The sequence below is a fragment of the Culex quinquefasciatus genome, chromosome 3 (assembly GCF_015732765.1).
Source record: "Culex quinquefasciatus strain JHB chromosome 3, VPISU_Cqui_1.0_pri_paternal, whole genome shotgun sequence".
In the NCBI taxonomy this organism is placed as follows: domain Eukaryota; kingdom Metazoa; phylum Arthropoda; class Insecta; order Diptera; family Culicidae; genus Culex; species Culex quinquefasciatus.
The window spans coordinates 153,634,669-153,737,324 of NC_051863.1; the positions used below are offsets into that span (position 1 = coordinate 153,634,669).

Below are 102,656 nucleotides of genomic sequence, written 5' to 3' on the forward strand. Positions count from 1 at the left end.
GTATACGTTATTTATAACATTTAGGTAAATATACTAGTTATAATGATTTCATGGATTTTTACCAATAAGAAGAGTAAAACATATGTATTTGTTTACGTTTTGTCGTTGCCAACTCTGAATGCTCCAAAAGGATAATAATTTCAAGTTCTGCGCATATTCGCCAATACCATCGAAGAGCGTGTAGTAAAAACGAGCAAAAAACACATTCACGAGAGAAAACAAAAACAGAGCGAAAGGACACGTGGTTGTGGAAACAGATGAGAGACAACAGACGGGTGTTAGACTTTGCGTTCGAAGGAAAGACATGAAAGCACGTTTTCAAAGTCGAATTTTCTCAGTTTTATTTGCATTTTTTAAGTCACATATCTCTCGGGCTGTGCTCACTCTAGCAATTACGCACGCGTTCACCACACACACGCAGTTTTACCATGCTTTTCGCGCGAACTCCAGGTTCGACCTTTTTTTTTGTTCAAGTCTTGGACTTGATCGCTTGAAAAGGAAAATTAATCGAAACAAAAAAAAAACTTCAAGTCTTCTCGTGTGATCTGTTTGACAAATTTTGATAATTCTTATGCGCTTTTTTTTCTTCCAATTGTTGGGATTAAATTAAGTCTTTTTTGAAAGTGGTGGATTTTCGATTCCCTCGTTTTTTTTTTTTGTTCGTTTACACTGGTTCACAATTTTTGCCTAGTACGAGAAGGAAAACAGAAAAACACAACGGTCGAGAAATTTGGGGAATGAGCATGTTGAAACGAAAAAAAAAGAAAAACAAAATTGAGCCGCAGTCCCTTAGGGTGTGAGTCGCTTCGGGTCGCGCGGGAACATGGACGTTTTCCGGATGTTGTCCAGGCCCAGGTACAGCATCACGACGCGCTCCATGCCGATGCCGCCGCCGGCGTGCGGTGGACACCCGAACCGGAACGCCTCGATGTAGGCGGCGATCTTGGAGGTGTCTGCGGGGGGTCGAGCGAATTGTTAGTTTTTTTTTTATTTTTTCTGTGGGGTGATGAGGAGTCTTACCGATTCCGTGATGCTTTGCTCGCTCGACCAGGTACTCCGGATCGTGGATACGTTGCGCGCCGGACAGAATTTCCTCGCCGCGCATAAACATGTCGTACGAGTTGGAGTACTTCGGGTTGGACGGGTCCGGCATGGTGTAGAAGGGTCGCACCGCCAGCGGGAACTTGTCCAGGATGTAGAAGTCGGTGTCGTACTTGGCCTTCACCAGTCGGCCGAGCAGCTTCTCGCTGGGCGTCGACAGATCCTCCTCGTCGTCCATGGTGACGCCGGCCTCGCGCAGCATCGCGACGGCCTGGGCAAACTCCAGCTTGAGCGGGGGTTCGAGGAATTTAAACGGTTCCACGTTGTACTGCTGACCGACGGCGGCGATTTCGCGGGCGTAGCTGAAGTGAAATAGTTACAGAGTTAGAAATTGAAATTACTTTTAAACTCAATCGGTCTCACTTGTCGCGCAGTCCCTTGAAGATCTCCGTAAACGTATTGCCGATCGTGTCCAGCACCTCGTGATAGTGATACTTAAAGGCCATCTCCAGATCCAGCCCCACAAACTCCGTCAGATGCCGGTGGGTGTTGGAATCTTCCGCTCGGAAGACCGCTCCCACGGTGAACACCTTGTCAAAGTCGGCCGCGATCGCCATCTGCTTGTACAGCTGTGGCGACTGAGCCAAGTACGCGGAATCTTTAAAGTAGCTCACGGTGAACACGTTCGCACCGCCCTCGCTCGCCGCCGAGATGATCTTCGGCGTGTGGATCTCAGTGAAGCCTTGCGCGGCCAGAATGTCACGGAACAGCTTGCACACTCCCGCCTCCAGCCGGAAGATGGCCTGATTGGCGGGCGTTCTCAGATCCAGCACGCGGTTGTCCAGCCGAGTGTCCTGGTTGACACGAATCTTGAGCGCTTCCGGATCGTCGGACTTTTCCGGCCGCGCAGCGTCCTCAATCTGCAGCGGCAGCTGGGCCTTGGCCGCCGAAACCAGGTAGAACTCGGTCGCGTGCAGTTCCAGCGTCTGCTCCGTGCAAGCTTCAATCTTCGCCGCCACCGGCACAACTCGAGCGCGCACGTCGACGATGCTCTCACGCGGCACACTCCCCGAAAACTTGACCATCTGCTTAGACACGGCCTTGTCGTTGACGGCCACCACACACTGCACGGTACTGCTCTGCTGGCGCAACACCAAAAAACACTGCTTGCCCTTGCTACGGGTCGTGTGGACGCGACCACGAACCCACACCAGCGCGTCCTTCTCGCATCCGGACAGGTCGTGCACGGCCACAAAGGCACGGTCCGCATGCCGGCAGGTACTCTGGATCATCTTGGTCGCACCGTACAAACCCTCGGAATAGTCCTTGCCGGCGTCCTCACCACCTTCCGCCGAGACATTCTCCGTCTGGCCCTTTTCGGCAGCGGCGGCCGCCTTATGTTCCGCTTTCTAAAAAGAACCAAAAACATTAGTCCTCATCACACAGCATCGACCTCGAGGAACTCACCTTGGCTGCTTTCGCGGCGGCGGCTGCGGCCTTTTTCGCTGCCTTCTTGGACTCCTCCTTGAGCGCTGCTGCTTCCTCTACCATCGTTCTGTTTTGTGCTTTGATGAAACCTGCAATCGTAGAACTCGATTTAGAACTGTTCATGCTCACGGGGAGCGAGAGCTAAATTAAGCGAGTGCAGAGTGTGTATTTATTTCACTGCCACGGTCAGCGCGAGTAACGCGACGTTACGTGTGGGGGGAGGGTAGAGAGCATGGCGACGTTATCGGTCACGTTGTGAAATACACCCACGCGAAGAAAGAGGAGAAGAAAGCTGTTTACCACCCACAACACCCCCCACTTCTTGCATCTATTGTCAGTTATGACGACAATCTGTTTGGAGATCCCTGGCATTTTTGGTCTTCCTCTCACTCTCTTCTTATTTGCTTCATTCAGAAGAAATGGCACAGTGAGACAGTTTGGCGCCGCGGGAAGGTCAATATTTGTTGCAGTTTTAAAACTGTGTATCGAACATGATGTACAGAGTGAAATCGGACATATTTTTGTTTTCTTTTCTTTTTTTTCTTACCATTATGTGGTCTTTAAATACATCAAAAGTTCCAAGTCATGAACTACTTAAAAATAAATTGAAATTAATTGAAAAATAGTGCATTGAGGAGATTTTTATTGTACATGAAAAAAAAAATACTTGGAAGAGACATATTAATGAAAAAAAAAAAACTAATTAAAATAGGTATTTCAAATTCGCAGAAGAGCAACAAAATTGTTTCAACAAAGTTTATTTAAACAACAAACAATTTAAAAAGTGCTTGCTCAACTTTCAAAAAATGTTATCCAAGAAATAGCTAAAAAATAAGCATACAACCTTCTAATGTCGATTTTGATTGTGAAAACTTCAAAACAGATGAGAATCTGTGAATCAAATTTAAAGGAAATTTTGTTATCTTCCCGAGCAAGGGTAAATTACAATGGGAATGCGTACACCTACCCCCTTTTCCATTACTAATACCCAAATTGGTATTATATAAATTTTTGAGGTTTTTCTGATATTCGTTTTCGTTTTACGGAGCAAGGTGGGGGACGCGGTCCGGTTTCTTGTGGAAAAAAGGGTAGTGGCCGAACTAGTATTGACTTGAGCAGTTTAACACTGAATAAAGAAAATCTGAAATTGTGATTCAAAGTAAAAAAGCCCGGAATAATTAAATTTTTTAGTTAATTAAATAAAAAAATGTAACAAATCGGAGATCTATACAAAAGAAACCTATGATGTATTCCAAATTGAAAGGAAATAAAAAAAATACTAGAGAACAAAAAATTAAAACTAACTGCCGACCTGTCACGTCCGTCAGTGGTCTTGTCGTACATTACAACTAGAAACAGATCTGCCAATGAAATATTACACTTCGACCAAATCAACTAATCATTTAAATCTAATTATTCATCTACGGAAACCTAACTAACTTTAATCAACAACCTAAACTAAACTGCCTGAAAGTAAATTTAATCTCAAATCCTCAATTTTTTTATTACAACGCCAAATAAGGTAAAGGACCTTTTTAAACCAGTCTTTCCGCTTCCAAAAACCAATAAACATAAATGAACAGTCCATAAACATAAATGAACAGTTCATAATTTGAACACTCGTCATTAAGACGACTATTTCGTGCCTTTCATTTCATTAGGGCATAAAGCCTTGCAAACAAGAGTGCATCTCTATCATACCTTATGTAAACTGTAATTTAAGTGAAGGAGACACACTCCTGTTCACAAAACCCATGCGCCCTTTTGAAATGTTAGGCTCCATTTGATCGTCAGAATTACAGTACACTGAGGGAAAAGCTCCTAATAATACCATAAGTTACGTCTTATGAACGAGGTCCCAGCTGTGTCCATTGAGGCGCTCACGAAATTTATAATTAGGCTTATGAAAGCTTTATCAAAGCTTATGAGATCAGATCGAATCAGCGCATGCTTTACATAAGTGTGATATATTGTAATATTATAGTAGTCTATGATTTAGTAGATCATAGTAGTCAATGATATGTTAGGTCAATAAAGAATTATTACCACCCTTATCAATCTACTGAACGGACCTGTTTGGACATCCCTCTCAACATTACATTGGCGACGAGCGGGAGTCTTGGAAACGAAGAAGTTGAAGTTGTTTACTGAAAAATCAAATTTGGAACTGAAGATCAATTTATTTCAAAATTTAAACTGTGAACTATTAGAATCAAATTTATCGAACATTCAAGTTAAGATGGCGAGAGTAAGTCTAAATGTATAAAGAAAAAAATTAAAAAAATAATAATTTCAAATTATAAGAAATTTCAGCCATTTTTTTTTTTAATCGGTAAGGTTACGATCTGCCGGGATTGGAACGAATTAATCGTTCAATCTGATTTTTGTCGAGACTCCGGTCTGGCAAGAGAAACGGTAGTACTCCGGTCTGCCGGGATCGAAACGAATCCGTTCGTTTGATTCATTTTTGTCGAGGCTCCGGCCTGACAAAGGAATCGACAGTACTCAGGTCTGTCGGGATCGGAACAAATCCGTTTGTTCGGTCTATTTTGTCGAGGCTACGGCCTGACAAAGAATCGGTTTGACTCAGGTTAACCGGGATCGGAACGAATACGTTCGTTCGATCTAATTTGTTGAGGTTCCGGCCTAACAAAGATATCGGTTTGACTCCGGTCAACCGGGATTGGAATGATCTATTCATTTAATCTTTGTTGTTCAGATTCCGGTCTGACAAGTACAAATAAAATAAATTGGCAAACAGAAAATCTGAATAAATTGAGATATATTTTTCACTGAAGTCTAGAAACTTAATTTATTTCAATATGATATTTATCAAAATATATTTTAGTTGGAGTGTAACATTTTACTGGACCAACCAATGTTCGATGGGGAGTATGGAAAGATCATTTTTTTTGGCTCTAATGGCATTGAAAAGAATTAATGCTCACAATGAAATGTTAAATGCTCTACATTTTTTTTTTTTTTTTTTTGGCGGACCTGATGTCAGAAAAGTTATTAAGACATGTGGAGAAAATACTGTTGAAAATTTATTTGAAGCTGCTATGCTGCTACAACTATTTTGCACAAAAAATGTCATTACGATATGAAAGACATCGTTTTCGGTGAATGTTGTTCAATCCTAAAGAAAAGTTGGATCATTTTGTTATTCCTTTATGTTCTCAAGCAAAACTATGTGGTTTTGATGATCAACTTGAAGAGATGTTGATGGATCAAATTGTATTTGCGACGCTGAATGATGATAAATTACGGGCAAAATATCTTGAATGTGACAGAACTTTAGATTAAATGCTAAAAGTTTGCCGTACTCATGAGTCAGACAGAGCTCAGGTACATTCTATTTATTTTGCAGAGAAATTATTTCCAATTCAAATAAAACTAATTGGAGATACAAAGAGGAAAGCAAAAGATTCTTCGATTGATGTCGGAAATAAGAACAAAATGACTTACAATTTCAATCCACAGTCTCATATTGTAGTTAAAAGGACTGGAACGAGATTAACTATCAAGAATAAGTAAACCGGAGTTGAATTGGATAAACATGTTAATCATGCAAAGAAACCACTTTCAGAGAGTCCATTTTGAAAAGGAAATAAATGATAGATATGTCAATCCAACTGAGAAAAACGTTTCTTAATCCACCATTAGGTGGGTGGTGCCTTCCTCACATTTACAATGTAATAATGAAAATAAGTTTATGAAAAAATATATACCTGATACAGACTTTTCCAGAAAACATGCAGACTCTCATTTGAAGCAATGTGGCAACCGGGCGTTTCGCATCTGGCGTGACTCTCGCACGTAAACAAATAGACCCGGCCTTTTGAGGTTAGGCAAAAAATCACCCTTTTTTGTATCTACAAAAATCTTTTTCTTGGCATAACTTTTTAAATACTTAACTAAACAGAATAAAATTTAATAGGGTCTTAGGAGACCCCAAAACGAACAGAATAAGGCGGATCCGGCCAAAATCGGTTCAGCCAGTTCTGAGATAATCGTGTGGAAAAAAAAATCATGTCTACACACATCCCCACAGACATTTGTTCAGAATTTGATTCTGAGTCGATAGGTATACGTGAAGGTATATCTAGGAGGCGTATTTAAGAAGTTAATTTTTCGAGTGATTTTATAGCCTTGCCTCAGTGAGGTGAGGAAGGCAAAACGGCAGCACAACGATTGGAGAAGATGTCAGCACGCGTACTTCGATAAGGATTTCCATGAAACCGAACTACTTATATGATTATTCATTATATCAATTTAAAGAAAATCTAAATTAAAATTCATGTTAAAACAAGGAAGAGATGTGATATATTGTAATATTATAGTAGTCTATGATTTAGTAGATCATAGTAGTCAATGATATGTTAGGTCAATAAAGAATTATTACCACCCTTATCAATCTACTGAACGGACCTGTTTGGACATCCCTCTCAACATTACAATAAGATTTTCCAATGCTATTCGTTCAGTGCCATGTTGTTGTTTTTTTATAAGAACTTTCAACAAAGTTCATAAGATTTTCCTATGGATTTAATAGTTTGGACATTCGCTATTCACAAACGTCAGCAGTGTGAAAATAGATATGGCGTCGGAAGAGCGAATCGTATTGGCTTAGCCTTATTACCTGAATTCGTCGTAAACAATTTGTGGGAAGTTGTTTCCGAATGGAGGACCCGTAACGTAACTTATTGCTTTTTAAGTTTTTCATGGCAAAGTAAACTATTACTTCACTATATGAGTTAATTTTACAGGACCTTGACTTTAATTTCACAATTGAAGCCGATTCCTTAGACTCGGTCTAGATCAATAGTAAAAGCGAAGCGACGAGCACATCCCAGAGCACCAGTTCACCGATCGAGATGCCAGTTGGAGTCTCCGGCAAGAACGGCACGGATCCTGTGGCCCCCGGCCAGAACCAACTCGCAATTTTTAACGTAAGTACATATATTTGTAATGAAACTAGAATTTAACCTAAATTTCACTCCGCAGACCGGTCCGGTAGAATCGATCCCGAGCCTCCGCGGAAGTTGGGCGACGAACGCAATTCTACCGATCGAGACACCAGTTGAAGGTTCCGGCAAGTCCCTGACCGGTTCGGTAGAATCCAGTAGAAAATTTTCCATTCTTGAACTTATTGGATCATACTATTTCAGACCGAATAGTTATAGGTTTTTACCGATTGTATCTATTCCTAAAAATTGTTTACTTAAATACAAACAAAAAAGCAAAAGTCAGAAAAAACTTCTTACAAATATCATAAGATTGCTCAATGAAAATTACGAGTAAAATTTACGAATTAACACTGATATGCATAATAAAATTATTGTTGAAGTCATAAAAATCTTCGTACCAATATCATAAGATAGCTCAATGGAAATCTTAAGTGACGGCTTTGTCCAATTTCCCCTCCCAGACATAAGAAAATCTTATGACATTCTAGTAAAATCCTGATCTCGAATGGTCATAAGACGTACTTTCGCCAGTACTTTTTTCTGAGTGTAGATCCTCGATTCGCAACAATGGTCTATACAACCATAATCCGAAAACCGTTAGTTCAACAGATTAACGAATTTTGTCCGATATCATTACATTATTGATTGACCGAGACTCAATGGAAATTTTGACATATCAAAATGCTTTGTATTATTACTTAAATGGAAGTTTCAAATTTATGCACGTAACATTTTTTTAAATAAATTTCAAAATCTATTCTATCCTACAATGCCTATAAGAGGCCTCTGTTTCTGTTTTGAGTAAGCGCTGGTTTCAGAGTTCATTTGTCAATTTAAAAGGGGTGGGAGACGAATAATTTGCTTTATGAACTCCTACTCGGCCTTGGGACCACCTCTTAAGACACTGATGGCTCCTAGCTAGGAATTAAACCTAGACACAGCGTCGAGGCCCGCTTCGCATGGCAAAAATGTTGGCTAGGTGGAAGTGATATTATCACGAAATTTTATTTTAAAGCCAACATTGCTAACGGCGTCGAGGTCCTTACTCATGCCCAAGGAGTTAGCAAATGAATATTTGGACTTATATGAATAAAAAAACGAAACTATTGGCACTACGCCCCCCGGGGCATGGCCCCTCTAACGTGGGATTTCTGCTCCAGCGCCTCTGACGAGACAGGAGAAAAAACTTATATGAATAATAGTTATTGAATAATTCGGACTTATGAATAACACACAACTGTGCATTTATCCTAGAGTCAGAACCATACGTCAGTGTTTATTTGGTCGAAGTGTACTAATTCAATGGCAGATCGGATTTTAGTTGTAATGTACGACAAGACTACTGACGGACATTACAGGACGATTGCCCAGATTAGAGGTTTCGACATCACTCATATTGTAAATTATGAAAATTTAAGAGCTTTCGGAAAAAAACGGTATATTTACAAAAAGAAATTTATAAAAAGGAAAAAGCATTTTATAACAGTTTTTTGTAGCACACTAAATTTTTCACAAAATACCTTATTTTTTCGAAAATATTAAAATTTTATTTTTAAATTATTATAATAATAATAAAAATAGTGCTAAAAAAGCTAATTTTGTCCCAAATATCCTCATTTCGTGCACCACCGTGCCATCACAACCAGATTTCTCTTGTGACTTGTGACGACGAGGAAGAGTCCCTCCCCCCTTTTCGCCACCGGCACCCGGCGCTCGGCTTACATAACGGTTTGTTTGTATTGGTAGGGGGGTTTGCACACATCGAAATAAAACACCAGACATTGTCATTCCTCTTGCTAGCAGAAAAAAAAGTTAGAAAAGAAAAATGCATCAGCCAAAGCTGATTTCTTGAACATTGCATCATTTCAACTTTGGCCCCCAATTCGGCTTCTTATCAAAATAAAATTACCACACCACTAACAAGTCTTATCAGTTCAATTCGTAAAAAGTATGGTTCCAAATTTATCAGCACGAGCTAGCCCCAAAAATTTCTTCCCCACCAGAGCATGCTTCTCCCCCAAGAAAAAAAAATCCGGTTTTTCGCCCTCACCTGAATGAAAATTACAACCGCAAACGTCCTTCCGGGAACCGGGCTGCCTTGGTCACTGTGCTAACACTTCCGCCGGCGGGTTTTAGCGCATAATATTGTCACTTTATGCAAACTTTCGACCGAAATAGCCACGGGAAAATCGGCTGTCTGCTGCAACTCTACACGTCGCGAGTTTCGAGGATGGATTGAAAATTGCACGTTCGTGACGCATTTGACAGACCGGTGACAGTTTGGCTGTGCGCGAGTGGAATGCGGCAGGGGTGGGCATTATTTTAAGCTTGGTAGCGATTTAGGGAGCATTAGCATTAGCTTATACACTGAGCACAATGGCCAGTAAAAACATGTTTTACGGCAAACAAATCCGGAAAACTAACAACTGTCAAAATGCCGCGATTGGATTAGAGTTAATAAGTAGTTTGGAAAAAAATGATATTCCAGCACCTGCCGAATTCTGCAATTCTACACAAGAGTGCATCCGTACTTTTCAGCAACAATAGATACTTTTCTCCTATTAAAAAAAACTCCAGAATCTTCTCTCTTCTTCTGACTGGCTCCTTTCCCTCTATAAAAAGGTCTATTCCTGTGCCCGCAGTAATGCAGAATTTCTGTATCTTCTGAAGAATTTTGCACATACCTAGCAAAAGTTACCTTTTAAGTTCTTTTCTGCAACTCTCTTTTTTGCTGAAAATCTGTAAGAGAGCAAAAAAACTTTTGCAAAACATGCAGAAGAGAGTGTTCGTGCAAGACGATATTCTTGTCCGTCCCCTGTGTGTTTATTTCCCTACCACATGTGTATTGATCAGAGGGGACGTAGGGAATTCGATTTCAGCCTCTGGTTGAACAGAGAGAGTTGCAAAAAAGTACCGGAACAAGCTGCAAAGAAGTTACTTTTGCACGCTGCAGTATCTTGCAGAAGCTGCAGAAATTCTTCAATTCTGCGGTCATGTAATAAACCTAGTAGTTTTTATGGTTTTTATTTGTGTGTCGGAGTATAGATTGCGGGATAAATGTATTCTTTGTATACTACAAAGTTGTTTGGATTGGCATACTCATCATCGTTCTAGAAGAGAAAAAAAAAACGCACTTGGTAAGAAACCGGTCAAGGAAAATTTCAAATGAGAAATAACAACAGCGAAAGCAAGCCAAGATGGAAATCGTTCCTTTCTTTTTTGTTTTGCTGTTTGTAAATCTATTTCTTGACCCCAATTCTTGGGAGGTATTGGCCCTGTTAATTGTTTTATAACAAATCTTTCTTTTTTGCCTTCCCACTGGGGCAAGGCTAAAAAATCAATCGAAAAATGAACTTCTTAAACACACCTCCTAGATATGCCTTCACGTATACCTATACCTCGACCTATACCGTATCAAATTCTGCACAAATGTCTGTGGGGATGTGTGTAGACATGATTTTTTTCCACACGATTATCTCAGAACTGGCTGAACCGATTTTGGCCGGATCCGCCTTATTCTGTTCCTTTTGGTATCCCCTAAAGCCCTATTAAATTTTATACTGTTTAGTGAAGTACTTTTAAAGTTATGCCATGAAAAAGTTTTTTTGTAGCTGCAAAAAAGGGTGATTTTTGCATAACCTCAAAGGTCGGGTCTTTTTTCATACGCGCGAGAGTCGCGCAGCATGCGTATCGCCCGGTTGCCACATTGCTTAAGCAGTGTCTGCGTCTTTTCTGGAAAAAGTCTGTATTAATTATGTTGCTGAATACATCATTTTGTCTTGACCAAGATTTACACGAACTTTTTATTGAAATATCCAAGTAACCATCCAGCACTAAAACAAATCACTGTTCAGCACTAAAAGCGCTTTTACAGCTGCGAGCTAATGCTAAAGTGTTTTGACATCTGCATCAAAAGCGCTTTTGCAGCCGATTTGCAGCTGATTTTGGACTTTATATTTCTGATTTCCTTAAGGCTATAGGGGAGCATGAAGCATGCAATTCCATTGTCACCTAATGTTGGCATATCAGCACTTTTAAATTTAGCCCCTCCTATCTCCTTTATTTTGGAGAGTGATAAAAAAAGAATTGAAAATTGCTGTTCTGGTAAAAACAATAATTAAAAAAAAAAAATTAATGAAAAAAAATTAAAAAAAACTCTTAAATAAATTTGTAAATACAACCTACATTACAACATGAATGTGAGGAAGGCATCAACCACCTTAACGGTAAAAATACTATTAAAAACCATTTCTGATCACTTTTTTTCATTTTAATGCAATTTTTTTTGACAAGACAACATTTTTTCGATGGATAAACTATGGTCCCCTTGGAACGAGCTGTCAAGTAGGAGCTTCTCTGTCAAAAAGGACCGCGAGGTTAATTTTTATTTATTTATTTATTTATTTAAAAACCCATTTTAAACTCTTTGTGGTCGTACAAAGGGTCAATGTACTCAGAAAAATGATATTATAAGCAATAATATTAGCAATCTAAGCTTCATTTTTGGACCCAATGAATGAATTCGTCAGTACTTCGGCTCATTGGGTCCTAAAATTAAGCCTAAATTTTTGATATTATTATTCACAGTGATATAGCTAATTTTTCTGAGTACAAGAACCCTTTGTACGACCGTAAAGGATTTAAAATAGATTTTTAAATCAATTTTCAAAAATTAACTTTGCTGCCCTTCTTTACAGAAAAGGTCTTTCTTGACAACTCGTTCCAAGGGGACCATATATAGATGATCCATCTTAAAAATAATGTCCTGTGAATTTTTTATTTGCAATAAAATGAAAAAATAGTGATCAGAAATGGATTTAAATCGTGTTTTTTACCGTTGTACACAAATTTTATAAAGCTTAGGACCCTATTCTCGGACTAATTTAACGCCGTCAGATATATAGATAATGCGAATGCTAATGTTAGATTTAATTTTAACAAAAAAAAAATGATAAAGAATTCAGTCTGGAAATTCCAATGAAATTCAAAATTAATTTCCCGATTGAAATTATCGAGAATTTCCAATAAATTTAATTGGGTCCTAAAATGAAGCATAGATTGCTGATATTATTGTTTACAGCGATAAAGCTTATTTTTCTGAGTACAATGACCCTTTGTACGACCACAAAGAGTTTAAAATGGATTTTTAAATCAATTTTGAAAAATTAACCTCGCGGTCCTTCTTGACAGAAAAGCTCCTACTTGACAGCTCATTCCAAGGAGACCATAGTTGATCCATCGAAAAAATATTGTCTTGTCAAAAAAAAAATTTTGCATTACAATGAAAAATAGTGATCAGAAATGGTTTTTAATCGTGTTTTTTTACCGTTGTACATAAAAATTGACATAGGGCTTTAGTACCCAATTGTAAAATATTCAAATTACAGGACTCCACTGTTGAGGCATCATGGTTCCCAAATCCCACCCCTGCTTCTCTGCTACCAATCGTTGGTAACCGAATTTAAAAACAAACCGAATTCCAAAGCCAAACGTCAAACGGGTAAACATAAATAAACAGCGTTTGTTATTTCGGATTCGCTTCCTGCTGGCATCCAGATTCTCGCGATCCAGGGGGTCTTTTCGGTTCTAACCCACGCCATGCCCACCTTCCGGCTGAAAACCTACCCCAACGTGTGCCGGATGTGCCTGCAGGCGAAGCCGTCCGCCGAAATGGTTTCGCTGGACAGCTACCGGCCCCAGTTTTCCCGATCCGTCGCCGAGATGCTGGAAGAGGTCGCCAGCGTCAAGATTCCGATGGTGAGTGTTCAGGATGGGTTCTTGGTGGGATTTGTGGTAATTGAGATTATTTTTCGCAGCATTTGACTTGCTACCTTCCGACGGAGCTGTGCGAGCAGTGTCTGGACGTGTTCGAGTTCTTCTACAAGTACAAGCGAAAGCTGGATCTGGTTCAACGGTTTTGCGAAGCGTTGGCCGAAGTCAAGTGTGGAAACCAGCTGCCGCTGGAGGTTCTGTTTGAGACGGAAAAGTCCGCACTGCAGATGCTGTTTAAGGATTTGGACCTGTGCGATCGGGAGGATTTTCGGGCAGTGGATTTGCTTGAGGAGTTTTGCGAGTACGACATTGCCTCGACAATCTGCGTTAAAGTTGAGAGTGCCAGCGAGATGGAGGACGAAAGTAACGATTACATTGAGGAGGATGATGGTGGTAGTGGGGAGTCAGTCGGGGATTATGATGCCGAGTTGGCTGAGCTGGGCCTGAAGCTTTATAAAGAGGATGATGAGCTGGAGGAAGAGCCTGGTCCCGGCAGGGATGAAGTCACTGACAATTACATGCAAGAGTTTCAAAAGTCGCTTGAAGAAGAGCTGGAAATTGAACCTGATGGCGATGTGGTTCCCGCTGGATTACAAGTGGAACCGGTTTCCAAAGTAATAGAACCAATCGCCCAGGTTGAAGAAGCTCAATCCGAGGTGACCACATCCGAAGTGACCATGCTGGAGAACTTTGCCGAGGATGAAGACGACGAGGACTACATGGAAGAAAGCGACGTCGATATAGGTGACGGACCGTTGGAATGTCCCCCGAAGAAGCGTAAATACAATCGCTTCCCGGAGGAAGAAGCCGACCTCCAAGAGTGCGCCCTCCCCGGTTGCAAATTCATCACCTCCTACCCATCGCAGTTCGAGAAGCACCTCGCCAGACATCACCCGGACCAACAGGATGCCCTGTTCTGCCATCGGTCGAGCTGCGCCGACGAACGGTTTGACACGCCCGATCTGCTGAGGCAGCACAAAAACGATGTCCACTCGACGCACATTTGCGGCGAGTGTGGAAAGGTCGCCAAACACCTAATCGCGCTAGAAAACCACCAAAAACAATCGCACGGCCGCGGACGAGAGCCGACAATCCCGTGCACCGTGTGCGAGAGCAAGTTCCGCAACGAAACGGAACTGCAGCGGCACATCGAGAAGGACCACGGCATGCGCTTTGGCTACGAGTGTCCCGAGTGTGGGCTAGGCTTTAAGATGAAGCTACTTTTGACGCAGCACCTGCTGACGCATTCGGTCGTGCGGAACTACAACTGTGACCAGTGTGGGAACGCGTTCAAGACGTCCAATCATCTGAGGCGTCACATTAAGACGGTGCACGCGGAAGTGCGCTATCCTTGCGAGCTTTGTCCGGTGTCGTACGGTCGGAAGGATAAGCTGAGGATGCACATGGAGCGGGTGCATGAGGTGAGTCGTGTTGGCATTGAATTGCTTTTAAAGTAAATTATTTCAAGAAAGCTTAAATTTTTTTTTAAAACGGCTAGAATGGTATTTGGTACAACTTTCAATGACAAAAACCAAAAAAAAACAAATTTAAAATGTTCAAATATTGAAAAACACATTTTTCATATTTGAGTTCGGCGACCCTATTTTAGTTGAAATTTGAAAATATTTGATGCAGGCCAAGGATTGATACCTAAGAGCATGCAATGGCACTGACCTTGTTGCGTGCTCTTCGGTTGACGTCCACGTAAGGAACATCCTGGAAGGAGCGTAACTAACTACATCCGTAGTTCTGTTAGATCATCCGAATTATCTTGATCAGAACAGTATAGCTCTGGTTCCTTGCGAGTGTCCTATTTTCTTACCTCCACGTTGGCTTGGTTTTCATGATGACCTAGCTGGTGGCCTGTGGAAACGGATCGTAAACCTTTGACCAGCGCGGGTCAGAGTCGAGACGGCTAAAAGAAAGGGGCGCGACAATGTGGGAAAGGGAAGTAATTTGTGATTGTAGACGGTATTGTTTTGATTCGCAGTATGTTGAGTCAACTGCTGTGGATGTACCTGCTACCAGCTATCTCCTATTTTTATTTTGCTCTTCTGATTCCCAATTCTTCACTGATTCTTCTATTTAATATCCAACATTTGATTTTAATTTTACTAACTTTTGATTCTCTTATCTCTCAATGCTTTTCCACTCTTTTCTATCAATTGATACTCTGCCGTTCTACGCATAATTGTCCCATGTCAGTTTTGGACGAATTTGACTTTATGACATTTTTAAGTTTAGTTTGATGTGTACTTTAAGAAAAACACATAAAATCTGGCACTTGGCTCGCAAACTCATTAAAAACAACATCAAGTCTGTTTGTCCCATCGTGAAACTTCTACGCATAATTGTCCCACCAAGTTTTTTCTAACACGGAATCATCAGTTTTACTAAGCATTATGTCTTGTTTACCAGTTGTATAGCAAGATAATCACAAATAAGGGTGATAAATTGCTAACTGGGGCAATTAGGGACACATAGGGCGAATAGGAACCCACGGGACAATTATGCGTAGAAACACAGAAATCGATCGAAAAATTTCAATCGCGTTTTTCTCAGTTCCACTTTTTTGAACATGGGACAATTATGCGTAGAACGGCAGTACTGCTGTAACAAACTTTGCTTTTTTTTTCCTTAAAAATATACTTTTTCTTAATGTACTAGTAATATCAAGTCTATTTACCATTCGCCTAATCTTTTTTGATTTTATTGCGAATTTATTTATTTGAATAATTCTTTATCTGTCCTATAAATTATCATTACTATAATCTAAGCTTGTTTTGTATCTCTATTTATTAACTATTGTCTAATTTTACATCTAATGCATCTAGCTTCTCATTTTTATTCTTCAAAATACGCTCATCATTCTCTTACTATTGATACTTGATTTTTATAAAATAAATTCTCTTTTACTGTCTATTGTTTTCAATCTTCACCCTTTTTTCAAACAAGTGAGGTTTGAGCCCTTACTCAATTTATGGAATGGTTAAAGGATTAACACTAATATTACTATTGTATTTTTGGTAAACTTTTATAACATGCTTAGGACCAAATATTGTAACAAAACACCGCGACAGAAGAAATAGCAACGATTGTGTCACGTTCCCCAGAAAACCATTCCCCCGAATACCATTCCCCAGAAATCAATTCCCCAGAATGAAACGTTCCCCAGAAATATTTATCGTGGTAATTATAATTATTTCCAAAATTTCCAAAAAAGAATCCAAAATTTTCAAATTTCCACAATTTCCAAAATTTCCAAAATTTCCAAAATTTTTAAGGTTTCCAAAATTTCCAAAAATTCAAAAAAAAAAATCAAAATTTCCAAAATTTTAAATTTTCTAAAAACTAAAAAAAATCATAATCTTTGATTTTTTTTAAATTTTAAAATTTCTTTTCTCTTTAATTTTGATTTTTGAATTTCAAACGTTTTTGATTTTTTTTTGAGAATTTTGAAAATGTTTCAATTTATGACATTTTTGAAGCTTTGGTTTTTTTTTGACTTACCATTAACAAATTATGATCGTAATATGTACATGTAATATGTAGATCGAAAAATCTCGATCGTGATGCGAGAAATAAAGATTGAAATATTAAAGAAAGGAAAACTTTACTGACTGATACAAGTTGAATTTTACCTTTAAAAGGGAGGAGGAGAGTTTTCCCTTCTTTAAGGAAGGGAAAAATTTATAGCCTTGTTATTATAACTGCTGACACGGGTTTAATTCTCCCTTTTTAAGTAAGGGAAAAAATACTTGACCACTTACACATCTTTTTAAATTTGTTATCACTAGTCAAGAGAGTTTTTCCTTATGGAAACAAGAAGGAATTCAAGAAAAAAAACTTTATAGCGAAAATTCAACTTCTGTTAGCAGATATCACAAGTCAAGACAGTTTTCCCTTCTTTAAAGAAGGTGAAATTCAACTTGTGTCAGGAGACCTTAAAAGAAGGAAAAATTAATCAGTTATTGTAAGTCAAGAGAGTTTTCTTCTTCCAAAAATGATAAATTAAATTTTGTCACTGTTGGGATAAGAATGAGGTTCTTCGGAACAGTCATGCAATTTGAACGGAACCCGTTCTGCGTTCGTTCTCTTTCTTCAAAACGAACTGAACCCACCGCGTAGGAGCCATTGCTTTTCGTTCCAAAAACAGAACGTCACTTTTTCGTGCCGTTCTCTTCAAAGTTTGGAACGCGTTCTGTGAACCGCCTGTTGCCAGAGGCTCTCTATGGCAACTGTTAAACTTAAATAAAATAAAGAAAAAAAAAAAACCTAATTGTTACCACTAAGCTAGCAGTACTGATATGTAAATGGATGATTAATAGTCAATGAAGTTTAGCTAGTCTACTGAGGTCTTATCAAAGGAAAATGTTGAAGTTCTGAACTGGGTTCTCCGTTCGTTTCAAAAAGGCCTACTGAACGAACGTTTCTTAGAGACGACCGTTCGTTCTCAGAGCTGTTATTTTTCGTGTTGCTGTGTGAACTTGAACGAACGGAGAACCCGTTCAAAAGCATGACTGCTTCGGAATCACTAAATCTCGACAGCAGGCAATTTCAATATGGCCAGCTTCAAGCTGTAGGAAATAGATTTATTAGCAATATTCATAGTTAATTCTTAGTCGGTAGTTCTTACAATTTTTAGTGCGCCGTTGTTGATGGCAAGGAATGTGGGTCAATGATTTCAGGGTTTGTGGCGAACAACCTTGATGACCAATTTTAATTTACAATAAATTGAGAAAAGATAAACGTTTTAGGAAGCAAATAGATTAAATAAATTAGTTTAGCATGTTAAACGATTTGCTAAGCACTTCATGGTCACAACTACTGTCCTGCAATCAGTTGACAGCTAGAGCTTCGCGTCTCTCGATTCTGTTGACATCTAGAGAGCCTATAGAGTTATCTACGTGCGCATGTATTACGTGTACGTACACGAAGGATTTCTAGGTTAAATTTGTACCCGCCAGCAAAAACAAATGGTAAGCTAGTGTGCGTGAGATCGGGCTTAGATGGCTCTATATGGAGAGGCGAAATGTCACTATCAGGGTTCCAATCGAACTGTCAAATCGGGGTTCCAATCGAGCAACAAGATCATGCAAAAACAAGGTTGGAATCAATTTAAAATAGTTTTGGCAAAAAAACAAGACTTCTAACAATTACAAGTATTGTAAAACTGTTGTTGATAATAATCTGGTAGTTTTTGTTATGTTTGTGCTTGTTCGGTATAAAAAAAGTGCCAGCACGAAAGAAAAACTACAAGTTTTTCAACCTTAAATTTGAATGACTTTGGGTGTTTGAAATTTCTCCCAGAACATTTCATTTCCCTTTGTAGGTCCCTATCAACCCGGGAGCATGTTGACAGCTTCCATACAAACTGAGCGTACCCCTTTTTGTGGGCCCAGTGGGCCTAAGATGGCGGCTTTCTATATTATCTAGCCGAACTATTGAAAATGGCGAATAGTTTGAATAAATAAAGCGTTTGCCTTGTTTCAGTTTAAAACGACAAAATATGCAGTCTAGAATCATTTTCTTAAAAAACTTGTTTAGAGATACGCCACGTTCAAATATTAGTCTAGAACGGGCCGCGAAAGCCGTCACGAAAAAAAAGTTTCCCATGCAAATTTTGAGTTGCGTATTTATTGGGCGGACTCCGCAGGCCCACTCGCCATCTGTCGGTGGATACGCGCAACTCACGAAAACTGTCATGTTAGGGGACGGCTGGTCCCTATGGAGCACCCGATTCGAGTGGTAGAAATGACAGTTCTCCCATAAGGAATACATTGTAGAAAAAAGCAAAAACTGCTCGAATGGAAATGCTCCATTGACATCAGGTGGACAGTGAGTCGTTGCGGTAATATTTGACGGTGGACCTCGTCGCAACAGTCACCTTAAATCAAATTTAGAAAATTTAAATAATCATACAAAATGAGCAACATGCCAAAGGTCCAATATGTCAAATGGAATTATACCAATGATAACCAAAATCATATTTTAATTTTAACAAACATTTTTCTTCTTTGTAAAATAAAAATAGCATTCACGGAAAACAAGAAATAAAAAGAAACTGCAATTTATTCGGCATTTGTATAACAAATTTAACATGACTGAAAAAGAAGGGAAAATTTCTTAGAATCCGCCGAATTAACATTTTCTGTTATTTTCTCAAGAATTGTTGTCAAAAAAAGAAAAATTTCTTGGCATGGATAAAATAACCTTGTCTAATTTTTATATTTTCTAAGATATGTCAAACAAACTAATATTTGAAACTACTTTGATTTTTCGAGAAAGAAACTTTTCTGGGGAATGGTTTTCTGGGAAATGGTACATTCTGGGGAATAGTTTTCTGGGGAACGGTTTTCTGGGGAATGGTTTTCTAGGGAACGTGACACAATCAATAGCAACAGATAAACACGACTCAACAATAGGGAAGATTTCAGGAGAAAGCAATACACAGTAAATAACAAATAGTTTTTAAATTCAAACTAAAAATAAAACAGTTTTTGCTTTAATGAAAGTTGATAGGCACACTATAAATGGTTAGGCGCTTATACTTACATCAAACCCTACTTAATGTACCACCCCCAGCCGAGTTAAAATGCGTAACCGGAAAAGAAGGTGTGCATGCCTGGCACGAACACTCAAAGCGTGTTCTAGCGTGCTGCTCGTACTGACTCAGAGCAAGGGTGAGATGTAGGTGTAAGGGCAGTGCGTGTTCGTCGGGAACCTGGTGCATAAGATCGGGCAAGGCCCGTTCTTACACTGAAAATTGCGAATAAAACATGAAACATTCGTGAAATTTTCCGATATTTTCGAAAACAATATTTTTATTTTTTTTGAATCGAAACTAACATTTCAAAAGGGCTAAACAATCAATATTACGCCCTTTTAAATGTTAGTCTTGATTCATTTTTTTTTCGGACAATCCAATCTTCGAATGATAGGAGTTTCGCAAAATTACCAAAATTGGACAGAATATCTTGCATTAATCGTCCCGCTTTTTCGCCCTAGATTCAAACCTACTTCGTGTGCGACATCTGCTGCTGCTCGTTCGAGTCGAGCGCCAAGCTGGCCGAGCACCGCGATCGCCACGACAAGCCCGACGACCTGGAGTGCGGCCTGTGCCTGACGGCGTGCCCCAGCGTGGCGGAGTTCAACGAGCATCTGTGCATCAGCTATCAGGATGATTACGTTTGCTGCCGGCGGGACTTCCGGTACCATTCGTTCTACAACCGGCACATGTTTTTGGCGCACGGCGTCAAAACGAACGCACGCGTTAAGCCCAAAGCGGGCGTCCTGATGGGGAAGCAGCGAGCCATGAGGGTAAAGCTTAATAAGTCTTGGTCGTGTTTGAAGCTTATTCAACGATGTTCTTGCTTTCAGAAACCAGTTGAGCGATGCACGCTCTGCGAGCACGTTTTTCCTACGCGCAAAACCAAAAAGGCCCACATGGAAACGTGCGCCGGACAGGTGGTCATCTTTGAGATTGAACCCGTGGCCGATGGCATTGCTTCTTCTATCGCTGACGGCGTGCCTTCGCTTCAGATCCAAGAGGTCAAAAGTGAACTTTGAAGATTTTTTAAAATAAACAGATTTTTTACTCACATTAATACTCAGTTAGCTATTAGTTTTATTTAGTGCGTATTCTATTTATCGTTTTTAAAAACAGAGTTTTGCTGTTTTGTTAGTCGGCGAGCGGAATCTTGATTGGTCCACACTCTTACTGGGGAGGAGATTGTTTGCGACAAAGGAACGAACGGCAGGTACGCTTTGGCAACGTGATTATTCATAAGACTAAACAGCAAAAGGAGAGAGCGCGCGCCAATCTGGTTCCACCTAGTTTTCACCTTACGGGCAACTCTCAAAGTTGTCGCTGTAATACGAGTTGAAGTTGATTCTGTAAAAAAAGAAAATTTTGTTAAAATCAAACATTTTCAAGAAATTGAAGAACTCACCGATGAATCAGGTTGATAAACTTCTCCGACGGGTTCTGGGTGGCGATGTCGGTGATTTTGCGCAGCAGCGACAGCAGCAGGTTCGTAAAGTCCGCCCGGAAGTGCTCGACCCGCTCGGAGAACGTCTCCGTCGGTTCCATCGTAGTGGCGTCCTACGGGAAGGAAAAGCGGCGGTGTCGTGTGTGTGATTGATGAACAGATAAAAAAGGGTTAGTAATGGTGCGGAATAGGATTTTTTCGAGATTTAAATTGTGGGTTTGCCTTGTTTGTTACGCAAGGTTTAGCTACTGTTGGAGCAATATACAGTACTTGTTCGGCAACTGGGCTGAGAACGTAGCCCAGTCACCGAATGCTGCTCGCTAACTGGGCTTAACGAAAAATTACGAGGGGACCATCGATGCATAATATTTTTCTGATGTAATATAAACATAAAAGTTACTCAGATTGTTTTACAATGCTTACTTTTTAAATCCCTTTAATTGTGACTTGAAATTAATAAAAGTCTGAAAAAAACTTTTTTTTAATTTATTGAACATGATTTTTGCATACATTAACCCCTCGGTCATTACGGTTTGTTTTGGTTTTTTGACGTTTGTTTGCTTTTTAACTGGACTGCGGCCCAGTTATCGAGCGCCCAGTAAAAAAGTAGCCCAGTTAAACAACGCCCAGTTACCGAAAAAGAACTGTATAAGAAGCATAAAGTTAGTGCATTGGAAAAAGGTGAACAGGTAACTCAACTATTGCTTAATTAGAATATGTATTTAGAAACATTATTTTTATTAGATTTACTTAAGTGCTTCCTTTAACTTGGTTTCTGGTTTTTGCAACATAACATAAACACAAATGATAAAATGTTTCTTAGTGCATCTCCAGCGCGGGTAGCAAACATCGAAGCAAATCAAATTTGCACCCGACATCAACCCCACCGCGGTACCTGTCGCGGTAGCAAATTTGCTCTCAGTTCTTCGGGATTTCACTTTGCTACCCGTTATTCTGCTGGTTTGCTACTGCGGCAAATGGAATGATGCACGGAAAACTGAATCATGCACAGAAAAAAAATTTAAATTGTTTTTTATGTGTAAAAAAAATCAAAAAAAATTAAAATTGAAAAAAATATCAAAAAAAAAATAAAAAAACTAAAAAAAATAAAAAAAATGAAAAATTGAAAAAATTTAAAAGATTTAAAAAAAAATTAAAAAAATATAAAAACTTAAAAAAATTAAAAAGAATAAAAAAAATTAAAAATTAAAAAAAAATTTAAAAAATTAAAACAAAAATTAAAAAAAAATAAAAAATTTAAAAAAATTTTTTTTTTCAAATAACAAAAATTAAAAAAAATTAAAAAATTTAAAAAAATTAAAAATTTATATATATTTAAAAAAATAAAAATAATAATAAAAAATTAATAAATAAAAAAAAAAATAATAAAATCTTAGGAAAATAAAAAAAAATTAAAAAAATAGGAAAAAATATAAAATATAAAAAAATTACAAAATTTAAAAAAATATATAAAAAAAATAAAAATTTAAAAAGAAAATTAACGAAAATTAAAAGAAATCTTTAAAAAATAAAAAAAAGTAACATTTTAAACAAAAAATAAAAAAAAAATTCAAAAAAATCAAAATTAAAAAAAAATACAAAACAATTAAAAACATAAAAATAGCAAAATAAAAAAAAAACAAAAAAAATTAAAATTAAAAATTTAAAGAAAAATTAAAAAAAAAACAAAAAATTTAAAATATTGAAAAATTAAAAAAAAAAAAACAAAAAAATTAAAATTAAAAAAAAATTAAAAATTTAAAGAAATTGAAAAAAAATAAAAATTTAGAAAAATTTCTAAAAGATTGAAAAATATCAAAAAAAAAAAGATTGAAAAAAATCAAAAAGAAATTGAAAAAAAATTTAAAAAACAAAAAAAATAGCAATTTAAATTAAAAAAAAACCACAGAAATTAAACTATTTAACGCATTTTTGATTTTTTTATTTATGAATTTTTGAATTTTTAAATTTTTGAATTTTTGAATTTTGAAATCATACACAAGAGCAGACATACAAAAATCTCCGAAACACGCATTCAAAACTTTGCCCCCAGCTTGCCGGTACTTGTCGGGTATCAGAAATAAACTTTTATCATTTCTAGCCATGAATCAACACATAATTATTGATTTTGAAGGTATACGAGAGCAAAAAATGATAAAAACCCATATTTGCCCCCCGCGGTGGGCTTGTTTCAATGGCAAATTTGCTAGCGGTGGGAATGACGGAGTTTTTTCAAGGTGGCAAATTTGATCTCGGTATTCATGAGCCGGGTGCAAATTTGATTTGCACCCCAGCGCTGGAGATGCCCTTAATGACAATGGATAAACGGAGCTTTTTCAGCCGGACGGACAAAAACTAATTTTTAAAATCTTTCTTAAATTTACATAATTTATGAATTTCATGTTAAATTTTCAATGCATTCACTAAGAATATATAATTTGATGATATACATAGTTTCAAAGCATAAATACTAAAAAAAACACAAAATACCGTAAATTTTCATAATTTGCAATACAGCCCAGACTTGCTGAAACTTCACTTCGAATAATCGAATCACAAAAAAAATTCGCTGTCTTATTTTTGATTGTCTAGCTTAAGTATGACCCCTAAACTGCTCCAGTGATTTAGAATTTTTAAATCAAGATGGAGGCCAAAATGGAGGTGACTAAAATGGGGTCGCAGAACTCGAACTTGATGTTAAAAGTAAGAAAATTTAAAAACACAAAAAAAAATGTTTGCTCATACCTAAGCTCGATTAGGACTGTATCACAGTCTGTGACTGTATCATGAAAATCTGAGTACTTTCGAAAAATACGGCATTTTGTGAAAATTTTAGTATTTAACAAAACAACTCTAATAAAAGTGAAAAGCATATCAAATTATGCTTCGTTCAATACCCATGTTGCAAATTACAACAACAAAAATTAGTATTTTCGAAATATTACGGTATTTTGTGAAATTTGAGTATTTTCGAAAAACGGTATTTTGTGAAACTAGAGCATTTAATTTCAAAAATCCTAGAACAGTGGAAAAGCATACACAATGCTGCTTGGTTTGATACCCATATTGCAAATTATGAAAATTTAAGTATTTTAAATAAACGGTATTTTGTATTTTTTTTGTATTAATGCTTTGAAACTACATATTTTCTAAAAGAATGTTTTCAAAATTCAACATAATTTGGTTGAATTAAGTAAATTTTAGAAATATATTTATAGAGCAATTCCAGCTCAAATCAGGAATTTTTCTGATACTTTTGTACCCGACCCTCTCCGATCTCAAAGAAACTTTGTAGACATGTTATCCTAGGCCTATATAAGCCATTTTTGTGCATATGGAGCCATTATTACTCGAAAATAACATTTGAGAAGGGCGTAAGGTATTTAAATATTTTAGTATTTTGCAATTTAAAAATTACTGTATCTCGAAGCCGTTGCATCGTATCAAAAAGTGGTCAAAGACAAACTTGTAGGAAATTGGACGAGCTTTCTGATAAAAATAAACTGAAACAAAAATACACGCCACTTTTATGTCATTTTTCAATTTTTAAGTTTAAAAGTTAAATTTGAAGGTGATGTCACGATTTTTTTTCGCTCAAAATTTTTGAGGAAATACCCTAAGATGTTACCAAAAGACTGACGAAAAATGCAGGATGGTATGTCTCTCCTAAAAAAATACAAAAATCATTTACTAAAACTGTTTTTTTGAAAAGTGGTCTAAACGTAAAAATGTTTAAAAACCGGTAGTGGGAATCGATTCTCCAGACAATTTTACATAAAAGTCTCCGTATTGACCATTGTCCTATGTCCAATCCTTGGGAAGATACAGCGGTTTTAAAAATAAAAATGTTAAAAAACGGGTTTTTTTGTGGTTTTTGACAATTTATATATGACAGACTTGGTTTTTCAGTCTCGTAAATATTTTTAACGGAAAGCTCGTCCAATTTCCCATAAGTTTGCCTTTGACAGCTTTTTGATTTATATCGTTTTTATATTTACGTAATCAAATTTACTATTCTGGTTTCTACCACACTGAAAAAAATATTCTATTTTCAGTTATAAGCAATGTAATTAAGCTTATATCTGTAAGCCCTTACATCCAATTGAAATGCTGTCAAAGGCAAACTTATGGGAAATTGGACGAGCTTTCCGTTAAAAATATTCACGAGACTGAGAAACCAAGTCTGTCATATAGAAATTGTCAAAAACCACCAAAAATCCCGTTTTTTCAACATTTTTATTTTTAAGACCGCTGTATCTTCCCAAGGATTGGACATAGGACAATGGTCAATACGGAGACTTTTTTGTAAAATTGTCTGGAGAATCGATTACCACTACCGGTTTTTTAAAATTTTGACGTTTAGACCACTTTTCAAAAAAACAGTTTTAGTAAATGATTTTTGTATTTTTTTTTAGGAGAGACATACCATCCTGCATTTTTCGTCAGTCTTTTGGTAACATCTTAGGGTATTTCCTCAAAAATTTTGAGCGAAAAAAAATCGTGACATCACCTTCAAATTTAAGTTTTAGACTTAAAAATCAATAAATCTCATAGATATGGCGTGTATTTTTGTTTCAGTGTATTTTTTTTTTTTTTTTTTCAGAAAGCCCGTCCAATTTCCTACAAGTTTGTCTTTGACCACTTTTTGATACGACGCAACGGCTTCGAGATACAGTAACTTTTAAATTACAGAATACAAAAATATTTAAATACCTTACGCCCTTCTCAAATGTTATTTTCGAGTACTGTTGACTCCATATACACAAAAATGGCTTATATAGGCCTAGGATAACATGTCTACAGAGTTTCATTGAAATCGGAGAGGGTCGGATACAAAAGTATCAGAAAAAATCCTGATTTGAGCTGGAATTGCTCTATAATAAGTTATCGATCGTTATCGACTTTACAATTATCGCCGATAGAATTATCGGAATAACGATAACGATAGATTATCGTTATCGAATCTCGATAATTTTATCGTTTCACAAAATAAGTTGTTTGAATGCTATTTTAAATATATTGTAAAATATATGGGATTTTTGAGTTTAAGAAATTAAGAGTCCTGGAATTATAAAAAAGTAAGAATGTTTGATTTTTTTATTTTTGGAATTTTACACTTTTAGAATAAAACAAATTTATAACATTTTAAAATCATGGAATTTCAAAATATAAAAATTTTAGAACTAAAGATTGTTGAACTTTTTTTAAATAAAAATGTTAGATTTTTTATTTTTTTAAAGAATTTTGTAAAATTTTGGAATTTAATAATTTTAAAATATGTTGGATTTTTAAAAGATCTGAATTTTAGGATTTTAGATTTTGAATTCCAGCATTTTTTTTAATTTCAGAATTTAGAATTAAAAAATGTATCTATAAAATTTTATATTTTGGGATTATTTATAAAAAAATAAATAACAAGCCAAAATTTCAACATTTAAATGGAAATAGCTGATGAAGTGCACAATACAGCAGTAAAGTCGGTTTGCAATCATTTGTTAAAAAAAAAAAACAAAGTTTCAACAAACATATTTTTTTGCGGAAATTCACTTAAACTCAACTTATTTTTAAATCAACTCGAATATGTTAGAAATGATTGTAGACGCAGGGGAATGTATTCTAAATTGTTTTCAATTGATTGCACAACAAAAATAACTTTAAAAAATTACATTGCGTTTTCGGGCCGTTTTTGTAAAATAATTTTACAATTTTATGCTTTAAGAATTTTAAGAATTTACAAAAATAGAATATTAGAATTACGTAATAAATGAACACTCCCATAACCTTCACACTTTTTAGGACGTTTCTACAAACCATTGCAGGCAAACAGTCGAAAAGTACGATGTTTGTCATAGTCTAATACCTCCTTTATCAGTTATAAATAAAGGTCACATTACAAAAATCCTAAAACTGGTCGCAGTGGTCGACTAGACATAAAAACCGATTGGTACTATGAAGAGCAAATATGTATCATTATGTACAATGATAGAAACAATAGTATTAAGGAGTTTTTAGTAACGCACGTTATTCAGTGCTTTTAATAAGGCATATTTTTAAAACAATATTTTAGAAACAGAAGCGTGTTTTGATAGTTAAAACAACAGCACAGTGCCAACAGTCGCAGCAGGGGTTTCGAAAAGCCGTCACACAATACCTGCTGGCATGCAAAGTCATAGTCGGACTCGGAGGACAGCGAAAAGTCGTCGGTGGAGGCCAACATCGAACAGAGCTCCGCGTCAACGAAGTGTCGCTGTGCCTCCTGAGTTGCGGGTTTGGTTACGGAATTACGAACGAACGATACAGTGGTAGGCAGCGTTCCGCGGGAGATAGAAGAGGGAGACAAACTTGATTATTTTCGTGAAAAACCGACATTCGCTAGCCAAGCTAGTTTTGGGCGGGTTGGTTCTAGCAATTACTTGCAAGAGGGAAAAGAGAGGGGGAAACTTACCGCAAGGAATGCGCAAAACTGGATGCAAATGTTGCACAGGTTGATGATGTTCTTCAGCAGGTCCGGATCAGTCAGCATGCAGTTTTTGATACACTGGTCCAGGAAGTCCTGGTGGTAGTTTAGCACATCGTCGATATTCTTGATTTGCTTGATGTTCTGGTAGAAGATGTGCCAGTTGGGTTCGATCACCTCGATCATCATGTACGACTCAAAGTTCTGGATGGCAATCAGCATCTTTTGTCGCAGCGTGAACGCCGATCGGTACAGCTTGGCCGTTTGCGGCGCGAACTGCTTCGTCCGGTTGTTGGCGATCCAAACGCGGCACAGAATCCGCTCGACGTACTTTAAATAAAACAACTGCCGGAAGATCATCTGATACTTGGAGATGGTGAGGCGGTTCAGCACGATCGAAACCGGCCACTGGGCGTTGTAGCTGAAGGTGAAGCACTCGATGCCCTTCAGCTGCGAAGTGTCCCCGAGGGCGTCCAAAAAGACGTCCTCTTTTTTGACAATTTTCGAGATTTGCGTGACGATCCCGTACGGCAGCAGTTGCGTCTTTAGGTCGTCGTGATACTCGTCGTACCGTGCCGAGGACATGTTCAGCGTTACTTCGAGCAGATTTTCGAGCCGCATCGGGCGCAGATTGTCCACGTCCTTGTTCAGATCTTCCTCGCACGCGTCCATGAACTGAGAGATGAAGTCACCTTGCTGGAGTAGGAAGTACCGCTTGACGGAGTAGAGACGGCCCATCAGGTTGTACTTGTCCATGATGAGATTCAGCAGCGAGGACGAGGCAAAGTTGTACGCGTCCTCGATGGTCGTGATGTAGCCCTGGTCGGAGTGGGTGTACCGCAGGGTGGCCGTCACTTGCTGCTGGTAGTCGACGGAACTTCCGCACTCCCGAATCACGTTCAGGTACTTTCCGGTGCGCAAAATCACGTCCGCGTACTTGTTCAAAAAGCACGGCACCTTGTCCGCCCGAATGGTGTACTGCCGCTCCCAGTAGTCCATCAGCTCGTTCTCGGCCAGATCCATCACGTTATGCTCGATCAGGAACTCCCGCCGGGGATCGCTGATGACGCCCTCGCGGATCCACAGCTGCAGCATCTCCATGTACGGCACAGCCGCCTGCTCAATCAGGTGGATCAGCACCTTCTGGCTCTTCTCGTCGCCCGTGGTCGAAGTTATCTTATCGTGCAGCAGCGTCAAGACGGTTCCACCGCGGCAGTTGGTTTGCCGAATTGCGGTCACCGTCTCCGCAAGGACCTCCATCGTGTGGAACACCGGCCGCAAGAAGTACAGCAACTTGTGGAACGTGAGTTGCTGCTTAAGGAACAGGTCTTCCAGCTGGGTTATCGAAAGATAGTAATCGTTGACGATGGACTGAAGTGCGGCACGGAGTGCCTGCAGAATTTGGCCACTTTCGAGTGAACTGGACGCAGCAATAAAATCTTGAACCTGCGAGTAATGCGACGCCAATGGAAGAATCTCCCGCACGATGTCCTTCAGCGAGTCTTCAATTTGCTCGGAGATTTCAAACTCAACCGGATAAACCCCAACCACGTTCCGGCTAGACTTCTTCGGCGACAGCAGCGACCCCTTCACGCCCACCAAGCAATCCAGCAACTCCTTCAACACGATCGGCTCCTGCGAGCTGAGCGGAATCGCTGCCACGTTCTTGCTCTGCATCGGGTACAGATCCTCGTAGTTAAAGTTCCACGTCACGATCGAACCCTTCTTCGACAGGTACTCGAACGTCTGCGGAATCAACGCCGCCGCCGGAAGCGACCCAGCCGATCGATTCACCCCGGCAGCGGCCGCCGCCGCTCCAATCGTTGTCTGCACAATCTTCTCCCGAATCTCCTGCACACTCTCCGGCGTAATCTGCTCCGTCACGATCCGCGTCGAGGACAGCGGAGGACTCTCGAAAATCTTCGCCCGCTTCGAGACGGAATCCACTTCCGGTCCGGCCAGCGGTTTCTCGGCGTGCGCGTTCTTGCAGTCCTGCACAAAGGTGTTGAGCAGCACGATCAACGCCCCGTACGTGTCCTTCGGGTTGGACGAAACGAACTCCTCCACGTATTTGGCCCCGTTCGGGGTCGTTTTGAAGACCTGTGCCAGCAGGGCCCCGAGCCGCTTGTTGCTCACCTTGCCGTCCTTGTTCCGGAAGAAGGTGAAAATGTTGTCCGCGCTGTACGTGGTCCTACGGTTTGGAAACGGAAAACGTAAACAAACATCCTTCTGCGTCGGAATGTAACCCACAACTCACCCGGATTTCTTGACCAGCTCCGCGAGGGCCTTCTTCGCTCGCACTTCCGACATCACTTTGAAACTATTTCCCTGCTGCTAAATGTGTACAATTTTCATAACAAATGCAAATTCAACGGACTGTATCGACAAACAACTTAAAAAACTCTGTAACAACTTTTCAATAGGGCGAAACCCTCAGATGTAAACAAACTGAGTTTTGTCAGAATCATATAAAGCGAACAAAACTGATTCTAAAACACCCTCCATCATCACAAAATTCCGAAAATACGTAGTTTTACAAGCAAAAAACAAAAGGGCTAATCAACAACATCAATCAAAACAAACCAAATTGAGTTTCCGCCCTTGTGTTTTCATCCAATCACGAGGGGCGAATGTAGTGTTTTCTGCAAGTTCCGACGTATATTTAGAAACACTAAATTTTCGTTATAATTTAGTGAATTTAAACCTGACAATCCCCAAAATGGATCAAAATGTATGTTTTTGATGTCTCTGACCACAATTCCACAACAAACACAGATTTGTATGATCCTAAATACATAACTTTTTAATTTCAATCATTGTAGTATCGGATCTGGTCTGGATTCACAATCTAGATATGAAGGTCCATAATTTACCGGTTCTTGGGACATCCGGGGATTCTGGGTCGAGCAGTTGCAGGACAAAAAGTTAGTGTAGGGAGGTTTAGGAGGAATGCCGTACAAAATCATCGCCTCCGTAACCATTGAAACTAAGCAAAGATTGAGAAGGCAGGATGGTGTCGCGGGGTGGCCTAGTCGTCAGGTGCCATGTCTCCCACTTCCGGCGGGGACACCCCAAGGAACGACACTCCAATATAGACCACATCGTCAAACCAACTTGCTACTTACGGTGTATCCTAGCTCAACGAGTCTTGGCCTGAACCGGACTCCTTATGAAGGCTTTCTAGACCAATTTTTATCACTGTGGTTGCAAATATCACTGTATTATCACTGACTGTAACGTTTCACAATGATAAAATAGTTGTTTCACTACTTTTTTCTTTAAAAACCCGAAAAATGAACAAAAAACAAAAGGGCGAATCTGTTGTTTACTTTTGCTTTGTGGCGTAACCTGACAGGCTAAACCGTTGTTTTGGTTGAGTGGGTGGCGAATACGGTGGGGCGAAAATGAAGGCACGCTCTTCAAAAGGCGTAATTTGTTTTCTCAATTTTTAATAGCAAAAACACCTTAATTAATTTCAAATTGCTCTCTATGATGAAATTATTGCTATTTTCTATTACGTTTTGAAAAAAATGATGGTTTTCATGCTTTTTTGTGAAAATAGGAATTGATCGGAATTGCAAAAGTTTGAATGTTGATTTTCTCGAAACGGCAGGATCGTAGGTTTCGCCCTTTTGAAATGTTGTTACTGAACTTTCTTCTGCGTTATTTTGGCAATTTTCGCAAACTTTTTGCGTGTGATGGAATGTCAAAGAACCGCAGCTGTCAACGGAAAAATCGGCAGTCGTCCTAATCGGTGTGAAGTTAGCCCCCACCAATATTTTTGTTTACCCACAAGTTTTTGAAAACGGGCGATGTAGTCATATCAAAACAGTTTAGCCATTCCAAGTTTAAATCAGTAACAACATTTCAAAAGGGCGAAACCTACGATCCTGCCGTTTCGAGAAAATCAACATTCAAACTTTTGCAATTCCGATCAATTCCTATTTTCACAAAAAAGCATGAAAACCATCATTTTTTTTCAAAACGTAATAGAAAATAGCAATAATTTCATCATAGAGAGCAATTTGAAATTAATTAAGGTGTTTTTGCTATTAAAAATTGAGAAAAACAAATTACGCCTTTTTGAAGAGCGTGCCTTCATTTTCGCCCCACCGTATTCGCCACCCACTCAACCAAAACAACGGTTTAGCCCGTCAGGTTACGCCACAAAGCAAAAGTAAACAACAGATTCGCCCTTTTGTTTTTTGTTCATTTTTCGGGTTTTTAAAGAAAAAAGTAGTGAAACAACTATTTTATCATTGTGAAACGTTACAGTCAGTGATAATACAGTGATATTTGCAACCACAGTGATAAAAATTGGTCTAGAAAGCCTTCATAAGGAGTCCGGTTCAGGCCAAGACTCGTTGAGCTAGGATACACCGTAAGTAGCAAGTTGGTTTGACGATGTGGTCTATATTGGAGTGTCGTTCCTTGGGTGTCCCCGCCGGAAGTGGGAGACATGGCACCTGACGACTAGGCCACCCCGCGACACCATCCTGCCTTCTCAATCTTTGCTTAGTTTCAATGGTTACGGAGGCGATGATTTTGTACGGCATTCCTCCTAAACCTCCCTACACTAACTTTTGTCCTGCAACTGCTCGACCCAGAATCCCCGGATGTCCCAAGAACCGGTAAATTATGGACCTTCATATCTAGATTGTGAATCCAGACCAGATCCGATACTACAATGATTGAAATTAAAAAGTTATGTATTTAGGATCATACAAATCTGTGTTTGTTGTGGAATTGTGGTCAGAGACATCAAAACATACATTTTGATCCATTTTGGGGATTGTCAGGTTTAAATTCACTAAATTATAACGAAAATTTAGTGTTTCTAAATATACGTCGGAACTTGCAGAAAACACTACATTCGCCCTCGTGATTGGATGAAAACACAAGGGCGGAAACTCAATTTGGTTTGTTTTGATTGATGTTGTTGATTAGCCCTTTTGTTTTTGCTTGTAAAACTACGTATTTTCGGAATTTTGTGATGATGGAGGGTGTTTTAGAATCAGTTTTGTTCGCTTTATATGATTCTGACAAAACTCAGTTTGTTTACATCTGAGGGTTTCGCCCTATTGAAAAGTTGTTACAGAAATTGCGAGAAGTTCAGTGATTTTTTGCAGAAGAAAATGCTGCGTAACTTTCCAAATGTTTGTCGGTTGTGCCTCCGGACGGAACCGGAGCAGGTGATGGTGCCGATTCTGGATACAGTGCCGGAATTTGGTGAACAGCTGAGCAACCTGTTGGACGACTTTTGTTCAGCCGCACCAGAGGTAGATTCATATTTTTTTTATTAATTATTTTGTAATATCGTAATCTAATTCACATTACTGACAAATTTTTGAAACGTAAAACGTGTTATGATCGAGGTTGTGATAATTAGGGACCTACATAGGGAAATGAAATGTTCTGGGAGAAATTTCAAACACCCAAAGTCATTCAAATTTATGGTTGAAAAACTTGTAGTTCTGGAGTTTTTTTTTTGAAAAGGTCCAATAAACCAAATTTTCAGTTTTTGCTTTTTGGGTGTTTTTAGAACCGCCTTGAGTCAGGGTTATTAAAAAACACCCAAAAAGCAAAAATTGAAAATTTGGTTTATTGATCCTTTAAAAAAAAAAACTCCAGAGTTTTTCTTTCGTGCTGGCACTTTTTTTATACCGAACAAGCACTAATTGTAATTGTAATTTTATTGAAACGATATCCTGTTAGTTTACACTGTATATCAGGGCAAGGAGGTAATCTGGATCTGAATTAAACTTTACTAACATAACAAAAACTACCAGATTATTATCAACAACAGTTTTACAATACTTATAAGTATATATATAATTGTTATAAGACTCGTTTTTTGCCAAAACTATTTTAAATTGATTCCAACCTTGTTCTTGCATGATCTTGTTGCTCGATTGGAACCCCGATTTGACAGTTCGATTGGAACCCTGAGAGTGACATTTCGCCTCTCCATATAGGCTCTCTAGTGATAATATAACTCAAATAATAAAAAATAGAAAAAAAAACTATTTTTTTAAACCGATAGGTATAAAATGAAAATAAGTGATCAGAAATGGTATAATCATTTAATCGTTGTACATAAAAATATCCAGGTTTTTAAGCGAAGATGGTGTTCGAATGGTTAACGCCCGAAATGTCAAAATCGCGCAGAAGCATCAACATTAGAAAAAAATGTGGCTGTCATGCCATGGCACACTTTTTCCGTAATGTTGGTACCACTGCGTGATTTTGACATTTCGGGCGTTCACCATTCGAACGCCATCTTCGCTTAAAAACCTCGATAGATAGGGCTTTAGGCTCATATTTGCTTATGTAAAACGTTTAAAAGTGCGGTGAGATAGCACAATAACGACGATTTCTTTTTATTATAAAGTATATTGACAATTTTACAATTTGTTGTTACAGTCCTTAACAAATTTTTCACGTCTCATCTTTTTCAAACTTACTAAAGCAGAGTCGAAAGACCTTGAGTGGCATAAATTTAATAAGAAATTATCAATAGTCTTTTACCTCTAAAATACTTATTTTTACATCAACTTTTAATTCTTGAAGGACATCGCCGCATCGCTCCCTTCGACTGTGTGCCAGCAGTGTCTCAAAGAATTTATCGCTGCCTATAAGTTGAAACAACGACAGGAGTTTTTGCTGAGCTTTCAGGTGGCATACGCTAGGTTCAAATTTGATGCAAACGTGGATTCACTGCGCCAGCTGTATGAGAATAATGTTGACTACATGAGCACGGTATTCTGTGAGTTGGGGATTATAAATGAGAACGAGATGCTCGACTGGGACGCTCTGAGCGAGCAGAAACCAGATTTGGAAGGAATTGGGCAGACGACACCGGCTAACAACAATGAGGTTAGTTTTGACATGGTAATCGACAAAGAAATACTGGTTGATGAAATAAAGATAGAATTCGTGGATATGGAAGTAAATGATTTCCAAACGGTTCAGCAAAATGAACCAAAAACCTACAAAGATCGTAAGTTAGAACATGTCGATAAAAATCAATCGCAAACCAGTGAGCAATCTAAGACAGTTGACACTCAGACTAAAGATCAGACCCTATCTTGTGGCAGCTGCGATTATTCGACATGCAGTGCGGAGGCTTTCGAGTACCATCTGCAAAACCACCCCGTGAGCACTCGAATCTGTGACATTGACGCCTGTGGCAAGCAATTCAAGCAGCGAAAATGTTTGCAGGCCCACAAGAAATCCGCTCACTCGCGATTCATGTGTGCAAATTGTTATGTAACGTTAAAAGACGAGCACTCTCTGAAAGTTCACGCGAAATGGCATGAAGGTGAGACTATTATACCGTGCTTTTACTGTCCGATGAGGTTTGAAGCAAAAGATGAGTACCGCCTCCACTTGGATACGATTCATGGAGCCAATGAATGTCACAGCTGTGATACGTGCGGATTGCAGTTTAAAGAGTGAGTATTTTAAAGATATGCGTTGAATTGGTTCTTATTCGAAATTTATTGCAGCGTGACCGCCTTGAGGAGTCACCTCAGAAGCCACGCTGACGTGAGAAATTTTAAATGTCCTGATTGTGACAAGACGTTCAAGTTCAGAAAGGACGTCGTGCGCCACAAGAAAGCTGTTCACGCAAATGAACGATTCACGTGCAAGTACTGTAGCAAATCTTATGTGCGCAATGATAAACTTCGGCAGCACATCGAGCGTTCCCATGATGTAAGTAGGTGGCTTATATGATGTTATCGTGTGTTAATGATGATTTTTGTTTCAGCTTCAAACGTACTTCCTGTGCGAAATTTGTGTTAAATCGTTCCCGACCAAAGAGCAACTGCAGGAGCACAAGGGCCATCACGCAGCTCCCAGGGCGCACCAATGTGCGACGTGTATGGTGACTTATCCGGGCAAGAAGGAGCTCAAAGCGCACCAGTGCATTACCTACCGAGACGATTACGTTTGCTGCGAGCGGGATTTCAAGTTTCACAGGCACTACAATCGGCACATGTTCCTGGCTCACGGGGAAAAGACGAACGTTCGCGTGAAACCGGATTCGATGATGGTAGGTTATAAGGAGCATTTTTATTATTTCAACAGAATAATTTTTTTCTCATTTTATTTTACAGAAATATAAATCTCGATGCAAAAAGTGTAAAGTGGTATTTGAGTCGATTAAGCTAAAAGCTATACACGAGAAGGTTTGCAAGAAGCAGGAAAAGGCACAGAAGCAGGTGGTAACGACATATTTTTGATTCATTTTTAAATATATTGCAACGTTGATTGACAAATTTACCAGAGAATAAAAGCTCGTCTATGAGTACTTGATTTATAATCAGATGACAATCAAAATAATAGGGAAAGTTTAAATCATTTATTTCAAATAGTTTTAGTAAGTATACGTGAAGGTATATCTAGGAGGTGTGTTTAAGAAGTTCAATTGGGTCCTAAAATGGAGCTTAGATTGCTGATGTTATTGTTTACAGCGATAAAGCTTATTTTTTTGAATACAATGACCCTTTGTAAGATCACAAAGAGTTTAAAATGGATTTTTAAATCAATTTTGAAAAAATAACCTCGTGGTCCTTCTTGACAGAAAAGCTCCTACTTGACAGCTCGTTCCAAGGGGACCATAGTTGATCCATCGAAAAAATGTTGTCTTGTCGAAAAAAAATTGCTTTAAAATGAAAAAAAGTGATCAGAAATGGTTTTTAATCGTGTTTTTTACCGTTGTACATAAAAATTTACATAGGGCTTTAGTACCCAATTTTTAAGTGATTTTGTAGCCATTTTCAGTGAGGAAGGCAAAGTAATTTCGCATAGGGATGTAGGGGAGTTTGGGGTAATATGGACAGTGGGGGTAATTTGGACACCCCTTTAAAAATCACGTTTTCTTCGGATATAAAGTGAAAATGGCAATTTAAGTGATAAGGCTAGTACTAGTAATGGCCTAGGAGTATGGACAAACCAAAAAAGTTGAAATAGGTTAAGTAGTTTTGGTATAATATGTAAAAGTTTCCAAAGGCCGGTTGGCACTGCCTTAAATTCTTATATTTGAAGGTTAGGAAATAAGGTTTTGCAGGAGTTATATGGCAAAAAAGTGGACATTTTTTGTTTAAGGGGGATGCTTAGACGATGCCTGAGATATGTACGTATAAAAATTGTGCATTTTATCCATTTTTATCATCAAAAATCGCAATTTATGATAGAATATGCTATGGGGGTAATTTGGACATGGCTTGTGGGGTAATTTGGACATACCTGAAAGTCTACCTGTCAGGCAACAAAAAAGTAACTTTCATGGTTGGATGAGTTGGGGAATTTAGATAAATTTAAAAGGATTTAATATGTCAAAACAATCAAAAATGAATGTGAGCAATGAGAACTTTCATAAAACCCCTATTTTTAAATTTAGATACATTTATTCCAATATTCGAAATGATGAAAATCTGCTTACTGTACATTTGGCGTTCAACAAGACTCTAATGTTGATTGCTTTTAATTAATTTCTTTGACATTTCTAATTTCTTTGCTGGTTTACAATAATATTTAAATTTGAAGGGCTACAGAATGTAAAATTAAAAAAATATAATATTTTCAGGCTAATAAGTTCTATATAAAGATTCATTTATATAAACATAAACGATACCTTAATCACTTAAAACAAGTATAGTGTGCCTGATCCAGAATCAATGTTTAAATCATTTCAGTATTAATGGTTAAATTATGTATACTACACTGAACTATTTGTTATCTTCCTATTGAATTATAGTTCTATCACAAAATCATTATTTCAACCTTTGATGAAATATTGTGAGCAACACTTCAAAATATAAAGCAATTACAAAACCAGGTTGAAGGATAAGAAACATGCTCAAAAAAACAAATGTTAAACTTATTCTTCAACATGTGTCCAAATTACCCCACAAAAGGTGTTCATATTACCCCACAAGGTATGTCCATATTACCCCACAAGGCATGTCCAAATTACCCCATAGGGTGTTCATATTACCCCACACAAAAATGGGGGTAATTTGACACCTTTTAATTTTGCGATAAAATGGGTTTTTCATCAAAATTTATCGAAATGAATGACATTTTTCCATCAAATATGGTCTCTATTATCCTCTGGTGGCATCCACATTCCTTTAAAATATCCATACAGCCCGTAACAGAGCAATTTCCTTAGGGTGTCCAAATTACCCCACACTCCCCTACGTGAAATTTCGCATAGGGATGTACGTGAAGTTAGCCCTTCCGTTTCATAAACAGCCAAAATTCAATCAAAACAAACGAAACGTCACAACAATAAAAGTTTCTACAACGGATTCGCCAGCGTCTTCTTTCAAATTCCATTTTTAAGCGATGGTCACCGCGCTGGAAAACTTTCCCGAAGTTTGCCGGCTGTGCCTGCGGCCGGGCCCGGAACCGGAGATGGCACCCATCGTGGGAACGGTTCCGGAGTTCGGTGAACAGCAGCTCAGCGAACTGCTGGACGAGTTCTGTTCGCCCGTTCCGGAGGTAAGTTTTCCCGCTATGGGAACCGCCTGGCGTTTGGCCATTGCTCTGCGAACCGTACTACTGAATTGATTTTGTGAGGCACCAAGATTCTGACGCTAGGAAATTCCAACAGGACATTAGCTCCGCCCTGCCCTCCTCCGTGTGTGAGCAGTGCGTGCAGGAATTTCTGTCCGCCTTCCGGATGAGGCGGAGGTTGGAGTTGCTGTTGCGCTTCCAGGTGGCTTACGTCCGCTTCAAGTTCGGCCAGACGGATTCGCTGCGTCAGCTGATGGATGATGGCATCGAGCAGCTGGACGTGGCGTTCCGTGAGGCGGGAACTTTGCAAGATGGGGAATTGCTCAGCTGGGAAGCGCTTGTTACGGATAACTCCAAGTACGAGACCGTTGAGATGATTGCGGAACCGATGCCGCTGTTTGAGATTGAGATGCTGGATGGGACGGAAGCCATTGAGGGGAAGGAGGATGTAATGGATGCTGAGCATATTGAGTTTCTGGAGATGGAGATAATGGACGGGGTTGATAGCGAGGTGGATGAGGTGATGGTGAGCGTCAAGCCTAAGATTCGTAAGAAGACGATTAAGAAGGCGAAAAAGGTAGCTGTTCCGACGAGGGTGAAGCTGGATGAGCCTCTGCAATGTATCGATTGCAACTTTTCGTCGTTTTACGAAGATTCCTTCGAAGCTCACATGCAGAACCACCAGGCAGATGACTTGGTGTGCAGGATCAACTATTGCCATCAGGAGTTTGACTGCAAGGAAGCGCTGATAGCGCACAAGAAGGACGTTCACCTTTGTTGTGTTTGCGACATTTGTGGGTTCACGTTGAAGAACAAATACTCGCTGGATGTTCACGTTCGACGGCACAAGGGCGAAACGCGCTTCCCGTGCGAGTATTGCTCCTCGAGCTTCCACACGAAGCAGGAGTACAAGCTCCATCTCAGTCTGGTGCACGTCGCAACTGAGGCGGTTAGCTGTGAGATTTGCAAGCTGGAGTTCAAGAAGTAAGGAGTAGGTATTATTGGAATCGAATTGTCTCTGAATTTTGTACTTTTCAGTATGCAATTCTTGCGAAGACATCTCAAAAGTCATTCCGACGAGCGAAACTACAAGTGCTCGGAATGCGGCAAAACGTTCAAAACAATAATGCACGTTCATCGGCACAAGGAAACGGTTCACCTTAAAGTACGCTTTCAATGTGAGCACTGTGAGATGTCTTACGGAAGGAAGGACAAGCTCCGGATGCACGTGGAACGCGTGCACAATGTAAGTCAGTCAACGTTGTCCAAATCCAACCCAACTTACGCTGCCTTCCCCCCCCGTAGATCCAAATGTACTTTATCTGCGAAATCTGTCTCAAGTCATTCCCGACGGCCGAACAGCTGCAAGAACACGCAGATCACCACGCCAATCCGAAGCCGCTGGAGTGCGGTGTTTGTCTGGTGATTTACCTCAGCCAGGAGGAGCTGGACGGGCATCTGTGCATCTCGTACCGGGACGATTACCTGTGCTGTGGGCGGGACCACAAGTTCCATACGTTTTACAACAAGCACATGTTTCTGGCGCACGGTCAGAAGACGAACGCGCGCGTCAAGCCGGCTTCGGACAAGCTGATTGCGAACATGCGCGCGGAACGGGTGAGTTTCAATGGCGTTTGATGTCAATGAAAGATTGTCTTTTACTGTGAATCGTTTCAGAAATACATCGAACGATGTGCCGAATGCGGAAAGGTGTTTCCAACGAGAAAGCTTAAACTTGCACACCGAGACGTGTGTGAGAGCTTCAACGAAACGCAACGTTCAGTTTACTCGATAAAGGTAGTCGAGTGAAGAGTTAGGGGAACTATACCCTTTCTCAGCCTATTTCTATTATCGGCCATTTTGATCATGAATTACAGTTTTCATTAAGTGTTTTTGACTGTTCCAAAGTAATAAACAGCTCAAATCTGGAGTTTTTTTTTAAAAGGACCAATAAACCAAATTTTCAGTTTTTGCTTTTTGGGTGTTTTTCAATACCCCTGACTCAAGGCGGTTCTAAAAACACCCAAAAAGCAAAAACTGGAAATTTGGTTTATTGGACCTTTTCAAAAAAAAAACTCCAGAAATAAAAGTGAGCAAGCAACTCTCCATTGTTGATACATCTGAAAATGTTGATTTAATAGCGGAAAAAAATGAGTACATTTCCCCTACGTATATTCTCGATACGATAGCCTTAAGTTCAAACGCAAATAGAAATTTGTCATCAACTAAATAAAACCACTTATTTCGCTAACTTGGTCCAAATTTTTCAACTCTCATCCTCATCCACATACTCCACTTCGTCAATCATCATTTCGTCGTCATCGCCCTCCTCCAAACGCTCCTCCTCTCCCATCTCCGACGTCCCCGCGCGAACCGCTTCCGCTTCCTTCGCCGCCCTCCTCCGACACTCGACCACGTGCTTTCTCCGCTCGGCCACGCCTTCAAAGCCCTGCCGGCACCGTCGACATCGCGCCAATTTTCTCTCGCTACGCAGCCTGGCGTCATCCGATGGCCGCACGCGGACATTCGTCCGTTGGCCGTGCTCCTGCAGCATGTGTCGGTTGTAGGGGCCGTGGTACTTGAAGTCACGCTCACAGCACACGTAATCCTCCCGATAGCTGATGCAGAGATGTCGATCGAAGGTGCGCTGGTCCTGGTGCACGATCAGACAGCGCGCGCACTCGAGCGGCTTCGGGTTCGCGTGGTGGCCACGGTGCTCTTCCAGGGCGGACGGGGTGGTGAAGGTGCGCAGGCAGATGTCGCACGTGAAGTGGGTTTTGATCTGGAAGGAGGGTTTGTTAGTTTTGGGGAAGTGTTCAATTAAGTTGATCAATCTTACGCTGTGAGCTCGCTCCAGATGCATTCGTAGTTTGTCCTTCCGTCCGTACGACATCTCGCAATGGTCACAGTGGAATCGAACCTCCTGGTGGACCGTCACGACGTGCCGTCGAAGGTGTTGCTTGGTTTTAAACGAAAACTCGCAAGCCAAGCACGAAAATTTGCGTTCTTGGTGCGATTCCAGATGCTGGTTAAGAAGTTTCTTGCTTTTGAAGCTGGAACCACACTCGGAACAGCGGAAGAGCTCACCAATCGTGTGGATCGACTTGACGTGATTCTTCAGCTCAGTGTTGGTGAAGAACGACGATGAGCAATATTCACAGCTGAAGCTGGGAACTCCTGTGTGACGAGCAAGATGAATTTCCAGCGAATGTTTGTGGCGTAACGCCGTCCCGCAGATGTCGCAAACGTGCAGATTATGAATGTCTTTCCGGAGATGCCGCTGGAGTTCCTCGTTGTTGGGAAATACCCTCAAACAGGACGAGTTGGGGCATCGAACCCCTTCCAGATGGTCGTTCCGCTCGTGCAACCTACAATGTGCTTCAAATGTCCGCTTCAACACCGTTTTATATCTGCACTTTGTACAATGGAAGACTTCCTTTTTAATCGGTTCTTGAGCCGATTCCAGTTCCTCAACAAACTCCTGATCCGACTCATTATCGGGAACTTCTTCAACCCCAACCTCAGACCCTTCCACCGGAAGCAGTTGAACCGATTCCGCTTCAATGATGTTCTCCAACCCTCCCCCAACCTCCCCCACATCATCCAACAGTCGCTCAACCAGCAACGACTCCTTAACGTCCAGCATCTCCACCATCACCGTGGTCGATTCGCACTCATCCTCCACCTTCGCCGCCACCCCCATCGGCATCGAAGCGATCTTGTACTGCGAGTACTCCTCAATCATATCCTCGACCACCAGCTCGTCCTTATTGCACAAATCCAAATCCTTCAGCAATATAGGAAAGTACTCGTCCGCAAACAGCTCCCGCAGCGGTCGCTCATCACCCAGCTTCACCTGCACAAACGCCACCAAGAACCGATGCACGTACCCAACCTTCTGGCGGTACTTGCAGAAGAAATCAAACACCTCCAGACACATCGAGCAAACCTCGGAAGGTAGGTAGCGCTCCACCTCCGGAGGAATGACCATCGCGGTAAGATCGCCAAGCAGCTCGGACAGGGTGCGACCGTAGGCGGGTCGGTCGGAATTTAGCGGCACTAGCTCGTCCGGATGTTTGGACTGCAGACACAGGCGGCACACCTCCGGGAAGGTGGACAGGTTGAAGGCGGCCATGCCTAAGGTTGGTGAATTTTGCTTAACTTTGTATTTAACACTATCATCAAAATAGACTTACCGATAACAAATTTAACAAAACAATTTAAAAATCTATGAATTCCACCTAAAACGTCCACAATAACTGCGTGACCAAAATCAGACTGATTTCAGGATAAAATTTGTCAACAAAAACATTTGTGCGCTGGGTTAGCCCTCTCGAGGAATCGATGCCGTTAGGACGACTCTTGACATTTCGCTGTTTAAATCGCGTGTCAACCTAATCAACCCGGTTAAAATATAGTGCGACAATGGATCAATGGAAATCGAACCGAAGTCGGTCTGGTTGACGGCGAGTTGTTGAGCACATATTTGGATCTTTCCAGTACACTTTGGAAAAAAATCGTCAAAAATCTTGGTAAAAATCCGTTTTTTGTCATTTAATAACATCTAGAGTAAATTTTCAAAACAATCAATGAGTCATGTGATTCCTCTGCAGATAGGATCTTTTAAAATCGAGTCTTGAAAATTTATTTTTTTTGAAAATATAATTTTCGAAAAGATCGGAAAATTTCACGAATGCTTCAAAATTTAACATTCAAAATCGGACCATTAGTTGCTGAGATATCGACATTAGAAAATGGCGGGTTACCGCACGAGTTTCGCCGCCATCTTGGAACTGAAACTCTAGTGCCGCACCAGATACACTCAAACCCCGATGGTTTGACACCAACTGTTGTCAAACAAACGGGGTCACTTTTTAGTTTGACACCCCTTTTACACGGAGTTCACACACACTACTAAACGTATGTTTTGATAGTGTGCGTGAGCGCCGTGTAAAAAGTGACAGTTCGTCACTTTTTAGTTTGACTTTGACCAACCAACGGGGTACAAACTAAAAAAGTGTCAAACGAAAAAGTGACCAACCACCGGGGGTTGAGTGTATTTTTTCAGTTCCATGCGAGTTCCACGCGCACTGACAAATGACGTTCGATTGAACCAAAACTGGCACCGACGAGTGCGGCACGCAGTGCCGCATCGGCTCTTCAAACGAACGTATCATTAGAAAACATCAATTTTCCTGTTTTTAAACCTTTGCATGGCAATATCTCAGCAACAAACTTCAAGAAAGCCAAATATAGAGAATTTTCTCGCTTATCAAAAGTCAAAAATAAAAAAAATCAAATTATTCGCTCTACAGCATTGCCTTGGCGTTCTCGATTTCGAGATTCCTACTCGAAACTAGGTGTCGAAGGTTGACCAATATTTTGATTTAAAAAAATCAGTATTGATTCAAAAATTCATAACTCGTTTTTTTGCACAGCCTGGAAATTTCTGAAAAGTTGGCATTTGATGTCGCCTAAAAAGATATAAAAAAATTGTTTTTTTGCTAGTCAAGTTTTAGTGACAAAAAGTTAAATAAAAAATCACCAATTTTGTTTTGCCGTGCATCATTTTATCAGTGTAGTCTTTATTATAGGTATGAATATGAATGAATATGCCGAAGACACCAAATCGATCAAAAAGATTTTAGAATTTTCATTCATTATTTTTGTATGGACAGTTGCAAACTAATGATGCAAAATGGCTTCTTTGGGCATACCGAAAGTAGAGATCCTAAATAGGGAGACTGGACGAAGTGAATTTGACGTACCCAAACAGACGCGAGTTTGACGTATCCAAACGAGCAATTGCCTTTACGCCCAGCAAAACTTATCAGTGTTGCCAAGCTCAAAACATACGTTGCCAGATCGATTTAGCAAGCTTAGACCAGTCTCCCTATTTAGGGTCTCTAACCGAAAGCACCACAAAAGATTCTGCCGGATTGAAAAATAAATAAAAATAAAAAAAGACCTATTTCATAGAGAATTGCTCAGATCGCTTTTGTAAAATACTTTAATTTCCACGAAATACCATTTAAAAAAAACTTATACTTTTATTAAATTTTTCACAAAATAGCGTATTTTTTCAAACATTCTCAATGAAAATTAATGAAAAATAGAGTATTTTATAAATTAGTAAGATTGTCTAAAGTTTGAGTATCTCCCAAAAAAATCTATAAATTACAAGCCTTACCCGGCAAACTTCGTTCTGCATTTTTTTTCGTTTATTGACGTCTTTAGCTCTTTTGCTTATTCAGCCACCTGTGATCAAAATTTGATAATACGTAACGTTTCCCATACAATCAGCAGATTTTCCGGAATCGGTTCCAGAGTGGCCAAAGTTGTAACTTTTTGGCGTAAAAACCTTCCTTGTGATTACACGAACCTAACGCAACAAAGAGCACCTCGATCCGACGCTCCGTATTGAACTGATTCGCGTTCGAATAAAACCATCATTTTTTTTATACATATAAGAAGATTGAAAATCAGCGATGGAATAATCATCATCAGAAGAAAATCATTGGACGTTCATCAAGAGAAAAAAATCCGAAGGGAGCATGGCTCTCCTCTCTCGCGCACGAAATGTGGCGTTACAAAGATTCATTATATTTATTGATAAAAATAAGCATTACCGTTGCAAATAAAAATGTCAGCTATTCAAGTTTTATTTTGAGGACCCAATTGAACTATTTTTATCCAGGTTTTTAAGCGAAGATGGCGTTCAAATGATGAACGTTTTTTTTCTAATGTTGGTGCTACTGCGTGATTTTGACATTTCGGACGTTCAACGTTTGAACGCCATCTTCGCTTAAAAACCTGGATAGGGCGACTGGATATGGAATTGGGTCCTAAAATTAGGCTTAAATTTGTGATATTATTTTTCACAACGATAAAGCTTATTTTTCTGAGTACAATGATGTACGACCACAAAGGATTTATTATGGATTTTTAAATCATTTTTTTGAAAATAAATTTCGCGGCCCTGGTTGACAGCTCATTCCAAGGGGACCATAGTTGATCCATCGAAAAAATGTTTTCTTGTTATTTATTTGTTTGCTTTAAAATGACAAAAGTGAGTTTTAATTGTGTTTTTTTACCGTTGTACATAAAAAATTACATAGGACTTTAGGACATTATTTCGGATTCAGAGAAAAATCATAAATATCGTTTTAATTTGTTATTTATTCTTCCACACAATAATAGTTTTTCATTCACTACAATTCATTACGATTTTCGCACATGGATCGAATTAAATACTCAAAAAAAGGCATCACGTTACAAATAAATATTAGTTCAATAAATAAATAAATAAACAGTCTAACTCAAAACTAACAAAACGATGATTCTTCTCCATACTACCTAAGGACTAACGATGACAACGCTGAACAATAGGGGAAAAAAGAGTACGGCTTTTCGTGAGATATTGAGAAGGTTAGTGTAACACTGGCTTTTGCGTTAGATTTATACAAAATGAGACGGATGATGATGATGAGAATGGGATGATGAAGATGAAATAAGAACTCGATAGGGGGAGACCTCCGTAACCCTAACCTAACCTAACCTTCCTAAAGAAAAAAAGTGTTAGGCATATGGCCGCTGCTGGTTGTACGCCATGCTGTGCGGATCGTACGGATAGTGGCTCGGATTGTTGGCCTGAGGTTGCTGGACATAGTGCTGCTGGCCCCGATAGTGATGGCCGGAGTCGTCCTCGCTGCGCTCCTGGGCGTAGTAACCGTAGCTGGGCTCGGACGCCGCCGCCACCGGGCCGTCATCGTGGACATTGTGCAGGGATCGCTTCCAGTAGCCGCCGTTCCATTCGTCGCCGCCGCCGTGTCCCTCGTCGTAGTGGTGCTGGTGCTGGGCGTGCTCGTAGTAGATTACCTGTAAGTGTAGTCCAGGTGGACCTCCTATTAGTGCGGGGGTTGGCACGTGGTTCACGGTGGGAGGTGGGGTGGGGGGAGTGACAGTTGGAAGGGACGGGTAGGACAGGTCGTGGCCTGATTCTTCCACTTGATCGAGGTTGTCGAGTCGGAACAGAAACAGTTTTTTAAATTTTGTTAACTAAAGTACACAGAAAAATCCATTCCCGAAATCGGGAATTTTGTTCATGAATTTAAGAACCACGAAGCATTTGTACGATAAAAGTGAATATAAGACTTCGTGGTTCTCAAATTCGTAAACACAATTCACGATTTCAGGATTTTACTTTTTTCCGTGTCCTAGTCGTCTAGTCTCCAAGTCGTCAAGTCGAATCCGAAAAAAGTATCTTTCGATCAAGTAAAGGTACTGCAAACCCCCTCCGAGTCAGAGTGGAAGAACCAGGGCCGTTTCCGGTGCGGTACTTTTTGCGGGTGCGGCTGCTTCTTGATGTCGATCCAGAACCGGGCGATGTTGATCAGCAGACCGATGGCGGCGATCGCGAAGAACTTGAGCTGCAGGTGGAACGACAGGATCTTGAGCAGCAGCTCGATCTTGCCCTTGAGGGCCGCTCCGAGGATGAACAGCTTCATGTACGTCTTCTTCTTCTTACCCTTGCGCTTGCCTGTTTTTTTGTTTATGTTTATATTTGGGAAAAACGAGGACAAATTTGCACCGAAAATTTATTCGGAAAAGGGGAAGAAATAATCAAAAAATCGGTTATTATTGTTACTCAAAAAATGTGTTGGATGTTAGCCACGGACAAACACTATTTTTTTTTTCGTTGGACGTTGTATTTTTTTTTTAGTAAATTACTACGACGGATCTTTGGGAGGAGTTAGCGGTTAATAGAAGCGGCAAATCTAAGCGGTTAGAAACACTCACTACTCGAGGGGTTAACTAGTTTTCACACACACTTACTACGAATGGATTGTGAAGCTTACAAGAATGATCTAAAAATTGTTACTAAAATGCTTTTGATGGAAAATGGGATATGAGAAGGATGATCTACTTTGAATGTGTTGGATGAGTGTTGGTACGAAGTATGATGTTATGTTCTATTTTTGTCGAATTATTTGATTATTTTTGATGAGATACAGCATGCATGTCGGATGATCGATGTCCTAACAGTTTATTGTTGAATGGTTGAAATCATGCAAATTGAAAAATGTTTGAATGAATTCTCCATGAGACAAATGATAAAAACACACACACACACTGGTTGAAACATGCATTATTTATGCAAAGAACAAAGCTGGTAAAAGCAAGCGAAAAGCTTGAAGGTGACCACTTTTTGATTTGTAAAAAAGGCATGCCTTATACTTAGATTACTGTATAAAATTAGCAATTATGGTTTGCAATGAAACATAAAATAAATTCAAAAATAGTGCCAACTGGGGTGAATCGAGATATGTTTTTGAGTAAAATATGACCCAATATGCTGCCTAATTGAGTTTTTGTTTAGAATCTTTCATCTAATATATCTCGTTAAAATTTGAAAGCTTTCACTTAGAATATATGTTTTAAGTATAAACATTTAAAAAGAAATTAACAAAATATCTTTTTTTTTCGAAAATACTAAAATTTTTATAATTCTCAATATCAAACGACGATGCGAAATTGTTATGCATTTTCACTTTATAAGAGTTTTTTTTTGTAAAATTCTCAATTTTTCACAAACGGGTTTCAAACGGTTTGAAATTTCGTATGAATTTTCGCTTTTTTAGAGTTTTTTTAATTAAATTTTCACAAAATACCGTTTTTTTAAAGTACTCAAATTTGATACCCCAATGCGAAATTTTACATGCATTTTCGCTGTTTCAGAGTTTTATGAAATAAATACTAAAATTTTCACACTTTTTTTTAAATTGCTCAAATTTTTATTCTTGAATATCGAACGGTTTCTTGGGTATCGAACGGTTTGAAATTTCACGTGCTTTTTGGCTGTTTTAGACTTTTTGAATTAAACAATTAAATTTTCACAAAATACCGTTCTATACCTCTAAGCGAAATTTTGTTTGCATTTTCACTGTGATACATGTTTTGGAATAAAATACTCACATTTTCACAAAATACCATATTTTTTTAAAATACTCAAATTTTCATAATTAGCAAAATGGGTATTAACCGAAGTGAATATTTTGTATGCATTTTAACTTTTTTTTTTAGTTTTTTAAACAGTAAATTTTGTCACAAAATAACTTTTGTATGTTTTTAAAATTTCATCACTTGCAGTAAAGGTACAGGGTTGTTACGGACGGCGCGGATATGCTGACTAATTTTACTCAGGCGCGGATTTCGCGCGGATGGCAATTTGGATAAATAAATAGATAAAAAGATAGAATTACTTTCAAGTTATTATGAAAAATATTATCAAAAATTACGAGAGTTTTTTTTCCATTGAGTGCAATTTCTTATTTAAAGATTTTTTTCTGAAAATGTTTGTTCGTTAATTCTTAATACGAACCGTCGAAAAATTAAGATAAAGATAATGTAGAGATTATTTTTTAAATGTATGGTTGAGAATTTCTTAAATAAAATTATTACTACACTCAGCTCATTTCCTAATATATCCGGCTCTGAATATGTAATTTCTGTTGAGTTTTGAGTAATGTATTTTTTAACCTTATTTATTTTTAATTTTATAGTTGATATATTCAATTTGCCTTTGAATTCTAGATTTCTACCCGTAGAAATATTTTATAAATTTAATCATTCTTGGCCAAAATAAAAAGATCAGAAAATTCTAAAATTAATGCTCCATCATTCAAAACTCAAGTTTCAAAAATTCGAAACATTTTTTATATTTTAAAAGTTTTTTTTAATCAAAATTTAAAAAACCCAGATTAAAAAATTTTCGAATTTAAAAAAATTGAGATTTCTAAATTCAGAATTTTAAAAATCGGAAATTCAAAACCTCAAAAAACTAAAAAATCAAAAATTTAAAGAAAAATTTAAAATAAAAAAAAAACAAAATTTAAAAAGTCAAAACTTGAAAACTAAAAATATTAAATTTAAAACAATTTTGAAAACAAAAAACAACGGAAATCTCGAAAATCTCAAATCAAATTTAAATTCTTAGATTCTTAAATTCCTAAATTCCTTAATTCTTACTTAAATTCCTAAATTCTTAAATTCTTAAATTTTTAGAAAAAAATATTTCAAATATTGGAAATGCATTTTTTTCGGAATTTGGAATACAATCTGTATTAAAATTCATAGATTTTGAATTTTTAGAATTTCGAAATCCAAAATTTAATAATATTAAAATTTAAGATTTTGTTTTTTTTGAGCTTATATTTTTGAAGTTTAATTTCATTTATTAGATTTTTAAAATTTGTTTATGTTGGTATATAATTTTCTATTTTGTTTATATTGGTCAAAATTATTGTTAAGTCCCTCTGATTTGCAAAAAGATTTTTTTTTGTTTTCATTCCTTCAAACATAAAACGAGTTTCATTTTTATTAAATACTTTCTGTATTAGTTTTTATTTGGAAATAACATTTCTTGAATGTTGGTCGCAATGTTTTTTATATAGCGTGGATTTCGCGACGATTTGTGTTTCGCTCGGCGCGGATTTGGCGCGGATTTTTTTTCGACTTTCCCGTAACAACCCTGAAGGTATCAAACGATTTGAAATGTCGTTAATTTGTGAAAATTCGAGTATTTAATTTCTAAAACTCTAAAACAGCAAAAAATGAGTATTTAAAAAATCGGCATTTTGTGAAAATTTTACTATTTCATACCAAAACTCTAAAACATGAATCATACAAAATTTCGCTTTGTTTGATACTTATATAGCAAATCATGAAAATTTTAGTATTTGTGAAAAAGTAGGCTTTTTTGTAAAAATTAAAATAACAAAAATTAGTGAAAATACGTTTTTTTGTAAAAATATGCAAAAAACTCCAATGAAATTTAAAAAAAAAAAACATACAAAACTTCGCTTCGTTTGTTAACTTATTTGAAAATTATTAAAACTTGAGCTTTTTTTCGAAAAGATATGGAATTTTGGGAGAATTTCTTGTCAAAAAAAGCTTTAATAAAAAAAGCATGCACAATTTCGCTTTGTTCAATAACCATATGCAAATTAATATTAATTTTTTAATTTTTTTTGCTGATAAGTTTTAGTTGGTTGGTTGGTTGAATATGTAACTTAAACTTTTCGAAATTTAAAATATGAGTATCAAATGGGCAGACATTTTGAATGTTTTGTTGCACACACATTCAAAATCATTTAGATTTCTTTAAAAACGAACTTACTCGTCATAAGTTAGTAGATGAGACTACTGCCAGAATTTAGCGAATTTAACTCAAAATTCATTGAAAATTGAGTGAAATTCAGCCAGATTTGAGTGGAATTTACCCAAATCCGACAAATGGCTCATTTAGACATTTCTGAGTATGTTCGGTTTTGACGAAAACTGAGTGATTTGAAATGAGGGTGTAATTAATATTGTGGATTTAGCTCGTTGCTGGATTTTCTGGCATCTTCTCACGGTCATTGGAAACGGTCGTGGATAGACCTAGGGGTTCCCAGTTGGAGTGAAAAAATTCAATTTATAGAAAAATTATGGATTAAAATTTCGCTTTTTTATCACTTCTCCGACATCAGGAATAATTGTTTGAACATGCTCGGATTTTTTTTTATTCAGTGACCAAGTCCAGCTAGGAACTGATCTTACAATAGAGTTTTTCTAAATATAATCGTTATATTGTAAGATCAGTTCCTAGCTGGACTTGGTCACTGGAAACGACCGGCGGCTCAACGACCGACGAAATAGGCGGCGGGCCAGATGCGGGCATAAAAATGTCAAAATCTCTTCCCCCCTTACTTCGTCTCACCATCCAGCTGCAGCTTTGTTGACAAACAAATGGAGCACGCGGTCGCATGATGGCGGCATCGAGCCAGAATAAGGGGTGATCATGTGATTAAAAATGAAAGTTTTTTCAAGAAAAATAATATTTTTCCGACCGAATAAAAAAAATTCAGAGCATGTTCAAACAATTATTGCTGATGTCGGAGAAGTGATAAAAAAACGAAATTTTAATCCATAATTTTTCTATAAATTGAATTTTTTCACTCCAACTGGGAACCCCTAGGTCTATCCACGACCGTTTCCAATGACCGTGAGAAGATGCCAGAAAATCCAGCTACGAGCTAAATCCACAATACTTGTTAACATTTTTTAAATAGAGTCAAGCGAGACAATCTTAAATAAGTTGCTTTTTAAATTCTATTTATAAATAACTTTCTGTGAATAACTGATGAAATCATGATTTCGACGATGATATTATTGTTGTTATCAAAGCCTCACTAACACTATCGTTATCGATGATATTTTTTTGACTAATTTAATTGAAAAATTTAATTAACTAATAATACTAGAAAATATCATGCTAAAAAATCATGGTAATATTACATCTAGAAAGGGATACAATTTTTATGTCATAATAATGCGAAATTTCCGTTTAAATTGAGACAAAAAGTCAGTGTTGGAATTCGAGCGAGAAGAAGGAACGCTTTTCTCGCTCGCGAACGAGGGAGAGAACTTGTAGTACTTTTCTCTTCTCGCTCGCGCTCGCATTTTCGTTCGCGTTCTCGCTCTCGACGCGAGCGCTCGCGAGCGCCTCTGGCTATCCGTTCGTCCCAAGCTATCAATTTGTTTATCAGGCTTATGAATACGGACCAGGCGATGGTATAAAGGTGTAACTTCAATCGCTGTGTTGTTTTTTGTTCGTTCAACTTCTCGCGAACGGGCAATTCTGGCTCGCGAGAAAGCCCGTTCGCGAGCGGAGGAGAGCACGGGCAATCGGTGAGTTTCTCTCGGCAGCTCGAGACTCGCGGCGAGAACTCGAGAGAGAGAAATTTTTCTCGCGAGAGCGCGATAATATCAACACTGTAAAAAGTACATTATAAAAGAGATAATATTCATCCTTCCTAGAATTACACCTTCCAAATTTACACTATTGATTTCTTCTGTGTTTTCAATTTATGTCCAGGTGCCTTTAGACCTAATAAAGTTGGTATGTGGAAAACTTATGAATTGTCTCAAGCTTTTTACAGGCCGAGTTTGGTAAGTGTAGCCTTTACTTCAATCCTTGAAAGCAATTAAAAAATAATTTTGGAGCACCCACAAACTTTGAACAACTTAAAAAAAATTGCATCAAGTGCATATAACTTTAAGTTTAATTGCCTCCGAGCTGTACTTTTAACCCAACGTTTATTTAATATTTAAACCGTAAACCTTTTCTAAATAATGATAATTCTTCAATGATGAATTTGTACACTCACTAGATGATTCTATTTTTGACACAGCTAGACAAAAACTAGTTTTTTTTCTCAAGTTTTCATGAAATTAGAAAAAATATAATTTCAGTCAAATCACACTCAAAAAAAAAAAATCACGCAAAAATCAACCCAACTAGAAAATGCAAAAAAACACACAAACACACGCTAAAGCAAAAACAAACTATTTTTTCATCAACTTTGTATCATTTCCTTTCTTGTGTTTGGCAGTGTATTGGGTTTGGGTATCTCCGGAGGGAATTTGGGGCAATAAACCGAGGCGATCATCTGTAATTGGGCAGGGTTTGGGGGTAAAAGAAAAAGAGGGACAAAGTTTAATGGGCTGACTTAGTTTTTTTAAAGGACACCCTTTGGTTCGTGGAGGGGGGCGGATCCAACAAATGAACTGGCTTCCGCAGCTTCGTAGATTCTTGTACGCTTGCTGGTTGGAACTAAATTTGGTGGCGGGGAGAAACTTTTGTACACGTGGAAGAAACTTCGTGGAACCCAATTTTTTGGAGGGCTGCAACAAACATCAAAAAAACATTGAGGGCAGGGAGGGACCCAGGGGTCATTGAAACGAAGAATGTAAACAACGTGTGTGGGAGAGGGGGTATTCAAAGAAATCGAAACTCATACGTCGGAAGCCTCCGCCCTCGCCGCTTCCGTTGCGGCCAGTTTCCTCCTCCTCGCCTTCGTCGTCGTCGTCGTTGCTGTCTCTTCCGCGAATGGCTCTAGTACTGTTTGTGTTGGACTTCAATTCGGACCCACCTCCATGACCATGACCACCATCATCACCGTAACCAAAATCCGGGTCACCCCCTTGCTTGCCTCTACCGATAGCTTTCTCTGGCCCGGCGCCAAATCCATAATCCACAAAACCATCCTCCACGGCGGCCTCCACTTCCTCATCCAAATCCGTCGCGTCGGACCCACGTGCAACGCCACTCTCTTCGCTACGATTGGTGGCGGCCGTTTTGCTACCTAGCTTGTGCAGGATGTGGTGCAGGTGCTTCTTGCCGGTTCCGGCCACGTCCGCCGCGTCCTCCGCGACCGATTTGCGCTTGCTGCTGTCGTCCGACGAATAGCTGGAAGGTCGAATTGAAAAGAGTTGGTTTGCGTCTTTGCACCGGTGGGTGTCCTAGCTGAAAAGCATTGTCTTTTGCAAGCAGAACATAAACAAACTTTTCCGCACCCTCAGCAAACGTCAAATCAATCTCCCCCGGAAAAGATCCGGCAGCAATTTTGTATGGTTTGACGTTTGCGGAGGGTACCAAAAAAAAAACAAGGTAAACAAATCACTTCGTGCATCAGCAAATTGCTTGACGTTGCTGCGACGTGAACCCTCCACCTTCATACCTGTCAACTCCGTCCGAAACGAAGTCCGCGACGATCGAGAGCCCGTCCTCGATCTGGTTCATCAGGCTGGACGGTTTGGCCTGTTTGGCGGTGTCCCCGTTGAGGGCCCGGCTCTGACGTTTCTGGGCTTCCTTGTCGGCTTCCTCTGTAAATTTAGAAGGGAACGAAAATTGATTTTCGTATTGTTATTACTTTTAGTTATTGTTTAAAATTTAGAAGTAAGTAATTTTTGCTCGTTGTTCAACAGGTAGGGGAAATTCTCGTATGTTTGGCAGGTTAAATACTCGCTCCTAACTCCATCCAATTTGCTGATTTTCACTATTTAAACAACTAATTTTGCAAAACTTTTGATAGAAACTTGCTTGCTCATTTCTTATTGTGCTATTTATTACTCGAGATCAGTTGAAAACGCTTTTAATTAGCTTTAATTGATTGTCAAAGTTCTGACCTGCCAACATTAGAGGCACGCTAGAATTAAATGCTGTTGCCCTATACAAAATAGGTAAACTTTCCCATCATTTCGCTGCCGGCCAGCGGGTATTGAATTGGACCATACACAAAAATATTTAAAATTCAGTTGACGATTTTCAATACAAAGTCGAAAATCCTTATTTTGAACCAAAATTATTAAAATCTATAAAAATAAAAAAGTGACTTAAATGATTTGCAAGCAACGAACTTAACTTTTAAAATGCAATGCAAAACTGAACTGAACTTTATTGAACGCGTGCTCCACGAATGAGTGATGCAATTAAAACGTTAAACTGACAATCAAATCGTTAATACGGTTAATAGTGGTGTTCAAATTGTGTTACGTCTCCGTAAAACTCATTATTCATTGCAGATAGTTAATTTGCGAAACTATTCGCCAAAGTTACCTAACAAAACCCAAATGATCGACAGTCAATGAACCTTAACTACCCCGTAACGACTTCCCGTGTATAACCCAAACATGTCACGACTCGAGTCTGCCACCAAACAACACTTAAAACAAACAATCGTGGGAAAGATCATCCCAACAGACCAAATCGATAACTAAATGGCTTCCTCCGAACGCTGCCCGCGATGATTGCCACCGACATGAGCTTTCTCTTTCAATTAAATCACGATTTTCGACGGCACTCTGCGGTAATGTCCCATCGAAAAGTGCACCCATGACCCACCTCAACCGAAAACTCCTAACCTAGACGCAGCACGTGATCATCATCATCGGCAGCGAACCCCCGCGCTTTCGTTGGTTATGCCATATCGGAATTCTTGGTGCAGATGAGCTTCACCTTAACGAAAGCGAAATCGTGTGCATTTTTTGTTAAGGGTAAGCGAAGAGGCACCTATTTCGAAGACGGTGACATGCCGATGCATTCTCCATATTGGGCCAATTAGAAAGAAGAAGAAGAGGAAGAAAAAAATCAGAAAGATTCACTTTCATCCTTGCTGCCTTCCTGAAGGGGATGAGATATGTCAAACGAGCAACAATTTGAATAATCGTGAACGTGGGACGAATCTTGTCTCCGGTCCTGGTGAATCCAACCTCTCTATCGGTAATGGTCGATACGAAAACGGTTATTTCCTCACCTTACTGGAGTCAGCGATCGTAAGACCTTCAGGGAAGGTCTCAATAGAATAACATGGTGGCAACTTGATTTGAAATTAACAAAACACAAAATTTAAATTTTTCGCTTTTTTAGGTGTTTTTACCTCTGACTTCAGGCAGTTTCAACAAACATCCAAAAAGCTTTTACATTTTAAATTAAGTTTATTAAAACTTGAATAAAACTTCAGATTTATACAATTTGAAAAACTTTCAATTCCTCGGAAATTAACAGGATTTGGAAAATTTATTTAAATGCCCTTTTTTCAAATCTCTAAAAAAGGAAGCGAAATTGCCTTATTTTCAATTACACCTTATAAAACAATTTCCAAAATAAAAGTTTTAAACCCATTCAAAATGGTATTCTTGATTCTAAAATGTCTAAATAGTTTACAGTCGTGCCTCGGTTTAGCACCGCATATGGGGGATGCAAAACCGAGGCGTGCATAACCGAGGCACAGAGCTTATGGGATTTTGGCTATATGGGAGACATTGGCTTTAATCGTACGAAAAATCATGCAAACATCAAAAAATTATAGTGTTTTGGAATCGGGATGATGTCAGCTATCCATTAAAATTATTATTTCATGAAAGTTTTCACAAAAATACGTATTTTTGCTGTATTTCGAAAATGCATTTTTTTCTCTAAAGAAAACAAAATATATTGTTATTGCAATATGGGTATAAAATGATCAGTTTTTTCATACATTTTTGATGTATTAACAACATTTTTAGAAAATACTCCAAATTTTCACAAAACTACGTTTTTCGAAAAAATACTTAAAATTTCATTTTTTACAATATGGGTATCAAACGATCGGGATTTTTTCATACATTTCGATTGTAATAACAATAATTTTTAGAAAATACTCAAAATTTTCACAAAACTACGTATTTATGTAATTTTTTTCAAAATTTCAGTTTTTACAATGTGGGTATCAAACGATCGGGATTTTTTCATACATTTCGAATGTAATAACTTTTTTTTTTGAAAATACTCAAAATTTTCAAAAAACTACGTATTTTCGAAAAAAATCAAAAAATCCGTTTTTTCAATGTGGGTATCAAACGATCGGGTTTTTTCATACATTTCGAATGTAAAAACAATATTTTTTGAAAATACTCGAAATTTTCACAAAACTACGTATTTTCGAAAAAAATACTCAAAATTTCCGTTTTTACAATGTGGGTATCAAACGATCGGGATATTTTCCAACATTTCGAATGTAATAACAATATTTTTTGAAAATACTCAAATTTTTGACAAAACTACGTATTTTCGAAAAAAATACTCAAAATTTCCGTTTTTAAAATGTAGGTATCAAACGATCGGGATTTTTTTAAGTACATTTCAAAAATTATTAAAAAAATGAAAAAAACTGAAAATTTTCACAGAGCTACTTATTTTTGAAAAAATACTCTAAATTTCCGTTTTTTACAAGAGGTATCCCGATAATTTGATACCCATATTGTAAAAACTGAAATTTTGAAAAGTTTTTCAAAAATACGTAGTTTTGTGAAAATTTTCAGTATTTTCAAAAAATGTTGTTATTACATTCGAAATGTATGAAAAAATCTCGATCGTTTGATACCCACATTGAAAAACGGAAATATGAGTATTTTTTCAAACATTCGTAGTTTTGTGAAAATTTTCAGTATTTTCAAAAAATGTTGTTATTACATTCGAATTTTTTGAAAAAATCCCGATCGTTTGATACCCACATTGTAAAAACGGAAATTTTGAGTATTTTTTTTTCGAAAATACGTAGTTTTGTGAAAATTTGGAGTATTTTCAAAGAATATTGTATTTACACTCGAAATGTATGAAAAAATCTCGATCGTTTGATACCCTTATTGTAAAAATTGAAATTTTTAGTATTTTTTTTTTCGAAAAAACGTGGTTTTGTGAAAATTTGGAGTAATTTCTAAAAATGTTGTTATTACATCCGAAATGTATGAAAAAATCCCGATCGTTTGATACCCATATTGTAAAAATTGAAATTTTGAGTATTTTTTTTTTCGAAAAAACGTGGTTTAGTGAAAATTTGGAGTAATTTCTAAAAATGTTGTTATTGCATCCGAAATGTATAAAAAAACCTGATCATTCGATACTCATATTGAAAAAACAATATATTTTTGGATTCTTTAGAGAAAAACTGGGCCGTGCTTAACCGAGGCAGCTGAATGGTGCAAAACCGAGGCATGACTGTGTATTTAAAATAGCAGGAAATTTCACTCATGTTTCATTTATCATTGAATATCGGGAGTTGCAAAATGAGGGCTAGTTTGATGACACTGAGAAAAACTTATTCCTCACAAAATTTAAGCTTAACGAGGCTGTATCTCAGCAACCAGTGACAAAATTTACCGTTCCGTTTTACATCATCCTGAACTCTATCGCAAAATGTGCCTTTTTCAGTTTCCTTAAATATTTATATAACTATAAAAAATCTGAAATTAATTAAATAACTATGGAAATTCATCACTAAGAAAAGATAAATAAAAAAATCTGTTTTTTTTTTGGTAATGATCTGGATCATTGAAAAAACAGTACACTTTCAAAATCAATTGTGATTTTTTTTGTTTTGTTTTTGATTTTAATCTCTTAACTCATGGTCGTTATCAAAAAATGTCAAAAAATATTTTACCTCATTTTTTGATGTGCAATGTTTTTTTAATTGAAGAGTAAATCATGATTTAAAAAAATGATAGGCAACACTGCCAAAAAATTAAATGAAAAGGGTATTTTTATTAGAGTATAACTATATAGCACCGATGTTTTCTTAAATTTATTGATGATCATTTCTGAAGAATTGATCATGTTTAAGAGATCTACCGAGCTTCATTCATTGAAAAAAAAAAAACATATTTTTGATAGATAGAAAAATGCTTGCAGTAAAAAAAAGTATTCAATTGTCACCCTGAATTGGAAATAAATCACCAGCATTGCAATGTGCATTGTATAGCCGAGGCCACGACAAACCACCGCCTAAAGTCTAAAGGTTATCTCCAAGCAAGCGATCTTCTTCGGTAGTCGTCTTCCTAGGCCGGCCGAACCCATCCCCTTGGGGTGAAATTCGTATGAATCTCTCCACGTCATTTGAAAGTGATACCCGTGAAAGAAACACGGACACGGAACAAGGAATTGTTTTCCCTAACCGGCGGAACCTTCACCGGGATCGTGGAAAAATGGCAAATGTCCAACGATTCATGGCTTGATGCGAGCCATTAATTTCGAACATGGGATTCGCTGTTCTCATCATCAAGTGAAATTGACGAGTTGTTCCCCAACTGGGCGGTTTTTGCGAGAAAAATGCAAAACCGGTCCCCCAACCCACCGACGAAGACATTTCACTGATGGCCAAAGATATCCGTGGAATATCTGCGTCCATCTCTCTAATTGCGCCCCCAAGAGGGGTCCCAAGGTATTTGATAAGGGAAGGGATTCAAATCGAGATGCTCAAACCGTTGATGATGTGGCGAATCTAGCTGGCTATCAAGGTGAAGTTGACGGTGGAAAAGTGGTCGCCGTGCCTGTTTTTCACACGAGTCTTGAGAAACAAGATGCGTTCAATGATCGCCGCAAATGAAGGGGCCATATTTGGCAAATAAATCTAATTAAACATCGAGCTGTTTGGACAAGGTTCACGGGGGTCGTTGAACTGGAAATTTTAACATTTTCTGTAGTAAAATTTGGAAATTATTTTTTTTTGCTCAACTTTGTTTAAACCTAATTCCCAATTTTTCCTTGGGTGTTTTTGAAACTGCCTTGAGTCAGGGGTATTAAAAAACACCCACAAAGCAAATACTGGAAATTTGAGTTATTAGACCTTTTTGGGTAATTCTCTACCAACTCACACGAAATCGGGAAAAGTTGCCCCGACCCCTCTTCGATTTGCGTGAAACTTTGTCCTAAGGGGTAACTTTTGTCCCTGATCACGAATTCGAGGTCCGTTTTTTGATATCTCGTGACGGAGGGCGGCCCTTCCATTTTGAACATGCGTGTTTTCAACACTTTGCAGCCTGAAACGGTGATGAGATAGAAATTTGGTGTCAAAGGGACTTTTATGTAAATTAGACGCCCGATTTGATGGCGAAATAATAAACGTATTTCATCGAAAAACACTAAAAAAGTTTTAAAATTCTCCATTTTCCGTTACTCGACTGTTTGGAACATGTCATTTTATGGGAATTTAATGTATTTTCGAATCTACACCAGAAGGGTCATTTTTCATTTAGAACAAAATTTTCATTTTAAAATTGTGTTTTTTCTAACTTTGCAGGGTTATTTTTAGAGTGTAACAATGTTCTACAAAGTTGTAGAGCAGACAATTACAAAATTTTGATGTATAGACAGGGGTTTGCTTATAAACATCACGAGTTATCGCGATTTTACGAAAAAAGTTTTGAAAAAGTTAATTTCTGCGTTTCTCTTGTTTCGTCGTCCGTGTCTGTCGCGGGTGACCATGAATGGCCATGATCGATGACGACCAACTTTTTCAAAACTTTTTTCGTAAAATCGCGATAACTCGTGATGGTTATAAGCAAACCCCTTATGTCTATATATCAAAATTTTTGCAATTGTCTGCTCTACAACTTTGTGGAACATTGTTACACTCTAAAAATAACGCTGCAAAGTTAGAAAAACACGAAATTTTAAAATGAAAAATTTTGTTCTAAATGAAAAAATGACCCTTCTGGGACAACGTAGATTCTAAAAGTACATTAAATTTCCCATAAAATGACATGTTCCAAAATTTTTTACAGTCGAGTAACGGAAAATGGGAGAATTTTTAAAACTTTTTTAGTGTTTTTTTCGATAAAAAATACGTTTATTCGGAATTCTGAGTACGCCATCAAATCGGGCGTCTAATTTTACACAAAAGTCCTTTGACACCAAATTTCTATCTCATCACCGTTTCAGGCTGCAAATTATTGAAAAACACCTCTTTTTTCACATGTTCAAAAATGGAAGGGGTCGTACCGCCCCTCCGTCACGAGATATCAAAAAACGGACCTCGGATTCGTGATCAGGGACAAAAGTTACCCCTTAGGACAAAGTTTCACGCAAATCGAAGAGGGGTCGGGGCAACTGCTGTGTGAGTTGGCGGAGAATTACCCTTTTTTAAAAAAAAACTCCAGATATGATCCGATTTGGTCAACCTACTTGTTATTCCAAAAAATCCCACGAAAACAGCATGAAAAAAAAACCAAAGTACCTAGAAAATTGGAGTATGAGTTATTTGGCCGAAATACACTAAAACCCCGATGATTTAACACAAACTGTTGTAAAATGTCACTTTTTAGTTTGACACCCTTTTTACACAGAGATAACGCTTACTAACTAGAGAGCCTATATGGAGAGGCGTCACTCTCAGGGTTCCAATCGAACTGTCAAATCGGGGTTAAAATCGAGCAACAAGATCATGAAAGAACAAGGTCGGAATCAATTTAAAATAATTTTGGCAAAAAAAACGAGACTTATAAGTTATAACAATCACAAGTATTGTAAAACTGTTGTTGATAATAATCTGGTAGATTTTATTATGTTTGTGCTTGCTCGGTACAAGAAAAGTGCCAGCAACGAAGAAAAACTACAAGTTTTTCTACCTTAAATTTGAATGACTTTGGGTAAGTCCCTATTACTAACAAACGTTTTGTTTGATAGTAGGGTATATGGCCCTATTTTGGACCTACTATGCAAAGCGTCAACATATTTCGCATAGTTCTCAGGAACGGTCTAACTAATTTGGCTCGTTTCAGGATTGTTTTGTGCCTTAATTTATGCTTAACAAAGTGTACTATTAAAAATTTAAAATAATTTAACCATTCCATTGTAATAAGCATTTCAAGTAAAACATTTTTTGGATGCTTTTTGGACTTATTGAATGTATTTTGGAGACATCGCTGAACCTATTTTGGACCCACACTCTGATTGGTTGAAATTTGGACAACTCGGATTGCGGCGTGCGGCGGCAACACGCACACTTACAAAAACTCGGTTTGATAAACCAAAGGGCCTATCCACGATTATAATTTGGAAAATATTTAATTCAGAAATTAGACAATTATGATGAAACAATGGATTTGAATTTGAAAACGTGTTTAAATCATATTTAATGGAAACTCACGCATCTTTAGCAGGTCTCTGTCCTATTTACAATTTGCATATTCTTACGACCTAATTGTTCAAGCATTAGAACATAAAAGACATCCCGTTATTACTCGCAATAAAAACACCTTATCTTAAAATTAAATGAATGACACAGATACATAACAATTTACAATGAAAAAAGGTTCTAAATTTTCTCATCTGTCATGTTAAACTTTACAGTTGCTTCACAAAAAGTTTAACTAGGGGAAATTCTCGTATCTTTGGCAGGTTAAGCTCTCGCTCCTAACTCCATCCAATTTGCTGATTTTCACTATTTAAACAACTAATTTTGCAAAACTTTTGGTAGAAACTTGCTTGCTCACTTCTTATTGAGCTATTTATCACTCGATTTCAGTTGAAAACGCTTTTAATTAGCTTTAATTGCATGTCAAAGTTCTGACCTGCCAACATAAGAGGCACGCTGGAATTAGATGCTGTTCCCCTACATGATGCACTTTAAAAACAATGTAATATTTGAAAAAAATCTTTGTTTGAATACCAGGGTGCCTTTGATAGTCATAGTTTGTCTTGTTAAAAGCAGATTTGAGGCTTTCAAACATTATTTTTACTTCGAACTTACCATCACTTAGGTTGCTGATATAATTTTTAAGAAAATCATTTATGTCAATACTAAGTTAATTATGTTTATAAGCTTTTTAATATAATACATATAAATTTTAGGTAATATAGTTAAAAATTCAGAACTTTGCCTGAAATTCGTTGAAACTAGTTTTGTTTATTAAATTATGGATTTATATTACATGTATAACTGAATTTAAAGAATGAATAAAAAGTTTTCACATTTTATATGAAATTTAATTTACTGGAAATGCCTTTAAATTATGAAATTTTTTTTAAATTATGTTTCAAAAACAAATAATATTTAATAATGTTTATATTACTTATTCTACCTTTTCCTAGTAGAAGATTGTCCGAAGAATCCGAAAATGCATTCCGTTTTACGATTCAAAATCATGTTCATTGAAAAAATCATGACACGTTGAGAAGATGAAAATAATGCTATATATCAACATTTTCTTAGTTATAGTTAACTAACTTTTTAAACTTTTCAAAATTTCATGAAAAGTTCTTCATGAGGTACTTTGAGCACTTCTCTACCACGGTCAGTATGATTCCATACCATTCCGTACGTATTCAATTTTTACTCTTCATTTTGCGGAAAAATATCAAACCTATCAAAGTCACCCCGGCTATATGTCTCAAGTCATAAAATTCATAATGTTAACATCGCATTAACCTCTTATGTTTATTTTTTTTTTCGAAGATTTTTATTTTTCTAGCTGGTTTAATTGTGTTTCTAACATGATTGGCACGGTAAAATTTAAAAGTGTAATTCATTATAAACCAACGCTGCCAATTGTGAAAAAAATCGTTATACCTGTATTTTTAAAAATTATATATAGATAAATATGCAAAAATCAGATAAAACTTACAAAAAATATATTTTCCATATGTATGTTTCTCTGATTAGTTTGCAATACGTCTTTAAAGCCATCACGATCTCCGACACATATTTGATTTTTTTTTTCTGAACCAAACCAAATTTTGTTTGTTTTCCAGTAAAGAGCATTTAAAAGACGTGCCGATGATAATTCAAAGCATTTTTTGCCTTCCTCACTGAGGTAAGGCTATAATCCTGCTCTAAAAATGAACTTCGTATAAAAACGTCGTAGACCCACCTTCATGTATACATATCGACTCAGAATCGAAAACTGAACAAATGTCTGTGTGTATGTGTGTGTGTATGTGTGTGTGTATGTGTGTGTGTATGTGTGTGTGTATGTATGTATGTGACCAACAAACTAGCTCATGTTTCTCGGCACTGGCTGAACCGATTTGACCCGAACTTGTTGCATTCGACTTGGTTTAGGGTCCCATAGATCGAGTTTTATACAGATTGAAGTTTCGATAAGTAGTTCAAAAGTTATGTATAAAAATGTGTTTTCACATATATTTGGATCTCACTTAACTGTATGTAAACTATGTCCAGGTCCATCATCCGACCCATCGTTGGTTAGGTTATCAAAAGACCTTTCCAACGAGTCCAAAACATTGAAGATCTGGCAACCCTGTCTCGAGATATGGCCACTTAAGTGATATTGATGTACTTTTTTGAAGCCGGATCTCACTTAAATGTATGTAAACTATGTCCGGGTCCATCATCCGACCCATCGTTGGTTAGATTATCAAAATACCTTTCCAACGAGTCTAAAACATTGAAGATCTGGTAACCCTGTCTCGAGATATGGCCTCTTAAGTGATATTGATGTACTTTTTTAAAGCCGGATCTCACTTAAATGTATGTAAACTATGTCCGGATCCACTATCCAACCTATTGTTGGTTAGATTATCAAAAGACCTTTCCAACGAGTCCAAAACATTGAAGATCTGGCAACCCTGTCTCGAGATATGGCCACTTAAGTGATATTGATGTACTTTTTTGAAGCCGGATCTCACTTAAATGTATGTAAACTATGTCCGGATCCACCATCCGACTCATTGTTGGTTAGATTATCAAAAAACCTTTCCAACGAGTCCAAAACATTGAAGATCTGGCAGCCCTGTCTCGAGATATGGCCACTTAAGTGATATTGATGTACTTTTTTGAAGCCGGATCTCACTTAAATGTATGTAAACTATGTCCGGGTCCATCATCCGACCCATCGTTGGTTAGATTATCAAAAGACCTTTCCAACGAGTCCAAAACATTGAAGATTTGGCAGCCCTGTCTCGAGATATGGCCACTTAAGTGATATTGATGTACTTTTTTGAAGCCGGATCTCACTTAAATGTATGTAAACTATGTCCGGATCCACCATCCGTCCCATTGTTGGTTAGGTTATCAAAATACCTTTCCAACGAGTCTAAAACATTGAAGATCTGGCAACCCTGTCTCGAGATATGGCCTCTTAAGTGATATCGATGTACTTTTTGGAAGCCGGATATAAAAAATAGATGAAACTTGTGTACAGCCATTGTTGTGAGGAAGGCTCCAACCACATAGGTGGATTAAGTTAGTTTTTATTTATAATTCGTAAATTGATCGAGAACTAATCGAAAAATTGATTTGTTTACAACTAGCGCTTAGGATCTTTTTAAAACAAACTCAAGATTTTTTTAAATTTAATTCATACGACTTTTCCAAAAACCACTCGTAAGCGATGTTGACAGCTCCTGTCACGGTGACAGCTGACGATTTAATGAACTAGACCCTTTAGGTTTTTCATTCGTTTCCCCTTCAATTCCAACAGGGTAGCCAGTTTACATTTTTTGAAGCAAAAATTAAAAATATATGCGGCTAAATTGGTGATAATGATGTTCAGACAAAAATAAATCAACATCAGTTTAAATTTTGGGATACTTTGCAATCGGTCCTAACAATCATCTAAATCTCTAGCATCAATTTGCATTTTTATCGTTTAAAAAACATATTTTCATTGTTTTTGTTAATCATTTGCTTTTAAAAACTTAGATTTCATTCAAATAATTACAGTAAAGAAATTCAATCCAAAATATTAAATTAAAAAATTTCAATCAATTTCAATGAAATATCGAAATAAATTGATAAACAAAACTGGCAACACCTTGTTATGTATGTGTTGGTGATAGCCTTGAACCGGCGGCAAAGTAACTCCAAAAACTGATCCAACGCGGCTGATTTGAAAAAATATTTTGAAATGAGTTTTTTTCGATAATAGAATAGTTATTTCAACAGTTACATTGCTCGGAAACCGGACGAAATTGCTTGGTGTCAGTGCAAAACAGAAAAAATCATCAAGGTGTCGCGAGCCAAATCTGATAAGCAACGAGGCTGGAATTTTTGGACCTAATCGATGTGCTAGGAAAATGAAAGGAAGTTCGAATGGCGTTGAAAAAAGTGGCTGAAAAAGCGGAAATAATCAAAAATATTAACATTTTTGGAAGAGGTAAGATACAAAACGATCCTGCCTATAGGGGACAGTGGGGAGACTTGATCCCCGGGGACACTTGATCCCAAGCCTGTATCTCGTCAGCATGTGGGTAAAACAATTAGCTTTGTTCTAGAAAGTTGTGCAAAATTAACTAAAACTCATTGTAGAAAACAAAGAAAAAATTTTAAAAATGTTTAGATTGAGTTACACACATTTTTCTAAAACGAGCTGCAAAAAACTTCCAAGAGATCTTTTTTGCTTTTTTTAATATGCATGGAAAACACTAAAAAAATATTCAAAAAAATATTTTTTATTTGTGAATTGTTTGATAAACTTATCAACTCCAAAACCCTTACGCATTTGATGTTAAATTTATCGTCATACTATTTTTACAATCAATTGTTTAAAAAAGTGCGTTTAGGGAGACTTGATCCCTGCATTTTTACAGTCACTGGAATCAGCCTCAAGATTAATTAATTGGGCTGGGTTTTCATACATAGTTTCCTTTAGTATAGTTGTACATAACTTACTGCAGTTTGAACCTTCTTTCAAAAGTTTTGTAAACAAAAATTTCCAGCTTTTGTAAACATGCTTAATTTTGGTCTAAAAAATAATATTTTAAGGTTTTAATTATTTTACATACTAAACTTGTTATATTTTGAACACAAACGTACAGGTTTTATGTGAAATTGCTGTAACTTATAGAAAATTAAAAGTTTGGATGAATAAGAAACGTTTTGCTTAAGATTTCTTCAAAATGTTGAAAGGGGGATCAAGTTACCCCTAACATTTTGAAAATGCCGGTTTAAAATATTTTTTTAAAACGCTTGGCATGATTCGAAGAGTTCATCTGATGAAATACCCTTATTAGCCAAACATAGATGAATGTTTAAGCTTTCAATTCATGCAAAAAGTTTAATGTTTTGTGAGAAATTGACAGAGTTATGTGCGATACAAAAAAAGGGGATCAAGTCTCCCCACTCTCCCCTACTTTCTGTTGGTTGGATTCAGTGAATTCGTACTTTAAAAGCCTGAACTACCTCGATTAATAAAAATAGGTCCAAAATAGGTACTAGGTCCAAAATAGGGTAATATACCCTATTTGTGAGGCCCCTGTAAAAAGTGACAGTAGGTCTCTTTTTATTTTGACTTTTGTCAAAACAACGGCGTACAACAAGGTATGTAGATTAGATAAGGTAAGGCGGGAAATCCCAGCTGTCAAAATAGTTAGCACGAAACCTGGATATTCAGAAAAGTGAAAATTTGATCATTCTCCGGGAAAATTGCACCGTTTTTTTTCTGTGGGGTTGTTAAGTATGCCAAACTGAAACTTAAAACGCGTTTAATTGAATTCAATTTTTTGAAAAAAAAGGTTTAAAAGCGTATTTCGGTTCAGTTTGGCTTGCTTAACAACCCCACAGAAAAAAATCCGGTGAAATTTGATCGGAAAATGGTCGAATTTTCACATTTCTCAAAATCCCCATATAAAATCCGGGTTTCGTGCTAACTAACTATTTGACAGCTGAAAAACCCGCCTTACCTTACTAATCTACATACCTTGGGCGTACAAACTAAACAGTGTCAAACGAAAAAGTGACCAACCACCGGGGGTTGAATGCAATGGAGCACTTTCATTCGAGCAGTTTTTGCTTTTTTCTACAATGTATTTCTTATGGAGCGAACTGTCAAAAACTGCTCGACTGCGGGTGCTCCATTAGACTCGTATTTCTTTTGTTTGGCCATTGCGGTGACTAACGCCGTGTTAGGGAGGTTCGAAATTTGGCCAGTTTCGTAGATTTTCGCAAAACCCACATTTTTCCAAAATCATAACTCCGCCCCATTTCAACCGATTTAGGTTGTCTTGGGCGCAAATGAAAGGTCGGCCTTAAGATTTATTAAGCTTTATATGCTGGCTTATCTACAACCACTTCACTTAGTATATTTAATTTGTTTGGAATTTATAAGTTGTTTAGGAAAAGTACGTAATGTATGGTCATTATCAACTTACGCCGTTGTTTGTTTACCTTTGATGTGGAAAAGTCAAATATTCCAAATCTTACGTCAAGTCATTAATTTGTTTACTTTTCTTTTATAGATGATCAGATTTCAAAATATTTTGTTGGCTATTCGAATTCCTCTCAATTCTTGAGAATGCAACTAATTGCAGTAGTCATTATTAACAACTTCATTATATCGCTAAAACCATTCATCTTCTTTTCAAGAGAAAAAAAAAACACTATCCCTTCAAATTCTTCACGCACATTTTCGCTTTCTTTAATCGTAGGTATCGGATACGCCTAGAAGCTGCACATTAAGCCATCATTACCGGCACCATTCGCTCACGCCATGAAACCTTTACCGCCGGCAGCCGTCGGAAATACACTATTATCAGATGGTCTATCTGACGGCGAAGAGCGTCTCTCGAAACACGTGTATTTTTACCACCAAGAGGAAAAATCTTTCTCTGATTTTTTTGTTTATGAAGGTATACCGTTTTGGCATAGAAGAAATTTGAAGATGGTTGAGAGTAAAATGCACTCGTTTTTTGAGATCAGTAAAGAGAGTAAAATGCTCTCAAACTTTGTGTGCCTTTTCTTCTCAAGGAAGTATTAAACTACGACAAGCAAACAAACAAACACACTTTTTGACAGTAAGGCAGTTTGTCTGCTCTGTTTGTTTGCGAGTTTGCTGCAAACAAGGTTTGGCAAACTGTCGCATATAAAAAAGTGCGAGTTTGTTTATTTGCCACAGTCTAATAGATCCTTCAGTTTGTGCATAGCAGCTTGACAAAGTTCTTTCCTCTCGATTATATTTGAGTGATCATACAAAAAAGATGAAAATTGAAGAACTAGCAACACAGTTGCCAAACTGACAAGTATAGTTTGAAAGATTAGTTTTGCGAGGTTGTAGTCAATCAATTAAAAAAATCAGTTAAATAATAGATTTGTTATGTCTTCAATACTTCTCCTTGTAACTTTTCTTTCATTTCAACACTTCTTCTCAAAGCTTGATCTGTGCTGCATTGTGCTATTATGACGTTATGAGTGGAATGATGAGATCTCATGTTCTTCTTTTTTGTGCTTGTACACACTGTGTTGCAAGTCATAAACATTTGATACAGCAGACACACGCCGTTTAAGAGCGAGGTGCAAAATGTAAACAATTTGCATGCCATTCGTCTGGAAGAGTAATGTGGAACCGTTTATACGCTACATCCGGCAGTGCGATTTGGAAATTATGGGCCATAAAAACGTGATATGAAAAGTGGTGATTAACAGCTGTACACGGTTGAGCGGTACTGATGCTCTAAATTGATAATTGCTCGAGCTTAATTTGATGCAGTTTTTGGTGATTGAGTGATGTTCCGGGTTTTTCTTTTGTTTTTGTTCTCTTTTCTTTAAATAATGTTGATTTTTTCTAATTCTAATTATTTGATTTTTGATTTAAGTAATCAGTTAAAACGGTGGAATCTCAATATCAATATAAAAATTTATAATATTGATAAAAATAAAGTTGTTAAGCGATTTAGAAACCGTGAACTGGACTTAAATTTAATTCATCTTGCTCCAAATACCATCAAGTGTATCGTGCAATTGCATTATGGTACATGGTTTCATCATGTCGGAGAAACAAGTTTTAGTTAAAGAAGAGCCCCAACAAAGTCTCAGTGTCTGTGAAATGCATATACAGTAAATGGCAAAGCCTGTTTTTCCTCTCACTGATACACTGCTTCAAGCAACAACGGTCAAGTTCAACTTCTGTTTTCACCCATTTCCAGAGCTGTCCCAGTCGTAATCACTCCGCACGTAATCGTAATTAGATCAAACTGTAAAAACAAGTTCTACGCTTCGGAGTTTTTCTTCTCGAAATGTGTCACCTACTGTTTGTGGCAATAGAACCAGTTTTTCCCGCAGAGCCTCCAGCTTTTCAAACTTGACCCAAATCGAACTAGCGTGAAGAGATTCTTCGGTTTTCCCGACGACGTAGGAACTATTTATCAGCAATTATCCTCGTCGTCTAATGAGGAGTTTTCACTTTATGTGGAGGCTCGCTCGAGCTCTCACGTGGGATTCAAGAGCGAGTTTCAACTAGGAGGAAACACTCTCGGAAAAAATGAGAGCTACTTGGTGACATATCTGGGAAATGGGCGCACAGATTAGCGAGGTTTAACTTTTCGAACACTTTTTTTTATTTTATGAAAAAATCAAAAAAAAAAAAAAAACGTTACTTAATCCACCTTAAGGTGGTTGGAGCCTTCCTCTAGTTTATAGAGTGATCCACAGGTTTATGAATCGCCCCTTAACGTGATCGCACCACCTAAAAAAACAGACTGCCTACAGACTTTTTGTCAAGATTATACAGACATGGTCCATGTAAACAGTGCACTCCTTTCTATCCTCCAAATCGGATCGATATAAAACCTAATTAGGTTTTATTTACAGCGTGACGTCACGAGCGCTCATGCACACGCATTTTAATTGAGACACACGTGCAACAACTGTTAACAGTGCAGCTAAGCTGTCAGATTTCTAACCTAAAAACCGAGTAGGCGTAAAACCTGATTTGAGGTTATAGCCTTTCAGCAGTGAGGAAGGAAAAACCTTGGGTAAAATAGATTGAGGTTATGTAAATTCAGACCATTTTTAAAATTGTTTGTAATTTTAGATAGGTAGTCAGATCAGATGAGATCAGTCAGAATTTCGAGTGATTTTATAACCTTTTCTCAGTAAGGTGAGCAAGGCAAAAAGTCTGCCTTTATTCACCACTATTTTTTATGATTGCGAAAATGTTTTGCAATGAGTGATTGAACGATCTACTTAAAATTTCATTCACAGTGTTTTTTCGGCACTCATCGTATTTATTCAACTCGTTTAACATCGTTGGATAAATACAAGTACAACACGTGCTGATAAAATCTTCATTTAGTAAACTGGTACAGGTGCATAAACTACTATTGTATTTGTGTGTTTTTTTAAAATAGTTATTCAGATTTTTAAGCGAAGATGGCATTCGAATGGTGCACGCCCGAAATGTCAAAATCACGCAGTTGTGCCAACATTACAAAAAATGTTCCATGGCATGACAGCAACACGTTTTTTCTTATGTTGGTAGCACTGCGCGATTTTGACATTTCGGGCGTGCGCCATTCGTAACGCCATCTTCGCTTAAAAATCTGGATAGTTTGATTAAAGAGCTTAACTGATAAACATAAAGAAATTTGCGAAACTGATATTTTAGTTGAGAAGACTGCATTTCTTTTAAATTGAATGGCAATGCTGACACTCACCCATCATTTCGTGCTTCTTCGCGTCCAGAATGTCCTCCCAGTTGTCCAGCATCCGGGCGGCCTGCTGCCGTATGCACAGCATCGGCTGGGCCCGAATCAGACACATGGCACTCTCCAAGATCGCTGACGAATCCACGGTAGCTGGAATTGAAAAGAAAAGAAAAGAAAGAATGGTTAATCGTGAGTTATAAATGATGGTCAATTTGTGTGCAAATGGCACACGATCAACTAGATTTGTGCAAAACTATTAATATTAAACGCTCGATTTGAGGCCTGTCGATGAATACACGCTAATTTAGTGAAGCGTTTCTTCCTCAATGGATCAAACCGCGATTCCGTTTTGTGGGATGATCATAAATGCAATTTATCGCATTTGATTGATGCGCGAAAACGAGCCGGAAAATGGTTCCTTTCCACATTTCGTGTCGTTTTTCATTCAGCTTTCAGCGATTTTTTTGTGCAACATCTTCTCCACTACCGTCAGTGGGGGTGACATTGGGTCTGGGGGGTGAGATTGGGTCAAAGTGATTTTTTACGGATTTTACCATTTCTCATGTTCTTCTCAATGAAAATAAATTCTGTTGAAAGGGTTGTGTAGGGGACATCTTAAGATGACTTTACTGAAAAAATCTCGTTCCTAGAACAAATCCTGTTATTTTGGCAGCTGTCTAAAGTTGGGGTACGTTTTTGGCCAAAAATGACCTCTCGAAAAATCATTTTTCTTATATTATTGTTAGAATTGCTCGAAAACTACCCAAATGTTTGAAAATCTTCACTTCAAACATTGTAGCGTGTCAATACGATTTCCTCGAACACGAAACACTGTTGGATGACTTGTTTTTACCATGTCGTTGTATTTGAGCATCATTTTAGTTTCATTTGACCCAATGTCACCCCCTCTTAGGGGTGAGATTGGGTCAATTTTCAAACAATTGGCATTTAAGGTAGTGTTCATCTAAATCCACCATATTTTGGGAAAATGTTAGTAAACTATCTAAGAACAAATCTACGTTGAAAGATTTTCGATGTTATTTAAATTGTTTTTGTTATTCAGAAAATACGAGAGGTGTATCGTTTTTTGACCCATAGTCACCCCCACTGACGGTAGTCAACAATCATTTGCTGGAAAATTATTGCGCATTTCAAGTGAATGAATCGAGCTGGCCGGTGGCAAATATCGGGGGAAGAAAGTTGTCGGTGTTTTTTTTCTTTCCCTGATGGGGTTCGGAATGAAATTTATTGCGAATTTCAGCCAGTTACTCAACTGAGAAGAGGAGCTGCTGTTTACACGCGCGATGCTTTATGGTCCATTAGAACTTGGATGTAATAATTCAGCACTGCGCGAGTCTCTCTGTTTTGCAGAATGTTCGAGGGCTTCGAAAGTGAAATGCCTGGCGAGATACGGTGGAAGATCTTATCAATGAGAGTGAAAGCGTTCGTAGATCAATTCAGGTTGTTTGACCTTAACAAGGTGGATCGATCGTCCGAGGGGTATCGGACTAGGATTGAGGTTGATCGGAGATGGTATCTCGGTGGGAGCTGGATCTATTTTGAATGTTGACGTTTGAACATTTTAACGATAAATAGCATTATTCATTGTAACAAAACTCGACAACTGTGAAGTCGATGTCAGTAAACGCTACAGTATCACAAAGGTATGATAGATTTGGGGTCCTTGATCACGTTCCAATCGAAAAAAAACGTTCCAATCGTCAGAACTGAATTTTAGTGATTTCCCGGCCAATAAATATTGTAAATTTGAGTATAAATGGGGTGGAATCATCTTAAGCAACCACGCGCACCCCCTTATTTATGATATCCAAGTGGGTGCGCATGGTTGCTTAAGGAGTTACATACATGTAGAAAATTCCAAAATTTCATATTACAGAAATTTCACTAAAAAGATGATTTTCAATCACTCCTGAAAGTTTCATGAAGATATTTTACTATTAAACTGCGTAAGAGACGATTTAAGTTCGCAACTTTGCCATGCGCAAAGCGAACTGTCAAACTTTGTGAACGTTTTTCTCGAAGCACCAAGTTCATTTACGGGTGCCACGATATCTCGAGATGGGATGGACCAAATTGGCTGAAATTTGGGATGAAGACATATCCCGGATCCAGGACCAGTTGAACGAGTCTTCACCAAAATTTTGAGCCGATTTGGTCAACGCAGTGTTGAGATATCGTGGCACCCGTTTTTTGAAACTGCTAACTTAAAATAGCTATATTTCGGTAATGGTACATCCAAATGTCTTCATATTTATTTTGTTAAAAGATGAAAATGTACATTGTAATGCCCTGCAAAAAAACATTAAAAAAAGTTTAATTGTGTTCTCATAACAACCTCTGACATTTTTGACGGTTTGCATGTATGTAACCCCTTAAAATTATTTCATCACATTTATACAGGAAATTTACAGTTTTATTTATAGCCAGTAAATTCACTTAAATTCAATTATTTTACGAAATCAACTAAAGGAAGCTCAAATCTTTTAAACCTTGACGAAACTGAAGCGTTTACTGATATCAACTTCAAAAATGTCGAGTTGTGTAATTTTCGTATTATGCACGATGAAATACTAGTGAATTCAGGTTACTGTAATCCGCAACAGTGTCAGCTTAAATTGGCAGATGCATGTAAATTTATTCGTTATTTTCTCGTAGATTTCCATTTGTTTTGAAAAAATAGGTCGCTGCTTATATTTTTACATATATTCACACTTCAATAAAAGACCGAAAAATTGAAATTCATTGGAGTTAGAGAAGTGTCTTTTAAAAACGACTTTAAAAAATAATTTTCTTAATCATTAATTTTTACGAGTTTGGACTAGTGTAAACATTTTTTTACCCATCATCGGCAAGAATCAAACGAAATAAAACATTGATAAATATTTGCAATAAAAATATTGCTGAAAAGTTAAATTTTCTTTGAAAAAACTGGTATAATTGATTGCAATTTAGTATTTTTTGTCCCTCCAACCTTATTTCGAAGTAAACTTATTCGTTATAAAATATTTATTTTTGCAACTTTTTTTTAAAAAGAAAGCAATGATCAATATAAATTTCAGAGAAGATCTCAATATAATAATATTAATAAAAATGTCTTCATGAATGTTTATGGAAAAGAAAATATGAATAGAAAATTAAGTTTAAACACTGAAAATTTAAATATGATTTATTTTCTCAACTTCAATGAGTACCGTAAAACGGGATGACTTTGATAGCCGGGGGTGACTTTGATAGATTTGCGATTTTCCGCAAAATGAAGAGTACAACTAAAATACGTACGGGATGGTTTAGAATCATACTGATCGTGGTAGAGAAGTGTTCAAAGTATCTCAAGAAGAACTTTTCAAAAAATATTGAAAAGTTTGAAAGTCAGTTACTCTAGTTAAGAAAAAGTTGATGAAAGTCAATATTTTAAACTTCTCAAAGTGTCATGATTTTCTCAATGAACAACGGAATGCATTTTCGGATTCTTTGGACAATTTTTCACTAGGAGAAGATTAAATAAGTTTGTAAATAATAAATTATATGTGTATTTGAAACACAATTTAAAAAAATCTCCTAATTTATAGCCATTTAAAGTTGAAAAAATTTCATGTAAAATGTGAAAACTTGTGATTCGTGCTTCGAATTCAGTATAAAATGTAATATAAATCGATAATTTTATAAACAAAACCAGTTTTAACAAATTTTAGGCAAAATTCTGACTTTCTAACAATTTTACCTGAAATTTATGTGTTTTTTGTTAAAAAGCTTATAAACTTAGTTAACTAAATATAAACATTGATTTTTTTTTCTTAAAAACTATATCATCTACTTTACTGGTGGTAAATTTAACGTAAAAATAATGTTAGAACATCTTAAATATGATTTAAATAAGAAAAACTATGACTATCAAAGTCATAACTATTAACATAACTGTTGCGACGGAGTGCGTCCGAAGCAGCCCCTTGTTCTGCGTCAGTGTCAGTGTTTGTGATTGTTTGACTGGTGCCCGTGCTGTCGCTTAGAATTGAATAAAAAAGATCAAAACAAATTGAGTAAGCGGGAGCACGGGCGCAGCTGGAGAATTCAGCTGCGAAAAAACACCAAAGATGTAAGTTTGTATATTTGTGAACTTTTAGTTTTATTAATAAGAAAATAAACTTCTAGTTTTGTAGCGAGTGGAAAAGAATGGTGTTTTCTCTTATTCACTCCGCTCACAGAACCGGTGCCCGGTTCACGACATCCCCCGCGACTCAACAATAACTATTTTTCGAAACACTATTGAAAAAAACTTTTGATCCAAAATAGTGTGACCTACCCCAGTACATGTATTAAAAATAATAATCTTGAGAAAAACCTTACCTGTTGGAAAATATTCCAAAAACAAATTGAAATCTTATCAAATTCACCCCGGTTTACGGTACCAATATTAAAAATGAATGTGCCATGATTTTTGAAATATATGATGACAATTATAATCGTGGCCATGAAACGAGCATTAAAAACAACATAATGTATGCTTCTTAGAGATATCGGGTTATGGAACATCGACAAATAGAGAGACGACTGCATATATATTTGTTTTTCTTATTTAAAAAAAAAATATTTTGATTTTTTATCGAAAATTTGAATTTAAAAATATTTAAAATAAAAACTACTAAAAAAACGTTGAAGAATTGTCTACTTCGGTCTATTCCATTCCGTTTGTCTATTCCGGATTCCAGAAATTGTCATTAAATCAATATGAATTATTGAAATAATTTTCTTTGAGTATCTTGAACCTTTAATATGTTTTTTTTGTAATTTTGTTTTCCTGTTAAAATGTATGTTTTCAGTGAAACACTTCTGATGAAGATTTTTTCATCCCCTTGTTGCTTACGTCACTTAGAATATATACTAAACTTTATGGTGCTCTGCCTCCGGCACCGTGGTGTAGGGGTAAGCGTGGTTGCCTCTCACCCAGTTGGCTTGGGTTCGATCCCAGACGGTCCCGGTGGCATTTCTCGAGTCGAGACTCTTCTGACCACGCCTTCCGTCGGATGGGGAAGTAAATGTTGGCCCCGGTATAACCTAAAGGGTTAGGTCGTTAGCTCAATCCAGGTGTAGGAGTCGTCTCCATGGGTTGGATTAACAATCTAAAGGTCGTCAGTTCCCGAGGTAGATGGAAGCTTAGGTGTAAAAAGAGGTTTGCAATTGCCTCAACAATCAAGCTTTCGGACACCTAGTTTCGAGTATCGCTTATTCCACCGCACATCTTCCTCGGTGTACTCAAGCAAAGATTTCACTTTCAACGCAGTATCCTCCATGCCTTCACATTCAAACCCTTACAAGGAGTGACAGCCTGACGTCACTCAAGTACCACTAAAAAGTGTTGTGGTGTCGTCGCCGCGCGTCGTGTGTCGCTGGGCAAATGCAAATTCCGTCATCTCTCTTTTCATGGCATGCAGTTTTTTAATATTACCTTGCACGCTTGCAACTTACACATCTTATAATCATATCCGTTCCGTTGCAACCCAGATGAAAAAAAGAAAAGAAAATGCGTTGAAGATGAGTTGGAGGTGGTTTATGTGTCATTATTGCTCTTAAAAGCAAATTTACTAAAATTATTTGAGTTTGAATTGATGAAAAATTACGTGTTTGGAGAAATATCACCAAAGTTTCCTTTTTTTTTTTAATGCAAAAATGGCAGTTACGCCACTTTGACAAATATTCGTTTTGTTATTCATGTTCCATTTCTTGATAAATGCTACATGGTGCACAATTCTGCACCATGTTGCTGGTAATCAGGTTTGCATGTAGGACGCGCAGGCGGGACGGTTCAATCTGAACTTGTTGGTAAACAAGATTTTCACTCACAGCAGAACACCGGTGATTTGACACTGTTTTATGAAATTCTCTTTTTTCAGCAAAGTCAACCTAAAACTTGTTCAACTGTATTTTTTGTGAGATGACAAAATAAAAGGTTTCGAATACATCCCTTGAAAATTATTTAAATTCAAAAAAATATCAGAATCAAGGTAAGGTAAGATAGGTGACCATCTGTCAACATACAGGAATCACTTAAAAAAATCTATTCAAGCTCGTTTCAAAACTGTCACGTCTGTTTATCTTAGTCTGCGTCTTAATCCATTAATGGGACACGCGTGCATCACTCTCCCTCTTTTTTGTATCCCGTAGATTGAATAATTGGAACACACGAAACGAGTTTCGTCCACAACAACCCCATCGAACCGGTCCCACGGTGGCTCGATAGTGTAGTACAACCACTGTAATGAAACGTGCTTGCTACGGTAACGGTAACGTTCAGCTCTAGACTTCAGAGACCTCAAGCTCATCTCTGGTAACGGAGTGGTTCAGATTCGAAGAATGTACCACACAATCTAGCGCAACTAACTCAACGATCTTTGTCTTATCGAACCATTTATCGATCGGTTTTATTGATCTTCGGCACTTGAATTATGTGGAGCACTAGACCGATCAATTGACTCAAGTGCCCTGCTCATGCGCCATCATCTTCCGACAGGGCATGATCCGTTCAGTGTGCGCGATAATTGTTGGAATTTTTTAGTGCAAAGTTACATCGACTTCTTCTGATTTCAGCCCCGAAGCTAGCGAGAAATTATGGTTTATGGTGAGTGACAAATTGCGCTTCCCCTCCGGGATGTTGATCGTGACTTCTGGCGGTTTAATTAGCTGGTAAAGTTCTTTGCAAAAAACAAAGGTGCAGACGGATGCAAGTCACGAGACGATTTTCTTCAGTGTAGCGTATCGGAGTGTAAAGTCTGGATACTGATTGGTTGGTTGATGGGGTTTCTGGGAAAAAGTGCTTCAGCGATTTAGAAGTCTGTGATATTTTGGTTCAGAAGATTCACAAGACAGTGTGTACCGTCATCAGGGGTGATATTGTACCAGCCTTATAGTTTCAGGATTTTCATAAAAAGTCTACAATTTATAGGAAATTCAATCCAAAAATAAATAAAAAATACTAATAAAATTAAACCTACATGCAATTCGCAACACAATTATTTATAGATTCACATTTCTTACAGTGCAACACGCTAAAGGAGGTATTACATTTTTTCAGGTTTGACAGTTTGCCAAAGTCGCAACAAACCAAATGTATGCAGACTTACGTTTCTGAAACAAATGCAAACAAATTAAGCAGGTAAACTATCAAACTGTCAAAAAATGCGAGTTTTTTTTGCCATAGTCTGATATCTGCTTAAGATTTGTTTGACATGATTTGAAATCCGAACACTTAGTTGCATATCAATTTTGTTCATAAATAGGCGGCGGTGACAAGGGACTGGCATTGCCTTCTCGGAGCTTCGGACGGCTATGAAATATTTCGTTGAATTGTTTCACACTTTTGATAAATTTATATTTTTCTTTTATTTAATTGTTCGGCATTGACTACAGCGTCTAAAAAAAATTTACAATGAAAGTTGATATTAGCATTCATCAAATAACACACTTTTGAAAATTATTATATAGCTTATATCCAAATAATTGGTAAAACAAGATGAGGTATCCGGAGTAGCATTGTTAATTTGATTTTTGTTAACCGCGGTAAATTTTCTTGAAATAATTCGTTGCGGGCAGTTTTTTGTGTGATCAATGTGTAAATGCTCTTATGTTATCGCAGCTCCAAAGGCATGGAGTCGATTATAGGTTCTGTAATGATACTCGATCTAACTAGTCCTTATTATAAAAGGATTTCCTTTTCTTTTCTCCTACCACTTTGATGAACTTTATCCTTATGGGCTCCGGTATTGACCAAGGTTAGATTAGAAAGGTAAGCTTAAGTTAAACACTTTATTTGTAAATTTCTCAAAGTTACTTTTCTTTAGCTTGTACTGTTTTTAATTTAAAATTCTGCCCTTTTAAAATCATTGTACTCCGAAATCCATTGATTTTCGTTTCAATCAAGTAAATTTTGATGACCGGACGGTTACTTCCGCTAAACAAGGTGCCTAGCAGTGAATCTGGGACAGCAGCCCGCGCAAACGAAAGTGAAGAAAGTCAGTTTGTGGCAGCAGCGCACAGGTCAGTAACAACAATTGATTGGTGGGGAAGGTAATTGAAGCAGACACCATACGGACGGAACGGACGTGGCCCCAAAATGGAGGAGGGGCGAGGGCAATCGCATTCCGTGTTACGTACAAGTTCAGGAGCGCGTTTTTTAAGTAAATAGGGGATAAATTCTTTAAAATTATGGTTCCAAATGTCACGCTCTTTATATTTACATTTTTTAATGTAAAAAAAATCCACTTTAAAAATGTCTTAGAATGAAAACAACAAAAAAAACAACAATTAGTCACCCTCCCCTAACGGTGCTGACTCGAGCTAACAACACGCCGCCGTTCCAACTAATTGTCGAAGCTAAATGAGTGCGTGTTCGGCGGCGGTTCCGTGCGCAGGTGATGATCGTTAGTTGGTGGACCTCTTCTTCTTTTTATATTGGTTTGCCGTCGTATTCGTTTTTGGAAATTGTTACAAATTTCACTTGCAACTAGGTGTGAACACTGGCCTCCTAAATGTCAGTGGGCGGTCAGTGCGCACCTATTTGGGTTGGGTGAAATTTAAAAACGACACTATTGCAAACAATTCGTTTATTTGTTTGTTTATTTTAAATTAACATATTTATTTAAATCCTTAGTATATTTTCTAAAAGATACCTTTAAATTTAGGGAAAATTCATGAGTAGTAATATAAAAAATCAAATATTAATATTTGGAAAAAATCTTCTTGAGGGACTAATATTATTTTGCATTCGTAGATGTTTGATAGCATCATTGAAAAATAAGATTAAAAATTTCTCGCAATAAGTTAAAAAAATATCTACAAGTGTGTTTTTTTAGGGTTTTTCCAAAGTCAATTCCAAGTCAATAGTCTCAATAAATCGGACGACTAACGTATAGTTGTTTTGTTATTAAATTGATAGATTCGTTTGAAAATTATTTTATAAGTTATTACCTTTCCAGTGCTTCTATCGTAAAGTCTCTTAGTACTGGTCGAAATTTTAAGCTGAATTTTCAAAATGTTGAAACAATCAATTTATGAAAAATCACACAATGCATGATGATAATGGCCTACATTTTACAAAATTTGTAAAAAATCATAAAATCAAAAATATATTTGAGCACTTCCGATTTGTGGTGTCAAATTACATTGCGAAAACGATAATGGTCGAAATTCAATTCAATTCAATTAGTTTTTATTACCTAGTAAATAATCAATTCACAATTTCGTAATTCTTATAACCTAATAGAGTTTTGGAGTACCTTTCAACTATGATTTGTACTTTAGTTCATTTTGATGCAATTGGATATTCTAACAATGGATTTGTCAACAGAAGGAAAAATTATTTAAAAAAAAACCTTCGAAATTTGCTAAGGAAAAGGATAGAAATAGAAAAGCTTAAAACTAGATCACAGTTTGTTTTGTCTTTTGACGTCGAAAAACTTCGCTGCATACGGCAGCTTATCCGTTGTAGATGACTTCATCATCAGCTCACTAAGAGCTTGGAATTGTTCTGCCTTGTTCCGGCAGGCACGAAAGCGCGTGAGCATCTCTCCAGCAAGAGCGAAAACTCGGGAAGCGTGAAGAGGTCATCTCCGGTAACGTCTGCTTGTCCCGGTGAAGTACCGCTCCCAGAAGCGGCTACTCTAGCGTACGAACCTCCCCAACCGGGAGGGAACGCTGGGTTGGTCGATGGAACCGCTCCGCCGCCAGCTGCTGCAGCGTTCGTGCTCGAAGTCTTTGGAGGTTGGCGGGACGCTGGCGCTTTCTTCTTCTTGTCCTGCTCCTCGAGGTACTTTTTCCGCGCGGCACAGCCACGGAAATTCGCCGTGTGGTTTCCACCACAGTTCGCGCACTTGACGCGCGCTTTGTGCTGCTGGGCGTTTTCCCCCAGCTGGTCTTTCCGCGGAAGATTGCACGTTTCGGTGAAGTGGGTCTCACCGCACTTTACGCACCGGGGCGGAAGATTACAATTTCTAGAACCGTGTCCGAATTTCTGACAGCGGTGGCATTGCGCTGCGTCGGCCGGATTCTTCGTGTAGAATCGCCACGTCACGAAGAAGCCGTCCAGTGCTTTGATCCGCCGTAGGTCCTGGATTTTGACGGACCCGCGATCGAAGTACAGGAGGTATAAGGTGTACGTACCTGTCACCGTAGTTGATTTCGAGAGCACCTTTATTTCTCGAGGCTTAACCTTGACGCCCGTCAGGTGTTCTTCCAGGTCGGAGATCGGGCGGTCCGGATATCCCTGAAGGACGATCTTCACTGGGACCTTCTCTGCAGGATCAAATGTGAAGAATTTGAAGTTTCGCAACTTCAACTTCTTCACCACCAGGTCGAAATTCTGTTTATTGTGCGTAATAACTTGCACTGAAGTTTTACTAATTTTCAGACAATATTGGAGTCCCTCAAGCAACTCGTCAATATCGTCTGCCAACGTTTCCAAAACAAAAATTGGAGGTGGACGTCGTTCCTTCGGAGAGTTGCATTTTTTCTTCTTTTCTTGCTTGCGCGCAAGTTCATCATCGTCATCGTCTTCGCCAGCACTACTGCTGTCACTGGCGGTGTTGTTTTCTTCTCCACTCAGCATCTCAAATTCGTTGCTGGTGGGAACGTTGGAAGTGGTTGTTGTCGTAGTGCTGGTGGACTGCTGCTGCTGCTGCTGGCCGGAAGTGCTTCCGGATGCCCGGGTCGATTGTCTCGTCCGTACTGGGGACTCACGTGGGCGGTATGACACGTGTAAAAACGATGGATCGGTGACGGCACTGGGCACGCTCCCGTGCGCGATGGCGGTCGATGCGGCGTTGGTGTGTTTACCTTTCTGCACTCTGCCGGTAGATGAACTTCGCGGGTTTTTCGAGGCCGCACTCGAACTGCCTCGGCCACGGCTGGCCCTTGGCATGCTGGAGCAGCAAACTCGCGGGTAAACACTGTTAATTACGGCGAAAAAATCGAAAAGTTTGAGGAGCTCCGAACAGTTGACTGTTGCTGGCTGGTGTTGCCAGTCCCGATGAAATGGTCGAAATTCGATGGAAAATTTGTAAATTTTTATATTATAAATTTCTTGACTTTTTTAAGAGGTCCAATAAACTTTTATTTTCGCTTGTTGAGTGTTTTAAACCCGCTTTGAGTCAGGGGTCTTCAAAACATTCTAAAAGCATTAAATGATAATATTTTGAAAAACTGTAAATTAAAATATTTTTGCCTTCTTAATTTTTTTAAAATTTGGTCTTGAAGGAGAAGAAGAGGGGAGACAAAAACTTTAACTATGTTTTTAACTGTAAAGGTTATTGTAACATATATAAATCCAAATTTATAAATAAAGCTTAACTTTTGGCAATGAACATGAACCAGTATTTTTGCTTCTTGAAATATAATATTGAAAAAGAGCAGAAGATTTAAATGGCTACTGATAAAAACTCATATTTTACTAAACTTCAACTTTAAGAAGATGCAGGGCAGGAACCAACAGTCCGATCAATAAAGTCTTCAAAATAAAATGGAAGACATTTTCTCAGCGAAAATATTTTTGCAGGAGCTATACCTTCCTAACATATTTTTAAATTGAAAAAAATGAACATTTTGCATCTAAAAACATTTTTACAATTTTGTATGACCGTAAGATTGATATTTTTAAAATATCATATTTTCCAAAAAAAAAATCATTCTAAAATGTAGCGCGTATATGGCTTTTTTATTATAAACATCAGATCAGAAAAAATACATGTTTCGAACATTTTTATTTAAGTAAAAAACAGCGAGCTATCGAATTTGTTTTTTGTGTTTACATTTGTAAGCTTTAACATTACAGAAGCCATCAAATTGATCAGAAATCCTTTTTCAAAATATTGTTTTTCGATTATTCACTTTTCAATTATGTATAACCAGCCCTCAAAATTGTATGGAAACTTGTATGGAAATACTTATAATAAATAGCCTCATTAAAATTAAAAAAAATATCTTGTAAAATTTGAGAAATTTCAGAGATCTTCTCATATGTCTATATCTATTATTTCGAGCAGTCTTAACATTTTAGGTGATTAAGGAAAAATACTTTAAGATGAAAGAGAAAATAAAAGAAAACAGAAAATGCTCCGTAATTCATGAGTTGTACCTTTAGGTTAAATAAGTACAATTTAGACTCCTTTTGTACTTGGCATTCAATTCCTAGAGATGAAAGTTCGCTGAGCTTCGACATTCCAGGTGCGTACTGCACCCAAAACGTGCCATGATTGACAGATTTTGGAGGAAGATTTCTCACGTAAGGTGTGTTAAACACCCTTGATTGAGCACTGCCCTTCACCTCCCCCGAAGGTATTTGAGGGTACCAGGGAAGGAACACAAACTCAATTAACGACTTGCGAATGACCGTTAGCTGGGCCAATCTGTAACGCCCATCATCGGTGGACACCCGTTGAACATGGAATAATTTATGGAACGCGTTCCGCGTCGGCCTTGGCATTCGCGGTGAAATTCGAATTTTGGTGGGGCCCAGCTCAGGAACAACGGGGGAAGGAGGGGGTCATGCGTGCAGCATTTGTACGGATTTTTTGGAGCTTGAAAGCGCAACCGTTCACCGCGCGGACGATGGCAGACACGGTGATAAGAAAGAGTCGCCGAACTGGCCGGCTTCATACCATGGAAACCATCAACGCCGGGGCAGAGAAATTTAATGTAGAAATTGTTTTTACTTAGCGTTCGGAAAAAACTAAATCGCCACGTGGAGAGAAATTGATGCTACAAATTAATTGAACGTTTCGATGCTTTGCAATGTATGAGAGGGTGCAACACAATGTGTCGAAACATGAGAGATTAACTAATCAATAAGAGCAAATGAAAGTGATGATCTAGATACAGCCAATAGAATCAGAATGAGTTAGATTTAAATGAATTTCATCTTGAGTTGATTTAAATGTTCACAAAAATGAATAAAACTGCTTGTTATTTGGAAACCATTTCATAAAAGCTCCTTTAGTGACTCCTCCTGCTGCAAACAAGTTAAAATTACATGCAGTATGTACTAGGCGCAAAGCGCACTAATTCTCTACAATAACCAAACAAAAAACGCTATATGTTTAAATTTCAAGTCTCCAAGATTTGGAGACAATTACTTTATTATTGTTTCATTAAATTGCCATTTCGACGTCGTCGTGCTATCTTGTCGCACCCGCCATTTCGACGTTCCGAGAAAAAACCGCGTTTTAATGTTTAACCTTGAATAAACAAAAACGAAAGCACGCAATGTAAACAATAACAAACACATTTTGTTTGGCTGACCATTATGTGCATTGTCCCAAAGTTTGTTTGAAGTTGGTTGCTGGAGTCCCAAGTTAAAATTACAAATGTTTACGGTAGTCTAACTTGTACGTGCGACAAACGCATCCTGACATTCCTGGCCTGAAATCCCTTTGGCCAGTTGTCGCACTTACATCAATTTTCAGGGAGTGACAAGATAGCAGGACAAGATTGAAACTACTTTCATATGTAAAGTGACAAAAATGCACGGAGCTTTTTTTCGGAATTCGTTGAATATCTCAGGATTGAAATCGAATTTTGGGGATCTGTGAAGGTCAAAAGGTGAGCTGCCCAAAATGACGTTCTTAACTCAATTTGGCCCCAAATGCACGTACGACAAGTTAGCACGACGGTGACGATTTGCCATAAATAATTCAAATTATATATTATGTTTAATGTTTCTTAAGCAAAGTAAACCTTGAAATAAAAAAAATGACTTCAACCACCTACTGCCCATTTTTTTCGATTTTTTTTTATTTAACCCGTGGTCATTTTGAGCAACTTTTGATGTATGAAAAACTTTACTTCTCTTGTTTTATGTTTTTTCTTGTTTTATTTTTAGTATTTTAATTTGCATTTATTTTGTTTATTTTATGATTGTTTTTGGTAGTATTCAGCTCCTATCATTACATTTTGCCTTTTAATTTTTTCTGTTATAGTATGGCACCATTATCATTTAAATTGTAAAAAAATACGTAGAGACATAGTCTACACCCAAAGGAAAAATATATCTCAAAATCTGCAACAGTGGATTTGCTGCAGAAAATGTCATATTTTATAACATTTTTTGCAGCAAGCCCGTAGATCATTTTTGCCCGCGTGTAAAAATTTCAGCGATCTGCAGTTCTCACCAACACATATAATGCTGGCCCGTCCCCGAGCAACACTCCAAGGAGAAGCATATGTTGGTGCTCTTTAACTCACTTTTCATCAAGCGTCCATGGCGCGGTGGTAGCGTATCGGATCAACAACCAAGAAGTTAGTGGTTCAATCCTCGTTCTGCTAAGTGTTTTTTTTGTGAAATACAACCAAAAATCCGTCGGTAATGTCGATAATTGTCGGTAACGGGCAAAAATGTCATACTCCTATATCGCAAAAAATGCATGAGGACAGATTTCATGCAGATTCTGATATACTTTCATGCCGCCATGCATCACAATCATGCGACTGCCAGTTGGGTGTAGGACCCTAAAAAATACTGCATACTTCATTTTAATTAAAATCTAGGAAATGTTAGTAAAAAACACAGCCAAAGTTGACCCCCTTAAAAAATACCTTTATAAAAACACACATGAAACAAGTCAAACTTCCAACCTAATATTTTCTAAAATGTTGAGAGTTCTTCTTTTCAATGCTATTGAAAGATAAAAAATTGGTAGAAAAATTGATGTTTGGCAAATTTTTAGATCGAAGCCCGTCTAGAGGCGGGGTTGGGTTGTAGAGGGTTAACATAAAAAAATTGCATTTCATTTAGTGAACAAAACTTCTTGTTATACAAACTTACAGAAAAAAGTTTATATTCATAAAAAAGGGTTGGTTGGAGTGCCTTGATATCATGTTTGGTTCCCATTAGTTTACATTACCAATTTAAAAGCTTGGCAAAAAGGTTTTAATGGCGTCATGATTCCAATTCCCGGACACCTTATCTTGTTTTACCAATTATTTGGATATAAGTTAACATTATGAATGTCAAAACTGTATTATTTGATGAATTCTAACATCAACTTTCTTTTAAAGTTTGTTTGAACGCTGCAGTTAATGCCAAAACAATTAAATAAAGTAAAACTATAAGTTAACCAATGTGAAACATTTCACTGAAATGTGCAAATATTAACATGAAATAAGAATGCACAAAGAAGAAATACAAAGAAAAAAGTTTTATTAACAAAAGCCTTATGGTTTTGATTTCCTTAAATTCTAGCAAATTTTTGAATTAAATATCGATTGATTTGATGTTAACTGCTTATTGAGATGTAAAGAATGCCATTCACCAACATTTCAGTCCAAATTTGTGCGGTTCATAAGAAAAATCGAGTGTCCGGAATTCGAAGCAAAAGTGTCCGGATTTCGAATCTCCTTTTATCAGTGTCCGGGATTCGAAGCACAACAAGTCATTTAAATTTTAAAATTCTGATGAAAAATTGTTAGAAAAGACATATTTTGCAGGCATTTTCTTAAAACTGACAGTTTTTACAACATCCTGATAATATTTCCACATTTCCAACTTGTTACATAATTTTTTGTCAGCTATGATAAAAATAATATGCAACTAAGTGTCTGGATTTCGAATCATGACGTTAGTTGAAATATGGTTTTGACTGAGTTTCGGATGTTTTATCCCAGCCTTTCATATTTTTTTCAGAAAATAAATTAAAAACCTAAAATGAATCCAAGATCTGGCAGCCTTGTCAGAAAATGTGTACTTAAGTAAACATTTTCATTGATTTTCAAAGCCAGGTGTCGACAATTGCTGGCAAAGTCATCTTATTGTAATCATGATTTAATAACCTTGTTATAAATAAATGATGACACCATTAACGGCTAATTCAAAATTCAAATTGCTGTAATTCTCAACCAAAATGAATTTTAGATATCATCTTAGTTAAAATTCTAGGTAACAATGTTTTCAAATGGGTATATTTCCCCTATGTTTTTTTTTAAAGTGGATAAGTATTTGAAAAATTTGCAGTATTTTTAATAATTTAAACTGCCCATATTCACATAAATGTCCGACATGCAAAAACAGCAAGCTGAGAAAATCGCATTTGAAGTTTGCCCCACAAATAAGGCCAGTTGTTAAGTTTTCGTGAAAACCTGGATCAGGGACATTAAATGTGTAATAAAAATAACTCACACCATCAACTTTAAATTTCTTCCGTAATTCATATTCACTTTACGGTTCCACCACAAGGCCCATTTCTTACAGCCATTATGCCGTAATATTACACCTAACTGCCGGCCGGATGCTGCTTGTTGAAATGACTGAAGTGTGTGCTTTTCTTCGGACCTTTCACCATCTCCAGAAAACTTCTTCTAACAACACCCATAAGGTTAAATGACTCAAACACAAAAAACTAAGCCATCCTCAACAATAAAAACAACCATGAATTGTGCAACACCCCTTTGGACATGACCTATCATAAGAAGAGAAGAGGTATTCATAACTTCTCAACGCCTGTGCAGGCAGAGGTCGGTTGGACACAATCTCTCCATTTCTCAACACATTGTTGTTTACGAACTCACTAGTTCCGAGAGCTGGCAGCCAATTTCGCCTGGCAGAAAAAAAAATCTCACACTTTGCTGATTATCTGTACCATCCGCGTATATATTAATCTGTGTATACTTAAGTTTTCAAAAAGTTTGAACATCATTTCTGGCCTCGCGCACAGCAGCCACCACAAATCATACCTCGACTTTCCGCTTTCTGGGCATCCGCCAGCGTGGTCACCGCCACCAGCAGCAGCAGTAGCGGCATCAACGGCCGTTTTCTTATCATGGTTTCACCAATTTTTCCGAAATTCCGGACACTTGGACACTAAATTACTGAGGGGAAAATTTTCGCACACCCCCGCCGCACTTCACAACAGTCTCTCTCTCACTCTGTATTTCGTCACGGGATCTCCCGGTCGACACTAAATTTTGTTCGTTAATTGCTGTCAATTCAAGTCGCCGGAACTCGTGCTGTGTTCCGCTCGGCAAAACACACGACTGTACCGATTCAAGATCAAGGTAACATTAAGCCCGACTCCGGCCAAACGTTGGGCTTTATACGAACGATGAGATGCGAACGAGGCGAAGACGACGAACCGCCGCCGAACAAGTCTCTCCCCGAGCCGTTGCCGGTTTTCGTGTGCGCGGGTCCCAAAACGGGGAATGAAAACTCTCTCGTGCTGCAGACGCTTCGGCCACCGGCAGCAAGAAAATTTTGCTGGGGTATTGCACGGCGGCCGTCTATAGGGTGTCCCGAAGACAAGGAGGTCATCGCAAGAGGGTACCGTCTTTCAGGGAGAGTATTGTTCGGGTTGTCTCATTACAGGTGTGATCGATGTTGGGGATAAGGACAAGATAAGACAGATTTGAGGACATGATCTGCGCGCGGAGGGAAACTATTTAGGCTAGAATGGAAAACGAAAATGATACTTGTGAATGTGGTTACTTGTAAGTACAGATTTTCTAAAAAGTTGTAGGTCATTCAGAAGTAAAAAAACTAATTAAAAAACCAACTCATTGATTCATGCCTTCCTCACAGAACCAATTACCAAAGCTTCTTATCTGTTCTTGATTACGTCTGATTGCTTGCAAAGGAGCCTATCAACAAAAGCTTTTAAAATTTGGTTTCCAAATATATCCGGAAAAGGTTCGAAAGTCCAGGTGTTGATTTACGACATCTGAGCAATCAAGCAATTTTGCACATCATGAGAATGTTTGTTTGCTTAACTATTGAACAACTTAATAAAAGTTGACAATTTTTAATACCAAACTATGGGACCGGCTGACGGTTGGAAAACTTTTTCACTCCGCGTCATTTTTCCATTTTTTCCATTCAATTTTTTTGGCAAAAAGTATTGAGCCGTTGAAAATTATTTAATTTAAGAAGGTTTTTTTTGTGTTAAGGAGGATGCTGTTTTAAGAGATTATGCAAGAGTCTGGATGTGAAATTGGATTCAACACCAGCGAAACATACGGACATATTTGTTTGGAGTGGAGATATTCGGTGCTATGGAACACTTCCACTTCATCCGATTGGCCTGTTTCTTGTCAAGAACCTGGGGCTGACGATCGGGACACAACCTGGCTGTGTCTTTTGAAGATTTGCTGTTCCTTGGTGAGAGCTTTCCATCATTATTTCTAATTTGACTATATTCTTCTTTATTATGATATTATAAATTTAATAACCCTCCTACCCCTTCCCCACTTTCCCATTTCTCAATCCCAATTTCCCCAACCCAAATTTCCCCATATCCACTTCCCCCCTAAAAACATAAATAATTGCCAATTCACACTAACACACCACACCCAACTAATTCAGAGCGTTTGGTATGGTATGTCCACGCATCCTTCCTCCCCTGTTGATTTTGTGAAATGTGATCCGGAAACCGGAATTTCAAGTATTATGGCCCTGAAAATTGAAGCATTTCGTTAAGGTTTAGTGGGTCTAGTTAAGACCTTTATTTAGATTGAAATTTCAGTAAATTTAATTTATTTATTTATGAGTTTTAACTCTTCTTCTAGCAAACCGACCCAAAACCGAATCAGATTTTCCTTTTCTTATGTTTCTTGTAGATTTTGGGGAACAATTTACTAGAACATTACAAAGCACGTTTTTAAATTCTGCCAAAAAATACATCTAAAAAAAACCTAAAAAAACATCCTGTATCTTTTCTCAATTCCAATTCCGCTATGCAATGTTCTACAAAGTTGTATAATTTATTTTTCATTTTAAAAATAAATAAGGCCATTGCAAATATTTTTCAAAGTTTATGTCGCACCCCCCTTAAAAAACGGTTCAAAAAATCAGGGGGCAAAAAAAAAATGTTTTCAAAAACCTTCAAAATTTTAAAGGAAATAGAAGTCTAACTAACTGAAAACAACTAGAAATGCATTTTCCTGGGGGGAGGGAGGGGGGGATGGATTTAATATGCACCCCTGAGGGAAAACTGTGATTTCTCAACCATTACATCAATCCTGTGGAAGAATTTTGTCAGATGTTCTAAAATAACTATTATTCTTCGTCATTCATGTGTAAAAGTCTTGAAAACCCTCAATATTGTTTAAAAATCCAATTTTCTAAAAATATTTTTGATTCATTCCAAACGATCATGCGGGGCAATAGAGAAGAAAAGCAACTCACGACAAAATTTTGAGGCTAGGAATTTTGACAGGTATGACTTTCATAAAGTATTCGCCTCCTTTTCTCTCCCACAGAAAACTGGGGACAAAGTAGCTGTCAAACAAGGCCAAACTGTTACTCACAAAATGAACTTTGAGTGATTTGGGTTCATTTCTGACGTCACGATTGTTTCCTCTATATGCACCACAACATTGGGGCAAAATGCACCATAACATTGGGGTAAAATGCACCACAACAATGGGGCAAAATGCACCGGGTAAAAGCAGTTTTCACTAGTCACCACTAGATGACACCGCTGTTTTTACAAAGGAACATCACAGCGGTGTATTTTGCCCCAGCCACGCTTATTACATAAAATTCAATTAAAAATAATTTGTTTAATGTTTATGGACTCATCTGTTTATAAAATAATGAAGATAGTGGCAAAAACTGTATAAATCAACACTTACAATATCAATAAATGCTTTTAATTTTGTCCAAAAATCACATTGGAAGCTCAACAAAAATTAGAACAAAACACAACATTTTAAAGTTTTGCTAATAACTTTGGCTGTTTCTCGGGCTGTTTTCATCCTACCAGGCTCAAACTTTTCCAGCTTAGTTTTAAAATGTTAAGCTTCCAATTTCTATGATTTTTTCCGGAAAATTCTTCTAAATAAGCATAAGCATAAGCATAAGCATAGGTGCCCACCCACAGTTGCTACTCCGTTATTGAACAGGACCTCCAGAAGTTACATCCACGAGCCGTGGAAGATAAGTGGGTGCTATCTTTCCTCGCTTCGCAACTTCTCAAAGGCCCCTATCATGCTGATCAATACCGGCGCCGGCCACGACCAGTGGTAGGGTCACGGGGAAGTGGATGGGAATGTTAGTCCGATACTTGAGTGATAGAGACCGCCCAATCGACTGCTTCTCCGACAAAGTATCACATGAGTTTTGAGGGGGTTAGTAGATGGGTATGAGGTCAGGATTCACGAGTGGCAGTGATGTGACCATGAGCATTTTGTTTATCGGTTGAAAATGTTAAATCTTAGGCAGCCGGCTGCGGAAAGATAAATAATTGATTATTTAAAAAGTTTTTTAATCGAACGCGTGCCAACCGAGCAGTAGTGCTATGGGCTGGACTTATCAGTATATTTTTACTGTTTGTACAATTTAGATAACGCGAGCAAATTTCAAAAATAGTAGATGAGTTAATACTAAAGCTGCCAGTTGGAATAAATTATTACGATCAACGAATATAAACGAAAAGAAAACAGGACACCACGTAACCGATTGTAATGAAATTAAAACAATAACTTAAACGAACTTAACCGGCGACGTGCCTTCCTATCAACGATGATAAAAGAAGGACTTATAAATTTAAAATATAAAAAGACTCCAAAAAATACGTTGCATAGTAACCGCGAAGTCCCGCTACTCACAATCGAATCCGAAAGATAGCTATCTAGAATTTTAAATATAGTATTAATTCGACCGCGATCCTCCAGAAATTCTTCGTCGGCGTGCCTTCCGATCAACGGTGATGTAAGAAGGGCTTTATTCATTAAAATGATTTTGTACCATAAGCCTTAAAACATATTCGTCGGCGTGCCTTCCGATCATCGATGATATAGAAAGGACTTAATCCAGCAATACGACTTGCTTGTCTCGAAAAAAAAGAATTCGGATCGTTTCTATCGAAAACTAATAAAACAAAAATAAACTCATTGGCCAACGAACGCGCGAACTAAAAATAAAGAAAAAAGAAGAAGAAGAAGACCAATCACCCCATGCACACAAACAGCGACACAAAAGAGATGAAAACAACACGAATCAGAAGAAATCCAATCACCCCATGCACTCGAACAGCGACATAAAAAGACGGAAAATAACCCGAAAAAAAACAGGACTGCGCGTCCACACAGGCACCGCACTACTGATGCCATTATCTAATTATAATGACCAATCACCCCATGCACTCGAACAGCGACATAAAAAGACGGAAAATAATCCGAAAAAAAACAGGACTGCGCGTCCACACAGGCACCGCACTACTGATCTTTCCGGAAAATTCTTCTAAATATCGAGAAATGCTGGGGGTGCATATATTTACAAAAAACACTATTTTTTTATATATGTTTTAGGAGACATAAAATACCAACTTTTCAGAAATTTCCAGGTTGTGCAAAAAATCTTTGACCAAGTTATGATTTTTTGGATCAATTCTGTTTTTTTTTCAAAAAATCGAAATATTGATCGCAAAAAATTTTCAACTTTATTTTTCGATGTAAAATCAAATTTGCTATCAACAAGTACTTAAGTGAAATTTTGATAAAGTGCACCGTTTTCATGTTAAAACCATTTTTTGGTAACTTTTTTTGAAATTGTAACAGTTTTTCATTTTTTAAATCAGTGCGCATTTTTGCCCATTCTTGAAAAAAATATTTTTGAAAAGCTGAGAAAATTTGCAAAGATTTAAAGACAGGAAAATTGATGTTTTCCAAGTCTCACCTAAACAACCCACCATTTTCTAATGTTGATATCTCAGAAACTAATGGTCCGATTTACTATGTTAAAATATGAAACATTCGTAAAATTTTCGAAAACAATATTTTCAAAAAATTTAAATCAATCATTCAATATTACGCCCTTTTAAAATCTTACTCTAGATTTATTTTTTTTGAAAATGTTGTTTTCAAAAAGATCGGAAAATTTCATGAACAGGAAAACATCAATTTTCCTGTTTTTAAACCTTCGCATTGCAATGTCTCAGCAACGAAGGGTCGTATCAACAAAGTTCAAAAAAGCAAAATATAGACAATTTTCTCAGCTCTCAAAAATATTTTTTTTTCAAAAGTGGGCAAACATGCGTATTAATTTAGAAAAAATGAAAAACTGTTACTATTTTCTAAAAAGGTACCTAAAAATGGCTTTTACTTGAAAATGGTGCACTTTATCAAAATTACACTAAACTCTTTGCGACCAATATTTCGATTTTTTTAAACCATAAATCATAAATTTTATTAAAATTATAATAATGTCAAAAAATGCCAACTGTTTGTAGGATTCCTCCCTCTTGAAACATAACAAAAAAATAGAAAACATTTGTTTGCCGAGCTACCGTGGCCGAGAGGATACGGGATTCGCCTTGTAAGCGGAAGGTGATGGGTTCGATTCCTGTCTGGCTCGGCCATGTCAGATCCCTTCAGAGTAAATCTGCTCACTGGGAATCCTGACCGGTAGCGGATGGGTTTCGACTAGCATCGTACTGGATTTCCAATCCAGAGGTTGTGAATTCGATTCTCGTACCGGGGTGATGAAGCTTTTTGCCTTCCTCACTGAGGTAAGGCTATAATCCTGCTCTAAAAATGAACTTTGCATAAAAACGTCGTAGACTCACCTTCATGTATACATATCGACTCATAATCGAAAACTGAACAAATGTCTGTGTGTATGTGTGTGTGTATGTGTGTGTGTGTATGTGTGTGTGTATGTGTGTGTGTATGTATGTATGTGACCAACAAACTAGCTCATGTTTCTCGGCACTGGCTGAACCGATTTGACCCGAACCTGTTGCATTCGACTTGGTTTAGGGTCTCATAGATCGAGTTTTATACAGATTGAAGTTTCGATAAGTAGTTCAAAAGTTATGTATAAAAATGTGTTTTACATATATCCGGATCTCACTTAAATGTATGTAAACTATGTCCGCGTCCATCATCCGACCCATCGTTGGTTAGGTTATCAAAAAACCTTTCCAACGAGTTCAAAACATTGAAGATCTGGCAACCCTGTCTCGAGATATCCCGACTTAAGTGATATTGATGTACTTTTTGGAAGCCGGATCTCACTTAAATGTATGTAAAATATGTTCGGATCCACCATCTGACCCATCGTTGGTTAGGTTATCAAAAGACCTTTCCAACGAGTCCAAAACATTGAAGATCTGGCAACCCTGTCTCGAGATATGTCCACTTAAGTGATTTTTATGTACTTTTTGGAAGCCGGATCTCACTTAAATGTATGTAAACTATGTCCGGATCCACCATCCAACTCTTCGTTGTTTAGGTTATCAGAAGATCGTTCCAACGAGCCTAAAACTTTGAAGATTTGGCAACCCTGTCTCGAGATATGCCCACATAAGTGATATTGATGTACTGTTTGGAAGCCGGATCTCACTTAAATGTATGTAAACTATGTCCAGGTCCATCATCCGACCCATCGTTGATTGGGTTATCAAAAGATCTTTTCAACAAGTCTAAATCATTAAAGATCTGGCAACCCTGTCTCGAGATATGGCCACTTAAGTGATATTGATGTACTTTTTATTCCGGATCTTAAAAATAGATGAAATTTTTGTACAATTCCATCATATCAGCCATTGTTGGTAATAAGTGAGGAAGGCTCCAACCACATAGGTGGATTAAGTTAGTTTTTTTAAATAAATGGTGGGCCCTTTAATATTTACTACGTCATTATACATTATAAATAAAATGTAACGCAACCTTTTTTTTATTAAATTTCATGAAGTGAAACTTTATTTATAATCGAATAAATTATAACTATTCGTTGGTTACCCTTTCTGCTCCTGGTGGTCATCATCTATGGTGACATTGCCCAGATGGTTAGTTGAGCCAGTCCACAGTGGGCGAAATGGAACCCAAAATCGGACTTAATTGAACGCGGCTGGTTCCCTGGTATGAATAATAGTGTTTCTTATGTAAAAAAATCCGGGGAATCGATTGGTGATGGTTTCATCCACCGCACGAAACGGCAAAGGGTTCATTTTGCCCCAATTCCCCATTTTTTAACATTTTTTCTTGAAAATCGGTCTGTATTTAGAGCGGAGGCTTTATGCGGCCTTCCAAAATGCACTTAACTTATGTAAAAATGTCCCAGGAATCCAGTTAAAATAACCACTTGCACCGCAAAAAGCATCTAGGGTCCATTTAACCCCAATTCCGCTATAAAAGCATTTTTGGCCGTTTTCAAATGTTAGGTCAGATTTTAAAAATCTGAAAATATTTTCATCGTAAAGATCAGACAATTTTACATAAGAATGACGATTTGCACTTGAAAGTTTGACACATTTATGTTGATAAAAATAAAATGTATGTGAAAGGCAGTTTATTCTGCGTTTGGGAAAATTGGCCCAAAAGTGATTCTTCAATCATTTTTTTTTTTATTTTAATTTCTATATCAACATAAATGTGTCAAACTTTCAAGTGCAAATCGTCATTCTTATGTAAAATTGTCTGATCTTTACGATGAAAATATTTTCAGATTTTTAAAATCTGACCTAACATTTGAAAACGGCCAAAAATGCTTTTATAGCGGAATTGGGGTTAAATGGACCTAGATGATTTTGCGGTGCAAGTGGTTATTTTTACTGGATTTCTGGGACATTTTCACATAAGTTAAGTGCATTTTGGAAGGCCGCATAAAGCCTCCGCTCTAAATACAGACCGATTTTCAAGAAAAAATGTTAAAAAATGGGGAATTGGGGTAAAATGGACCCTTTGCCATTTCGTGCGGTGGATGAAACCATCACCAATCGATTCCCCGGATTTTTTTACATTAGAAACAGTATTATTTATACCAGGGAACCAGCCGTGTTCAATTAAGTCCGATTTTGGGTTCCATTTCGCCCACTGTGCAGTCCCCTTTGCACATTAGAAGGCGAGAGTGATAGTGTCTTCTTGGCAGCTAAATGATTGGAAAAACGTGCGACGAGTTTGCATCGGCAAAACATCTTCAGCTTTACCTCTGCCGTAAAAAGGGCTTCCAGCTAAGAGTACGGACGAGCCCCTGCGGTGTCTTTTGCTTGCAGCACTTGTTTGTTGGACAATTTGCAGTCACTTTGAGTTATGTTCCCAAAGGTCCTCTAAACTTTGTTTGCCAAACAGGTGAAGGTTCAATGAGAAATTTCAGTTGACAATTTCTGGCTTGGTAATTCGTTTGTGGAAAGGACCATTACTGTTTTGTGGCTGGTTTTTTGACTTCCAAAGATGACTGAACTCGATTGAACTTTTACTTTCGATATCGAGATTGCTTGGAGAAGGGAGAGAAAAATGTGGTTAGGGAAGGGAGTGTCGAATTTCTAACCTCATTGACCGGCCTAATGTTGCGTTCATAACAAACTGGTTTATTGCTTTGACGAGAGCATGACGATATTTGTTGTCGTTTCTAACTCAACTTTTTGTGTATGTTCAACATTCAACATTAATTACTTTGTTTGGCTTCAGAATGTTCATTTGCCACCAATTTTCAATTTTCAGGTCAAGTGTTAAAATTATACGATTCGAATTGGTAGGTTTACTATTAATTTGAAGTTCTAATGAAAACATATGAATAAAAAAAAAATCATTTGTGATCTAACATATAAGGAATTTAACACGATAGAATCCCTGAAATTTTATTTAAAAGGCTGAGTTTATTACTGCAACAAAGTTGCAAATTAAATAATGTATTTCCATACTTTCATTTTCTTCTAACATTGAACTTGACTTTCAAGTTGACTCCAAGATAGGGTTTTTAGTTGAACCCAAACAAATCGCTGATTGAAATTAACAAAAACGGTAAAACTTGCTACAGTTGTCAAGTATTGGTGAGGTGCTAATTACAAATAAAAAAAAACATTTTTCAGCTTGCCGAGACCAACCATTCGTCGAGTTTGTAGTGTCGAGCCATACAAAAACCACAAACTATCCACCTTTTATTAACCACATATTTCCCATAATCATGATTGTCTCGCTAAATAGTAATTAAGTGAAGCTTTGAGCACCCAAAACCGCACACTTTTCCAGCCCTCTACCGCGGCTTCAAGCCTTTTATTGCTTGGTCTCAGCGTGAAGCCTTTTTCTTACAAGCCGGTGTTCACCTTCGTTAAGGTACTACTGCGTTGGGGATCATGTTAAGGGGTTGCCTACAACTTGACTTGAATGATTTTGTAACTAATTTTCTAATTTTCCTTTTTAATGTATTTTATTTAAATAACTGGAAATACATTTTTGTGGATATTTTTGCATCTTTCTTTTAACATTAGTGACTTTGACTGCCTTTGTTCGCTTAAATGTCCCAAATGCATTTTCATCACTTTTAAGTTAAGTTTAAAATCATCTGCTCTTTCCGAAAAGCTTCAAAAATATCCAATCATATCCAATACTATGGGACAAACTTTCCTGGCGTTTTTCTCATATTGCTATTTTTGCATATGAAACATTTATGCGAACAGGGGCAGTGTGTGATCGGTGATAAATATCTCAGTATTATCATTTTTTTAGTTTGATTCAAAGTTATTCGCTCGTACCCCCTTAACGATTCATTCCACTTAATTCAAAAGTGGCCACATCTTCATACGTGCTTGGAATGGTGCTTTTCAAGAGTTTTCCCACTTCCAAGAGCTGTCGTACCGCGTCGTCGTTCAAGAAGCGAACTTGATCCTGGATGAGCCATTTCACTACTGGTTTATGCTGAGCCCATGTCCATGTTGGGTTAGTGGTGGCCTTTGCAGGGGAGTCTTTTCGATGGTTAGGGAAAAAGGGGGTGTGAAGGAGGGTGGAAAATCGTACAACCACGACTTTTCTGCTGTCCAACCGGTTGAAATAGCACCATATTTGAATACCGACTAGTTTTTCCCTAACCAGTATCTTTAAAAACGGCTAACCGAAAAGGTTGGTACACACAACTCTGATGAAGACGACGTTGATAACGACACATTCATGGTGCGCCGCTGCTGAATTTATGACCGAACATGTGTATTTTCTAGCGTGGCTTTTCTTCTCGTCGGCAAAAGGCTGCTCTTGCTGATAAAAATGGCTAAGGTCAAAGACGTGTGACGAAGGTGGCCCTAGCTCGCATAGGGATGCTGACTGACTGAGGAAATGTCTTTGCCGAACGACCATGGCATTCAATATCTTTAGCTGGAAACGAGCGTTTGGAGACGGTAGTGAAATACCTTTAACGACGTTTGGAATTTTTGCGATTGAAAAGTGAATCTTCAAATGAGTTACCGTTCACTGAAGTGGTATTGTAAACTTAAGAATGTTTTCAACAGTTTTGTTTATTTCCTTAAACTTTGAGTAATTCTCTACCAAATCACACGAAATCGGGAAAAGTTGCCCCGACCTCTTTTCGATTTGCGTGAAACTTTGTCCTAAGGAGTAACTTTTGTCCCTGATCCCGAATCCGAGGTTCGTTTTTTGATATATCGTGACGGAGGGGCGGTACGACCCCTTCCATTTTTGAGCATGCGAAAGAAGAGGTGTTTTTCAATAATTTGCAGCCTGAAACGGTGATGAGATAGACATTTCGACGTCGTCGTGCTATCTTGTCGCACCCGCCATTTTGACGTTCCGAGAAAAACGCGTTTTAATGTTTGACCTTGAATATTCAAAAACGAGAGCACGCAATGTAAACAATAACAAACACGTTTTGTTTGGCTCACCATTCTGTGCATTGTCCCAAAGTTTGGTCCCTGGCCTGAAATCCCTTTGGTCTTTTGTCGCACTTAAGGGGAGAGGGGGTAATATGCACCCCCGGGGCAAAATGCACCCCCTGCTTTTCTCGGTATTTGGAAGAATTTTCCGGGGAAAAAATCATAGAAATTGGAAGCTTATTACTGCTAAACTATGCTGGAAAAATTTGAGCGTCGTAGTGTAAAAACAGCTTAAGTTATTTGCAAAACTTTAAAATGTTGTGTTTTCATCTAATTTTCATTGAAGTTTCTTTATGATTTTTGGACAATATAAAAAACATTTATTGTTATTGTAAATGTTGAGGTGTATAGTTTTTGCCATAAGCTTCACTATTCTGTAGATATATGAGTCCAAAAACATCAAAAATGCATTTTTAATTAAATTTTCTGCAAAAAGCGTGGTCGGGGCAAAATGCACCGCTGTGAAGCTCCTTTGTAAAAACAGCGGTGTCATCTAGTGGTGACTAGTGAAAACTGCTTTTACCCGGTGCATTTTGCCCCATGTTGTGGTGCATTTTGCCCCGTTGTTGTAGTGCATTTTGCCCCAATGTTGCGTTGCGTATTGCCCCGCATGGTTGTTTGAAATGAATCAGAAATGTTTTTAAAAATTTGATATTTTCGAACAATTTTGAGGTTTTTTAAGACTTTTTTCACATGGATGACGAAGAATAATAGTTGTTTAAGAACATCGAACAAAATTCTTCCACAGTAATGCTGTAATGGTTGAGAAATCACAGTTTTCCCTTAGGGGGTGCATATTACCCCCTCTCCCCCTACATCAATTTTCATGGAGTGACAAGATAGCACGACAAGATTGAAACTACTTTCATACTACTACTTTCATATACTACTTTCATGTATGTAAAGGGACAAAAATGCACGGAGTTTTTTCGGTTTTTGTTGAATATCTCAGGATTGAAATCGAATTTTGGGGATCTGTGAAGGTCAAAAGGTGAGGCATTGTGAGCTGCACAAAAAGGCGTTCTTAACTCAATTTGGCCCAAAATGCACGTACGACAAGTTAGCACGATGGTGACGATTTGGTGTCAAAGGGACTTATATGTAAAACAGACGCCCGATTTGATGGCGTACTCAGAATTCCAAAAAATGTATTTTTACTCAACTGTAAGAAAAAAAAAACTAACTTAATCCACTTATGTGGTTGGTGCCTTCCTCACTCTTTTCCAACAATGGGTGATATGTGATATGATGGGTTTGGACACAAATTTCGTCTAATTTCGTTAAGTTCCGGAATACAAAAAAAAAACACACATATCACTCAAGGGCTCATAAGTTGCATCATAAGTGGTCAGAACTCGAGATAGGGTTGCCAGATCTTCAATGTTTTAGGCTCGTTGGAAAAGTCTTTTGACTACCTAACCAACGATGGGTCGGATGATGGATCCGGACATTGTTTACATACATTAAAGTGAGATCCGGCTACAAAAAAAGTGCATTTATATCACTTAAGTGGTCAGAACTCGAGACAGGGTTGCCAGATTATCAATGTTTTAGGCTCGTTGGAAAGGTCTTTTGACTACCTAATCAACGATGAAGTGAGATCCAGCTACAAAAAAAGTGCATAAATATCACTTAAGTGGCCAGAACTCGAGACAGGGTTGCCAGATCTTCAATGATTTAGGCTTGTTGAAAAGGTCTTTTGACTACCTAACCAACGATAGGTCGGATGATGGATCCGGACATTGTTTACATACATTTAAGTGAGATCCGGCTACAAAAAAGTGCATAAATATCACTAAAGTGGTCAGAACTCGAGACAGGGTTGCCAGATCTTCAATGTTTTATACTCGTTAGAAAGGTCTTTTGATTACCTAACCAACGATGGGTTAGATGATGGATCCGGACATTGTTTACATACATTTAAGCGAGATCCGGCTACAAAAATAGTGCATAAATATCACTTAAGTGGTCAGAACTCGAGACAGGGTTGCCAGATTGTCAATGTTTTAGGCTCGTTGGAAAAGTCTTTTGACTACCTAACCAACGATGGGTCGGATGATGGATCCGGACATTGTTTACATACATTTAAGTGAGATCCAGCTACAAAAAAAGTGCATAAATATCACTTAAGTGGTCAGAACTCCAGACAAGGTTGCCAGATCTTCAATATTTTAGACTCCTTGAAAAGGTCTTTCGCTTACCCAACCAACGATGGGTCGGATGATGGATCCGGACATTGTTTACATACATTTAAGTGAGATCCGGCTACAAAAAAGTGCATAAATATCACTTAAGTGGTCAGAACTCGAGACAGGGTTGCCAGATTATCAATGTTTTAGGCTCGTTGGAAAGGTCTTTTGACTACCTAACCAACGATGGGTCGGATGATGGATCCGGACATTGTTTACATACATTTAAGTGAGTTCCAGCTACAAAAAAGTACATAAATATCACTTAAGTGGTCAGAACTCGAGACAGGGTTGCCAGATCTTCAATGTTTTATACTCGTTGGAAAGGTCTTTTGATTACCTAACCAACGATGGGTTGGATGATGGATCCGGACATTGTTTACATACATTTAAGCGAGATCCGGCTACAAAAATAGTGCATAAATATCACTTAAGTGGTCATAACTCGAGACAGGGTTGCCAGATTATCAATGTTTTAGGCTCGTTGGAAAGGTCTTTTGATTACCTAACCAACGATGGGTCGGATGATGGACCCGGACATTGTTTACATACATTTAAGTGAGATCCGGCTACAAAAAATTACATAAATATCACTTAAGTGGTTATAACTCGAGACAGGGTTGCCAGATTATCAATGTTTTGGACTCGTTGGAAAGGTCTTTCAATTACCTAACTAACGATGTATAGCATGATGATGTTTGGTTCAGTTTACTGCCATTTATTCAACTTCTGAAAATATGCGAAAACACATTTTTATACATAACTTTTGAACTACTTTTCGAAACTTCAAACAATTCAATAGCACCATATGGGACCCTAAACCAAGTCGAATGCGACTGGTTTGGTCAAAATCGGTTCAGCCAGTGCTGAGAAAACTGCGTGACATTATTGGTCACATACACACACACATACACACACACATACACACAGACATTTGTTCAGTTTTCAATTCTGAATCGATATGTATACATCAAGGTGGGTTTTCGAGCTTAAAATAAAAAGTTCAATTTTGGAGCAGGATTATAGCCTTACCTCAGTGAGGAAGGCAAAACGTTACTTAATCCACCCTTGGGTGGTTGGCGCCTTCCTTACATTTAAAGGGTGCTATCCAAAATGCAAAAAGTGCGTAAATAACACTTAAGTGCTTATAACTTTTGATAGGGTTGTCAGATCTCCAATGTTTTGGACGCGTTAGAAAGGTATTTTGAATACCTTTCTAATGACAGGTCGCATGAGAGATCCGGACAGCATTTTCATCAAAATATCTGAGATCCGGCCTCGAATAAGTGCGTAAATAACACTTAAGTACTTATAACTGTATAAATAAAAATGTATAGCATGACGGGGTTTCTTACAAAAACCACCCTTTTTACAATTTTCCGGACTTTTGTTAAAATCGTTTTTTTAGCATAACTTTTGAAGTACTTAACTAAAGTGCATAATTTTTAATAGCGACTTATGGGACCCCAAGACGGATCGAATGACGCCAAAACGGACAAAATCGGTTCAGCTAATGTCGAGATAATCGAGTGACAATTTTTTGATCAACATCCCATCACACACACAGACATTTGCTCAGAATTTGATTCTGAGTCGATAGGTATACATGAAGGTGGGTCTAGGTGGTCTAATTTAGAAGTTCATTTTTCGAGTGATTTTATAGCCTTTCCTCAGTAAGGTGAGGAAGGCAAAAAATTGGATCATGTGATTTTATGAGAAATTTAATGTTCTTTTCGAATCTACATGGACCCAGAAGGGTCATTTTTTCATTTAGAACAAAGTTTTTCATTTTAAAATTTCGTGTTTTTTTTTCTAATTTTGCAGGGTTATGTTTTAGAGTGTAACAGTGTTCTACAAAGTTGTAAAGCAGACAACTACAAAAAATTGGATATGTAAACATAAGGGGTTTGCTAATAAACATCACGAGTTATCGTGATTTTACGAAAATAAGTTTTGAAAAAGTTGGTCGTCGTTATTCATGCCCGTTCATGGTCACCCGCGACAGACACGGACGACGAAACAAAGAGAAACACAAAAAGTTACTTTTTCAAAACTGTTTTTTCGTAGAATCGCGATAACTGGTGATGTTTATTAGCAAACCCCTTATGCTTGT

The 102,656-nt window shown here is 37.7% G+C and overlaps 7 protein-coding genes and 1 long non-coding RNA gene across 12 annotated transcripts; 4 read left to right on the forward strand and 4 right to left on the reverse strand.

The window, feature by feature from the left end:
* Nucleotides 1-312: 312 nt before the first annotated feature.
* Nucleotides 313-9,757, reverse strand: LOC6053686 (aspartate--tRNA ligase, cytoplasmic). Its single transcript, XM_038263294.1, has 5 exons — nt 9,550-9,757; nt 2,509-2,618; nt 1,465-2,450; nt 1,021-1,403; nt 313-953 (listed from the first exon to the last, which is right to left on the reverse strand). The coding sequence occupies exons 2-5, from the start codon at nt 2,590-2,592 to the stop codon at nt 790-792; spliced, it is 1,617 nt and encodes a 538-aa protein (XP_038119222.1). The 5' UTR covers nt 2,593-2,618; nt 9,550-9,757; the 3' UTR covers nt 313-789.
* A 3,232-nt stretch (nt 9,758-12,989) lies between these two features.
* Nucleotides 12,990-20,886, forward strand: LOC6048744 (zinc finger protein 135). Its single transcript, XM_038260426.1, has 4 exons — nt 12,990-13,256; nt 13,316-14,692; nt 20,280-20,591; nt 20,652-20,886. Exons 1-4 carry the CDS (start codon nt 13,098-13,100, stop codon nt 20,838-20,840), a joined length of 2,037 nt encoding a protein of 678 aa, XP_038116354.1. The 5' UTR covers nt 12,990-13,097; the 3' UTR covers nt 20,841-20,886.
* LOC6048746 (gamma-tubulin complex component 2 homolog) lies at nt 20,879-31,436 on the reverse strand. Of its 2 annotated transcripts, XM_038260424.1 has the most exons (6): nt 31,371-31,436; nt 29,977-30,120; nt 27,708-29,910; nt 27,414-27,518; nt 21,224-21,375; nt 20,879-21,165 (listed from the first exon to the last, which is right to left on the reverse strand). In XM_038260424.1, the coding sequence occupies exons 2-6, from the start codon at nt 30,027-30,029 to the stop codon at nt 21,117-21,119; spliced, it is 2,562 nt and encodes an 853-aa protein (XP_038116352.1). In that variant the 5' UTR covers nt 30,030-30,120; nt 31,371-31,436; the 3' UTR covers nt 20,879-21,116. The 2 variants fall into 2 exon arrangements, with proteins under 2 accessions (XP_038116352.1, XP_038116353.1); XM_038260425.1 differs by lacking the exon at nt 27,414-27,518 and having other exon boundaries at nt 31,371-31,435.
* Nucleotides 31,437-31,488: 52 nt separating this feature from the next.
* Nucleotides 31,489-36,030, forward strand: LOC6048747 (PR domain zinc finger protein 5). The gene is made up of 6 exons (XM_038260427.1): nt 31,489-31,571; nt 32,820-32,998; nt 34,290-35,173; nt 35,228-35,435; nt 35,491-35,775; nt 35,840-36,030. The coding sequence occupies exons 2-6, from the start codon at nt 32,855-32,857 to the stop codon at nt 35,963-35,965; spliced, it is 1,647 nt and encodes a 548-aa protein (XP_038116355.1). The 5' UTR covers nt 31,489-31,571; nt 32,820-32,854; the 3' UTR covers nt 35,966-36,030.
* A 1,963-nt stretch (nt 36,031-37,993) lies between these two features.
* Nucleotides 37,994-40,438, forward strand: LOC6048748 (zinc finger protein 62). The gene is made up of 6 exons (XM_038263754.1): nt 37,994-38,231; nt 38,344-39,230; nt 39,285-39,492; nt 39,552-39,863; nt 39,924-40,169; nt 40,330-40,438. Exons 1-5 carry the CDS (start codon nt 38,076-38,078, stop codon nt 40,053-40,055), a joined length of 1,695 nt encoding a protein of 564 aa, XP_038119682.1. The 5' UTR covers nt 37,994-38,075; the 3' UTR covers nt 40,056-40,169; nt 40,330-40,438.
* A 50-nt stretch (nt 40,439-40,488) lies between these two features.
* Nucleotides 40,489-42,551, reverse strand: LOC6048749 (oocyte zinc finger protein XlCOF6). The gene is made up of 3 exons (XM_001865590.2): nt 42,443-42,551; nt 41,086-42,383; nt 40,489-41,028 (listed from the first exon to the last, which is right to left on the reverse strand). The coding sequence occupies exons 2-3, from the start codon at nt 42,379-42,381 to the stop codon at nt 40,513-40,515; spliced, it is 1,812 nt and encodes a 603-aa protein (XP_001865625.2). The 5' UTR covers nt 42,382-42,383; nt 42,443-42,551; the 3' UTR covers nt 40,489-40,512.
* Nucleotides 42,552-45,407: 2,856 nt separating this feature from the next.
* Nucleotides 45,408-87,806, reverse strand: LOC6048750. Of its 4 annotated transcripts, none has more exons than XM_038264831.1 (6): nt 87,493-87,806; nt 70,774-70,914; nt 53,810-53,954; nt 53,435-53,538; nt 46,586-46,785; nt 45,408-46,124 (listed from the first exon to the last, which is right to left on the reverse strand). In XM_038264831.1, the coding sequence occupies exons 1-6, from the start codon at nt 87,578-87,580 to the stop codon at nt 45,825-45,827; spliced, it is 978 nt and encodes a 325-aa protein (XP_038120759.1). In that variant the 5' UTR covers nt 87,581-87,806; the 3' UTR covers nt 45,408-45,824. The 4 variants fall into 4 exon arrangements, with proteins under 4 accessions (XP_038120759.1, XP_038120757.1, XP_038120756.1 ...); XM_038264829.1 differs by having other exon boundaries at nt 53,282-53,538; XM_038264828.1 differs by having other exon boundaries at nt 53,090-53,538.
* LOC119770273 lies at nt 74,714-75,029 on the forward strand. Its single transcript, XR_005278744.1, has 2 exons — nt 74,714-74,878; nt 74,935-75,029. It is a non-coding gene; the product is annotated as an uncharacterized LOC119770273 (long non-coding RNA).
* Nucleotides 87,807-102,656: the final 14,850 nt, after the last annotated feature.

What these genes read in the sequence shown, in the direction of transcription:
- LOC6048748 (XM_038263754.1), top strand. Translation starts at nt 38,076, where the DNA reads ATGGTCACCGCGCTGGAAAACTTTCCCGAAGTTTGCCGGCTGTGCCTG. An exon ending in TCTGTTCGCCCGTTCCGGAG is followed by an intron (nt 38,232 to 38,343) that starts GTAAGTTTTCCC and finishes AAATTCCAACAG; the next exon opens with GACATTAGCTCCGCCCTGCC. An exon ending in TGCAAGCTGGAGTTCAAGAA is followed by an intron (nt 39,231 to 39,284) that starts GTAAGGAGTAGG and finishes TGTACTTTTCAG; the next exon opens with TATGCAATTCTTGCGAAGAC.
- LOC6048746 (XM_038260424.1), bottom strand. Translation starts at nt 30,029, where the DNA reads ATGTCGGAAGTGCGAGCGAAGAAGGCCCTCGCGGAGCTGGTCAAGAAA. An exon ending in GAGCTGGTCAAGAAATCCGG is followed by an intron (nt 29,911 to 29,976) that starts GTGAGTTGTGGG and finishes TCCAAACCGTAG; the next exon opens with GACCACGTACAGCGCGGACA. An exon ending in AGTTTTGCGCATTCCTTGCG is followed by an intron (nt 27,519 to 27,707) that starts GTAAGTTTCCCC and finishes CCCGCAACTCAG; the next exon opens with GAGGCACAGCGACACTTCGT.
- LOC6053686 (XM_038263294.1), bottom strand. Translation starts at nt 2,592, where the DNA reads ATGGTAGAGGAAGCAGCAGCGCTCAAGGAGGAGTCCAAGAAGGCAGCG. An exon ending in CCGCCGCGAAAGCAGCCAAG is followed by an intron (nt 2,451 to 2,508) that starts GTGAGTTCCTCG and finishes GGTTCTTTTTAG; the next exon opens with AAAGCGGAACATAAGGCGGC. An exon ending in AGCAAAGCATCACGGAATCG is followed by an intron (nt 954 to 1,020) that starts GTAAGACTCCTC and finishes GACCCCCCGCAG; the next exon opens with ACACCTCCAAGATCGCCGCC.
- LOC6048747 (XM_038260427.1), top strand. Translation starts at nt 32,855, where the DNA reads ATGCTGCGTAACTTTCCAAATGTTTGTCGGTTGTGCCTCCGGACGGAA. An exon ending in TTTGTTCAGCCGCACCAGAG is followed by an intron (nt 32,999 to 34,289) that starts GTAGATTCATAT and finishes TAATTCTTGAAG; the next exon opens with GACATCGCCGCATCGCTCCC. An exon ending in TGCGGATTGCAGTTTAAAGA is followed by an intron (nt 35,174 to 35,227) that starts GTGAGTATTTTA and finishes AATTTATTGCAG; the next exon opens with CGTGACCGCCTTGAGGAGTC.
- LOC6048750 (XM_038264828.1), bottom strand. Translation starts at nt 87,580, where the DNA reads ATGATAAGAAAACGGCCGTTGATGCCGCTACTGCTGCTGCTGGTGGCG. An exon ending in GAAGAAGCACGAAATGATGG is followed by an intron (nt 53,955 to 70,773) that starts GTGAGTGTCAGC and finishes CTAAATTTACAG; the next exon opens with AGGAAGCCGACAAGGAAGCC. An exon ending in AGCAGCCGCACCCGCAAAAA is followed by an intron (nt 46,125 to 46,585) that starts GTACCGCACCGG and finishes CTACACTTACAG; the next exon opens with GTAATCTACTACGAGCACGC.
- LOC6048749 (XM_001865590.2), bottom strand. Translation starts at nt 42,381, where the DNA reads ATGGCCGCCTTCAACCTGTCCACCTTCCCGGAGGTGTGCCGCCTGTGT. An exon ending in ATCTGGAGCGAGCTCACAGC is followed by an intron (nt 41,029 to 41,085) that starts GTAAGATTGATC and finishes CCCTCCTTCCAG; the next exon opens with ATCAAAACCCACTTCACGTG.
- LOC6048744 (XM_038260426.1), top strand. Translation starts at nt 13,098, where the DNA reads ATGCCCACCTTCCGGCTGAAAACCTACCCCAACGTGTGCCGGATGTGC. An exon ending in CCAGCGTCAAGATTCCGATG is followed by an intron (nt 13,257 to 13,315) that starts GTGAGTGTTCAG and finishes TATTTTTCGCAG; the next exon opens with CATTTGACTTGCTACCTTCC. An exon ending in ACATGGAGCGGGTGCATGAG is followed by an intron (nt 14,693 to 20,279) that starts GTGAGTCGTGTT and finishes TTTTCGCCCTAG; the next exon opens with ATTCAAACCTACTTCGTGTG.